The 135,177-nt window shown below is 42.9% G+C and overlaps 3 protein-coding genes across 4 annotated transcripts in view; 1 reads left to right on the top strand and 2 right to left on the bottom strand.

Moving 5' to 3' along the window:
- The window catches only part of LOC139380400 (collagen alpha-2(VI) chain-like), a 35,541-nt gene extending 5,455 nt beyond the window's left edge, over positions 1 to 30,086 (top strand). The window contains exons 3-33 of one of the 2 annotated variants that reach the window (XM_071123040.1): positions 2,353 to 2,640; positions 2,840 to 3,003; positions 3,103 to 3,220; positions 3,595 to 3,680; positions 4,130 to 4,150; positions 4,265 to 4,330; positions 4,458 to 4,511; positions 4,662 to 4,706; positions 4,796 to 4,822; positions 4,946 to 4,972; positions 5,104 to 5,148; positions 6,550 to 6,603; positions 6,787 to 6,849; positions 7,594 to 7,656; positions 7,836 to 7,889; positions 9,074 to 9,109; positions 9,205 to 9,267; positions 9,716 to 9,778; positions 10,087 to 10,149; positions 16,730 to 16,792; positions 17,867 to 17,917; positions 18,004 to 18,102; positions 21,225 to 21,287; positions 21,613 to 21,648; positions 22,770 to 22,815; positions 24,007 to 24,159; positions 24,358 to 24,452; positions 24,543 to 24,650; positions 24,818 to 25,070; positions 28,905 to 28,943; positions 29,120 to 30,086. In XM_071123040.1, coding sequence (XP_070979141.1) covers positions 2,353 to 2,640; positions 2,840 to 3,003; positions 3,103 to 3,220; positions 3,595 to 3,680; positions 4,130 to 4,150; positions 4,265 to 4,330; positions 4,458 to 4,511; positions 4,662 to 4,706; positions 4,796 to 4,822; positions 4,946 to 4,972; positions 5,104 to 5,148; positions 6,550 to 6,603; positions 6,787 to 6,849; positions 7,594 to 7,656; positions 7,836 to 7,889; positions 9,074 to 9,109; positions 9,205 to 9,267; positions 9,716 to 9,778; positions 10,087 to 10,149; positions 16,730 to 16,792; positions 17,867 to 17,917; positions 18,004 to 18,102; positions 21,225 to 21,287; positions 21,613 to 21,648; positions 22,770 to 22,815; positions 24,007 to 24,159; positions 24,358 to 24,452; positions 24,543 to 24,650; positions 24,818 to 25,070; positions 28,905 to 28,943; positions 29,120 to 29,724 — 3,011 coding nt within the window. In that variant the 3' untranslated portion in view covers positions 29,725 to 30,086. The remainder of the gene's footprint in view (positions 1 to 2,352; positions 2,641 to 2,839; positions 3,004 to 3,102; positions 3,221 to 3,594; positions 3,681 to 4,129; positions 4,151 to 4,264; positions 4,331 to 4,457; positions 4,512 to 4,661; positions 4,707 to 4,795; positions 4,823 to 4,945; positions 4,973 to 5,103; positions 5,149 to 6,549; positions 6,604 to 6,786; positions 6,850 to 7,593; positions 7,657 to 7,835; positions 7,890 to 9,073; positions 9,110 to 9,204; positions 9,268 to 9,715; positions 9,779 to 10,086; positions 10,150 to 16,729; positions 16,793 to 17,866; positions 17,918 to 18,003; positions 18,103 to 21,224; positions 21,288 to 21,612; positions 21,649 to 22,769; positions 22,816 to 24,006; positions 24,160 to 24,357; positions 24,453 to 24,542; positions 24,651 to 24,817; positions 25,071 to 28,904; positions 28,944 to 29,119) is intronic. The other variant, XM_071123039.1, reaches the window with a different exon arrangement.
- Positions 30,087 to 43,044: 12,958 nt separating this feature from the next.
- On the bottom strand, positions 43,045 to 47,605 carry LOC139380401 (transmembrane protein 169b). Its single transcript, XM_071123041.1, has 3 exons — positions 47,488 to 47,605; positions 46,228 to 46,917; positions 43,045 to 44,545 (listed from the first exon to the last, which is right to left on the bottom strand). Exons 2-3 carry the CDS (start codon positions 46,496 to 46,498, stop codon positions 43,899 to 43,901), a joined length of 918 nt encoding a protein of 305 aa, XP_070979142.1. The 5' UTR covers positions 46,499 to 46,917; positions 47,488 to 47,605; the 3' UTR covers positions 43,045 to 43,898.
- An 11,720-nt stretch (positions 47,606 to 59,325) lies between these two features.
- On the bottom strand, positions 59,326 to 120,456 carry LOC139381013 (phosphofructokinase, liver a). Its single transcript, XM_071124243.1, has 22 exons — positions 120,221 to 120,456; positions 111,036 to 111,109; positions 110,431 to 110,508; positions 92,956 to 93,145; positions 92,609 to 92,774; positions 89,835 to 89,879; positions 89,608 to 89,716; positions 75,390 to 75,485; positions 74,583 to 74,675; positions 72,006 to 72,131; positions 71,706 to 71,770; positions 67,448 to 67,511; positions 67,032 to 67,178; positions 65,356 to 65,426; positions 65,130 to 65,217; positions 64,677 to 64,829; positions 63,911 to 64,075; positions 63,009 to 63,070; positions 62,346 to 62,457; positions 62,033 to 62,132; positions 59,997 to 60,102; positions 59,326 to 59,857 (listed from the first exon to the last, which is right to left on the bottom strand). The coding sequence occupies exons 1-22, from the start codon at positions 120,297 to 120,299 to the stop codon at positions 59,710 to 59,712; spliced, it is 2,337 nt and encodes a 778-aa protein (XP_070980344.1). The 5' UTR covers positions 120,300 to 120,456; the 3' UTR covers positions 59,326 to 59,709.
- Positions 120,457 to 135,177: the final 14,721 nt, after the last annotated feature.

Below are 135,177 nucleotides of genomic sequence, written 5' to 3' on the forward strand. Positions count from 1 at the left end.
AAGTCTTTTAGAGTCCTGTCTGTGACCATCCCCCTGTGATGGTAAGTCTTTTAAAGCCCTGTCTGTGACCATCCCCCTGTGATAGTAAGTATTTTAGAGCCCTGTCTGTGACCATCCCCCTATGATGGTAAGTCTTTAAGAGTCCTGTCTGTGACCATCCCCCTGTGATGGTAAGTCTTTTAAAGCCCTGTCTGTGACCATCCCCCTGTGATAGTAAGTATTTTAGAACCCTGTCTGTGACCATCCCCCTGTGATGGTAAGTCTTTTAAAGCCCTGTCTGTGACCATCCCCCTGTGATAGTAAGTCTTTTAGAACCCTGTCTGTGACCATCCCCCTATGATGGTAAGTCTTTTAGAGTCCTGTCTGTGACCATCCCCCTGTGATGGTAAGTATTTTAGAGCCCTGTCTGTGACCATCCCCCTGTGATAGTAAGTATTTTAGAACCCTGTCTGTGACCATCCCCCTGTGATGGTAAGTCTTTTAAAGCCCTGTCTGTGACCATCCCCCTGTGATAGTAAGTATTTTAGAACCCTGTCTGTGACCATCCCCCTGTGATAGTAAGTCTTTTAGAGTCCTGTCTGTGACCATCCCCCTGTGATGGTAAGTCTTTTAGAACCCTGTCTGTGACCATCCCCCTATGATGGTAAGTCTTTTAGAGTCCTGTCTGTGACCATCCCCCTGTGATGGTAAGTCTTTTAAAGCCCTGTCTGTGACCATCCCCCTGTGATAGTAAGTATTTTAGAACCCTGTCTGTGACCATCCCCCTGTGATAGTAAGTCTTTTAGAACCCTGTCTGTGACCATCCCCCTGTGATAGTAAGTCTTTTAGAACCCTGTCTGTGACCATCCCCCTGTGATAGTAAGTATTTTAGAACCCTGTCTGTGACCATCCCCCTGTGATAGTAAGTATTTTAGAGCCCTGTCTGTGACCATCCCCCTGTGATAGTAAGTATTTTAGAACCCTGTCTGTGACCATCCCCCTGTGATAGTAAGTATTTTAGAACCCTGTCTGTGACCATCCCCCTGTGATAGTAAGTATTTTAGAGCCCTGTCTGTGACCATCCCCCTGTGATAGTAAGTATTTTAGAACCCTGTCTGTGACCATCCCCCTGTGATAGTAAGTATTTTAGAGCCCTGTCTGTGACCACCCCCCTGTGATAGTAAGTCTTTTAGAACCCTGTCTGTGACCATCCCCCTGTGATAGTAAGTATTTTAGAGCCCTGTCTGTGACCATCCCCCTGTGATAGTAAGTATTTTAGAGCCCTGTCTGTGACCATCCCCCTGTGATAGTAAGTATTTTAGAGCCCTGTCTGTGACCATCCCCCTGTGATAGTAAGTATTTTAGAGCCCTGTCTGTGACCATCCCCCTGTGATAGTAAGTCTTTTAGAACCCTGTCTGTGACCATCCCCCTGTGATAGTAAGTATTTTAGAGCCCTGTCTGTGACCATCCCCCTGTGATAGTAAGTATTTTAGAGCCCTGTCTGTGACCATCCCCCTGTGATAGTAAGTCTTTTAGAACCCTGTCTGTGACCATCCCCCTATGATGGTAAGTCTTTTAAAACCCTGTCTGTGACCATCCCCCTGTGATGGTAAGTCTTTTAGAACCCTGTCTGTGACCATCCCCCTGTGATGGTAAGTCTTTTAAAGCCTTGTCTACGACCTATCCTATCCTAAATTTATAACATGGCATACATTGACACAAATAATAAATACACATTGAATTAAAAAAAACTATTAAAGAGTAAAAATTACAACATGGCTATGTACAGGAAGAACCAGGTAATAACATGGTTATATACAGGAAGTACCAGGTAATAGCATGGCTATTTACAGGAAGTACCTGGTAATAACATGGCTATATACAGGAAGTACCTGGTAACAGCATGGCTATGTACAGGAAGTACCAGGTAATAACATGGCTATATACAGGAAGTACCTAGTAATAGCATGGCTATGGACAGGAAGAACCAGGTAATAACATGGCTATATACAGGAAGTACCAGGTAATAACATGGCTATATACAGGAAGTACCAGGTAATAACATGGCTATATACAGGAAGTACCAGGTAATAACATGGCTATATACAGGAAGTACTAGGTAATAACATGGTTATATACAGGAAGTGCCAGGTAATAACATGGCTATATACAGGAAGTACCAGGTAATAACATGGCTATATACAGGAAGTACCATGTAATAACATGGCTATATACAGGAAGTAGATGTCCTCTGTCTTCCCGTAGAAGTGACTGAGTGTCCCATTGACCTGTACTTCAAAAGCAGTGCACTATGTATTGAATAGGGTGCCATTTGGGAAACAGATAATATGATGTCCTCTGTCTTCCTGCAGAAGTGACTGAGTGTCCTATTGACTTGTACTTCGTGATGGACTCCTCTGAGAGCATCGCCCTGCAGCAGCCCCCTCCAGGAAGCCTGGTGAAGAAGGTGGCAGATTGGACGAGGGAGTTTGCCCTGAGGCTCCGGGAGGAGGTGTACAACAGACAGGTGAAAATCAGCTGGTTTCTGGGGGGACTCCACTTCTCCCAGACACAGGAGCTCATCAGTGAGATCACCAGCAGAGAAAACTTTGTCAGGAAAATGGATGGTATTGACTGGTTAAAGTCTTACCTGGGTAAAGGTAAGATCGCCAAGACTCATTTGCATGCTTCTTCTTCATGGATCTAGCCTTCCGTTGTTTTCTTCCATTGAATATGTGACTCCGGGATGTCATTGATCTGTACTCTAATGTGTTGAGAGCCTGTTAGTCAGCATGTCATTGATCTGTATAGTACTGTGTATCCTGGGCATATGACAGATAAACGTTGATTTGATTTGAGGTACCTACACTGACTGTGCCCTGGACAAGATGACCGAGGAGATGCAGCGCCACGACCTCCGGGGACACAACTCTGTCCGCTTCGCTGTGGTGGTCACTGACGGCCATGTGACTGGCGCCCCCTGTGGGGGGATCAAGGTGTCTGCAGAACGGGCTAGAGACCAGGTAAGAGGGACAGACACAGTAGAGGGTTTTATTTTTAGCCTTTTAATCAGTGATGTTACTGTCATTCATCTCCTAAGATTGTTTATTTGATTTGACCAGCGCATCAGCCTGTTCTCAGTAGCTGCCTCCAAGGTGGTGGAGGAAGCAGGGATGGATCTGATCGCTAGCTCGCCTGCGGGGGTCTACCGTTCCAACTACATGGCTGTCAATGTCACAGGTGTTTAACCTAACAAGTCATTTCATTGGTTACTTGACAGTACATGTGATTCTAACTCTGTGTATTTATAGTCCAGAGGCATGGTGGAGCCCAGGGTTTTTAGCATGTGACTGCTTTGTGGATAATGGAATTGTTTGAGCTATGGAGAAGTTGAGAAAATGGACGTCTACCTCTTGGGCTGCATCACTTCCTGTACCCCTTTACGTTTTCTTGGATTGTTTTGTTTGTTGGTCTGATTTAAACTAGCATATTATATTTATAGAAACAAAAACATTGAACAAAAAATGGGAACTGGAATGTGTTTGAAACTAAATAAATGTTGAAAAATGTCCTTTTGTTTTCTGCCTCTACTTCACTGTGCCTGCTCAACCCAGACCTTAACACCTGTCACAGTCCACCATGTGACGCCCCCACTGGGAAAATAGTCACATCATCCATCAACCAAATTATCAACGCTATGGTGATTATATGTAGTGTTTTATCCAGCTTTGAATATTCATGTCTGAAGCATTTTCTATTACCATTTATCTAGGGCTGTCAAACTATTTGCAATTAATTCGCAAATTCAGAATTTGCTCAAAATGAGTTATAATTGTAAGATTTTTCATTTAAAAAAACAAAAAAAATATTGACATCTTGATTTTTGTCTATACGTAGGAAAATTGGGATATCCCACTTTATTTAACCCAAGTCAACTTGTTACGTAGCATTGCAGATTTGAGTTGTATAGATGTATTTTCAACGCTTTCAGACAGTGTGATTCATCTGTGCTGAAATGACAATTAACGAGTTAACTGAATAACCCTGACAGCCCTAGATATTCCATTTAATATTCTATTTTTGGTACCATTGTCCCCCACCCCCAAAATATTTTTTTATTGAGGTCTTTTTGTTGGTTCTTCTCTACAGAAATATCAAGCCTATTTGCAGGTAACTAAGAGTTATTCTCAGGGATGGAGTCAGAATCTGTAACGTGACGCTTCTAAGCCTTTCTATCAAAATGATCTTCATTTTCCTGGTGTTTTTAATCCATCATTACTCCAGTGCTCCAAGCTCCAGTGTCTGGAGCTTCCAGGCCCCCCTGGTCTGAAGGGAAACCGAGGACTAAAAGTGAGCTCCTTTGTTAATAATAAGTAAAACATCTGAGATATTTGCAAGAATGAAATGTTGTTTATTCATGTTTGTTTTATGAACAGTTTGTTGTTTATGTTTATTTTAAAGTATCTGTTTATTTTAGGGAACGAAAGGAGGAGTTGGACTTGCTGGCGCTAAAGGGACCAAGGGCAAACAGGTGGACTGGGCGTTCTGACCACGGAAACACTGACAAGAGAACCTAGACATTTATATATATACATATATTTCCATTTTGTTGTTGTTGTTGAAATAACAAATTTTCTTCCACAGAATGTAGATGATAATGTTGTTATTATTTGTGCCACAGGGGGACTCTGGTATTGAAGGCGCAATCGGTCCCGCAGGTCACAAGGTTGGTGTCCTCTCTAACCAATACTGATATTCACCTCACAGTGTATCCTGACTATTTTAACAACCCGTCTTCTATTTGCTTCTGTTTAGGGTGCGATTGGTCTGAAAGGTGAAAAGGTAAGAAGAACTAAACATTATTCTAGTAAATATCATGTGTAAATCTTACATGAGACATGCTTTTTTTTAATCAATGTTTTTAAACGAGACATTATTTGATGAATGGATTTCATCTTTCCCCAGGGTGAATTTGGATCAGATGGAGCCAAGGTAAACTACATGATTGACTCTGACAGTATACAGTACGTTCTGTGTGTGTACAGCTACACCATTTAGTTATGTCTCGCTGGATATGCTTACTTTCATCTTTAACACACTCTGAATGACCTCTCAATCACCAGGGAGCGTCGGGAGGACACGGCAGGAATGGAACGGATGGGCAGAAGGTAAGAGACCATCACTAGGTGCTGCAACGCTTTCCCTTGAACTGTAACACGAGCCAAGGGGAGCCCTGAGACTGAAACACGAGCCAAGGGGAGCCCTGAGACTGTAACAGGAGCCAAGGGGAGCCCTGAGACTGTAACAGGAGCCAAGGGGAGCCCTGAGATTGTAACAGGAGCCAAGGGGAGCCCTGAGACTGTAACAGGAGCCAAGGGGAGCCCTGAGACTGTAACACGAGCCAAGGGGAGCCCTGAGACTGTAACAGGAGCCAAGGGGAGCCCTGAGACTGTAACAGGAGCCAAGGGGAACTCTGAGACTGTAACAGGAGCCAAGGGGAGCCCTGAGACTGTAACAGGAGCCAAGGTGAGCCCTGAGACTGTAACAGGAGCCAAAAAGAGCCCTGAGACTGTAACAGGAGCCAAGGGGAGCCCTGAGACTGTAACAGGAGCCAAGGGGAGCCCTGAGACTGTAACAGGAGCCAAGGGTAGCCCTGAGACTGTAACAGGAGCCAAGGGTAGCCCTGAGACTGTAACAGGAGCCAAGGGTAGCCCTGAGACTGTAACAGGAGCCAAGGGTAGCCCTGAGACTGTAACAGGAGCCAAGGGTAGCCCTGAGACTGTAACAGGAACCAAGGGTAGCCCTGAGACTGTAACAGGAGCCAAGGGGAGCCATGAGACTGTAACAGGAGCCAAGGGGAACTCTGAGACTGTAACAGGAGCCAAGGGGAACTCTGAGACTGAAACACGAGCCAAGGGGAGCCCTGAGACTGAAACAGGAGCCAAGGGTAGCCCTGAGACTGAAACACGAGCCAAGGGGAGCCCTGAGACTGTAACACGAGCCAAGGGGAGCCCTGAGACTGTAACAGGAGCCAAGGGGAGCCCTGAGACTGTAACAGGAGCCAAGGGTAGCCCTGAGACTGTAACACGAGCCAAGGGGAGCCCTGAGACTGTAACAGGAGCCAATGGGAGCCCTGAGACTGTAACACGAGCCAAGGGGAGCCCTGAGACTGTAACAGGAGCCAAGGGGAGCCCTGAGACTGTAACAGGAGCCAAGGGGAGCCCTGAGACTGTAACAGGAGCCAAGGGGAGCCCTGAGACTGTAACACGAGCCAAGGGGAGCCCTGAGACTGTAACAGGAGCCAAGGGGAGCCCTGAGACTCTAACAGGAGCCAAGGGGAGCCCTGAGACTGAAACAGGAGCCAAGGGGAGCCCTGAGACTGAAACACAAGCCAAGGGGATCCCTGAGACTGAAACACAAGCCAAGGGGAGCCCTGAGACTGAAACACGATCTTTCAACTCAATGAAGATGACCACTGACCTGGCACACTGGTACAGGTCCATTGGGTCTATACAGGAGTGTTGAATCATGTTGAACCTAATAGGAATCTTTTCTGTGTTAATTCTCAGGGTAAAATTGGTCGAATCGGAATGTATGGTTGTAAAGGAGATCCAGGAGAAAGGGTCAGTAAAACGTTGTCCTACACACACACACACACACACACACACACACACACACACACACACACACACACACACACACACACACACACGCACGCACACACATGCACACACACACACACACACAATAATGAATGCAGTAAAATGTTGTGATAAAAAGTAATTGTCTCTGATGTTTTTTGAAAGGGCCCAGATGGTTATCCAGGAAGTGCTGGTGATATGGGACTGGCCGGTGACAATGGAGAGAAGGTACCTGAGAGAACCTTCAGTCTGTCAAGGCTACTACAATACCTTCTGTACTACAGAAACTCCAGACTCAGTTTATGTACAGTGTTTTATAGACCAGTGGGTTTACTAAACCTAGTTTATGTACAGTGTTTTATAGACTAGTGGGTTTACTAAACCTAGTTTATGTACAGTGTTTTATAGACTAGTGGGTTTACTAAACCTAGTTTATGTACAGTGTTTTATAGACTAGTGGGTTTAATAAACCTAGTTTATGTACAGTGTTTTATAGACTAGTGGGTTTACTAAACCTAGTTTATGTACAGTGTTTTATAGACTAGTGGGTTTAATAAACCTAGTTTATGTACAGTGTTTTATAGACTAGTGGGTTTACTAAACCTAGTTTATGTACAGTGTTTTATAGACTAGTGGGTTTACTAAACCTAGTTTATGTACAGTGTTTTATAGACTAGTAGGTTTACTAAACCTAGTTTATGTACAGTGTTTTATAGACTAGTAGGTTCACTAAACCTAGTTTATGTACAGTGTTTTATAGACTAGTGGGTTTACTAAACCTAGTTTATGTACAGTGTTTTATAGACTAGTGGATTTACTAAACCTAGTTTATGTACAGTGTTTTATAGACTAGTGGGTTTACTAAACCTAGTTTATGTACAGTGCTTTATAGACTAGTGGGTTTACTAAACCTAGTTTATGTACAGTGTTTTACAGACCAGTGTGTTTAATGTGTGATGCTGATATTCCTAGGGAGACCCTGGTCATAACGGAAAACCAGGTCCCACTGGCCCTCTTGGAGAAGCTGGACCACCGGTACAGTAACGACATCATAACACACTCTTACCTGGACCTAACAAAAACAACACAATCATGCAGATTTAATGTGCACTAGCTAACGACATCACAGCTCAAGAAGGATTCTCTCTCTGAAGACAGTGTGAAGAGCCACTTGTTATCACATTGATAAATCATTTAATCTTTCTTCCTTTCAGAGTTATCCAGGAAGTCCTGGGATTCCAGGCTCACCAGGAAGGAAGGGAATACCAGTGAGTGACTTACATAGACCTGGCTATCCTTGTCATTAACCGTTCAGTAGTTGAGTAGTTCAGTAGTTGAGTAGTTGAATAGTTCAGTAGTACTGTAGTTCAGTAGTGCAGTAGTTCAGTAGTTCAGTAGTGCTGTAGTTCAGTAGTGCTGTAGTTCAGTAGTTCAGTAGTGCTGTAGTGCTGTAGTTCAGTAGTTCAGTAGTTCAGTAGTGCTGTAGTTCAGTAGTGCTGTAGTTCAGTAGTGCAGTAGTTCAGTAGTTCAGTAGTGCTGTAGTTCAGTAGTGCTGTAGTTCAGTAGTTCAGTAGTGCTGTAGTGCTGTAGTTCAGTAGTTCAGTAGTGCTGTAGTGCTGTAGTTCAGTAGTGCAGTAGTTCAGTAGTGCTGTAGTTCAGTAGTGCTGTAGTTCAGTAGTTCAGTAGTTGAGTAGTTCAGTAGTTCATTAGTTCAGTAGTACTGTAGTTCAGTAGTTCAGTAGTGCTGTAGTTCAGTAGTTCAGTAGTTCAGTAGTGCTATAGTTCAGTAGTTCAGTAGTGCTGTAGTTCAGTAGTGTTGTAGTTCACTAGTTCAGTAGTGCTGTAGTGCTGTAGTTCAGTAGTTCAGTAGTTCAGTAGTGCTGTAGTGCTGTAGTTCAGTAGTGCAGTAGTTCAGTAGTGCTGTAGTTCAGTAGTGCTGTAGTTCAGTAGTTCAGTAGTTGAGTAGTTCAGTAGTTCATTAGTTCAGTAGTACTGTAGTTCAGTAGTGCTGTAGTTCAGTAGTTCAGTAGTTCAGTAGTGCTATAGTTCAGTAGTTCAGTAGTGCTGTAGTTCAGTAGTGTTGTAGTTCACTAGTTCAGTAGTGTTGTAGTGCAGTAGTTCAGTAGTGCTGTAGTTCAGTAGTCCTGTAGTTCACTAGTTCAGTAGTTCAGTAGTGTTGTAGTTCAGTAGTGCTGTAGTTCAGTAGTGCTGTAGTTCAATAGTTCAGTAGTGCTGTAGTTCAGTAGTGCTGTAGTTCAGTAGTGCTGTAGTTCAGTAGTGCTGTAGTTCAATAGTTCAGTAGTGCTGTAGTTCAGTAGTGCTGTAGTTCAGTAGTGCCGTAGTTCAGTAGTTCAGTAGTGCTGTAGTTCAGTAGTTCAGTAGTTCAGTAGTGCTGTAGTTCAGTAGTGCTGTATTTCTTCATTCTAAACTAACTGATTCCTAATTCTTTCAGGGACTCAACGGTGAGCCGGGACCAAAAAGCCAACCTGTACGCAAATCCATTCTGAAATGATAAGTTAAATATTAAATGCAAAGGGATGACCTTTGTTAAACAATAAATATTGTTTATATGTCTGTCGTTAGGGGCGACCAGGAGACCCTGGATTTAAGGGACTTAACGGACCAGGTGGACCTAAAGGAGGCAAGGTCCGTCACCGTTCACACCTCTAAGCTTCTGCTATGCCTACAGAGTTGTGTGATACAGTAGATATTACATAGGAATGTTATGCTACTGTCTTAGAAATGTTTCTTCCACCTACAACCTAATAGCTTTCATTGGCTGTTCCTGTGGGAGAACCCTTTGAAGAAGTAGAACCCTTTCCGCAGAGGCTTCTAAATGTCCTACATGGAACCCAAAGGGGTTCTTAAAAAGGCTTCTCCCATGGGAACCTTCATTTCCAAGAGTGTCCATGCTGTAATACCAATAGATGAAATGCCGTCTGTTTCAGTTCCTGCGGCATTCAGACACATTCCAGGCAAACTGCCCATAAGAACAACAATGGCTGACTGAAAATATGATGTCTGTTTGTGTAAATATTTGACCATGAATATTGTGAGGTCAAACAAAGGCTAACATGTATTCTGCCATTCCCAGGGTGAACCTGGTCTACAGGGGAAGCCAGGTCTTCATGGGGATCTCGGCCCCAAAGGATCTAAGGTCAGAGAAGCTTCCCCTCTAATGGTGGGGGAGCAGAGGAGAATTTTGCATTGCATTCTGGGTACATGATTCAGCAGTAACTCTCAGGGAAACAGACAACATGGGGAGTTTCTCCACTAAGATACAGTACACTCCTTCTTTCATAGAACATTTGTGTGTGTGTGTGTGTGTGTGTGTGTGTGTGTGTGTGTGTGTGTGTGTGTGTGTGTGTGTGTGTGTGTGTGTGTGTGTGTGTGTGTGTGTGTGTGTGTGTGTGTGTGTGTGCGTGTGTGTGTGTGTGTGTCCCCGTCCTCCCTCTGTTTGTTTAGGGAGGTCCAGGGCTGCCCGGTCCAAGAGGACATCAAGGAGATAATGGGCCAGATGGACAGATCGTATGTTGCTACTATTACTAATGCTTCTACTAGAAATACTACTCTGCGACTCCTACTCTACTATTGTCACTGCTAATCTACTAATCTAATAATCTATTTATCTGCTAATCTAATAAACTACTGATCTACTAATCTGCAAATCTACTAATCTGCTAATCTGCAAATCTACTAATCTGCTAATCTACTAATCTGCTAATCTAATAAACTACTAATCTGCTAATCTAATAAACTACCAATCTGCTAATCTACTAATCTGCTAATATGCTAACCTACAAATCTACTAATCTACTAATCTGCTAATCTAATAATCTACTAACCTACTAATCTGCTAATCTGCTAATCTAATAAACTACTAATCTGCTAATCTAATAAACTACTAATCTGCTAATCTACTAATCTGCTAATCTTTTTATCTGCTAATCTGCTAATTTACTAATCTGCTAATCTAATAAACTACTAATCTACTAATTTGCTAATCTAATAAACTACTAATCTGCTAATCTGCTAATCTAATAAACTTCTAATCTGCTAATCTAATAAACTACTAATCTACTAATCTGCTACTGCTACTGCTTATACTACTCTACTGCTACTACAATTGTTATTGTATTGTCACTAATAATCTACTAATCTGCTAAAGTTTATACCATACTGCTACTACTATTGTTGTATTGTCCATACTAAACTACTAATCTGCTGCTGCTACTACTATTGCTACTCTACTATTGTATTGTATTGTCACTACTAAACTACTAATCTGCTACTGCTACTTCTATTGCCACTGCTACGAAACTACTACTACTACTCTACTACTACTACTGTAGCTACTGCTACAATACTACTTCTACGACGACTACTACAACTACTGTTACTACTACTACTCCACTACTACTACTACTACTACTACTACCACTAATACAACTGCTACTACGCTGCTACTACTACTGCTACTCTACTACTGTTACTACTAATACTGATACTGCTCTACCACCACTCCACTGCTACAACTACTTTACTAATACTATACAACTACCACTACTATGATGCCTACTAAAATACTACTAATAACTACTACTACTCTACCACTATTACTACTACTATACGACTAAACTACTACTATTCCTACTACTACAACCTACTAATGTACTCTAGTATTACACTACTAATACAACTCTACTACTACTACTGCTGTTACTAATCTACTGGTGACTAATGCTACTCCTACCACTTTACTACTACTACTACTACTACTAATATATTACTAAATCTACTCGACTACAACAACAACTACTATTACTTCTGAGACTACAACTCTACTACTGTTACTACCACTACCACTACAACTACTACTACTTCTCCACTAGTACTACTGCTATTTCTACTAATAATACTACTAATACTCTACTACTGCACACTACTCTACCGCTACTGCTACTACTACTATACTACTATTACAACTACTACTACTATGACTACTACAATACTACTAGTATACTACCACTAATACTACTACTATGATACTACTACACTACTAATGTACTACTACTACTCTAGTACTACACTACTAATATTGGTACTATTGCTACTACTCTACTGCTCCTATGACTACTAATACTACTAGTCTACTGCTAATACTGCTGCTACTGCTCTACTACAACTACAACTCTACAGCTGCTATTACTAACACTAGCCAACTACTGTTACTACTGCTACTACTACACTACTACTACTGTTACTACTACTACAACTACAACGCTACAGTTGCTATTACTACTAGTGCTAGCACTACTAGTGCTACTACTCTACTAGTATCACTACTACTACTAAAGTTACTAATGTTACTACTATACTACTATTACTGTTACTAATGATACTACTACTAGTAGTAGTACTACTACTAATGTTGCTACTACTACTGTTACTACTACTAATGTTACTACTCCTACTACTAGTCAACTACTAGTTTACTACTACTACTATACTACTAATGTACTCTAAGATGTCCTCCTGTTCTGATCGTATTGTTTACTACAAGTTTATTTATACTACTTCTACTATTACTACTCTACTTCTACTACTACCATTCTTCTACTACTACTAGTCTACTACTACTACTACTACTACTACTACTACTACAGGTCTACTTCTACTACTACCATTCTTCTACTACTACTAGTCTACTACCACTACTACTACTACTACTACTACTACAGGTCTACTTCTACTACTACCATTCTTCTACTACTACTAGTCTACTACTACTACTACTACTACTACTACTGGTCTACTTCTACTACTACTAGTCTACTACTACTACTACTGGTCTACTACTAATACTACTACTGCTACTACTCGTCTCCTTTTACTACTACTACTACAACTATTACTGGTCTACTTCTACTTCTACTACTACTGGTCTACTTCTACTACTACTACTACTACTACTACTACTGGTCTACTTATCCTACTACTACTACTGGTCTACTCCTACTTCTACTACTAGTACTACTACTACTACTACTGGTCTACTGGTCTACTTCTACTACTACGACTACTGGTCTACAAGTCTACTACTACTACTACTACTACTACTGATCTACTACTACTACTACTTCTACTACTACTAGTAGTATACTTCTACTACAACTACTACTACTGGTCTACTTCTACTAGTCTACTGCTACTACTATTACTATTGATCTACTACTACTACTTCTACAACTACAACTACTAGTCTACTTCTACTACTACTACTACTACTACTAGTACTACTACTATTACTAGTACTACATCTACTGATCTACTACTACTACTACTACTACTAGTCTACTTCTGCTACTTCTACTACTACTACTACTACTACTACTACTACTACTACTACTGGTCTACTTCTCCTACTACTACTACTGGTCTACTCCTACTTCTACTACTACTACTGGTCTACTGGTCTACTTCTACTACTACGACTACTGGTCTACTTCTACAAGTCTACTACTACTACTACTACTACTACTGATCTACTACTACTACTACTTCTACTACTACTACTAGTCTACTTCTACTACAACTACTACTACTGGTCTACTTCTACTAGTCTACTGCTACTACTATTACTATTGATCTACTACTACTACTTCTACAACTACTACTACTAGTCTACTTCTACTACTACTACTACTACTACTAGTACTACTACTATTACTAGTACTACATCTACTGATCTACTACTACTACTACTACTACTAGTCTACTTCTACTACTTCTACTACTACTACTACTACTACATCTAATACCTCTACTACTACTACTTCTTCGACTACTACTGCTACTACTACTAGTCTAGTACTTCTACTACTACTACTACTTCTACTACTACTACTAGTCTACTTCTACTACAACTACTATTACTACTACTACTACTACTACTATTACCACCACTTCTACTACTACTGCTACTACTTCTACTGCTAGTACTAGCACTACTACTACTGGTCTACTACTACTACTAGTCTACTTCTACCTCTATTTCTACTACTACTACTTCTACTTCTACTACTACTACTAGTACTACTATCCTACTTCTGCCACTACTGGTCTACTTCTATCACTCTACTCTATTCTACTACTACTACTACTATTAGTAGTACTACTACTACTACTACTAGTACTACTACTACTGGTCTAGTTCTCCTACTTCTACAACTACTAGTCTACTTCTACTACTACTACTACTAGTAGTAGTAGTACTACTACTACTACTAGTCTACTACTACTACTCTATGTCTACTCTTACTACTACCACTACTGATCTACTACTACTACTACTACTAGTCTACTTCTACTACTTCTACTACTACTACTACTACTACTAATACCTCTACTACTACTACTTCTTCGACTACTACTGCTACTACTACTAGTCTACTACTTCTACTACTACTACTACTACTAGTCTACTTCTACTACAACTACTATTACTACTACTAGTCTACGTCTACTACTACTACTATTACCACCACTTCTACTACTACTGCTACTACTTCTACTACTAGTACTAGCACTACTACTACTGGTCTACTACTACTACTAGTCTACTTCTACCTCTATTTCTACTACTACTACTTCTACTTCTACTACTACTACTAGTACTACTATCCTACTTCTGCTACTACTGGTCTACTTCTATCACTCTACTCTATTCTACTACTACTACTACTATTAGTAGTACTACTACTACTACTACTACTAGTACTACTACTACTGGTCTAGTTCTCCTACTTCTACTACTACTAGTCTACTTCTACTACTACTACTACTAATACTACTACTACTACTACTACTAGTAGTAGTAGTAGTACTACTACTACTACTACTAGTCTACTACTACTACTCTATGTCTACTCTTACTACTACCACTTCTACTACTACTACTAGTCTACTTCTACTACTACTACTACTAATACTACTAGTCTACTTCTACTACTAGAACTACTACTACTTCTACTACTACTACTACTACTAGTCTACTACTACTTCTACTACTACTACTGGTCTACTACTACTACTACTACTACTACTAGTCTACTTCTACCACTACTTCTACTTCTAATACTCCTACTACTACTACTACTTCTACTACTACTACTACTACTGGCCTACTTCTACTACTACTAGTACTACTACTACTAGTCTACTTCTAATACTACTACTTGTTTACTTCTACTACTACTAGTACTACTACTACTGCTAGTCTACTACTACTAGTCTACTAGTCTACTTCTACTACTACTACTACTAGTAGACTAGTCTACTACTACTAGTCTACTACTACTACTACCACTACTACTACTACTATCCTACTTCTACTACTACTACTACTATCCTACTTCTACTACTACTACTACTACTACTACTATCCTACAACTACTACTACTGGTCTACTTCTACTACTACTGGTCTACTTCTACTACTACTACTACTACTACTACTACTACTACTACTACTACTGCTACTATTCGTCTACTTTTACTACTACTACTACTACTACAACTATTACTGGTCTACTTCTACTTCTACTACTACTGGTCTACTTCTACTACTACTACTACTACTACTGGTCTACTACTGATCTACTACTACTACTACTACTACTACTACTACTAGTCTACTTCTACTTCTACTACTACTACTTCTACTTCTACTACTACTACTAGTACTACTATCCTACTTCTACTACTACTATCCTACTTCTACTACTATCCTACTTCTACTACTAGTACTACTATCCTACTACTGCTACTACTGGTCTACTTCTACCACTCTACTCTATTCTATGATATCCTCCTGTTTTGTACCTTTTGTTTAGTCAGAATACATGTTGCCATGTCTACATTTTGAGCATACTGCGACAGTCTTCTACTAGTAGTAGTAGTAGTAGTACTACTGGTCTAGTTCTCCTACTTCTACTACTACTAGTCAGAATACATGTTGCCATGTCTACATTTTGAGCATACTGCGACAGTCTTCTACTAGTAGTAGTAGTAGTAGTACTACTGGTCTAGTTCTCCTACTTCTACTACTACTAGTCAGAATACATGTTGCCATGTCTACATTTTGAGCATACTGCGACAGTCTTCTACTAGTAGTAGTAGTAGTAGTACTACTGGTCTAGTTCTCCTACTTCTACTACTACTAGTCAGAATACATGTTGCCATGTCTACATTTTGAGCATACTGCGACAGTCTTCTACTAGTAGTAGTAGTAGTAGTACTACTGGTCTAGTTCTCCTACTTCTACTACTACTAGTCAGAATACATGTTGCCATGTCTACATTTTGAGCATACTGCGACAGTCTTCTACTAGTAGTAGTAGTAGTAGTACTACTGGTCTAGTTCTCCTACTTCTACTACTACTAGTCAGAATACATGTTGCCATGTCTACATTTTGAGCATACTGCGACAGTCTTCTACTAGTAGTAGTAGTAGTAGTACTACTGGTCTAGTTCTCCTACTTCTACTACTACTAGTCAGAATACATGTTGCCATGTCTACATTTTGAGCATACTGCGACAGTCTTCTACTAGTAGTAGTAGTAGTAGTACTACTGGCCTAGTTCTCCTACTTCTACTACTACTAGTCAGAATACATGTTGCCATGTCTACATTTTGAGCATACTGCGACAGTCTTCTACTAGTAGTAGTAGTAGTAGTACTACTGGTCTAGTTCTCCTACTTCTACTACTACTAGTCAGAATACATGTTGCCATGTCTACATTTTGAGCATACTGCGACAGTCTTCTACTAGTAGTAGTAGTAGTAGTACTACTGGTCTAGTTCTCCTACTTCTACTACTACTAGTCAGAATACATGTTGCCATGTCTACATTTTGAGCATACTGCGACAGTCTTCTCGTCTAAGTAAAGGTTAAATAAATACATCTACATTTCTGGAATTGTTTATTTATTGACGGTAGTCTATACCTATGTATTTCAGTGACTATGACTGCCATGTGGGTATATAATATTTTTATTTATTTGAATTCTTTATGCATATAGTATTCCGTATGGCATCTCTGTGTTACAGGGAACTGCTGGAGAGCCTGGTGATCCTGGACAGACTGGACCCCATGGAGATCGTGGACCAAAGGTGGGGTTGAGTTATATAGATCCTGGACCAAAGGTAGGGTTGGGTTATATTATAGATCCTGGACCAAAGGTAGGGTTGGGTTATATTATAGATCCTGGGTTGAGTTATTTCTTATATAAATTTTGAAAGAGTGAAAGACTATTGGCCAGTAAAGTGGACACACTTCCCACAGTGTAATGTAGTTAGTGGACACTTCCCACAGAGTAATATAGTTAGTGGACACTTCCCACAGTGTACTGTAGTTAGTGGACACTTCCCACAGTGTACTGTAGTTAGTGGACACTTCCCACAGTGTACTGTAGTTAGTGGACACTTCCCACAGTGTACTGTAGTTAGTGGACACTTCCCACAGTGTACTGTAGTTAGTGGACACTTCCCACAGAGTACTGTAGGTAGTGGACACTTCCCACAGAGTACTGTAGGTAGTGGACACTTCCCACAGTGTACTGTAGTTAGTGGACACTTCACACAGTGTACTGTAGTTAGTGGACACTTCACACAGTGTACTGTAGTTAGTAGACACTTCCCACAGTGTACTGTAGTTAGTGGACACTTCCCACAGTGTACTGTAGTTAGTGGACACTTCCCACAGAGTACTGTAGTTAGTGGACACTTCCCACAGTGTACTGTAGTTAGTAGACACTTCCCACAGTGTACTGTAGTTAGTGGACACTTCCCACAGTGTACTGTAGTTAGTGGACACTTCCCACAGAGTACTGTAGTTAGTGGACACTTCCCACAGTGTACTGTAGTTAGTGGACACTTCACACAGTGTACTGTAGTTAGTGGACACTTCCCACAGTGTACTGTAGTTAGTGGACACTTCCCACAGAGTACTGTAGTTAGTAGACACTTCACACAGTGTACTGTAGTTAGTAGACACTTCCCACAGTGTACTGTAGTTAGTGGACACTTCCCACAGTGTACTGTAGTTAGTGGACACTTCCCACAGAGTACTGTAGTTAGTAGACACTTCACACAGAGTAATGTAGTTAGTGGACACTTCCCACAGTGTAATGTAGTTAGTAGACACTTCACACAGAGTAATGTAGTTAATCTTCTTCTGTGTTTTAGGGTGACAAAGGAAGAGATGGGTTCAACTATCCGGGACTAAGAGGAGAAACGGTACCGTTTGACAAGATGAATGTCGTCAGCTCAAGAGTTCACAATACTGTTGTACTGTGAAGCTGTTCTGTCTGTTTGTCTGTCAGGGAGCTAGAGGGGACAATGGACGTCCAGGCCCTTGGGGAAGCAGAGGGAATTGTGGTAACAAAGGAGAAGCTGGGATGAAAGGTCCAAACGGTGAACCGGTAAGCTCCAGCTGCTGTCATGAACAGCTGAATATACACTTGGATTAGTTTATATCCATTAATGTGGATGGTTAGCCTAGGATTTGCTTTGATAGTTGCCAAGCCTAAGATAAATATTCTTGAGAACTGAGTCAGTGTTCTGAAGATTCAGTTGTCAAGAATATGTATGCTGTGGACTCAACACTACACGTCAGCTACCACAGCAAGTGAAATGACTGCAACACTTAACAAAGATCTGCAGTCAGTTTCAGAATGGGTGCCAAGAAATAAGTTAGTCCTAATTTTGTGAAATCATTCACTAAACACCAAACCTCAACTAAATCTTGTAAAGAATAATTTAGAAATTGAGCAAGTTGAGGAGACTAAACTGCTTGGAGTAACCCTGGATTGTAAACTGTCATGGTCAAAACATGTTGATACAACAGTAACTAAGATGTGGAGAAGTCGGTCTATAATAAAGAGCTGCTCTGCCTTCTTAACAACACTATCAACAAGGCAGGTCCTAAAGGCCCTAGTTTCTACCTTCTTAACAACATTATCAACAAGGCAGGTCCTACAGGCCCTAGTTTCTACCTTAATAGCACTATCAACAAGGCAGGTCCTACAGGCCCTAGTTTCTACTTTCTTAACAACATTATCAACAAGGCAGGTCCTACAGGCCCTAGTTTCTACCTTAACCTCTTTGATCTCTAGGGGCGCTATTTCATTTTTGGATAAAAAACGTTCCCGTTTTAAGCGCGATATTTTGTCACGAAAAGATGCTCGACTATGCATATTCTTGACAGTTTTTGAAAGAAAACACTCTGAAGTTTCAGAATCTGCAAAGATATTGTCTGTAAGTGCCCCAGAACTCATTCTACAGGCGAAACCAAGATGATGCATCAACCAGGAAATGATCAGAATTTCTGAAGCTCTGTTTTCCATTGTCTCCTTATATGGCTGTGATTGCGCAAGGAATGAGCCTACACTTTCTCTCGTTCCCCCAAAGTGTTAGCAGCATTGTGACGTATTTGTAGGCATATCATTGGAAGATTGACCATAAGAGACTACATTTTCCAAGTGTCCGCCTGGTGTCCCTGCTTCGAAATTGGAGCGTAAAGCCAGGTGCAATTATTTTTCCATTTGAGAGCAAGGAGAAACCAGGCTTCCACGAAGGATATATCATTGAAGAGATATGTGGAAAAACACCTTGAGGATTGATTCTAAACCACGTTTGCCATGTTTCAGTCGATATTATGGAGTTAATTTGGAAAAAAGTTCGCGTTTTGAGGGCTGAATTTTCGTTTTTTTTTTTTTTTTTTTTTTTTTTGGTAGCCAAATGTGATGTACAAAACGGAGCTATTTCTAATACACAAAGAATCTTTTTGGAAAAACGGAGCATCTGCTATCTAACTGAGAGTCTCCTCATTGAAAACATCAGAAGTTCTTCAAAGGTAAGTTATTTTATTTGAAGGCTTTACTTGTTTTTGTGATAGTTGCCTGCTAAATGCTAACGCTAATGCTAACGCTAAATGCTACGCTAGCTAGCTACTGTTACACAAATGATTGTTTTCCTATGGTTGAAAAGCATATTTTGAAAATCTGAGATGACAGTGTTGTTAACAAAAGGCTAAGCTTGAGAGCTAGCATATTTATTTCATTTCATTTGCGATTTTCATGAATAGTTAACGTTGCGTTATGGTAATGAGCTTAGGTCTATAAATAGAATCCCGGATCCGGGTTTGGTCGTCGCAACAGGTTAATAGCACTATCAACAAGGCAGGTCCTACAGGCACTAGTTTCTACCTTCTTAACAACACTATCAACAAGGCAGGTCCTACAGGCCCTAGTTTCTACCTTCTTAACAACACTATCAACAAGGCAGGTCCTACAGGCCCTAGTTTCTACCTTCTGAACAACACTATCAACAAGGCAGGTCCTACAGGCCCTAGTTTCTACCTTCTTAACAACACTATCAACAAGGCAGGTCCTACAGGCCCTAGTTTCTACCTTCTTAACAACACTATCAACAAGGCAGGTCCTACAGGCCCTAGTTTCTACCTTCTTAACATCACTATCAACAAGGCAGGTCCTAGTTTCTACCTTCTTAACAGCACTATCAACAAGGCAGGTCCTACAGGCCCTAGTTTCTACCTTCTTAACAGCACTATCAACAAGGCAGGTCCTACAGGCCCTAATTTCTACCTTCTTAACAACATTATCAACAAGGCAGGTCCTACAGGTCCTAGTTTTGTGGCACCTGGACTACTGTTCAGTCGTGTGGTCAGGTAAGACAAAAAGGAACTTAGGAAAATTCCAGTTGGTTCAGAACAGGGCAGCACAGCTGGCCCTCTAACGTACACAGAGAGCTAATATTAATACTATGCATGTCAATCTCTCCTCGCTCAAAGTGGAGGAGAGATGGACTTCATCACTACTTGTATTTATGAGAGGTATTGGCATGTTGAATACACAGAGCTGTCTGTCTAAATTACTAGCACACAGTTCAGACACCCATACATACCCCACAAGACATGCCACCAGAGGTCTCTTCACAGTCCCCAAGTCCAGAATAGACTCTGGGAGGCACACAGTACTACATAGAACCATGACTACATGGAACTCTATTCCACATCAGGTAACTGATGCAGCAGTAGAATCAGATTTAAAAAACAGGTAAAAATACACCTGATGGAACCTGATGGAACAGCGGGGACTGTGAAGAGACACAAACAGGCACAGACACACACGCTAGCACACACACTCTACACATACAGAATGGTGGTATTATAAACGTTGTATTTAAAGATATGTACTAATGTAATAATGTTACATGTACTGTTTGACTTGATTCAATTCATTTGTTTGGAGGAAGAGCTAATGAGGATCCTTAATAAATACTACGTCATCCAATTTGTGCAATATGTTAGGAATGTTGTGCTTAAGATCCCAGAGTGCGTCTTTAAGAGGTGAAGTCCAGGGTTACCTTGGCAGCTGCTAACCTTAGAGCATTCTGGAAGGAAGGAATCAGTGCTCTAAAGAACATGTTTGTGTTCTATTCTTGAGAAGTGGTGAGCTAACCCAGCTGAGTAACATGTGTTTGGGCTCACTGAAGAACCTGTCTTTGTGTTATTGTTGTCCAGGGACATCCAGGTCAACAGGGAGTGAATGGGAGGAGAGGATCCAGAGGAGGCCCTGGAGCTCCTGTAAGTATACTACCACAGGACACATCACCGGCTGCCTGCGTTACTCTGACTCTGATCAGACGCAGAAGAACATTTTACTTACTGTTCAAGCTCCACTTCATTTTTATTTATCCTTTATTTAACTAGGCAAGTCAGTTAAGAACTAATTCTTATTTACGATGACGGCCTAGGAACAGTGGGTTAACTGCCTTGTTCAGGGGCAGAATGACAGATTTTTACCTTGTCAGTTCAGGGATTCGATCGAGCAACCTTTCGGTTACTGGCCCAACACTAAGCTACCTGCCGCCCCAATGTCTGTTTACCGATCGGTACATTTTTCTTACAGGGTAATCCTGGACCAGAGGGAGACCCTGGCCTTTCTGTAAGTCAACTGTATAAACTTTATATTAAAAACATCATGATATGAAGAGATTCAATCTGTTCCTATCGTGTCATATCCAATGAATAATACTACTGATCAATAATACTACTGATCTGATCCTATAGTGTCATACCTGTTTAACACTACTGATCAATAATACTACTGATCAATAATTCTACTGATCTGATCCTATGGTGTCATATCTGATGAATAACACTACTGATCAATAATACTACTGATCTGATCCTATAGTGTCATATCTGATGAATAATACCACTGATCAATAATACTACTGATCAATAATACTACTGATCTGATCATATAGTGGAATATCTGATCAATAATACCACGGATCAATAATACTACTGATCTGATCCTATGGTGTCATATCTGATCAATAATACTACTGATCAATAATACTACTGATCTGATCATATAGTGTCATATATGATCAATAATACTACTGATCAATAATACTACTGATCTGATCCTATGGTGTCATATCTGATCAATAATACTACTGATCAATAATACTACTGATCTGATCCTATAGTGTCATATCTGATCAATAATACTACTGATAAATAATACTACTGATCAATAATACTACTGATCTGATCCTATAGTGGCATATCTGATCAATAATACTACTGATAAATAATACTACTGATCAATAATACTACTGATCTGATCCTATAGTGTCATATCTGATTAATCAAATCAAAGTTTATTTGTCACATGCGCCGATTACAACAGGTGTAGACCTTACAGTGAAATGCTTATTTACAAGCCCTCACCAACAATGCAGTTTTAAGAACCCCCAACCCCCAAAAGTAAGAGATAAGAATAACAAATCATTAAAGAGCAGCAGTAAATAACTTTTTAGTGAAGACACTTGCCAGTTGGTCAGTGAATGCTCGGAGTACACATCCTGGTTATCCGTCTGGCCCTGCGGCCTTGTGAATGTTGACCTGTTTAAAGGTCTTACTCACATCGGCTGCGGAGAGCGTGATCACACAGTCGTCCGGAACAGCTGGTGCTCTCATGGATAATAATACTACTGACCTGTTCCTGTTGTGTCTGTTTGTGTTGGTTTATAATACTGATCTGCTTTGATTTAGGACTGTGATGTTATGAGCTACATCAGAGAGACATGTGGTTGTTGTGGTAAGTGATGATGATTTAGGACTGTGATGTTATGAGCTACATCAGAGAGACATGTGGTTGTTGTGTTAAGTGATGATGATTTAGGACTGTGATGTCATGTGGTTGTTGTGGTAAGTGATGATGACTTAGGACTGTGATGTCATGTGGTTGTTGTGGTAAGTGATGATGACTTAGGACTGTTATGTCATGTGGTTGTTGTGGTAAGTGATGATGATTTAGGACTGTGATGTCATGTGGTAAGTGATGATGACTTAGGACTGTGATGTCATGTGGTTGTTGTGGTAAGTGATGATGATTTAGGACTGTGATGTCATGTGGTAAGTGATGATGACTTAGGACTGTGATGTCATGTGGTAGGTGATGATGACTTTGGACTGTGATGTCATGTGGTAAGTGATGACGATTTAGGACTGTGATGTCATGTGGTAAGTGATGATGATTTAGGACTGTGATGTCATGTGGTAAGTGATGATGACTTAGGACTGTGATGTCAGGTGGTAAGTGGTGATGATTTAGGACTGTGATGTCATATGGTAAGTGATGATGACTTAGGACTGTGATGTCATGTGGTAAGTGATGATAATTTAGGACTGTGATGTCATGTGGTTGTTGTGGTAAGTGATGATGACTTAGGACTGTTATGTCATGTGGTTGTTGTGGTAAGTGATGACGATTTAGGACTGTGATGTCATGTGGTAAGTGATGATGACTTAGGACTGTGATGTCATGTGGTAAGTGATGATGACTTAGGACTGTGATGTCATGTGGTAAGTTATGATGATTAAGGACTGTGGTGTCGTGTGGTAGTGATGATGACTTAGGACTGTGATGTCATGTGGTAAGTGATGATGACTTAGGACTGTGATGTCATGTGGTTGTTGTGGTAAGTGATGATGACTTAGGACTGTGATGTCATGTGGTAAGTTATGATGATTAAGGACTGTGATGTCGTGTGGTAGTGATGATGACTTAGGACTGTGATGTCAGGTGGTTGTTGTGGTAAGTGATGATGATCTCCAGGTATGTAGTCTTCTATGTGTAGATATGCCAAATGAAATTTCCCCTTGAGGGACAATGACATTGTATTGAATTTACTGACATTTTGGTGGATATGATATGTATGAAGATTTAAAACCGTGCAAGTTTCCAATGCTGCTCCTAATCCATCCTGTTTCTGTGTTGCCCCTGCAGACTGTGAGAAGAGATGCGGGGCGCTGGACATTGTGTTTGTGATTGACAGCTCAGAGTCAGTGGGTCTGACCAACTTCACCCTGGAGAAGAACTTTGTCATCAACACCATCAACAGGCTGGGATCCATGGCAACACACCCACATTCAGAGACAGGTAAAAGATGGCCTCTTTAGGTACAGCCCTTTCTAACTACCTGTGTGACAGACTGGTTTAAAACTTGCATGGGTCTGCTGAGCTAAAGCCTGAGCAATAAAGTCTCATGGATGATGACTCATCACATCAGCATGGTTCACCAAACCACTTCTGGTTCCCATGTACAGACATTCTCATAGATCCCTCTTCTCTCCTCAGGAACCAGGGTTGGTGTTGTGCAGTACAGTCACAACGGGACATTCGAGGCCATCCGACTTAATGACTCCAACATAGACTCCATCTCTGCCTTCAAGGTCCGTGTAGCTGGTTCAGTGACTGGCATTACTCCGCAAGCTAATGCCTTTAGCTCAGCAGGCTTAACAGTCTCCATCTCTGACTTGCAGGTGGCTGTGAAGAACCTCCAGTGGATAGCCGGGGGCACCTGGACTCCCTCCGCTCTGAAGTTTGCCTATGACCACCTGATCAGGGACAGCCGGCGGACCAGAGCCAAGGTGTGCTGTGAACCACTTAGCCAGCCTATGATTATGTCTGTTCTTGCTATATAGTATCTATGGGTCTGAGACCTGGCTAAATAATCTGTAACATGGTCGCTGCTGCCCCCATGTGGATGGGAAAGTGAACTCTGTCTTGCTGTGGTCTAACACTCCATTCTTAACAGGTGTCGGTCGTGGTCATCACGGACGGACGCTTCGACCCGCGGGATGATGACTCTCTGCTGACCTACCTCTGCGACGACCCCAGCGTGGACGTGAACGCCATCGGGGTCGGGGATATGTTCGGCCGGGAGGGACAGCACGAGAGCCTCGAGTCCATCGCATGCCAGAGGCATGATCGCGTGACGGGGATGACACGTTTCGCTGACCTGGTGGCGGATAACTTTATAGACAGGATGGAGTCGGTGCTCTGCCCCGGTGAGACTATTATTAATATAAATGTATCTCCTAAAGCAAGAGATGGTGTCTTAATTAAGACATGTCAAATATTGGCCTCCCGAGTGGCGCAGCGGTCTAAGACACTGCGTCGCAATGCTTGAGGCGTCACTACAGACCCAGGTTCGATCGCGGGCTGTGTCGCAGCCGGCCGCGACCGGGAGACCCATAAAGCAGTGCACAATTGGCCCAGCGTCATCCAGGTTGGGGTAGGGTTTGGCCGCATGTTCTTGTCCCATCGCGCTCTAGTGACTCCTGTGGCGGTCCGGGCGCATGCACGAAACGGTCGCCAGTTCTACGCTGTATTAGACTGGCTTCTGGACTAAGTGAGCAATGTGTCAAGAAGCAGTGTGACTTGGCAGGGTCGTGTTTCGGAGGATGCATGGCTCTCGACCTTCGCCTCTCCCGATTCCATACGGGAGTAGAAGCGATTTGACAGACTAACTACATGTTGGATATCATGAAATTGGGGAGAAAAAGGAGTAAAACTATAATAAAACACGTCAACATCCTCGTGTTGTACTGACCTCAGACTGGTGTTGTACTGACCTCAGACTGGTGTTGTACTGACTTCAGACTGGTGTTGTACTGACCTCAGACTGGTGTTGTACTGACCTCAGACTGGTGTTGTACTGACCTCAGACTGGTGTTGTACTGACCTCAGACTGGTGTTGTACTGATCTCAGACTGGTGTTGTACTGACCTCATCCTCGTGTTGTACTAACCTCATCCTTGTGCTGTACTGACCTCAGACTGGTGATGTACTGACCTCATCCTCGTGTTGTACTGACCTCATCCTCGTGTTGTACTGACCTCAGACTGGTGTTGTACTGACCTCAGACTGGTGATGTACTGACCTCATCCTCGTGTTGTACTGACCTCATCCTCGTGTTGTACTAACCTCATCCTCGTGTTGTACTGACCTCAGACTGGTGATGTACTGACCTCATCCTCGTGTTGTACTGACCTCATCCTCGTGTTGTACTGACCTCAGACTGGTGTTGTACTGACCTCAGACAGGTGTTGTACTGACCTCATCCTCGTGTTGTACTGACCTCATCCTCGTGTTGTACTGACCTCATCCTCGTGTTGTACTGACCTCATCCTCGTGTTGTACTGACCTCAGACTGGTGTTGTACTGACCATTGGTGGTGAGCCTCAGACTGGTGTTGTACTGACCATTGGTGGTAAGCCTCAGACTGGTGTTGTACTGACCTCAGACTGGTGTTGTACTGACCATTGATGGTGAGCCTCAGACTGGTGTTGTACTGACCATTGGTGGTGAGCCTCAGACTGGTGTTGTACTGACCATTGGTGGTGAGCCTCAGACTCGTGTTGTACTGACCATTGGTGGTGAGCCTCAGACTGGTGCTACTAGACTAGAGCAGGACATGATGGGTGTCTCAGACAGGACATGATGGGTGTCTCAGACAGGACATGATGGGTGTCTCAGACAGGACATGATGGGTGTCTCAGACAGGACAAGATGGGTGTCTGACTGGTGCTACTAGACTAGAGCAGAGCAGGACATGATGGATGTCTCAGACAGGACACGATGGTTGTCTCAGACAGGACACGATGGGTGTCTCAGACAGGACATGATGGGTGTCTCAGACAGGACATGATGGGTGTCTCAGACAGGACATGATGAGTGTCTCAGACAGGACATGATGGGTGTCTCAGACAGGACATGTTGGGTGTCTCAGACAGGACAAGATGGGTGTCTCAGACAGGACATGATGGGTGTCTCAGACAGGACATGTTGGGTGTCTCAGACAGGACATGATGGGTGTCTGACTGGTGCTACTAGACTAGAGCAGGACATGATGGTTGTCTCAGACAGGACATGATGGGTGTCTCAGACAGGACATGATGGGTGTCTGACTGGTGCTACTAGACTAGAGCAGGACATGATGGGTGTCTCTGACAGGGCATGTTGGATGTCTCAGACAGGACATGATGGGTGTCTCAGAAAGGACATGTTGGGTGTCTCAGACAGGACATGTTGGGTGTCTCAGACAGGACATGATGGGTGTCTCAGACAGGACAAGATGGGTGTCTCTGACTGGTGTTACTAGACTAGAGCAGGACATGATGGGTGTCTCAGACAGGACATGATGGGTGTCTCAGACAGGACATGATGGGTGTCTCTGACAGGATGTCTCAGACTCAGTCAAGAGCTTGTAATGCCACCACCAATTGTAGGTAGAACAGACTGGTGTTGTACTGACCATTGGTGGTGAGCCTCGGACTCGTGTTGTACTGACCATTGGTGGTGAGCCTCAGACTGGGGCTACTAGACTAGAGCAGGACATGATGGGTGTCTCATCCTCGTGTTGTACTGACCATTGGTGGTGAGCCTCAGACTGATGATACTAGACTAGAGCAGGACATGATGGATGTCTCAGACAGGACATGATGGGTGTCTGAGACAGGACAAGATAGGTGTCTGACTGGTGCTACTAGACTAGAGCATGACATGATGGATGTCTCAGACAGGACATGATGGGTGTCTCAGACAGGACATGATGGTTGTCTCAGACAGGACATGATGGGTGTCTCAGACAGGACATGATGGGTGTCTGACTGGTGCTACTAGACTAGAGCAGGACATGATGGTTGTCTCAGACAGGACATGATGGGTGTCTCAGACAGGACATGATGGGTGTCTGACTGGTGCTACTAGACTAGAGCAGGACATGATGGGTGTCTCTGACAGGGCATGTTGGATGTCTCAGACAGGACATGATGGGTGTCTCAGAAAGGACATGTTGGGTGTCTCAGACAGGACATGTTGGGTGTCTCAGACAGGACATGATGGGTGTCTCAGACAGGACAAGATGGGTGTCTCTGACTGGTGTTACTAGACTAGAGCAGGACATGATGGGTGTCTCAGACAGGACATGATGGGTGTCTCAGACAGGACATGATGGGTGTCTCTGACAGGATGTCTCAGACTCAGTCAAGAGCTTGTAATGCCACCACCAATTGTAGGTAGAACAGACTGGTGTTGTACTGACCATTGGTGGTGAGCCTCGGACTCGTGTTGTACTGACCATTGGTGGTGAGCCTCAGACTGGGGCTACTAGACTAGAGCAGGACATGATGGGTGTCTCATCCTCGTGTTGTACTGACCATTGGTGGTGAGCCTCAGACTGATGATACTAGACTAGAGCAGGACATGATGGATGTCTCAGACAGGACATGATGGGTGTCTGAGACAGGACAAGATAGGTGTCTGACTGGTGCTACTAGACTAGAGCATGACATGATGGATGTCTCAGACAGGACATGATGGTTGTCTCAGACAGGACATGATGGTTGTCTCAGACAGGACATGATGGGTGTCTCAGACAGGACATGATGGGTGTCTGACTGGTGCTACTAGACTAGAGCAGGACATGATGGTTGTCTCAGACAGGACATGATGGGTGTCTCAGACAGGACATGATGGGTGTCTGACTGGTGCTACTAGACTAGAGCAGGACATGATGGGTGTCTCTGACAGGGCATGTTGGATGTCTCAGACAGGACATGATGGGTGTCTCAGAAAGGACATGTTGGGTGTCTCAGACAGGACATGTTGGGTGTCTCAGACAGGACATGATGGGTGTCTCAGACAGGACAAGATGGGTGTCTCTGACTGGTGTAACTAGACTAGAGCAGGACATGATGGGTGTCTCAGACAGGACATGATGGGTGTCTCAGACAGGACATGATGGGTGTCTCTGACAGGATGTCTCAGACTCAGTCAAGAGCTTGTAATGCCACCACCAATTGTAGGTAGAACCTAACCTTTTTCCATTTCTCTTCTAGAGCCCGTTATTGTTTGCCCTGACTTGCCCTGCGTAACAGGTACGTTTTTACTTGCTACTGTATACTCTATTGTCATTGTACAAGATTAGTCTTTCATCTGAGTTATACTGTCTGGCAAAATACAAAATTGGTCAATTTGTACTACATTATACAGTAATGATAAGGTTTCAAACTAAAATCTATGACTGAGCGTTCACTGACTTTGCCTTCATCAGAACCAGAGGTGGCACAGTGTATTGACAGACCTGTTGATCTGGTGTTTCTTCTGGACGGTTCTGAGCGTCTCGGTCATGAGAACTTCAACCAAGTCCGTGACTTTGTCCAGCACTTGGCGAACCACTTGACGCTGGCGCAGGACAAGAACGACCGCCAGGGAGCCCGCATGGCGCTGCTACAGTACGGAGGAGAAGCTGAGCATCACCTGGCCTTTCACATGACCCACGACCTTCCGTCCATCCTAGAGGGTCTGGCCAGCATGGACTATCATGACATGTCTTCTTCTATGGTGGGGGCGGCCATCTCACACACCGTAGACCACGTTCTGACGCGACTCAACGTCCGCCAGACCAGACACCACGCCGAGCTCAACTTCGTCTTCATCACTGACGGCGTCACCGGGAGGAAGGGGCTGGAGGAGGGGGTTGACACCATGCGAAACAACCAGGCAGTCTCCACGGTGATCGCCATGGGGACCGACGTGGAACAGGAAGTGTTGGAGAAGCTGGCCTTAAAGGACCAGTATGCCATCTTTAAAGGAACAGACTTCTATGAGCTCAACAAGCACAGCTTCCTAGATCGGTTCCATCAGTGGGTCTGTTAAAGGGGACATTTTGATTTGGACTGTCACGTTTATGGATTTCACGTTATTAAAATGATTGAGGCCAAATTGATGTTGATAATTAATGGATTAGGATTAGTTTGAGGGTTTGGGTGTAAAGGTCAGGGTGTAAAGGTTGTTTAAGGGTTAGTGTAAGGGTGTACATTTCCCTCATTGAGATCATACATGTCTGCATTGATTTACCATCAAGTGAAACCTCAAGCATAAGCAATAGTCAATACAAGATCAGTCACAGGGCTGTTTGTTTGTGTTTCAATGGATTTTGCAGAATATTGTATTAATTACGTACAAACTGGGTATGTTTTATAAGATTTCATGAAATAAATGATGGACGGCTGAATCTGTACTGTTTGGGCACGTTCACATTCTTCTCCTTCCTCCTCCTCCTCCCCCTCCTTGTCTTCTACCTCACATCCAAGAAGAACCATGTTTGAACTCCAACATCGCACCACACACAAGTCAGGTAGAGCGCCCATACAATACTGCAGCAAAGATAACACTTACCAAATCGTCCACATCTCCAGTATCATACAACACAGGAGCTGCTGCTACTTCTCTTTTCCTCAGCAGTGAGGAACTGAGGACATAATCAAGCTCCAGCCAGGGTTGATCAGTCACATGAGGACATAATCAAGCTCCAGCCAGGGTTGATCAGTCACATGAGGACATAATCAAGCTCCAGCCAGGGTTGATCAGTCACATGAGGACAGAATCAAACTTCAGTCTGAATGATCAGTCAAATGAGACTAACTGCTAGGATGAAGTTAGGGAACAGCCAGGCTGAAGATAAAGGAACAACTAGGGTGAAGATAAAGGAACAACTAGGGTGAAGATAAAGGAACAGCCAGGCTGAAAATAAAGGAACAGCCAGGCTGAAGATAAAGGAACAACTAGGGTGAAGATAAAGGAACAGCCAGGCTGAAAATAAAGGAACAGCCAGGCTGAAGATAAAGGAACAACTAGGGTGAAGATAAAGGAACAACTAGGGTGAAGATAAAGGAACAGCCAGGCTGAAGATAAAGTAACAACTAGGGTGAAGATAAAGATACAGATAAAGGAACAGCTAGACGGAACAGTCTCTGGTACTGGGGATGTGGTAACTACCTGGAACAGTCTCTGGTACTGAGGATGTGGTAACTACCTGGAACAGTCTCTGGTACTGAGGATGTAGTAACTACCTGGAACAGTCTCTGGTACTGGGGATGTAGTAACTACCTGGAACAGTCTCTGGTACTGAGGATGTGGTAACTACCTGGAACAGTCTCTGGTACTGGGGATGTAGTAACTACCTGGAACAGGCTCTGGTACTGGGGATGTAGTAACTACCTGGAACAGTCTCTGGTACTGAGGGTTGGGGATGTGGTAACTACCTGGAACAGTCTCTGGTACTGGGGATGTAGTAACTACCTGGAACAGTCTCTGGTACTGGGGATGTGGTAACTACCTGGAACAGTCTCTGGTACTGGGGATGTAGTAACTACCTGGAACAGTCTCTGGTACTGGGGATGTAGTAACTACCTGGAACAGTCTCTGGTACTGAGGATGTGGTAACTACCTGGAACAGTCTCTGGTACTGGGGATGTAGTAACTACCTGGAACAGGCTCTGGTACTGGGGATGTAGTAACTACCTGGAACAGTCTCTGGTACTGAGGGTTGGGGATGTGGTAACTACCTGGAACAGTCTCTGGTACTGGGGATGTAGTAACTACCTGGAACAGTCTCTGGTACTGGGGATGTGGTAACTACCTGGAACAGTCTCTGGTACTGGGGATGTAGTAACTACCTGGAACAGTCTCTGGTACTGGGGATGTAGTAACTACCTGGAACAGTCTCTGGTACTGGGGATGTAGTAACTACCTGGAACAGGCTCTGGTACTGAGGGTTGGGGATGGGGTAACTACCTGGAACAGTCTCTGGTACTGGGGATGTAGTAACTACCTGGAACAGTCTCTGGTACTGGGGATGTGGTAACTACCTGGAACAGTCTCTGGTACTGGGGATGTAGTAACTACCTGGAACAGTCTCTGGTACTGGGGATGTAGTAACTACCTGGAACAGTCTCTGGTACTGGGGATGTAGTAACTACCTGGAACAGGCTCTGGTACTGAGGGTTGGGGATGGGGTAACTACCTGGAACAGTCTCTGGTACTGAGGGTTGGGGATGTGGTAACCACCTGGAACAGTCTCTGGTACTGAGGGTTGGGGATGTGGTAACCACCTGGAACGGTCTCTGGTACTGAGGGTTGGGGATGTGGTAACTACCTGGAACAGTCTCTGGTACTGAGGGTTGGGGATGTGGTAACTACCTGGAACAGTCTCTGGTACTGAGGGTTGGGGATGTGGTAACTACCTGGAACAGTCTCTGGTACTGGGGATGTAGTAACTACCTGGAACAGTCTTTGATACTGAGGATGTGGTAACTACCTGGAACAGTCTCTGGTACTGGGGATGTAGTAACTACCTGGAACAGTCTTTGATACTGAGGATGTGGTAACTACCTGGAACAGTCTCTGGTTCTGGGGGTCGGGGATGTGGTTGACCTTGAAGAGATCATTATTCTCTCCATCCTCATCTACCAACATCATGGAGTCACAGAGTTCACCGCTACCCTTCTTTAACCAGGAAATACAACCATCAAAAACAACTTCTGTAGGCCTTTGCAGGGTGATAACAGTCAGACAGAATACCCGGGATTGTCAACACAAGTTGAGCCTCTAATGCAGGGTTCCCCTACTGGCGGCCATGATTTACTTTACCACCCCCCCCCCCCCAGTTGTTGGACAATGTTTTAAAAAAAATGGGAAATCTATTCCAAAGTATTCCCACACATAATAGAAAGATGTGCACTGAGTATACAAAACATTAGGAACACCTTCCTAATATTGAGTTGTTCCCCCTTTTTCCCACAAAACAGCCTCAATTCAGTCGGGGCATGGACTCTACAACGTGTCGAAAGTGTTCCACACAGATGCTAGCCCGTGAGAAACCCAGTAATGTTGCAGTTCTTGACACAAACTGATGCGCCTGGCACCTATTACCATACCTTGTTCAAAGGCACTTAAATCTCATCTTGCCCATTCAGCCTTTGAGTGGCACACATACACAATCCATGTCTCATTTTTCTCAAGGCTTAACAATGCTTATGTAATCTGTCTCCTCCCCTTCATCTACACTGATTGAAGTGAACTTCTTAGAGATCCCTTCCCGCTCCAATCCCGTTAACCAGATTGATTTGACAACATCCAGTGAAATTTCAAGGCGCCAAATTCAAAACCAGAAATACTCATAATAAAAATTCATAAAACATACAATACATCACAATAAACTTAACGTCTTGTTAATCCAGCCGCCGTGTCACATTTCAAAAAGGCTTTACGGCGAAAGCAAACCATGCGATTATCTGAGGACAGCGCCCCATATACAAATGCATGACAAACATATTTCAACCAGGGAGGTTTGACACAAACGTCAGAAATAGGGATTTTAAAAATGCCTTACCTTTGATGATCTTCTTCTGTTGGCACTCCAAAAGGTCCCAGTTACATCACAAATGGTCCTTTTGTTCGATAATGTCCTTCTTTATATCCATAAAAACTCAGTTTAGCTGGCGCGCTTCAGTCAATAATCCATCCAGTTTCCCTCCATCAAAATGCATACAAAATGAATCTCAAACGTTACTAATAAATTTTTCCAAACAAGTCAAACAACGTTTATAATCAAACCTTAGGTATCGTAATACGCAAATAAACAATCAAATTTAAGACAGAGAATAGTATGTTCATTACTGGAAATAAATAAGAAAGAACGAGCTTTCCTCCACACGCTTGGAAACACCACAGCCAAAATGGGAGCCACCCAGAAAAACTAAAATTTCTGGGTCATTAAAAAAATAAAAACAGCCTTAAATTCATTCTAAAAACTGTTGGCATCTAGTGGAAGCCCTAGGAACTGCAATCTGAGAGGACTTGGCCTTATGATTAAAGTTCTAGCCATTGAACATAGTAGTAAGCTGAATTCTTTGGGGGGGGGGGGTGGTGTGTCCTCGGGGTTTCGCCTGCCATTTCAGTTCTGTTATACTCACATACATAATGTTAACAGTTTTAGAAACTTTCAAGTGTTTTCTATCTAAATCTACCAATTATTTGCATATCCTAGCTTCTGGGCCTGAGTAGTAGGCAGTTTACTTTGGGCACGCTTTTCATCCGGACGTGAAAATACTGCCCCCTTTCTCTAAGAAGTTTTAACAATTGACATCAATACTGGATCCTAGCTTTCACCTGGATTCACCTGGTCAGTGTGTCATGGAAAGAGCAGGTGTTCTTAATGTTTTGTACACTCAGTGTATGTCAGACCCTCATAAATCTAGAATGTTTAGATAATGGCAGCCATCTTGGACAGGGATATACTTTATTTCACTGTATGGACAGATCCCTCTCCCCTTCTATAGTGTCATCCTTCTGTCCATCCTTCTGTCCCTCTCACCTTGTGTCATCGTTGAGACATCACACAACATCTCTCTCCACGTCATCTTTCTGGCGTGTCTGTGCATGTACCACAACTTCCTGGGCCTCTCCTCACATACCTGCAGGGTGCAGGGGTCAGACACAGTCAGTAGGTTCCCAACCAGAGAGTCAGCACCACATTACTGGCTAAATACTCATTCACACTCTCAGTCTTCTGTGGCCTCTTCGGCCAATCACATGGTTCAGTAGCCTGGATCAAATCATCAAATCAAATGTTATTTGTCACCGGCTTCGTGTAGACTAACAGTGAAGGTGTAGACTAACAGTGAAATGCTTACTCATGGGCCCTTCCCAACAATGCAGAGAGAAAAATAATAACAAGGGGAATAAATCCATAATGAGTAACGATATCTTGGCTATATGCACAGGGTACCAGTACTGAGTCAATGTGCATGGGTTTGAGGTAATAACTTGGCTATATACACAGGGTACCAGTACTGAGTCGATGTGCATGGGTATGAGGTAATAACTTGGCTATATACACAGGGTACCAGTACTGAGTAGACGTGCAGGGGTACGAGGTAATAACTTGGCTATATACACAGGGTACCAGTACTGAGTAGACATGCAGGGGTACGAGGTAATAACTTGGTTATATACACAGGGTACCAGTACTGAGTAGACGTGCAGGGGTACGAGGTCATTAGCCCCCTAGAGTCAATGTCCGCCGCCCCAGAGGAAATTACATTTGCATAATAACAAAAATCCCCATAAAAATCCATCAGTTGAAGAGATATTTTTTTTTCTGCATTGGATGAGTCTCGAAGCACCTCATCCGCAAATGTCGCACTGAGGCATCTGCGGTGACACTCACGTACATGTCGGTTGTTTTGCTCTAGGACGACCTCCTCACTCGTCTGAAGGTCTCCCTGTACCAATTGAAAGAATTGATGGAAGAATACAGTATATCAAATGTTTTTTTTTTTTTTTACCTTTATTTAGCCAGGCAAGTCAGTTAAGAACAAATTCTTATTTTCAATGACGGCCTGGGAACAATGGGTTAACTGCCTGTTCAGGGGCAGAACGGCAGATTTGTACCTTGTCAGCTCGGGGGTTTGAACTCGCAACCTTCTGGTTACTAGTCCAACGCTCTAACCACTAGGCTACCCTGCCGCCCCAAATTGAATTTTGTTTGTCACATGAGCCAAATACAACAGTGAAATGCTTACAAGCCGTTAACCAACAATGGAGTTTAATTTTTTTTTAAATAAAATACAGATAAGAATAAGACATAAAAGTAACAAGTAATTAAAGAGCAGCAGTAAAATAACAATAGTGAGACTATATACAGGGAGGTACCGGTACAGAGTCAATTTTTTATTTATATATTAAAAAAATCACCTTTATTTAACCAGGTAGTTCTCATTTGCAACTGCGACCTGGCCAAGATAAAGCAAAGCAGTTCAACACATACAACACAGAGTTACACATGGAATAAAACAAACATACAATCAATAATACAGTGTAAAAATCTAAATACAGCATGTGCAAATGAGGTAGGATAAGAGAGGTAAAAGCAATATATAGCTCATGGTGGCAAAGTAAAGGGTTAGGATAAAGGGTTAGGGTTATATATATAAATACCTGGTTAAATAAAGGGTTAGGGTTATATATATAAATACCTGGTTAAATAAAGGGTTATGTATATAAATACCTGGTTAAATAAAGGGTTATATATATAAATACCTGGTTAAATAAAGGGTTATATATATAAATACCTGGTTAAATAAAGGGTTATATATATAAATACCTGGTTAAATAAAGGGTTATATATATAAATACCTGGTTAAATAAAGGGTTATATATATAAATACCTGGTTAAATAAAGGGTTAGGGTTATATATATAAATACCTGGTTAAATAAAGGGTTATATATATAAATACCTGGTTAAATAAAGGGTTATATATATAAATACCTGGTTAAATAAAGGGTTATATATATAAATACCTGGTTAAATAAAGGGTTATATATATAAATACCTGGTTAAATAAAGGGTTATATATATAAATACCTGGTTAAATAAAGGGGAGATAAATAATAAGGGACCAGGATGCCAGGTAGGACGTGACCCCCCAGTGTAGATAAATCAAATCAAATGTATTTATATAGCCCTTCGTACATCAGCTGATATCTGAAAGTGCTGTACAGAAACCCAGCCTGAAACCCCAAACAGCAAGCAATGCAGGTATAGAAGCACGGTGGCTAGGAAAAACTCCCTAGAAAGGCCAAAACCTAGGAAGAAACCTAGAGAGGAACCAGGCTATGTGGGGTGGCCAGTCCTCTTCTGGCTGTGCCGGGTGGAGATTATAACAGAACATGGCCAAGATGTTCAAATGTTCATAAATGACCAGCATGGTCCAATAATAATAATCACAGGCAGAACAGTTGAAACTGGAGCAGCAGCACGGCCAGGTGTACTGGGGACAGCAAGGAGTCATCATGTCAGGTAGTCCTGAGGCATGATCCGAGGGCTCAGGTCCTCCGAGAGAGAGAAAGAAAGAAAGAGAGAAAGAGAAAATTAGAGAGAGCATACTTAAATTCACACAGGACACCGGATAGGACAGGAGAAGTACTCCAGATATAACAAACTGACCCTAGCCCCCCGACACATAAACTACTGCAGCATAAATACTGGAGGCTGAGACAGGAGGGGTAATTGGTGGAGTAGAGGACCTTGTGCATTTCAGGTAAAATAACAACTCAAAGTTTATATCCCAGGACAAATTATCTAGCAACAGCAAGCTAGCTAAAGAGGACGAATTAGCTAGCAAGTGCAAGCTAGCTAGCTAAATTGCCATAAATGTTTAATGCTTTTCGACCTGTCCCTAAATTAATATAATTGGTTCAGAGTTTGCTTTGATATTTTAACCAGCGTGTCGTGATCGCGTTTGGTGTGGGGGGACAAAATACATTTATGCACGATGGCGCACACGCGCAGCCGGTTTGGGTTCAGTGTTAGGAACGAGAGACACCTTTTCATTACAACGTTGGAGGAAATACTTCCTAGCATGTGAAGAACGTGTTTGCTGGCCTCATAAAGTCTAGCCATAGCTAATATTTAGAAAAACAATTTGTTGTTTGGCAAGAGTTCTGCTAATCTGTTTGCAATCCCTTTAGTGTTGCTTTCTAGCTTGCTGGCTAGCTACCGAGGTTAGCTGGCTAATTAGCTACAGTAGTTAGCTACTGCCATCAGTTGTTGTTATGTTATTATCATATTTATCTTACTCCACCATTTGTAAAATGCATACTGGCATTTGAATATAGTGAAGGAAAAGGGAATCTGGACACACTGTGGACAAGGTAGACACATTTAAATGTAGGTGTAGATCAGTGGCAGTCATTCATATTCTATTCAATGTAACATCCATTGGGTTAGGCTACTACATGATACTAGAATTGTCCCTATACCCATCATGAGGTTGCTACAACCTAGCCTCTGAATGAAAGTTTACAACGTAGGTGACAGACAGTGACACATTCAATACCATCTTACACACTCTTGAATACATCTAGCTGATATAGGGTGCAATCATTAGTCTAACAGTTGCAAACACATTTCTGTTGGACAAACTCAGGTATGTTTATCCCTTTTCGTTCCATTTGCTTCCATTTAAGAAACGTTTTTCAACAGAATCGACATCAGTCTTCAGTGAGTTCAAGACAACTGGGAAAATACGTTTTGAACAGTCATCCAACTCAGGAACACGGGCCGCTTTCTAGACCTCTGACCAGAAGACACACCACTGACATCATGATTCAACCGTGTTTTTTTCAGAGATCCCAGTTGTCTTGACAGTACCATAAATCCAGAGAATGACAGACTTTGATGACAAAGTTTGATGACAAAATTTTCCCACAAGAAGGACCACCTTACTTTTCAAGTGAGCACAGCACATCAGTGAGTCCAAAAATGTATTGTATGCTGCTGCATAAATTATGTAATATGCCAGGGAGATATGTGTACTGTAGCTAAGAAAGTAATACTCAGTGTATGTTGTGTAGTAAGCTGTTAGTAGCCCACGTGTCTCACCCTAATAATTTGGTCCCTTTCCCCCTCATAACTTAGCCTACTGTTCTGACTTGATGGTGCACATGTAACCTATAGCCTGTTTTAGAGAAATGTAATCATTGAATATTTTAAGAGCTTTCATTGTCTGTTTATATGCCCCCTTTATTTATTCTACGGTTCTGACTTGGTGTACAGGGAGAATAATGTAAGAACGGCCCATGTTCTGAATTCTGTCGCTGTACATTTCAGAAGTGCTGAACAAATAGTTATATTGACCACATCCGTTTTTAGCTCTGTCAGTGTCTTAATTGAAATGACAGATTACCCCTTATCCGCTCATCGTTCCCTCATGCCGTTAGTTTGTACATCTCAATTGTCAGTAGAAACCACATTAGATTAAGCAAGTCAGCCATATCAGCTATGTTTTTTTAAAGGCAGTAAATGAGGCTGAATGTTTGGCTGCCAGACAAGGCTCCGCTGATAGCCAGGTGTAGCAGAGGATTCACTCCATGGTACTGAATAGAAAGTTCTGCCGTTGAGACAGCTTTATGTCGGCCCTAACAGTCTGTGGGCACCATTTGTCACGGTTGCAGTGAAATGAATGTATTGTTTAGTGATGTTTTACATTGTGTAGTGGCTTTGCTGGCATGTATCAACAACAAAAATGAGTTTGTCCCACCAAGATTTACATGTTAAAAATCGCCACTGACCCTGGCAATAAATTAGTAAAACCAAACGCTTACCTTGACTTGGAAGAGTTCCAGTGTTGGATAGACATAGCCAGCATCCTTCTGTTATAGCCAGCTAGCCATCTCTCCATTTGAGACGGGTGTTTGAGTAGGCTAAACTAGCTAGCTGCATTTGCTAGCTAATGAACTATAGCTCTCTCTCTCTCTCTTGCTCCTCCTTCATTTGTGAAGAAATTAATTTGTTCAAAAATGTTCTCTCTCTCTCTTTGAGTCAACTACTCACCACATTTTATGCAGTGCAGTGCTAGCTAGCTGTAGCTTATGCTTTCAGTACTAGATTCATTCTCTGAACCTTTGATTGGGTGGACAACATGTCAGTTGATGCTACAAGAGCTCTGATAGGATGTACTCTGGAAGTTGTCATAATTACTGTGTAAGTCTATGGAAGGGGGTGAGAATCATGAGCCTCTTAGGCTTTGTATTGAAGTCAATATGCCCAGAGGAGGATGGAAGCTAACTGTCCTCCGGTTAAACCTTGGTGCTACCCTACAGAGTGCTGTTGAGGCTACTGTAGACCTTCAGTGAAAAACAGTGTTTTAATCAATTATTTGGTGACGTGAATATATGTTGTGTACTTTTATCTCAAATTGATAACTTTTTAAATATTTCACTACTTTTATGAAATTCACAGGAGCATGGTCCTCCCCTTCCTCCTCTAAGGAGCATGGTCCTCCCCTTCCTCCTCTAAGGAGCCTTCACTGACACGGGCTGGCTCTGAAATGAGGATGGTCCTCCCCTTCCTCCTCCGAGGAGCATGGTCCTCCCCTTCCTCCTCTAAGGAGCCTTCACTGACACGGGCTGGCTCTGAAATGAGGATGGTCCTCCCCTTCCTCCTCCGAGGAGCATGGTCCTCCCCTTCCTCCTCTAAGGAGCCTTCACTGACACGGGCTGGCTCTGAAATGAGGATGGTCCTCCCCTTCCTCCTCTAAGGAGCATGGTCCTCCCCTTCCTCCTCTAATGAGCCTCCACTGACACGGGCTGGCTCTGAAATGAGCATGGTCCTCCCCTTCCTCCTCTAAGGAGCATGGTCCTCCCCTTCCTCCTCTAAGGAGCCTCCACTGACACGGGCTGGCTCTGAAATGAGCATGGTCCTCCCCTTCCTCCTCTAAGGAGCCTCCACTGACACGGGCTGGCTCTGAAATGAGCATGGTCCTCCCCTTCCTCCTCTAAGGAGCCTTCACTGACACGGGCTGGCTCTGAAATGAGGATGGTCCTCCCCTTCCTCCTCCGAGGAGCATGGTCCTCCCCTTCCTCAGAGGAGGAGCCTCCACACGGGCTGCCTCTGAAATGAGGCAGGTCCTCCCCTTCGTCCTCTGAAATGAGGATGGTCCTCCCCTTCCTCCTCTGAAATGAGGCGGGTCCTCCCCTTCCTTCTTTGAAATGAGGCGGGTCCTCCCCTTCCTCCTCTGAAATGTGGCGGGTCCTCCCTCCTCTGAAATGAGGCGGGTCCTCCCCTTCCTCCTCTGAAATGAGGCAGGTCCTCCCCTTCCTCCTCTGAAATGAGGCAGGTCCTCCCCTTCCTCCTCTGGGGATGTAGATGCATAACACATTGTGAATTCCATGATCAGAACTTTACTCTACTAATAGATCAGGAAGTGTCCTTAATGTGTGTGGCCATCTTTCTACATGGAGTTTTTGGAAACTTATGCACAGTTTGAGCTATTGTAGGAAGTGACGTTGCAAGCTAGCTCAGTGCTGCCCCCTCTCATCTCAAGTGGAAGGCCAACCAGGGTACTGCAGGCTGCCATTAGCTGCTAAATTATTCTCAGAACTTCGTCTGTGTGTGATTTTAAAGTCATCGGTTCAAAGAGATACATCTGGTGAAATAGAAGCGAGTATTGGTGCCATGATTATGTTGGGAAAAAAATATATATCTACAAATATTGACCACGAAGATGGTCAATATTTTGTCTATAATGGGGTATCAAAATATCGTAAAATATAATGTAAATAAAAATGAGCTTTTTGGTTGTAATTTAAGGTTAGGGTAAGACATAACGTTAGCAGAGTAGGTTTAAAATCCGATTTTCAAAAGAGATTTTAGAAATTGGCAGGGTTTAGCCATAATTATGACTGAGCTACCACTGACAACACACCTGATCACCGACAACAATGAGACTACATGGAGGGGGTCAGAGACCTGGCAGTGTGGTGAGCAAGACAAACGTGAGCAAGACAAAGGAGCTGATCGTGGACTACAGGAAATGGAGGGTGGCAAAAGGTACCGGAGCACCAAGTCTAGGTCGAAGAGGCTCTTAAACCCCCAAGCCATGACACTGCTGAACAATTAATCAAACGCTATTTGCATTAATGCCCCGCCCCCCGCTTTTACACTGCTGCTACTGGCTGTTTGTTATTTATGCATAGTCACTTTACCCCTACAAATGACCTCGACTAACCTGTACCCCCACACATTGACTCAGCATCGGTACCACCTGTATGTAGCCTCGTTAGTGGGTTAACTGCCTTGTTCAGGGGCAGGTCAGTCATAATTATGGCTAAACCCTGCCAGACAGATTTTTACCTTGTCACCTCGGGGATTCGATCCAGCAACCTTTCGGTTACTAGTCCAACGCTCTAACCACTAGGCTACCTGCCACGACCAGGGTCTTTCACATATACCGTGCATATACTGTACATAAGACATAACCTAAATCCAATATAAAACCAGTCAAATAACAACACAACTATTCAAGAAAAACTATTACATTCCTCAATAAGAAAGTCCTCAATCCATATTTAAATTGCTCAAGCGGCACCAGAACATCCAGTTGTAATGTATTTTGTAGTTGGTTCCAGCAATGAGTTGCTTTAAAACTAAAATTTAGGATTTACCTAGTTCGGTGGAGACCCAAGGAACCTCAAGAGTTAACCAAATGGGTTTCCATGGTCAAGCAGCCGCACACAAGCCTAAGATCACCATTCGCAATGCCAAGCGTCGGCTGGAGTGGCGTAAAGCTCATCGCCATTGGACTCTGGAGCAGTAGAAACGCTTTATCCTAAGTGATGAATCACGCTTCACCATCTGGCAGTCCGACGGACGAATCGGGGTTTGCAGATGCCAGAGAACGCTACCTGCCCCAATGCATAATGCCAACTGTAAAGTTTGGTGGAGGAGGGAAAATGGTCTGTGGCTGTTTTTCATGGTTTGGCCCCTTAGTTCCAGTGAAGGGAAATCTTAACGTGACAGCATACAATGACATTCTAGATGATTCTGTGCTTCCAACTTTGTGGCAACAGTTTGGGGGAGGTTTCAGCATGACAATGCCCCAGTGCACAAAGCAAGGTCCATACAGAAATGGTTTGTCGAGATCGGTGTGGAAGAACTTGACTCGCCTGCACAGAGCCCTGACCTCAACCCCATAGAACACCTCTGGGATGAATTGGAGCGCAGACTGCGAGCCGGGCCTAATCTCCCAACATCAGTGCCCGACCTCACTAATGCTCATGGCAGAACGGAAGCAAGTCCCTGCAGCAATGTTCCTTCATCTAGTGGAAAGCCTTCCCAGAAGAGTGGAGGCTGTTATAGCAGCAATGTTCCAACATCTAGTGGAAAGCCTTCCCAGAAGAGTGGAGGTTGTTATAGCAGCAATGTTCCAACATCTAGTAGAAAGCCTTCCCTGAAGAGTGGAGGCTGTTATAGCAGCATAGTTCCAACATCTAGTAGAAAGCCTTCCCAGAAGAGTGGAGGCTGTTATAGCAGCATAGTTCCAACATCTAGTAGAAAGCCTTCCCAGAAGAGTGGAGGCTGTTATAGCAGCAAAGGGGGGACCAACTCCATATTAATACCCATCATTTTGGAATGAGATGTTAAACGAACAGGTGTCCACATACTTTTAGCCTTGTAATATATTTTAGTATATATACTTTTAGTATTGTAATTTATATGGAATGATAGGTTAAACAAGCAGGGGTCCATGAGATGTTATACGAGCCGGAGTCCACAAACTTTTGGTCATGTAGTGGTTCCTAATCATCATAAAGATAGAACGATAAAACGTGACAAAATGACCCCACTGTTGAACTGTGAAAATGATTCAGGTTTTATTTCCATACAGTTTATCTCATGGTGAGCAACAAACATGATGTGAAGAGTGAGTGAACAACACACACAGGTGAACCTTTATATAGAGAACAGAGGTACTGACCAAAATCCTTTTAGATCCTTCAAATCTTAATTCTACATTCTTGTCTGCTGAATGAACGCCCCAGAGTTCCTTCCACCCTGCCACAGTTTAAAATGTAATCTCTTCAACCCCAAAGAGAGAAAGGTCAAGTTTTACTTCATGCGGGTACAGTACATTAGATTTAAAAGGTAACTTCCTGCCTGTCCTATATCGAGGATTTCAGTGCAACAGTTTTTCAACAGAAATCTATCAATATGTTTGATAGATAGGTCTTGTGTTTGATCCTCCGTGACGTATACAGTAAACTTTAGGCAGTATTGTAGCAACCCTCATGTTGCAGTATATTTAATTTAAACAGATTGTAATAGCCCGTCCTATGATACAAAACATCCATTGACAACACTTACAACTAAACTAGCTAGTGGTTGGAATATTCAAATAAATAAGACCATTTTAAACATAACAACATAGTGATTGGCCCAGTAAACACAGAGTTCACTTCAATAACAACCAGTAAGAATGCGAGGTTAGTAAGAAGTGTAAGTTAAAACAATAACCGGCTTTTTTGATGGTATCGAAAAATGTGAAAGTATGACAACTATGCCAGTTTGTGTCCATGATGCCAGTCCAGGGTTATATTCATTAGTGGGTACACCATTGCAAAAAAGTGTTTCTTATTAACGGATAAGTTCAGGTAGTTCTAACCTGTTTCGACCCGTTTGCTTCCTAGTGAATACAACCCAGTCTCACACAGAGGACGTCTGAGCATCCTCGTCGGGGGCCTTGTTATTCCCTTGCATGCTCCCTGAGAAGTTGTCAGAGTCCAGCAGCTCCACGATACTATATGGAGAACAGTCCTCCAGCCCCAGCTTCCCACAGGCCCAGCCACAAAACCCCTTCTCCAGGTCGCGGACAGACAGCCACCACTCACTAAAGACCCAGGAGACCTGCGCCAGGGTGGAGTACAGAGCCAGGGACAGGGCCATGGGCATGATCAGCATGGGGTAGAAGATGATGAGGAAGGGGCAGATGGTAATCTTGTGCCAGAATGTTCTCTCCTCGTTGTAGACCAGGAACACGTTGTACCAGGTGAGCGTTCCATAGTAAAACGACGTGATGAAGGCGATAAGGAATACCAGGGGAGCACACAATAGGCTCCAGAGGATCACATGGGGGCCCTGAAAGAACCCCAAGCCACAGGAACACTTGGAGCCCTGCCCCCTCTCACACTCAGCGTCCAGACGTTCTTTAGAGAGGGCCATGTCCCGGAGTTCTCTCTCTGTTAGAGTAACGTGGATGTCTACCACCTGACCCTTCTTCTTCCCCCTGGTGATGGTGCCGGTCAAGGTCACATAACGGCTGTCTGGGGGCATGCTCCTGTCGCTCCAGCCTCCTGGAGATAAACAGCAACAACATTATGACACTAGTAAGCTCCAGCCTCCTGGAGACAAATAACAACAACATTATGACACTAGTAAGCTCCAGCCTCCTGGAGATAAACAACAACATTATGACACTAGTAAGCTCCAGCCTCCTGGAGATAAACAACAACAACAACATGATGACACAAGTAAGCTCCAACCTTCTGGAGACAAACAACAACATTATGACACTAGCAAGCTCCAGCCTCCTGGAGACAAACAACAACAACAACAACATTATGACACTAGTAAGCTCCAGCCTCCTGGAGATAAACAACAATAACATGATGACACTAGTAAGCTCCAGCCTCATGGAGACAAACAACAACAACAACATGACGACACTAGTAAGCTCCAGCCTCCTGGAGACAAACAACAACAACAACATTATGACACTAGTAAGCTCCAGCCTCCTGGAGATAAACAACAATAACATGATGACACTAGTAAGCTCCAGCCTCATGGAGACAAACAACAACAACAACATGACGACACTAGTAAGCTCCAGCCTCCTGGAGATAAACAACAACAACAACATGATGACACTAGTAAGCTCCAGCCTCCTGGAGATAAACAACAACACAACAACAACATGATGACACTAGTAAGCTCCAGCCTCCTGGAGACAAACAACAACAACATGATGACACCTAGTAAGCTCCAGCCTCCTGAAGTCAAACAACAACAACATGATGAAACTAGTAAGCTCCAACCTCCTGGAGACAAACAACAACAACAACATTATGACACTAGTAAGCTCCAGCCTCCTGGAGATAAACAACAACAACATGATGACACTAGTAAGCTCCAGCCTCCTGGAGATAAACAACAACAACAACATGATGACACTAGTAAGCTCCAGTCTCCTGTAGATAAACAACAACAACAACATGAAGACACTAGTAAGCTCCAGCCTCCTGGAGATAAACAACAACACAACAACCACATGATGACACTAGTAAGCTCCAGCCTCCTGGAGACAAACAACAACAATAACATGATGACACCTAGTAAGCTCAAGCCTCCTGAAGTCAAACAACAACAACATCATGAAACTAGTAAGCTCCAAACTCCTGGAGACAAACAACAACAACATGATGACACTAGTAAGCTCCAGCCTCCTGGAAATAAACAACAACAACATTATGACACTGGTATGCTCCAGCCTCCTGGAGATAAACAACAATAACATGATGACACTAGTAAGCTCCAGCCTCCCGGAGGTAAACAACAACAACAACATGATGACACTAGTAAGCTCCAACCTCCTGGAGACAAACAACAACAACATTATGACACTAGTAAAGTCCAGCCTCCTGGAGATAAACAACAACAACAACATGATGACACTAGTAAGCTCCAGCCTCCTGGAGATAAACAACAACAACAACATGATGACACTAGTAAGCTCCAGCCTCCTGGAGATAAACAACAGCAACAACATGACGACACTAGTAAGACAGAATACAAAAACATACACAGCACAGTTCACCAAATACATTTCAGAATGATTATTCTTTGCATAGAAGTGGGCTTGCTATCAGAGGGAAGAGGCAGCTAAACATATTGTAGTGGGAACGACATGTCAGATATCTGCTATGTTATGGAAACAACCCAACGATACACCTGTCGTACCATACCACTGATGTCTCACCTTCGCCGGTGGGTGTGTTGAGGAACTTGGCCCCCTCCTCGGTGCTCCTCTCAGCACTTCCCTCCTCTCCCACCTGCTCCTCCCCGGGCCCCCTCTCATTGTCTGAGCGATACACAATGATGGACTCAGGTCTGGGCTCCTTCCTCCTCCTCTTCCTCCGGTTGGCGGAGCCCACCTCTGCGTGGTTCCCTGATGCCTCTGACCTCTCCGACTGGAGGGAGATGAGCTGGGGGCTGTTATCCCCACTGGGCTGGGCCTCCGCCTGGGCCATACTGACTGACTAAGGGGAAAGACACCTCTCTGGGCCTTACCTCCTGACTGGGGCTGGGACACCTCTCTAGGCCTTACCTCCTGACTGGGACAACTCTCTGGGCCCTACCTCCTGACGGGGACACCTCTCTAGGCCTTACCTCCTGACTGGGACACCTCTCTAGGCCTTACCTCCTGACTGGGAGACCTCTCTAGGCCTTACCTCCTGATGGGAGACCTCTCTAGGCCTTACCTCCTGACTGGGACACCTCTCTAGGCATTACCTCCTGACTGGGACACCTCTCTAGGCCTTACCTCCTGACTGGGACACCTCTCTGGACCTTACCTCCTGACTGGCCTGGGACTAATGATCACTTGGGAAACAATGCTGCCTACACGTGTCCATTCTGTGTGAGAGCAGGTATTCCCAGAAGGAAAGCACTGACAGAATTGTACAAAGGAAAGAAACAGTCAGAATTTTAGGAGTGCTTCGAATATATTTCTGCCACTGTAATGCATTCAGTAATAACACTGGGGTTAGGTTACACTTCATGTTACTGCATTATTTAATTGAATACACTTGTTTTTCGTATCGATTTAAATGCACATTGACAATACCATTGCAAATGTATATAGGCATAGAACTACATTTCATATAATTTAATGAATGAAAGGGTTGTCCGCGTCGACACCATTTTCTGCAGTGGGTCACGTTTACCCTACCAATGTACTAATGTAACCTCACCACGGCTTTGACAACGATGGATCCGTGAAAACCCACCATTACAAAATAAGTACATTTTCAACATGGAGGCCACATTATGCATCAATGCACCAGACAAAAGGTTTACAGTAGATTGTATCAGCATTAAATGGTAGCGGAGAAACTAACGTAAGGGGCAATGTTTTCCCTTTAAATCACATCACACCCAGATATCTGTTATTTTGTCTAAACAAATACCGGCGGCGTGGAAAACGTTTGCATTTACACTCAAAGACAATATGCCTTACCTTAAAATGATTTACCACAGAAACTGAGGTATAGTGGTTGTGTTATTTTCGTGTGTAGTTATTTTATCCGACACCCCTTCGATAGACGTTGGTTCCACACCACTACGCTGTTCACCGACATAGGCAGGGTTGCCAGGACCAGAAAATGTGTATCCCATTGACCGTACAAAACCAGCACAAAAGGACTAAAAATAAACATTTTTTTTTCCACGGGAAGAGAGGAGTTGCCACATTTATACAATAAACAATTATCCCATAATTTTACCGAGCCAATTAAGAAGGAATATCGTAACTTGTAACGCAAAATGTGGTTTACATCAAAATAATAATTATTGCGAACTAAGACATGACTTAATAAACTAATTTGATTATGTCGCAAGAGAAAAGATCATTTGCCCTTATTAAACTGCCCAGATAATTTTCTATCAGTGGATGATTTATCTAATTTGACTGCTCTGATTAAGCAATAAGGCATGACGGGGTATGGTGCTAAGGGCTGTTCTTGACATGACCCAACGTGGAGTGATTAAACAATAAGGCACGAGGACAGCACCATCGCGGAAAGAGATGGGGTGCCTTGTGAGGATCCATTGACAAGTGGCTAATCTGCCTTTGCCATCCGTTCTATTGGCCAGCATACAATCACTGGATAATAAATTGGATGACCTAAAAGCACATATATCCTACCAACGGACATTAAAAACTGTAAAATCATATGTTTCACAGAGTTGTGGCTGGATGACGACATGAATAACATACAGCTGGCGGGTTATACACTCTATCGGCATGACAGAACAGCAGCCTCTGGTTAGACAAGGGGTGGCGGTCTATGTATATTTGTAAACAACAGCTGGTGCACGATATCTAAGGAAGTCTCGAGGTTCTGCTCGCCTGAGGTAAAGTATCTCATGATAAGCTGTAGACCAAGTTATCTACCTAGAGAGTTTTCATCTGTAGTTTTCGTAGCTGTCTACATACCACCACAGACCGATGCTGGCACTAAGACCGCACTCAATGAGCTGTATAGGGCCATAAGCAAACAGGAAGACACTCACCCAGAGGTGACACACCTAGTGGCCAAGGACTTTAATGCAGGGAAACTTAAATCAGTTTTACCAAATGTGCAACCAGAGAGAAAAAAATCTAGACCACCTTTACTACACACACACAGAGACGCGTACAAAGCTCTCCCTCAACCTCCATTTGGCAAATCTGAACATAATACCATCCTCCTGATTCCTGCTTACAAGCAAAAACTAAATCAGGAAGCACCAGTGACTCGGTCAATAAGAAAGCAGTCAAATTAAGCAAATGCTAAGCTACAGGACTGTTTTGCACAGACTGGGGATATGTTCCGCAATTCTTCCGATGGCATTGAGGAGTACACCACATCAGTCACTAGCTTCATCAATAAGTGCATCGATGATGTCGTCCCCACAGTGACTGTAAGTACATACCCCAACCAGAAGCCATGGATTACAGGCAACATCCTCACTGAGCTAAAGGCTAGAGCTGCAGCTTTTAAGGAGCGGGACTCTAACCCGGAAGCTTCTTAGAAATCCCGCTATGTCCTCCGACGAACCATCAAACAGGCATAGCGTGGACTAAGATTGAATCATACTACACCGGCTCTGACAAGCGTCGGCTTGCAAACTATTACAGATGACAAAGGGAAGCACAGATGAGAGCTGCCCAGTGACACAAGCCTGCCAGACGAGCTACATTTCTTCTATGCTCACTTCGAGGCAAGTAACACTGAAACATGCATGAGAGCATCAGCTGTTCCGGATGACTGTGTGATCAAGCTCTCCGCAACCAATGACCTTTAAACAGGTCAACAATCACAAGGCCGCAGGGCCATACAGATTATCAGGATGTGAACTCCTAGCATTCGCTGACCAAATGGCAAGTGTCTTAACTGACATTTTTAATCTCTTCCTGTCTGAGTCTGTAATACCAACTAGTTTCAAGCCGACCACCACTATGGTGGTGCCTGTGCCTAAGAACACAAAGGTAACCTACCTAAATGACAACCGACATGTAGCACTCACATCTGTAGCCATGAAGTGCTTTGAAAGGCTGGCCATGACTCACATCAACACCATTATCCCAGAAACCCTAGAACCACTCCAATTTGCATACCGCCCCAACAGATCCAGAGATGATGCAATCTCTATTGCACTCCACACTGCACTTTATCCACCTGGACAAAAGGAACACTTATGTGAGAATGCTATTCATTGACTAGAGCTCAACGTTCAACACCATAGTGCCCTCAGAGCTCATCACTAAGCTAATGACCCTGGGACTTAACACCTCCCTCTGCAACTGGATCCCGGACTTCTTGACGGGCCGCCCCCTGGTGGCAAGGGTAGGTAACAACACATCAGCCACGGGGGCCCCTCAGGGTGTGTGCTCAGTCCCCTCCTGTACTCCATGTTCACTCATGACTGCACGGCCAGGCACGACTCCAACACCCTCATTAAGTTTGCCGATGACACAACAGTGGTAGGCCTGATCACCGACAACGACGAGACAGCATTAAGGGAGAAGGTCAGAGACCTGGCTGTGTGGTGCCAGGATAACAACCTCTCCCTCAATGTGATCAAGACTTGTGATTGTGGACTACAGGAAAAGGAGGACAGTGCATGCTCCCAATCTCATCGACGGGGCTGTAGTGGAGCAGGTTGAGAGCTTCAAGTTCCTTAGTGTCCACATCACCAACAAACTAACATGGTCAAAGCACACCAAGACAGTCGTGAAGAGGGCAGGACAAAACCTATTCCCCCTCAAGAGACTGAAAAGATTTGGCATGGATACTCAAATCCTATAAAGATTCTACAGCTGCACCATTGAGAGCATCCTGACTGGTTACATTACTGCCTGGTATGGCAACTGCTTGGCCTCCGACCGCAAGGCGCTACAGAGGGTAGTGTGAACAGCCCAGTACATCACTGGGGCCAAGCTTCCTGCCATCCAGGACCTCTATACCAGGCGGTGTCAGAGGAAGGCAATAAAAATTGTCAAAGACTCCAGCCACCCTAGTCATAGACTCTTCTCTCTGCTACCGCATGGCAAGCGGTACCGGAGCACCAAGTCTAGGTCCAAGAGGCTTCTAAACAGATTCTACCCCAAAGCCATAAGATGACTGAACATCTAGTCAAATAGCTACCCAGACTATTTGCATTGCCCCCACACACTGCTGCTACTCTCTGTTATTATCTGTGCATATTCATTTTAATAACTCTACCCACATGTATATATTTTACCTTAATTACCTCCACTAACCGGTGCCCCCGCACATTGTACCCTAACACCCTGTATATAGTCTCCACATTGACTCTGTACTGTAACACCCTGTATATAGCCTCAACATTGTACCAGTACCCCCTGTATATAGCCTCCACATTGACTATGTACCGGTACCCCCTGTATATAGCCTCCACATGGACTCTGTACCGGTACCCCTGTATATAGCCTCCACATTGTACCAGTACCCCCTGTATATAGCCTCCACATTGACTCTGTACCAGTACCCCCTGTATATAGCCTCCACATTGACTCTGTACCGGTACCCCCTGTATATAGTCTCCACATTGACTCTGTACCGGTACCCCCTGTATATAGCCTCCACATTGACTCTGTACCGGTACCCCCTGTATATAGTCTCACTATTGGTATTTTACTGCTGCTCTTTAATTATTTGTTACTATTATTTTTTGAGGTATTTTTCTTAAAACTGCATTGTTGGTTAAGGGCTTGTAAGTCGGCATTTCACCGTAAGGTCTGTTGTATTCGGCCCATGTGACAAATACAATTTGTTCTTAACATGACACAACGTGGAGTGCCTGGATACAGCCATATATTGGCTATGTACCACAACCCCCCAGGGTGCCTTATTGCTATTATAAACTGGTTACCAATGTAAAAGTCATTTTTTGTCATACCCATTGTATACGGTCTGATATACCACGGTTTTTGTCCAATCAGCATTCATGGCTCAAACCAAGTTTATAATTGTAAATAAATCCATTTTACGCATGTGCATAACTATAGATAAATCTGACAAGAGAGTTTGAATGAGGAAAGTTGGACAGAGGAAATCTCTGAGTAAGAAACATTTTGACGAATTAAAAAAAACGCATGTTAGGCTATTTTCTGCCAATTCTGCCGTTAATATGTGCCAGATGTTAAGACTACAAACAGTTAGAAATGGCCCATTTAATTTCAATAGGCATAGGCTACATACTAAAATCTGTGTTTATGATTGTAATTCAACTTTGCCATGGTTTGCTTAGTTAGATGTATTTAGCCTATAGCCCCTGATAGGTCTACATCTCATATATATCAGATAGTCTACAGTAGCCTAGACAAGATGATTTCAGCAGCTTGCTTAGCTCAAATTAACAGAGTCATTTATTCAACATGAATAGTGTGGCGATTTCGAGGTAAGAAGTACTTGTGTTTCCCAATAGCCAGCTGGAACAGACTACTGAGGCTGTGGTCATCATTTCAATCACTGAATTAAATAATAATATGTAAATTAACCAAATGTGCTTGTCAACAACAGCCAGAGTTTATTTTTTTAAAACCTTTAGCCTAATCTGACTGTTACTGTCAATCTGTGATAGAGCTTTAATAACTGCCAATTTAATGAACTAAACAAGGTTACAACAACAACAATAACATAAGTTTACAACAACAACAAACTGAAGTTACAGGCTATATGTTCAATGTGTTTTGACAGCACCAGGTAAACTACACAAGTTGCACAAATTGATTTGCAAGGACTCCAGTTATATAGTCATTCCAACATCAACCCATGAATCAAGTGGTAGCCCACTATGGAATATAAATAGGCTACTTGATGGCCAACAGATGCAAATGTATCATTCTCCACATTTAAATGTCAATTTCATTGAGTACTTTTCCTCATCACAGAAGCACGAGAGGGAGTTCCAAAACCTCAATTTCAAAATGTCCACTTGCGCATTATGACAAGTTAAATAGCAAGCAATTTAGCCAGTAGTGGACTAAACTACATGCTGCTGTGCACTAACAAGACACCCACACCCCTCCGGCCCTCCCCACCACCCACTCACTCAGCAACAGACTGCTCCTGCCTGAGAAACGCCATGGCGGCCGCGGTGCAATTTAGTAGCCCCAAAACCGGCAACCCGTTAACAATACATTTTCAACCGCAACATCGTTTTCAAAGTAGCCCGATTTGACTGAAAACTGCGGATATGGCAACCCTGGGTGTGGGATTCCAGATGGGCGTCGTAAACTGTATTCCAGAATACCATTAACCCCGCCCCTCCACCGCTGTCCTGGCCAATCCCGTGTAGATATGGAACTGCGATGAAAACGCTAATCCACAGCAAGGTTTGCCTGGGAGAGGGGAGGATTGCGTTGAAGGACTGCGGATGCGGTGAAGATGGCGGACAAGGGAAAAAGGAAGAAACTGGAAGATAGTATGAATAAATATGAAGCGGGCAGTGGCGATTTTAGCATATCAATCTTGGTGGGACAAAAAATAAAATAAATGGGATGCATGCCAGCAAAACCACTGCACAACACAAAAAAATATATGAATTTCACTATAACGGTGACCACAAACTGTTAGGGCCTGTATAAAGCTGTCCCAACATCTTACCACTGCTACACCTGTCTATCAGCGGACTAATTTACTGCCTTTAAAAAAAACATAGCTGATATGGCTGACTTGCTTAAACAAATGTGGTTTCTACTGATAATTGAGATGTACAAACTATGGCATAAGGGGACGACAAGCGGATAAGAGGCAGTCCGTAATTTTGATAAAGACATGACGTACGGACGTAGACAATATAACTATTTGTTTAGCACTTTTGAAATGTACAGCGACAGAATTCAGAAATGGGTCGTTCTTACAGTACTCTGTACACCAAGTCAGAACCGTAGGATAAATAAAGGTGTCATTTAAGCAGACAATGAAAGCTCTTACAATATTCAATGATTTCACTTCTCTAAAACAGAAGGCTACATGTGCACCACCAAGTAGGTGAAATTAAGAGGTGAAAATAGACGAAATTATTAGGGTGAGGCATATTTTTTACCTTTATTTTACTAGGCAAGTCAGTTAAGAACAAATTCTTATTTTCAATGACATTGAAAACAACAGATTTGTACCTTGTCAGGATTTGAACTTGCAACCTTTCAGTTACTAGTCCAACGCTCTAACCACTAGGCTACCCTGCCACCCCAGGGTATGGGCTACTAACAGCTTACTACACAATATACACTTAGTAGTGCTTTCTTAGCTACAGTATACATATCTCCCTGGCATATTACACCATTTATACAGCAGCATACAATACATTTTTGGACTCACCTTGTTGTGCTGTGCTCACTTGAACAGGAAGGTGGCATGGTGGTCCTTTGTGGGCAAATTTTGTCATTAAAGTCTGGTATTCTCTGGATTTATTTCAAAACAACTGGGAACTCGGGGGGAAAAAACTAGGTCGAATCATGATGGCGTCATTGATCTTCAGGTCGTAGCTCTAGAAAGAAGCCAGATTTACAATTCTGAGTTGGATGACCGTTCAAAACTTATTTTCCACAGTAGGAGCTCATTTATTACCGACTTCCCAGTTGTCTTGAACTCACTGAAGTCAAGTTTTCGCAGTTCTGAGTTAACAGTTGTTTTGAGCACGGCACAAAGCATGCTTCATTGACAGCATGGCCAATGTTGAATGTTAATCATTTTAAACTTGGAAAAGAGCCCCTTAATACCAGATTTGGGACCATAAAGCCACTGTCACTGATTCCTTCCAATCCACTCATTGTTAAATTTGCAATTTCCACCTTGTTGTGTAATGGTTATGTCCAATGGCTGATGAGAACCGATACATTCTATTTATCTATCTATCATTATTTCTCTTCTAAAAGGGATTTGCCAGTAGATTGTCGACTAGATTCATGATGAGATTTTGAAAGAAAGATGTTGACATGATAAGTCCAATCAAAGCTACTGTAGATATAACATGATTTGACATCCTTTTTTTCTGTGGCCAATGACCTTGAGCCTTTTTGGATGGGCACCTCTCATGTAACTCCATGGCAGCACCCAAATGGCTTGAATTGTTTTGCTCTAACCATAGACTTAGTAATGACGTAGTGTCCCCATGAGTGACAGAACACTGAACCAATCACTGTGAAATACTTATTATTTCCCCACCACCACAGAAACCACTGAGTCAGGCTGATTCACCTGCATTTTGGAGCTGCTTTACTCAAGAAAACAAAGAAGAGACCATGTTTGTATGCGGCTTTATTAGCTCATTCTACTTAATTTTAAAATATTTTTTACATTGATACTGATATGTGACACGTATTAATGCCAAAATGACATGCAAAACAGGCAGGTTTTGTCACTTCAGTTAGTGCTAAATATGGCTGCTAGAATCCTGACTAGAACCAAAAACGTTGATCATATTACTCCAGTGCTAGCCTCTCTACACTGGCTTCCTGTTAAGACTAGGGCTGATTTCAAGGTTTTACTGCTAACCTACAAAGCATTACTGTCTCTCTGACCCAGATGTTTTTTGGGGGTCAAGTTTAAGGAGCTCCTTTAGCACCTCGGACGCAGTGACCGCCTGCAGGGAGAAACTTTGTAGCGGGGAAAAAGAGGGAGAAGCATCGAGCATAGTCACATTAGAAGGGGTGGGAGATTAGGAAATTTTGGACGGGCAAGGAGCCATGGCTGAGTCAAATAGGAATCCTGACTTAATGAAGTGGTGATTAAAGAGCTCAGCCATGTGCTTCTTGTCAGTTACAACCACATCATCAACTTTAAGGGACATGGGCAGCTGTGAGGAGGAGGGTTTATTCTCCAGATCTTTAACCGTTTTCCAGAAGTTCTTGGGGTTAGACCCACAGAGAGAGAACGGCTTCTTAAAGTAACTAACTGGCCTTGTAACGGCTGTCGTGGGAAGAAGGTGAGGACCAAAGCGCAGCGTGGTAAGTGTTCATCTTATTTAATGAAAAAACTGAACACTGAATAACAAACAACAAATAAACAACCAAAACAGTTCTGTCTGGTGCAGACACACTAAGACTGAAAATAACCACCCACAAAACACAATGGAAAACAGTCTACCTAAATATGGTTCTCAATTGACAGCTGCCTCTGATTGAGAACCATACCAGGCCAAACACAGAAATAGAAAATCATAGACAAACTAACATAGACAACCCACCCAACTCACGCCCTGACCATACTAAAACAAAAGACAAAACAGAGGAACTAAGGTCAGAACGTGACAGGCCTTCCGGATAACCACATATTTCTAATATATATAGAAATATTTATATTTCTTGCCTGAACATGCATCTGCCGAGCCTTTCGCCAAATGCAATTCTTGAGGTGGAGTAACTCTGCAAGATCACGGTCGAACCAGGGGCTAAACCTGTTTTTAATTCTCATTTTATTTATGGGGGCGTGTTAACAATACCACTGAAAATATAAAAAAAGAAGGTCCAAGCGTCTTCAACAGAGGGGATCAAGATGATTCTATACCATTCTATAGAGGCCAGATCATGAAGGAAGGCTTGCTCAGTAAAGTTTTTTTAGCAAGCGTCTATGACACATCAGGACAGGTCGTTTCACTGAGCAGCCATTACGAACACAGGCTGTAAAAACAGTGATCAAGGTCATTCCAGAAAACAACAGACTGATACCTGCTACTCATCAAGAAGAGTAGCCTTTTCTGGGCGTTTGGAGTCGGCAGGGTAGTCTAGTGGTTAGAGCGTTGGACTAGTAACCGGATGGTTCAAATCCCCGAGCTGACAAGGTACAAATCTGTCATTCTGCCCCTGAACAGGCAGTAAACCCACTGTTCCTAGGCTGTCATTGAAAATAAGAATTTGTTCTTAACTGACTTGCCTAGGTAATAATACCTTGTGGGATTGGTGATAATCTGAGAAAGATTTAGGACTTGGTCCAGTTTAGGTCACCAAGCAGGACAAATTCAGACTTAGTGTAAGGGGCCAGGAGAGAGCTTTAGGGCAGGTAGGGTACAGGCCAGTGCTTATTGAGGACGATTGCAACAAATAACTTTTTGAAAGTTTAACCAGCAAATCAAATTGTTTGGAGACAGACTAGGTGGGGACAACTGAGCACTGAAGGTAAAGATTGCCACTCCCCCACCTTTGGAAGATCTGTCTTGCTGAACAAGGTTATAACCAGAAAGGCTAACATCAGTATTCAAAACACTCTTCCTTAACCCCCCTTGGGTAGGGGGCAGTATTTTGAAATCTGGATGAAAAGCGTGCCCAAAGTAAACTGCCTGTTACTCAGGCCCAGAAGATAGGATATGCACATAGATAGAAAACACTCTGTAGTTTCTAAAACTGTTAAAATCACGCCTGTGAGTGTAACTGATTTGGTAGGCGAAAACCAGAGGACAAACCATCCAGGGAAAAATAAATTGAGATCATAGGATTTTCCAATAGTTTTCTATGGGACTCCCTTATGGTTAGGAACTTGGTTGCAGTTCCTATGGCTTCCACTAGATGTCAACAGTCTTTAGAAATTGTTCAATGTTTTTCTTTTGAGAAATGAAGAAGTAGTCCTATTCATTGTAAGTATCACTCCAGGTGGACTCTACTGTTTGGTGCGTGAACAGGAAAGTGCTCCACGTTGTTTTTATCCGGTATTAGAAACAGTTTATTCCGTTTTAAATTTGATTGATTATTTACATTTTAGGGTAATGTTTGGACCAAGTTTACAGGTAACTTATTAGATACTTTGTAGGCATGTTGGGCGAGTTGAAACTGGTGTATTTATGAATCAAACGCACCAAATAAATGGACATTTTTGGGACATAAAGAAGGACATTATCGAACAAAAAGGACCTTTTGTGATGTTTCTGGGACATTTTGGAGTACCAACAGAAGAAGATCTTCAAAAGTGAGTGTGGTGGGGGTACCTGTACCAGACAGGGGGAGACAGGCCAGGGAAAGAGGAGTGAGTGAAGTGGAGGTACCTGTAACAGACAGGGGGAGACAGGCCAGGGCAGACTGTGAACAGATCGCCAGGTGGAATCCAAGCAGCAGTGTAGCAGGTAATGGGAGTAGGTGTCACACCCACTTGGAGGAAGCTTATATTTCTGGAGGCAGATTTCTTGTAGAAAATGCCAGTGAATGGTCTTAAACAGGAGGGCGCGTCAAAGACTCCTGCCACTTGTTGGGCCCAAAGGCCTCGACACCTTTTACGTCACACCTCGGTGCTAATGGAAGTTGTATCTGGTCTGTCCTTTCAAGCCTGGCAGCTCAGTTCCAGGTTGGATGGTGTCCTTTGGTCTCTGCTGTTTGTTAGCTAAAGCACCGTCGGTGTAGCTTGGAAAAAGGAAACCTTTGAAGCTATAATCTCTCCGGTTAATTTGGGTCAAATATGGGTTGTATCGTTGTAGTTTTGATCTGGAGCAAAAGGCCATGCTGTGGAGGGTAGCATCCTGCATATGTCCCTGCCGAAAAATCCAAGTTTATCTAACTCCAAATCTATCCTTTTGTAAAAAAACAAACATTGTGAGAGCTCACATGCAGCTGTGTTCCTCTCTCTGAGGGGGGCGTGATCTTTTAGTGGTCAACAATGATACAGTACCAGCTAAATACAGACTTCAGTGGTCCATCTTTCATTAGAACATATGCATAATTATTTATAAACGATTGTTAACATACATTATTCAAAACGCAGTTGTATTTATATTTAAAATAAAATCTGATAATCTGAGAAGAACTTTCAAATGTTTTTATTTATGACGTTACTTTATATTGCATCTTTAATCACAATGACATTAATTCACATTTCTATTTTGGCGACTATTGCTATTCTTAACATCTTGTACAGACAGACACATCCAGAATAGTAATAGCTGATTTCCAGTGTTCTACTTTGACTGTATAGGCATCAGTGATTTGTTCAGGATTACATGTAGGCACACACATGACAAGGTCCCACAAGATGACAAAACAGATGGATTGTCGCACAACATTTTCATTACAATGGCAAAGAATAAACCAGTATAGACCAACTAGTGACCAGATTAGCCTTTAAACCAGTATAGACCAACTAGTGACCAGATTAGCCTTTAAACCAGTATAGACCAACTAGTGACCAGATTAGCCTTTAAACCAGTATAGACCAACTAGTGACCAGAATAGTCTTTAAACCAGTATAGACCAAATAGTGACCAGAATAGCCTTTAAACCAGTATAGACTAGTGACCAGAATAGCCTTTAAACCATTATAGACCAAATAGTTACCAGAATAGTCTTTAAACCAGTATAGACTAGTGACCAGTATAGTCTTTAAACCAGTATAGACCAACTAGTGACCAGAATAGTCTCTAAACCAGTATAGACTAGTGACCAGTAGTCTTTAAACCAGTATAGACTAGTGACCAGTATAGTCTTTAAACCAGTATAGACTAGTGACCAGTATAGTCTTTAAACCAGTATAGACCAACTAGTGACCAGAATAGTCTTTAAACCAGTATAGACTAGTGACCAGTATAGTCTTTAAACCAGTATAGACTAGTGACCAGTATAGTCTTTAAACCAGTATAGACCAACTAGTGACCAGAATAGTCTTTAAACCAGTATAGACTAGTGACCAGTATAGTCTTTAAACCAGTATAGACTAGTGACCAGTATAGACCAAATAGCAGTTTCATCTGTACTAGACGACAGACACAGTCCAGATATAAGGACCTGATGTCTAGGTAGTCTCAGACACAGTACAGATATAAGGGCCTGATGTCTAGGTAGTCTCAGACACAGTACATATATAAGGACCTGATGTCTAGGTAGTCTCAGACACAGTACAGATATAAGGGCCTGATGTCTAGGTAGTCTCAGACACAGTACAGATATAAGGACCCCTTTTTAGATAAACAGGGAAGACAGACAAGTTGGGAGTGACATTCCAGGGTTGGAGCCCAGTGCTTAGAAGCCGGTGTCTACAGTCCAGGGTTAGTATGTGTTCTAGAAGCCGGTGTCTACAGTCCAGGGTTAGTGTGTGTTCTAGAAGCCGGTGTTTACATTCCAGGGTTAATATGTGTTCTAGAAGCCGGTGTCTACAGTCCAGGGTTAGTGTGTGTTCTAGAAGCCGGTGTCTACAGTCCAGGGTTAGTGTGTGTTCTAGAAGCCGGTGTCTACAGTCCAGGGTTAGTATGTGTTCTAGAAGCCAGTGTCGATGCTGAGAGAGCGTCGGGTCACATGTTCTATCTCTCCAGGGACGTACTCGCTGAAGCTGGTCTGGTGCTTGGCCAACATCTTCAGAATCTGATGCAGGTTCTGCCACCACTGGACTTTGGGCATCCGGTGCCTATGGGGGGAGGGGGTGGAAGAGAAATTTGACTGCCTGCTTAGAGACTAAAATGACACACACTCTAAAAACCACATTGTAAAGCACTTCATGACAACAGGTTTGGATAGATGGACAACAGCTGTGGTACTCTACTCACTCAAAGTCAGTCTGTGCCTTAAGTTCAGTCACAGGGATGAAGGACAGGACCTTCTTACTGAAGCCGATGACAGACACTGTGTCTGGGGCGTTGACGAACACACGACCTGGAATGGTAGAAGTTGTCGATTACACCTTTTGCTGCGATTACAGCTGTAAGTCGCTTGGGGTATGTCTCTATCAGTTTTGCACATCGAGAGACTGACATTTTTTCCCATTCCTCCTTGCAAAACAGCTCGAGCTCAGTGAGGTTGGATGGAGAGCATTTGTGAACAGCAGTTTTCAGTTCTTTCCACAGATTCTCGATTGGATTCAGGTCTGGACTTTGACTTGGCCATTCTAACACCTAGATATGTTTATTTCTGAACCATTCCATTGTAGATTTTGCTTTATGTTTTGGATCATTGTCTTGTTGGAAGACAAATCTCCGTCCCAGTCTCAGGTCTTTTGCAGACTCCATCAGGTTTTCTTCCAGAATGGTCCTGTATTTGGCTCCATCCATCTTCCCATCAATTTTAACCATCTTCCCTGTCCCTGCTGAAGAAAAGCAGGCCCAAACCATGATGCTGCCACCACCATGTTTGACAGTGGGGATGGTGTGTTCAGCTGTGTTGCTTTTACGCCAAACATAACGTTTTGCATTGTTGCCAGAAAGTTCAATTTTGGTTTCATCTGACCAGAGCACCTTCTTCCACATGTTTGGTGTGTCTCCCAGGTGGCTTGTGGCAAACTTTAAACAACACTTTTTATGGATATCTTTAAGAAATGGCTTTCTTCTTGCCACTCTTCCATAAAGACCAGATTTGTGCAATATACGACTGATTACTGTCCTATGGACAGAGTCTCCCACCTCAGCTGTAGATCTCTGCAGTTCATCCAGAGTGATCATGGGCCTCTTGGCTGCATCTCTGATCAGTCTTCTCCTTGTATGAGCTGAAAGTTTAGAGGGACTGCCAGGTCTTGGTAGATTTGCAGTGGTCTGATACTCCTTCCATTTCAATATTATCGCTTACACAGTGCTCCTTGGGATGTTTAACGCTTGGGAAATCTTTTTGTATCCAAATCCGGCTTTAAACTTCTTCACAACAGTATCTCGGGCCTGCCTGGTGTGTTCCTTGTTCTTCATGATGCTCTCTGCGCTTTTAACGGACCTCTGAGACTATCACAGTGCAGGTGCATTTATACGGAGACTTGATTACACACAGGTGGATTGTATTTATCATCATTAGTCATTTAGGTCAACATTGGATCATTCAGAGATCCTCACTGAACTTCTGGAGAGAGTTTGCTGCACTGAAAGTAAAGGGGCTGAATAATTTTGCACGCCCAATTTTTCAGTTTTTGATTTGTTAAAAAAGTTTGAAATATCCAATAAATGTCGTTCCACTTCATGATTGTGTCCCACTTGTTGTTGATTCTTCACAAAAAAATACAGTTTTATATCTTTATGTTTGAAGCCTGAAATGTGGCAAAAGGTCGCAAAGTTCAAGGGGGCCGAATACTTTCGCAAGGCACTGTATATCTACCACCCTGTTTCCACGGCTACATGTTGTTGAATCAGAGATAAAGCTCCTCCTCTTATAGTGTCTTCATAGTTCACTACTTTAACCAGAGCCTTGGCACCCTATTCCCTTCATAGTTCACTACTTTAACCAGAGCCTTGGCACCCTATTCCCTTCATAGTTCACTACTTTAACCAGAGCCTTGGCACCCTATTCCCTTCATAGTTCACTACTTTAACCAGAGCCTTGGCACCCTATTCCCTTCATAGTTCACTACTTTAACCAGAGCCTTGGCACCCTATTCCCTTCATAGTTCACTACTTTAACCAGAGTCTTGGCACCCTATTCCCTTCATAGTTCACTACTTTAACCAGAGCCTTGGCACCCTATTCCCTTCATAGTTCACTACTTTAACCAGAGCCTTGGCACCCTATTCCCTTCATAGTTCACTACTTTTAACCAGAGTCCTATGGGCCGTAGTCAAAAGTAGTGCACTATGTAGGGAATAGGGTGCCATTCGAGACACATCCAGTACCTTGTCTGAAGTTGTTGATCATCTTCTCTGTGAGCCACTGCACAGCCTTCACACCCAGCTTGGTGCCACAGTTTCTGTCGAAGGGTGTTGGTGCACCTCCCTAGAAAGACAGGTGAGAGAAAGAAAACAGAAAACAGAAAACAGAACAGAAAGAAAAACTTCTCGGAACCATATTTGATCATTCATACACTTCACATTCTACATCATCTAAGTCTATCCCCTCATTTCCTGATCAACAAGCTCATCATCCTTTTAATATAAGGTTGCATTTTAACATGTAAGCATTAACAGTGTGGTTGTGTTCGTTCCGTACCTGCTGGAGGTGCCCCAGCACGTTGACCCTACAGTCGAAGATGCCCTTCCCCTCGGCAGAATACAGCTTGTGGATGAAATCAGTGGTGTAGTGAAGGTGACACTTCTCATTCCTACAGAGACAGAACCATCGAGATCCTATCATTCACTATAACTGTCCTACAGAGACAGAACCATCGAGATCCTATCATTCACTATAACTGTCCTACAGAGACAGAACCATCGAGATCCTATCATTCACTATAACTGTCCTATAGAGACAAAACCATTGAGATCCTATCATTCACTATAACTGTCCTATAGAGACAGAACCATCGAGATCCTATCATTCACTATAACTGTCCTACAGAGACAGAACCATCGAGATCCTATCATTCACTATAACTGTCCTACAGAGACAGAACCATCGAGATCCTATCATTCACTATAACTGTCCTACAGAGACAGAACCATCGAGATCCTATCATTCACTATAACTGTCCTACAGAGACAGAACCATCGAGATCCTATCATTCACTATAACTGTCCTATAGAGACAAAACCATCGAGATCCTATCATTCACTATAACTGTCCTATAGAGACAGAACCATCGAGATCCTATCATTCACTATATTAACTACCCCTCTGGGTGTCTTGTGGTTAACCTCTATAATGGGGTCTTACCTCAGCACCAGACCCCTCTGGATGTCTTCCTTCATCTTCTCTGCGAGATGCTCCACGTTAGTCTGAAAGGCCAGGGTCGTATTTATTAAGACTACATGGATCATGTATCGCTCTGTTCAGGAAGTCTAGCCTACAGTACATGGATCATGTATCACTCTGTTCAGGAAGTCTAACCTACAGTACATGGATCATTTATCCCTCTGTTCAGGAAGTCTAACCTACAGTACATGGATCATTTATCCCTCTGTTCAGGAAGTCTAACCTACAGTACATGGATCCTTTATCCCTCTGTTCAGGAAGTCTAACCTACAGTACATGGATCATGTATCACTCTGTTCAGGAAGCCTAACCTACAGTACATCCATATGAAATGACTGTGGTCTGTCTGGGATAAATTAAGACTGTGTGAGTGTCTGAGATGGCACCCTAGTGAAGAATGTTAGTCTGAGATGGCACCCTGGTGAAGACTGTTAGTCTGAGATCGCACCCTAGTGAAGACTGTTATTCTGAGATGGCACCCTGGTGAAGACTGTTAGTCTGAGATGGCACCCTGGTGAAGACTGTTAGTCTGAGATGGCACCCCAGTGAAGACTGTTAGTCTGAGATGGCACCCTAGTGAAGACTGTGAGAGTGTCCGAGATGGCACCCTAGTGAAGACTGTTAGTCTGAGATGGCACCCTAGTGAAGACTGTTAGTCTGAGATGGCACCCTAGTGAAGACTGTTAGTCTGAGATGGCACCCTAGTGAAGACTGTTAGTCTGAGATGGCACCCTAGTGGAGACTGTTAGTCTAAGATGGCACCCTAGTGAAGACTGTGAGAGTGTCCGAGATGGCACCCTAGTGAACTACTTTGGACCAGAGTAGGGAATAAGGTGCTATGCCAGCAGCAGCCTGGTTTTCACCTTTAGGTCCTGGAGGTTGAAGGGGTCCTCGAAGATGTAAGCAGCGTCTGCTCCCACAGCGATACCGGCGTAGGTTGCCAGGTAACCACAGTAGCCTCCCATAGTTTCCACTACGAACACCCTTCTCTTGGTCCCTGAAGCCGACTGCTTAATCTTATCACAACTCTAAGAGAGGAGGAGACGGACAGATGACAGACAGAGAGGGGAAGGTTAGAGACACAACTGAAAGGGTCAATCTGCAGTTCCTACATACATTAAACATGAGTTTAGAGCAACTGTCGTACACCTTTAGAACCCCAAATAGAAGCTTGTTTTACTCCTTTGTTTGTAAACAAAGTAAATGTAAACAAACACTGTATAGCCTCAAAACATGGTTAAACCTATAAACATGGTTACAACTATAAACACGGTTACAACTATAAACATGGTTACAACTATAAACAAGGTAAAACTATAACATTTCTCCAAAACAGTGGCAGGGAGTCCAGTTTGTTATTGTTTCAACAGTGGATTGCATATTTAACTTCCTAACATATGAACTATTATGAGTCCTCTGTGTGGTGTTACTATGCTAAAACAGGCCCTGCTAAGGGAACAGAGTTGAAGATGAAGGGCCCTGGTCTAGACTTCTGGTTGGCCCCATGTTTTTAAATTGAGTTTATAGTGTCAATCTAGATTCACGTGACATCTTATTGCCAGAGACGACCACACTGGAAATAACCCATTGGGTTTTATTGTGTTTTATCTTTCATCAGATCAGACTGACCTCCATGGCAGCGTTGACAGCCGTGTCTGCCCCCAGACTGAAGTCTGTCCCGGGTACGTTGTTACTGATGGTGGCAGGGATCACCACCATGGGGATACACAACTCGTCAAAGCTACCGCGAGCATCATATAACTCCAGCACGCCTTCGTACGCCTGTAGAGAACACACACACGCCATCAGATGGAGGCCATTAACAGTCTCTATCTAGTGTGTGTATTATTTCAGAAATGATTCAATACCCGTCAACAGTCACATTGTTTAGTCTTTCTAACAGCTGACATGAACTTTAAAATGAAATAGTACATTACATCGTAGGAAGATCAAATAACAGAACATATGTGACTAAAACAACGTTTTGAGGAGGGAGGCCATATAAAATTATCTGATGTACGCCATTAGGGAATACTAACACCAATCTCAATATAATGTTCTGTTTTTGTCTGTAACTGGTACCTCAAATCCCCCAACGATCAGCAGAGCCTGGATATTATGCTTGTTGATGGTGTCCACGATCTTCTGCATGCAAGTACTGGGAAGGGTTCTGTGGAACACAAAGAACCCCCACAGCAAACACAATTCAGGAGGACATCTTTCTAATTTTAAAAAAGGGCACACCAATAACCACATTGACTACAAACTATCAACTGCTTTCCCTCCTAATCATCATTGTAAAACATACCGTTTAGTCCCCAGAAGAGATCCACCCTGGCCAGTCCATCCAGCCACACCGTGCCACTCGATCTCTGTCACCTGGTAGAGGACGAACACACGCCAGGCAATCAATATGTCCCGATTTGAAAATGTGCAGGCAGTTCTCTCTGTCACAATTGTCTCCACATGGATTCTCAATTTTGAATTCCGTAAAGTGAGTGTGGAAGAAGTGAAAAAAAGTATTGTTTTCTATCAACAATGACAAGCCACCTGGGTCTGAACATTGTATGGAAAATTGGAGGATAATAGCGGACGATATGGCCACTCCTATTTGTCATGTCTTCAAGCTAAGCCTACTAGAGAGTGTGTGGCCCTCAGGCCTGGAGGGAAGCAAAAGTAATTCTGCTACCTAAGAATAGTAAAGCCCCCTTTACTGGCTCAAATAGCCGACCAATCAGCCTCTTACCACCAACCCTTAGTAAACTTCTGGAAAAGATTGTATTTGACCAGATACAATGATATTTTACAGTAAACAAATTGACAACAAACTTTCAGCATGATTATAGAGAAGGACATTCAACAAGCACAACACTTACACAAATGACTGATGATTGGCTGAGAGAAATTGATGATAAAAAGATTGGGGCAACTGTTGCGGCTTTTGACATTATCGATCAGTCGGCTGCTGGTAAAACGTGTGTGTTATGGCTTTACACCCCCTGCTATAATGAGGATAAAGAGTTACCTGTCTAACAGAACACAGAGGGTGTTCTTTAATGGAAGCCTCTCCAACATAATCCAGGTAGAATCAGGAATTCCCCAGGGCAGCTGTCTAGGCCCCTTACTTTTTCAATCTTTACTTGATTGAAGCCAGTGTGTCGTCTATGTATGCAGATGACTCAACATTATACATGTCAGCTACTACAGCAAGTGAAATGACTGCAACACTTAACAAAGAGCTGTAGTTAGTTTGTGATGGAGCCTATTTCTTCCTATTTAAGAAATGAGAGGTAGTCATACCTGTTTGACAGATGACATTAGGCTGGTATATATAGGCAGCTATATCCACAGATTTGTCGGTCAATTCCTCCACCCACCATGCACTCTTAAAGAACTCCTGGCAGACTTGATACAAAATATTTTGTAGTAATGTAATGCTTCACTGGATCAGTCTGAAACGTTGCGCACACTGCTGCCATCTGCTGGTCAAATCTAAATTACACCTAAACTCCTTTGATTGTATGACCTTTCTTTTGCATTTCAAACATGATTAAAGAAAAGAAAAAGCATGTTTTTTTTCTTCATTTTAGGCAGAAATTGAAAAAAAGTATCAGATTTGTAGAACATACTGGGACACCTTGAAAGACAATAGAGCATCTGAATACTGGATAATACTGCTGAATCAATCTGTCTCCTTCATCCATCCATCCATCCTACTACTAGATAATACTGCTGAATCAATCTACTGTCTCCCTCTTCATCCATCCATTCCACTACTAGACAATACTGCTGAATCAATCCGTCTCTCTCTTCATCCATCCATCTTAATACTGGATAATACTGCTGAATCAATCTGTCTCCTTCATCCATCCATCCATCCTACTACTAGATAATACTGCTGAATCAATCTGCTGTCTCTCTATCCATCCATCCATCCATCCATAGCATGTTTAGTGTTGTATCCTAAAGAGACTATATCCTCACCGCTCCATTGGCAAGCCCCTCGAAGCCGTCATTGACAGAGTAGACCTTGTGACCGTAGGCCAGTGCCACTCTGACAGCCGACCGGACCGCTGCATTCATCCCTGCTGCTGGAGCACCCACATTCAACACCGCCAGCGTGTGGTTGCTCTGAAGAAAGATGAGACAGAGGAGTCTACAGCCATGTCATGGGAGTAATGTCTCACAGTGAATATGAAGGCTTCCGAGTGGCTCAGCGCTCTAAGGCACTGCATCTCAGTGCAAGAGACGTCACTACAGACCCTGGTTCGAATTCAGGCTGTATCACATTGGCCCCAGGTCGTCCAGGTTTGGCCGGGGATAGGCCGTCATTGTAAATAAGAACTTGTGCTTAACTGACTTGCCTGGTTAAATAAAGGACAAATATAATAATACATTACCTTGGTAACAGCAGGCTTCTGAAAGGCAAGCAGTTTGTACATGTTCCAGTTGTTCTCAAAGCTCCTAAACAAAGAAGAAATCATATTCAGAAAACATTTATCAAATGTTCTTAATATCACATTCATTATATCATATTTACATACATACTCCATAATACCCCACCGTTCAAAAAGCTGGGGTCACAGAAATGTCTTTGTTTTTTAAAATAAAATTATTTTTTGTCCATTAAAATGTCATCAAATTGATCAGAAATACAGTGTAGACATCGTTAATGTTGTAAATGACTATTGCAGCTGGAAACGGCTGATTTTTTAATGAAATATCTACATAGGAGTACAGAGGCCCATTATCAGCAACCATCACTCCTGTGTTCCAATGGCACGTTGTGTGAGCTAATCCAAGTTTATCATTTTAAAAGGCTAATTGATCATTAGAAAACCCTTTTGAAATTATGTTATGTGGCGTACAGCAGGTCAGCCACCAGGGGGAGACTCGTTGAGGCCTGGTGACAGACGGAGTATACATCACTAAGCGATGGCTCCATCTGCTGGACGTGCCAGGTCACGACGGGCTCTCCACCCAGGACTAATTGGGGCTGATTGGGAGCTGGTGAGTAATCCAGGGCTGATGGGGGAGTTGGTGAGTAATCCAGGGCTGATGGGGGAGTTGGTGAGTAATCCAGGGCTGATGGGGGAGTTGGTGAGTAATCAAGGGCTAATGGGGGAGTTGGTGAGCAATCAGCCCTTGATTACTCACCAGTTGTACAAGCCCCATAAAGCTGCCAGAAGGGCAACACAGGGAGGAAGTGAGGTGACTTCCATGTAGTTGGAGACGGTTACCCGACAGAGAGAGAGTTGAGTTTGCGTGCCCGACAGGATACAGCAAGACCTGGAGCCCAGAAGACGGTATCCCGGAGAGTCTCATATCATATCTTTTTCTTTTTGATTTATTATTTAATAAACCCCCTTGGAAACCGAGCTAATCCTACTCTGTTTGTGTCTGATCAGTGTAAACATCTTCACCAAACCCCCTGGTCTGCCACAGTTAACACAGCTGAAAACTGTTGTACTGATTAAAGAAGCAATAAAACTGGCCATAAAATAAGACCAGTTGAGTATATGGAGCATCAGCATTTGTGGGTTCGATTACAGGCTGAAAATGGCCAGAAACAAAGTACTTTCTTCTGAAACTCATTTGTCTATTCTTGTTCTGAGAAATAAAGGCTATTCCATGCGAGAAATTGCCAAGAAACTGAAGACCTCGTACAACGCTGTGTACTACTCCCTTCACAGAACTGCGCAAACTGTCTCTAACCAGAATAGAAAGAGTAGTGGGAGGCCCCGGTGCACAACTGAGCAAGAGGACAAGTACATTAGTTTGTCTAGTTTAAGAAACAGACGCCTCACAAGTCCTCAACTGGCAGCTTCATTAAATAGTACCTGCAAAACACCAGTCTCAACAGGGAAGAGGCGACTCCAGTGTAATGGCCTTCTAGGCAGGGTTGCAAAGACTGGCCAATAAAAAATAAAAGATTAAGATGGGCAAAATAACACAGACACTGGACAGAGGAACCCTGCCTAGAAGGCCATTATACTGGAGTCTCCTCTTCACTGTTGACGTTGAGACTGGACAGAGGAACCCTGCCTAGAAGGCCATTATACTGAAGTTGCCTCTTCACTGTTGACGTTGAGACTGGACAGAGGAACCCTGCCTAGAAGGCCATTATACTGGAGTCTCCTCTTCACTGTTGACGTTGAGACTGGACAGAGGAACCCTGCCTAGAAGGCCAGCATCCCGGAGTCGCCTCTTCACTATTGACGTTGAGACTGGACAGAGGAACCCTGCCTAGAAGGCCAGCATCCCGGAGTCGCCTCTTCACTGTTGACGTTGAGACTGGACAGAGGAACCCTGCCTAGAAGGCCAGCATCCCGGAGTCGCCTCTTCACTGTTGACGTTGAGACTGGACAGAGGAACTCTGCCTAGAAGGCCATTATACTGGAGTCTCCTCTTCACTGTTGACGTTGAGACTGGAAAGAGGAACTCTGCCTAGAAGGCCAGCATCCCGGAGTCGCCTCTTCACTGTTGACGTTGAGACTGGACAGAGGAACTCTGCCTAGAAGGCCAGCATCCCGGAGTCGCCTCTTCACTGTTGACATTGAGACTGGACAGAGGAACCCTGCCTAGAAGGCCATTATACTGGAGTCTCCTCTTCACTGTTGAGACTGGTGTGTGTATGGGCTGTATCTATGTTAGTCTAATATACTTTTGTACCAGTCAAAAGTTTAGACATACCTACTCATTCCAGTGTTTTCCTTTACTTTTACTGTTTTATACATTGTAGAATAATAGTGAAGACATCAAAACTATGAAATAACACAAATGTAATTATGTAGTAACCAAAAAAGTGTTCAACAAATCAAAATATATTTTATATTTGACAGCTTTCCAATGGAAGAGGTTTGGAACCACCAAGACTCTTCCTAGAGCTGGCCGCCCGGCCAAACTGAGCAATCGGGGGAGGAGGGCCTTGGTAGGGGAAGTGACCAAGAACCCAATTTTCACTCTGAAAGAGCTCCGGAGTTTCTCTGTGGAGATGGGAGAACCTTCCAGAAGGATCCCATCTCTGCAGCACTCCACCAACCAGGCCCTTATGGTAGTGGCCAGAAGGAAGCCACTCCTCAGTAAAAGGCACATGACAGGCCACTTGGAGTTTGCCAAAAGGCACCTAAAGGACTCAGACCATGAGAAACAAGATTAGTCTCTGGTCTGATGAAACCTTGATTGAAGTCTTTGGCCTGAATGCCAAGCTTCACGTCTGGAGGAAACCTGGTACCATCCCTACGGTGAAGCATGGTGGTGGCAGCATCATGCTGTGGGGATGTTTTTCAGGGACTGGGAGACTAGTCAGGATCAAGGCAAAGATGAACAGAGCAAAGTACAGTGAGATCCTTGATGAAGTCCTGAGTGCTTTGGAGCAGGTTCTCAGACTGGGGCAAAGGTTCACCTTCCAACAGGACAACAACCCTAAGCACACAGCCAACGCAGGAGTGGCTTCGGGAAAGACAACGCAGGAGTGGCTTCGGGACAAGTCTCTGAATGTCCTCGAGTGGCTCAGCCAGAGCCCAGACTTGAACCCGATCGAACATCTCTGGAGAGACCTGAACAGAGAGGATCTGCAGAGAAGAATGGGAGAAACTCCCCAAATACATGTGAGCCAAGCTTGTAGCGTCATACTCAAGACTGTAACCGCTGCCAAAGGTGCCTCAAAAAAGGGTCTGAATACTTATGCCTTTGTGATATTTAATGTTTTGTATTTTTATGAATTAGCAGACATTGTTTTTGCTTTGTCATTATTGGGTATTGTGTAGATTGATGAGGATTTTTTTATGTAATACATTTTAGAATAAGGCTGTAATGTAAGAAAATGTGGAAAAAGTCAAGGGTCTAACTACTTTCCGAAGGCCCTGTACAAAAGTATGTGGACAGCCGTTCAAGTTAGTGGATTTCAGCCACACCCATTGATAACAGGTGGATAAAACCGAGCACACAGCCATGCAATCTCCATAGACAAACATTGGCAGTAGAATGACCTTACTGAAGAGCTCAGTGACTTTCAACGTGGCACCATGATATGATGCCACCTATACAACAAGTCAGTTGTTCGAATTTCTGACCTGCTAGAGCTGCCCCGGTCAACCGTAAGTGTCCGATGGACAAAACTGGATTTGGTAGATGCCAGGAGAAAGCTACCTGCCCGAATTCATTGTGCCAATGGTAAAGTTTGGTGGAGGAGGAATAATGGTCTGAATAAGGGTCTGGGGCTGTTTCATGGTTCGGGCTAGGCCCCTTAGTTCCAGTGAAGGGAAATCTTAACTCTACAGCATACAATGACATGCGAGACGATTCAGTGCTTCCAATTTTGTGGCAACAGTTTGGGGAAGTCCCTTTCCTGTTTCAGCATGACAATGCCCCCGTGCACAAAGCAAGGGCCATACAGAAATGGTGTCGAGATCGGTGTGGAAGAACTTGACTGGCCTGCACAGAGCCCTGACCTCAACCCCATCGAACATCTTTGGGATGAATTGGATCGCCGACTATGAGCCAGGCCAAAACGCCCAACAACACCAATGCTCTTATGGCAGCAAAGGGGGGACCAACTCCATATTAATGCCCTTGATTTTGGAATGAGATGTTCAACAAGCAGATACTTTTGGTCACATGGTGTATCATATTCATAACATATTTGACATCTCTCACCTTCCTCTCAGTTGGATGGCTTCATCAAACCTCTTTTCATTCATGGCCTTCTGAACCTCTTTAGTCTACAGGCAAGACACACATCATATAATCATACGATCGTCAGAATTCGATTTGTGCAAATCCCTCTCATTACCCTCCCTCAAACAGTAAGACTGTAATGCCCTGTTGCAGAGTATGAGAGAGGAACTGTGAGGGAGGGATTAGATTTACAGACATGGACCAAAAACATTCAGGACTGTTTATTGTTAGGAGAATTTGTCAGTGGTTCGTCACTTCTGAAACAGGAAGATACCTCACCATCTGTACACACTCCACAAGAGGCAGGCGGACAGCCTGGTTTCCTGACAGGCCGATGACACAGGCTGGGGTCTCTGGAGTGGCCTCTAACAGAGCGACGACAGCCTCCACTCCCACCTTACTGCTCTGTGGAATTACAACAGGACAGGACTTAACAAGATGGTGCTGCCGAGTACGGGGCACAGGGGAGGTCCGTAGGCCTTTTTTTGGAACACCTATACATGCCATTTCCTACAATCTAGAGCCTGAAATGATAATATACAAAATAAAATAGTATTTCATTTCCTATTTTAAATAACAGTGGCGCAGCCAGTCCACAAGCTGGTACAGCGCCACTCTTACATTCTGAACCTTGCATTCACTACGACACCCTCTGACAAACTGCAGCTTCAATATACCCAATCTAAACCGAACAGCCCACTACTCCAACATGAACGGAACACCCTACTACTCCAATCTGAACCGAACACCCCACTACTCCAACATGAACGGAACACCCTACTACTCCAATCTGAACCGAACACCCCACTACTCCAATCTAAACCGAACAGCCCACTACTCCAATCTAAACGGAACAGCCCACTACTCCAATCTAAACCGAACACCCCACTACTCCAAACTAAAAACCCAACACCCTACTACTCCAATCTAAACCGAACACCCCACTACTCCAATCTGAACCGAACACCCCACTACTCCAAACTAAAAACCGAACACCCCACTACTCCAATCTAAACGGAACAGCCCACTACTCCAATCTGAACCGAACACCCCACTACTCCAATCTAAACGGAACAGCCCACTACTCCAATCTAAACCGAACACCCCACTACTCCAATCTAAACGGAACAGCCCACTACTCCAATCTAAACGGAACAGCCCACTACTCCAATCTGAACCGAACACCCCACTACTCCAATCTAAACGGAACAGCCCACTACTCCAATCTAAACGGAACAGCCCACTACTCCAATCTAAACGGAACAGCCCACTACTCCAATCTAAACGGAACAGCCCACTACTCCAATCTAAACCGAACACCCCACTACTCCAATCTAAACGGAACAGCCCACTACTCCAATCTAAACGGAACAGCCCACTACTTCAATCTGAACCGAACACCCCACTACTCCAATCTAAACGGAACAGCCCACTACTCCAATCTAAACGGAACAGCCCACTACTCCAATCTAAACCGAACACCCCACTACTCCAATCTGAACCGAACACCCCACTACTCCAATCTAAACGGAACACCCCACTACTCCAATCTAAACGGAACAGCCCACTACTCCAAACTAAAAACCGAACACCCCACTACTCCAATCTGAACCGAACACCCCATTACTCCAATCTGAACCGAACACCCCACTACTCCAATCTAAACCGAACAGCCCACTACTCCAATCTGAACCGAACACCCCACTACTCCAAACTAAAAACCGAACACCCCACTACTCCAATCTAAACGGAACAGCCCACTACTCCAATCTGAACCGAACACCCCACTACTCCAAACTAAAAACCGAACACCCCACTACTCCAATCTAAACCGAACACCCCATTACTCCAATCTGAACCGAACACCCCACTACTCCAATCTGAACCGAACACCCCACTACTCCAATCTAAACGGAACAGCCCACTACTCCAATCTAAACCGAACACCCCACTACTCCAAACTAAAAACCGAACACCCCACTACTCCAAACTAAAAACCGAACACCCTACTACTCCAATCTAAACGGAACAGCCCACTACACCAATCTAAACGGAACAGCCCACTACTCCAATCTAAACGGAACAGCCCATTACTCCAATCTAAACGGAACAGCCCACTACTCCAATCTAAACGGAACAGCCCACTACTCCAATCTAAACGGAACAGCCCACTACTCCAATCTAAACGAAACAGCCCATTACTCCAATCTAAACGGAACAGCCCACTACTCCAATCTAAACGGAACAGCCCACTACTCCAATCTAAACGGAACAGCCCACTACTCCAATCTAAACGGAATAGCCCACTACTCCAATCTAAACGGAACAGCCCACTACTCCAATCTAAACGGAACAGCCCACTACTCCAATCTAAACGGAACAGCCCACTACTCCAATCTAAACGGAACAGCCCACTACTCCAATCTAAACGGAACAGCCCACTACTCCAATCTAAACGGAACAGCCCACTACTCCAATCTAAACGGAACAGCCCACTACTCCAATCTAAACGGAACAGCCCACTACTCCAACCTAAATGGAACAGCCCACTACTCCAATCTAAACCGAACAGCCCACTACTCCAATCTAAACCGAACAGCCCACTACTCCAGTCTAAACCGAACAGCACACTACTCCAATCTAAACGGAACAGCACACTACTCCACTACGTCCAGTACAGTAGGGGAGTCCAGTACAGTAGGGGACTCCAGTACAGTAGGGGACTCCAGTACAGTAGTGGACTCCAGTACAGTAGTGGACTCCAGTACAGTAGGGGCCCCCAGTACAGTAGGGGCCCCCAGTACAGTAGGGGCCTCCAGTACAGTAGTATAACAAGTGTTAAGGAGCTGAACTCACCAGCACCCGGTCGAAGGCGGAGGGTGTTCCCCCTCGCTGTACATGACCTAGGACTGTCACCCGTGTGTCATAGCCCAGCCTCTTCACTACCAGCTACAAAGAGACATGAGACAGGGAGAGACAGTCAGATAATAGACATGGAGACATGGAGAGAGGAGCAGTCAGCCAGTCAGTGAGAGAATAGACATGGAGAGAGGAACAGTCAGTCAGCCAGTCAGGGAATAGACATGGAGAGAGGACCAGCCAGTCAGGGAATAGACATGGAGAGAGGAGCAGTCAGCCAGGGAATAGACATGGAGAGAGGAGCAGTCAGCCAGTCAGTCAGGGAATAGACATGGAGAGAGGAGCAGTCAGCCAGTCAGAGAATAGACATGGAGAGAGGAGCAGTCAGCCAGTCAGAGAATAGACATGGAGAGAGGAGCAGTCAGCCAGTCAGTCAGCCAGTCAGAGAATAGACATGGAGAGAGAAGCAGTCAGCCAGTCAGAGAATAGACATGGAGAGAGGAGCAGTCAGCCAGTCAGTCAGTCAGTCAGTCAGGGAATAGACATGGAGAGAGGAGCAGTCAGCCAGGAAATAGACATGGAGAAATGAGGTCAAGTCAGCAAAGGGAACACATATGTTTATACAGTCATGGGATGCATCCTGTTCTCTTTATAGTGCACTACAAAGGGAACAGGGTGAAATTTGGGACGCATTGTCATGGTCCCACAAAGTATAAGAAGTCACTATGTGATTAATACTGATGCAGTTTATCAGGCTTTCATACAAAGACAGAGGCACACGGAATGAGCTGCTTAAAGACGTACATCCTTGACGTAGCTTGAAGAGATCGGTTCACCAGCTCTGTTGATGGCCCCTTCAGCGATGATTACTATGTTCAGTCTGGAGCCCTTACTGCGACTCTGCACACAAACACATCACACACACACAACTATATTACTGACACTCTGCACACACACTACACCAGTGTCTTTCAGTGTATTTGGCTCTTCAGAACAGAATGCAAAAGAACAGAACAGAATAGAGAACAGAATGAAACAGAATATAGAACATAATATAGAACATAATATAGAACATAATATAGAACAGAATATAGAACAGAATATAGAACATAATATAGAACATAATATAGAACAGAATATAGAACAGAATATAGAACATAATATAGAACATAATATAGAACATAATATAGAACAGAATATAGAACAGAATATAGAACATAATATAGAACATAATATAGAACATAATATAGAACATAATATAGAACATAATATAGAACATAATATAACAAAGAACAGAATGTAATAGAACTGAATATAGAACAGAATGTAATAGAACTGAATATAGAACAGAATATAGAATATAATAGAACAGAATATAATAGAACAGAATATAGAATATAATAGAACAGAATATAATAGAACAGAATATAGAATATAATAGAACAGTTTGTCAGTTTGTTATATCTTGAGTACTTCTCCTGTCCTATTCGGTGTCCTGTGTGAATCTAAGTGTGCGTTCTCTAATTCTCTCCTTCTCTCTTTCTTTCTCTCTCTCTCCTTGCTGTCCCCAGTCCACCTGGCCGTGCTGCTGCTCCAGTTTCAACTGTTCTGCCTTATTATTATTCGACCATGCTGGTCATTTATGAACATTTGAACATCTTGGCCATGTTCTGTTATAATCTCCACCCGGCACAGCCAGAAGAGGACTGGCCACCCCACATATGCTCTCTCTAATTCTCTCTTTCTTTCTCTCTCTCGGAGGACCTCAGCCCTAGGACCATGCCCCAGGAATACCTGACATGATGACTCCTTGCTGTCCCCAGTCCACCTGACCGTGCTGCTGCTCCAGTTTCAACTGTTCTGCCTTATTATTATTCGACCATGCTGGTCATTTATGAACATTTGAACATCTTGGCCATGTTCTGTTATAATCTCCACCCGGCACAGCCAGAAGAGGACTGGCCACCCCACATAGCCTGGTTCCTCTCTAGGTTTCTTCCTAGGTTTTGGCCTTTCTAGGGAGTTTTTCCTAGCCACCGTGCTTCTACACCTGCATTGCTTGCTATTTTGGGTTTTAGGCTGGGTTTCTGTACAGCACTTTGAGATATCAGCTGATGTACGAAGGGCTATATAAATAAATTTGATTTGATTTGAATATAATAGAACAGAATATAGAATATAATATAATAGAACAGAATATAGAATATAATAGAACAGAATATAACAGAACAGAATATAGAATGTAACAGAACAGAATATAGAATATAACAGAACAGAATATAATAGAACAGAATATAGAATATAATAGAACAGAATATAACAGAACAGAATATAGAATATAATAGAACAGAATATAACAGAACAGAATATAGAATATAATAGAACAGAATATAACAGAACATAATATAGACTATAATATAACAGAATATAATATAACAGAATATAGACTATAATATAACAGAATATAATATAACAGAATATAGACTATAATATAACAGAATATAACAGAACAGAATATAGACTATAATATAACAGAATATAATATAACAGAATATAGACTATAATATAACAGAACAGAATATAGACTATAATATAACAGAATATAATAGAACGGAATATAACAGAACAGAATATAATAGAGCAGAACAAAACAGAACATAGAATATAACACAATATAGAACAGAGCAAAGCAGAACTAAATATAGAATAGAACAGAGCATAGAACAGAGCAGAATAGAACAGAATATAATCTAGAACAGAACACATAACAGACTTTAGAACAGAACAGAGAATATAACAGGATATAGAATAAAACAAAACAAGACATAGAATAGAACAACTTTGTTGTGATTCCAGCCTCGTGTCTTCTTGAGTATGACGCTACAAGCTTGGCACACCTGTATTTGGGGATTTTCTCCGATTCTTCTCTGCAGATCCTCTCAAGCTCTGTCAGGTTGGATGGGGAGTGTTTCTGCACAGCTATTTTCAGGTCTCTCCAGAGATGTTAGATCGGATTCAAGTCCGGGCTGTGGCTGGGCCACTGAAGGACATTCAGAGACTTGCCCCGAAGCCATTCCTGCGTTGTCTTGGCTGTGTGCTTAGGGTCGTTGTCCTGCCGCTGAAAAACATTCCCACAACATGCTGCTGCCACCACCATGCTTCACTGTAGAGATGGTGCCAGGTTTCCTCCAGACGTGACGCTTGGCATTCAGGCCAAAGAGTTCAATCTTGGTTTCATCAGACCAGAGAATCTTGTTCCTCACTAGAGTCCTTTAAGTGCCTTTTGGAAACTCCAAGCAGGCTGTCATGTGCATTTTACTTCACCTGATTGGTAAAGTGCTGCAGATATAGTCCTTCTGGAAGGTTCTCCCATCTCCACAGAGGAACTCTGAAGCTCTGTCAGCGTGACCATAGGCTTCTTGGTCACCTCCCTGACAAAGGTCCTTCTCCCCCGATTGCCCAGTTTGGCCGAGCAGACAGCTTGAGGAAGAGTCTTGGTGGTTCCAAACTTATTCCATTTAAGAATGATGGAGGCCACTGTGTTCTTGGGGACCTTCAATGCTGCAGAAATATTTTGATACCCTTCCCCAGATCTGTGCCTTGACACAATCCTGTCTCGGAGCTCTACGGACAATTCCTTCGACCTCATGGCTTGGTTTTTACTCTGACATGTCAACTGTGGGACCTTATATAGACAAGTGTGTGCCTTTCCAAATCATGTCCAATCAACTTATTCTAAAATTGAATTTACAATTTTAGAATAAGGCTTTAACATTACAAAATGTGAAAAAAGTCAAGGGGTCTGAATATTTTCCAAATGCACTGTATAACAGAAGATCAAATCAAATGTATTTATATAGCCCTTCTTACATCAGCTGATATCTCAAAGTGCTGTACAGAAACTCAGCCTAAAACCCCAAACAGCAAGCAATGCAGGTGTAGAAGAGGCTAGAACATAACCCCCAAACAGCAAAGCAATGCAGGTGTAGAAGAGGCTAGAACATAACCCCCAAACAGCAAAGCAATGCAGGTGTAGAAGAGGCTAGAACATAACCCCCAAACAGCAAAGCAATGCAGGTGTAGAAGAGGCGAGAACATAACCCCCAAACAGCAAAGCAATGCAGGTGTAGAAGAGGCTAGAACATAACCCCCAAACAGCAAAGCAATGCAGGTGTAGAAGAGGCTAGAACATAACCCCCAAACAGCAAAGCAATGCAGGTGTAGAAGAGGCTAGAACATAACCCCCAAACAGCAAAGCAATGCAGGTGTAGAAGAGGCTAGAACATAACCCCCAAACAGCAAAGCAATGCAGGTGTAGAAGAGGCTAGAACATAACCCCCAAACAGCAAAGCAATGCAGGTGTAGAAGAGGCTAGAACATAACCCCCAAACAGCAAAGCAATGCAGGTGTAGAAGAGGCTAGAACATAACCCCCAAACAGCAAAGCAATGCAGGTGTAGAAGAGGCTAGAACATAACCCCCAAACAGCAAAGCAATGCAGGTGTAGAAGAGGCTAGAACATAACCCCCAAACAGCAAAGCAATGCAGGTGTAGAAGAGGCTAGAACATAACCCCCAAACAGCAAAGCAATGCAGGTGTAGAAGAGGCTAGAACATAACCCCCAAACAGCAAAGCAATGCAGGTGTAGAAGAGGCTAGAACATAACCCCCAAACAGCAAAGCAATGCAGGTGTAGAAGAGGCTAGAACATAACCCCCAAACAGCAAAGCAATGCAGGTGTAGAAGAGGCTAGAACATAACCCCCAAACAGCAAAGCAATGCAGGTGTAGAAGAGGCTAGAACATAACCCCCAAACAGCAAAGCAATGCAGGTGTAGAAGAGGCGAGAACATAACCCCCAAACAGCAAAGCAATGCAGGTGTAGAAGAGGCTAGAACATAACCCCCAAACAGGTGCAGGTGTAGAAGAGGCGAGAACATAACCCCCAAACAGGTGCAGGTGTAGAAGAGGCGAGAACATAACCCCCAAACAGGTGCAGGTGTAGAAGAGGCGAGAACATAACCCCCAAACAGGTGCAGGTGTAGAAGAGGCTAGAACATAACCCCCAAACAGCAAAGCAATGCAGGTGTAGAAGAGGCTAGAACATAACCCCCAAACAGGTGCAGGTGTAGAAGAGGCTAGAACATAACCCCCAAACAGGTGCAGGTGTAGAAGAGGCTAGAACATAACCCCCAAACAGCAAAGCAATGCAGGTGTAGAAGAGGCTAGAACATAACCCCCAAACAGCAAAGCAATGCAGGTGTAGAAGAGGCTAGAACATAACCCCCAAACAGGTGCAGGTGTAGAAGAGGCTAGAACATAACCCCCAAACAGGTGCAGGTGTAGAAGAGGCTAGAACATAACCCCCAAACAGGTGCAGGTGTAGAAGAGGCTAGAACATAACCCCCAAACAGGTGCAGGTGTAGAAGAGGCTAGAACATAACCCCCAAACAGGTGCAGGTGTAGAAGAGGCTAGAACATAACCCCCAAACAGGTGCAGGTGTAGAAGAGGCTAGAACATAACCCCCAAACAGGTGCAGGTGTAGAAGAGGCTAGAACATAACCCCCAAACAGGTGCAGGTGTAGAAGAGGCTTGAACATAACCCCCAAACAGGTGCAGGTGTAGAAGAGGCGAGAACATAACCCCCAAACAGGTGCAGGTGTAGAAGAGGCTAGAACATAACCCCCAAACAGCAAAGCAATGCAGGTGTAGAAGAGGCTAGAACATAACCCCCAAACAGGTGCAGGTGTAGAAGAGGCTAGAACATAACCCCCAAACAGGTGCAGGTGTAGAAGAGGCGAGAACATAACCCCCAAACAGCAAAGCAATGCAGGTGTAGAAGAGGCTAGAACATAACCCCCAAACAGCAAAGCAATGCAGGTGTAGAAGAGGCTAGAACATAACCCCCAAACAGGTGCAGGTGTAGAAGAGGCTAGAACATAACCCCCAAACAGGTGCAGGTGTAGAAGAGGCTAGAACATAACCCCCAAACAGGTGCAGGTGTAGAAGAGGCTAGAACATAACCCCCAAACAGGTGCAGGTGTAGAAGAGGCTAGAACATAACCCCCAAACAGGTGCAGGTGTAGAAGAGGCTAGAACATAACCCCCAAACAGGTGCAGGTGTAGAAGAGGCTAGAACATAACCCCCAAACAGGTGCAGGTGTAGAAGAGGCGAGAACATAACCCCCAAACAGGTGCAGGTGTAGAAGAGGCGAGAACATAACCCCCAAACAGGTGCAGGTGTAGAAGAGGCGAGAACATAACCCCCAAACAGGTGCATGTGTAGAAGAGGCTAGAACATAACCCCCAAACAGGTGCAGGTGTAGAAGAGGCTAGAACATAACCCCCAAACAGGTGCAGGTGTAGAAGAGGCTAGAACATAACCCCCAAACAGGTGCAGGTGTAGAAGAGGCTAGAACATAACCCCCAAACAGGTGCAGGTGTAGAAGAGGCGAGAACATAACCCCCAAACAGGTGCAGGTGTAGAAGAGGCTAGAACATAACCCCCAAACAGGTGCAGGTGTAGAAGAGGCTAGAACATAACCCCCAAACAGGTGCAGGTGTAGAAGAGGCTAGAACATAACCCCCAAACAGGTGCAGGTGTAGAAGAGGCGAGAACATAACCCCCAAACAGGTGCAGGTGTAGAAGAGGCTAGAACATAACCCCCAAACAGGTGCAGGTGTAGAAGAGGCTAGAACATAACCCCCAAACAGGTGCAGGTGTAGAAGAGGCTAGAACATAACCCCCAAACAGGTGCAGGTGTAGAAGAGGCTAGAACATAACCCCCAAACAGGTGCAGGTGTAGAAGAGGCGAGAACATAACCCCCAAACAGGTGCAGGTGTAGAAGAGGCTAGAACATAACCCCCAAACAGCAATGCAATGCAGGTGTAGAAGAGGCTAGAACATAATCCCCAAACAGGTGCAGGTGTAGAAGAGGCTAGAACATAACCCCCAAACAGGTGCAGGTGTAGAAGAGGCTAGAACATAACCCCCAAACAGCAAAGCAATGCAGGTGTAGAAGAGGCTAGAACATAACCCCCAAACAGCAAAGCAATGCAGGTGTAGAAGAGGCTAGAACATAACCCCCAAACAGGTGCAGGTGTAGAAGAGGCTAGAACATAACCCCCAAACAGGTGCAGGTGTAGAAGAGGCTAGAACATAACCCCCAAACAGGTGCAGGTGTAGAAGAGGCTAGAACATAACCCCCAAACAGGTGCAGGTGTAGAAGAGGCTAGAACATAACCCCCAAACAGGTGCAGGTGTAGAAGAGGCTAGAACATAACCCCCAAACAGGTGCAGGTGTAGAAGAGGCTAGAACATAACCCCCAAACAGGTGCAGGTGTAGAAGAGGCTAGAACATAACCCCCAAACAGGTGCAGGTGTAGAAGAGGCTAGAACATAACCCCCAAACAGGTGCAGGTGTAGAAGAGGCTAGAACATAACCCCCAAACAGGTGCAGGTGTAGAAGAGGCTAGAACATAACCCCCAAACAGGTGCAGGTGTAGAAGAGGCGAGAACATAACCCCCAAACAGGTGCAGGTGTAGAAGAGGCTAGAACATAACCCCCAAACAGGTGCAGGTGTAGAAGAGGCTAGAACATAACCCCCAAACAGGTGCAGGTGTAGAAGAGGCTAGAACATAACCCCCAAACAGGTGCAGGTGTAGAAGAGGCTAGAACATAACCCCCAAACAGGTGCAGGTGTAGAAGAGGCTAGAACATAACCCCCAAACAGGTGCAGGTGTAGAAGAGGCGAGAACATAACCCCCAAACAGGTGCAGGTGTAGAAGAGGCTAGAACATAACCCCCAAACAGGTGCAGGTGTAGAAGAGGCTAGAACATAACCCCCAAACAGGTGCAGGTGTAGAAGAGGCTAGAACATAACCCCCAAACAGGTGCAGGTGTAGAAGAGGCGAGAACATAACCCCCAAACAGGTGCAGGTGTAGAAGAGGCTAGAACATAACCCCCAAACAGGTGCAGGTGTAGAAGAGGCTAGAACATAACCCCCAAACAGGTGCAGGTGTAGAAGAGGCTAGAACATAACCCCCAAACAGGTGCAGGTGTAGAAGAGGCTAGAACATAACCCCCAAACAGGTGCAGGTGTAGAAGAGGCGAGAACATAACCCCCAAACAGGTGCAGGTGTAGAAGAGGCGAGAACATAACCCCCAAACAGGTGCAGGTGTAGAAGAGGCTAGAACATAACCCCCAAACAGGTGCAGGTGTAGAAGAGGAGAGAACATAACCCCCAAACAGGTGCAGGTGTAGAAGAGGCTAGAACATAACCCCCAAACAGGTGCAGGTGTAGAAGAGGCGAGAACATAACCCCCAAACAGGTGCAGGTGTAGAAGAGGCTAGAACATAACCCCCAAACAGGTGCAGGTGTAGAAGAGGCTAGAACATAACCCCCAAACAGGTGCAGGTGTAGAAGAGGCTAGAACATAACCCCCAAACAGCAAAGCAATGCAGGTGTAGAAGAGGCGAGAACATAACCCCCAAACAGGTGCAGGTGTAGAAGAGGCTAGAACATAACCCCCAAACAGGTGCAGGTGTAGAAGAGGCTAGAACATAACCCTCAAACAGGTGCAGGTGTAGAAGAGGCGAGAACATAACCCCCAAACAGGTGCAGGTGTAGAAGAGGCTAGAACATAACCCCCAAACAGGTGCAGGTGTAGAAGAGGCGAGAACATAACCCCCAAACAGGTGCAGGTGTAGAAGAGGCTAGAACATAACCCCCAAACAGGTGCAGGTGTAGAAGAGGCGAGAACATAACCCCCAAACAGGTGCAGGTGTAGAAGAGGCGAGAACATAACCCCCAAACAGGTGCAGGTGTAGAAGAGGCTAGAACATAACCCCCAAACAGGTGCAGGTGTAGAAGAGGCTAGAACATAACCCCCAAACAGGTGCAGGTGTAGAAGAGGCTAGAACATAACCCCCAAACAGGTGCAGGTGTAGAAGAGGCTAGAACATAACCCCCAAACAGGTGCAGGTGTAGAAGAGGCGAGAACATAACCCCCAAACAGGTGCAGGTGTAGAAGAGGCTAGAACATAACCCCCAAACAGGTGCAGGTGTAGAAGAGGCGAGAACATAACCCCCAAACAGGTGCAGGTGTAGAAGAGGCGAGAACATAACCCCCAAACAGGTGCAGGTGTAGAAGAGGCGAGAACATAACCCCCAAACAGGTGCAGGTGTAGAAGAGGCGAGAACATAACCCCCAAACAGGTGCAGGTGTAGAAGAGGCGAGAACATAACCCCCAAACAGGTGCAGGTGTAGAAGAGGCTAGAACATAACCCCCAAACAGGTGCAGGTGTAGAAGAGGCTAGAACATATGCTGAACAGACATATAAATGGAACATGCAGCACACGTGGGAAATGAGCTTTTAGTGGCGTCAGACCTCTGTGTCTGTCCTCCCTGACCTGCTGCTTTGTTTTGTGTTACCTTTTTCCCCCTTTTTAGTGAAATGGGTTACTGAGATGCAGTACCTTAGAACAGGCCCCTTAGTGCTGCTTTGGACAACATCAACCACCTCATTCTTCTGGAGAGAGTGGAACACCTAATTGGTCTACACGGACAAGTTCTGGCCTGGTTTAGATGGCAACAGTCAGAAAGATATTAGTTAGTCTCTGTGGATGGTTTGTCTTCTGACAAATCAATGGTAAGTTTCGGTGTTCCTCAAGTTTCCATTTTAGGACCACTATTGTTTTCACTATATATTCTACCTCTTTGCGATGTCATTCGTAAACACAATGTCACTGCTATGCAGACGACACACAGCTATGCATTTCGATGAAGAAGTGGTGAATCCCCAAAACTCTGGACCCTCTTTTGACAAACACATCAAGAATATTTAAAGGGCAGCTTTTTCCAACTTCGTAATTGCAAAAACCAGAACTTTTCTGTAAAAAAATTATGCAGAAAAGCTTATCCATGCTTTTGTCACTGCTAGGTTAGACTACCCGGATAAAGCACTAAATAAACTTCAGTTAGTGCAGTTAATCCTGACTAGAACCAAAAAATTGGATCATATTACTCCAGTGCTAGCCTCTACACTGGCTTTCTGTTAAGGCTAGGGCTGATTTCAAGGTTTTACTGCTAACCTACAAAGCATTACATGGGCTTGCTCCGACCTGTTTCTCCAATTTGGTCCTGCAGTACATACCTACACGTTCGCTACGGTCACAAGACGCAGGCCTCCTAATTGTCCCTAGAATTTCTAAGCAAACAGCTGGAGGCAGGGCTTTCTCCTATAGAGCTCCATTTTTATGGAATGGTCTGCCTACCCATGTGAGAGACGCACTCGGTCTCAACCTTTAAGTCTCTATTGAAGACTCATCTCTTCAGTAGGTCCTATGATTGAGTGTAGTCTGGCCCAGGGGTGTGAAGGTGAACGGCAAGGCACTGGAGTAACTAACCACTCTTGATGTCTCTGCCTGGCCGGTTCCCCTCTTTCCACTGGGATTCTCTGCCTCTGACCCTATTACAGGGGCTTACTGGTGCTCTTCCATGCCGTCCCTAGGAGGGGTGCATCACTTGAGTGGGTTGAGTCACAGACGTGATCTTCCTGTCTAGTTTTGCGCCCACTCGGGCTCCTGCGGTGGAGATCTTCCTGGGCTAAACTCAGCCTTGTCTCAAGGTAGTAAGATGGTGGTCTGTTGATATCCATCTAGTGGTGTGGGGGCTGTGCTTTGGCAAAGTGGGTGGGGTTATATCCTGCCTGGTAGGCCGGGGCCACAGTGTCCCCCGACCCCCCCGTCTCAGCCTCCAGTATCTATGCTGCAATAGTCTATGTGCCGGGGGGCTGGGGTCAGTCTGTTATATCTGGTGTAATTATGTCGTCTTATCTGGTGTCCTGTGTAAACTTAAATGTGTTCCCTCTCTCTCCCTCCCTCTCTCTCTCTCTCTCGACCTCTGAATGCTCAGCTATGAAAAGCCAACTGACATTTACTCCTGAGGTGCTGATCTGTTGCACCCTCTACAACCACTGTGATTATTATTTGACCCTGTTGGTCATCTATGAACGTTTGAACATCTTGAAGAACGATATGGCCTTGATGGCCATGTACTCTTATAATCTCTACCGGCACAGCCAGAAGAGGACTGGCCACCCCTCAGAGCCTGGTTCCTCTCTAGGTTTCTTCCTAGGTTCCTGCCTTTCTAGGGAGTTTTTCCTAGCCACCGTGCTTCTACATCTGCATTGGTTGCTGTTTTAGGCTGGGATTCTGTATATCACTTTGTGACATGATGTTAAAAAGGCAGTATAAATACATTTGATTGATGTAATAAGTGTTGGTCCCATTTTTCATGATTTGAAAAAGAAAATCCAAGACATTTTGAGGACAAGTATTTCTGTCTGTAATATAGCCCCTTTGTAGAAAAAAACTCATTCTGATTGGCTGGGCCTGGCTCACCAATGGCTACGCCCCTGCCCAGTCATGTGAAATACATAGATTAGGGTCTAATGAATTTATTTCAAATGACCGATTTTCTGATATGAACTGTAACTGAGTAAAATCTTAGAAATTGTTGCATTTCAATTTTTGTTCCATGTAGAATAGAATAAAATAGAACAGAACAGGATAGAACAGAACAGAATATAACAGGATAAAATAGAACAGGATAGAATAGAACAGGATAGAAGAGGATAGAATAGAACAGGATAAAATAGAACAGGATAGAATAAAATAAAATAGAACAGGATAGAATAAAATAGAACAGGATAGAATAAAATAAAATAGAACAGGATAGAATAAAATAAAATAGAACAGGACAGAATAAAATAGAACAGGATAGAACAGTATAGAATGAAATAAAATAGAACAGGATAGAATAGAACAGGATAGAATAAAATAAAATAGAACAGGATAGAATAGAACAGGATAGAATAAAATAAAATAGAACAGGATAGAATAGAACAGGATAGAATAAAATAAAATAGAACAGGATAGAATAAAATAGAACAGTATAGAATAAAATAAAATAGAACAGGATAGAATAGAACAGGATAAAATAGAACAGGATAGAATAAAATAAAATAGAACAGGATAGAATAAAATAAAATAGAACAGGATAGAATAAAATAGAACAGGATAGAATAAAATAGAACAGGATAGAACAGGATAGAACAGAATAGAATACAATAAAATAGAACAGGATAGAATAGAACAGGATAGAATAAAATAGAACAGGATAGAATAAAATAGAACAGGATAGAACAGGATAGAACAGGATAGAACAGTATAGAATAAAATAAAATAGAACAGGATAGAATAGAACAGGATAGAATAAAATAGAACAGGATAGAAGAGAACAGGATTAAATAAAATAGAACAGGATAGAATAAAATAAAATAGAACAGGATAGAATAAAATAGAACAGGATAGAATAAAATAGAACAGGATAGAACAGTATAGAATAAAATAGAACAGGATAGAATAAAATAAAATTGAACAGGCTAGAACAGTATAGAATAAAATAAAACAGAACAGGATAGAATAGAACAGGATAGAATAAAATAAAATAGAACAGGATATAATAAAATAGAACAGGATAGAACAGGATAGAACAGTATAGAATATAATAAAATAGAACAGGATAGAATAAAATAAAATAGAACAGGATAGAATAAAATAGAACAGGATAGAACAAAATAGAACAGGATAGAACAAAATAAAATAGAACACGATAGAATAAAATAGAACAGGATAGAATAAAATAAAATAGAACAGGATAGAATAAAATAGAACAGGATAGAACAGGATAGAACAGTATAGAATAAAATAGAACAGGATAGAACAGTATAGAATAAAATAAAATAGAACAGGATAGAATAAAATAGAACAGGATAGAACAGAACAGAATAACATAAAATAGAACAGGATATAATAAAATAAAATAGAACAGGATATAATAAAATAGAACAGGATAGAACAGGATAGAACAGTATAGAACTAAATAGAACAGGATAGAACAGGATATAATAAAATAAAATAGAACAGGATAGAACAAAATAGAACAGGATAGAACAGTATAGAACAGTATAGAATAAAATAGAACAGGATAGAATAGAACATGATATAATAAAATAGAACAGGATAGAACAGGATAGAATAACATAAAATAGAACAGGATAGAACCAAATAGAACAGGATAGAACAGGATAGAACAGTATAGAATAAAATAGAACAGGATAGAATAGAACAGGATAGAATAAAATAGAACAGGATAGAACAGGATAGAATAACATAAAATAGAACAGGATATAATAAAATAGAACAGGATAGAACAAAATAGAACAGGATAGAACAGTATAGAATAAAATAAAATAGAACAGGATAGAATAAAATAGAACAGGATAGGACAGTATAGAATAACATAAAATAGAACATGATAGAATAAAATAGAACAGGATAGAACAGGATAGAACAGTATAGAATACAATAAAATAGAACAGGATAGAATAAAATAGAACAGGATAGAACAAAATAGAACAGGATAGAACAGTATAGAATAAAATAAAATAGAACAGGATAGAATAAAATAGAACAGGATAGAACAAAAAAGAACAGGATAGAACAAAATAGAACAGGATAGAACAGGATAGAACAGTATAGAATAAAATAGAACAGGATAGAACAGTATAGAATAAAATAGAACAGGATAGAATAAATTAGAACAGTATAGAATAAAATAGAACAGTATAGAATAAAATAGAACAGTATAGAATAAAATAGAACAGCATAGAAAAAAATAGAACAGTATAGAATAAAATAGATAGAACAGTATAGAATAAAATAGAACAGTATAGAATAAAATAGAACAGGATAGAATAAAATAGAACAGGATAGAATAAAATAGAACAGGATAGAATAAAATAGAACAGGATAGAATAAAATAGAACAGGATAGAATAAAATAAAATAGAACAGGATAGAACAAAATAAAATAGAACAGGATAGAACAAAATAAAATAGAACAGGATAGAACAAAATAAAATAGAACAGGATAGAATAAAATAGAACAGGTGGAACAAAATAGAACAGGATAGAACAGTATAGAATAAAATAGAACAGGATAGAATAGAACAGGATAGAATAAAATAAAATAGAACAGGATAGAACAAAATAAAATAGAACAGGATAGAATAAAATAGAACAGGATAGAATAAAATAGAACAGGATAGAATAAAATAGAACAGGATAGAATAAAATAGAACAGGATAGAATAAAATAAAATAGAACAGGATAGAACAAAATAAAATAGAACAGGATAGAACAAAATAAAATAGAACAGGATAGAATAAAATAGAACAGGTGGAACAAAATAGAACAGGATAGAACAGTATAGAATAAACTAGAACAGGATAGAATAGAACAGGATAGAATAAAATAAAATAGAACAGGATAGAATAAAATAGAACAGGATAGAACAGGATAGAACAGTATAGAATATAATAAAATAGAACAGGATAGAATAGAATAGAACAGAACAGAATAGAACAGGATAAAATAGAACAGGATATAATAAAATAAAATAGAACAGGATAGAATAAAATAGAACAGGATAGGACAAAATAGAACAGGATAGAATAAAATAGAACAGGATAGAATAAAATAGAACAGGATAGAATAAAATAGAACAGTATAGAATAAAATAGAACAGTATAGAATAAAATAGAACAGGATAGAACAGTATAGAATAAAATAGAACAGTATAGAATAAAATAGAACAGTATAGAATAAAATAGAACAGTATAGAACAGAACAGAACAGAAAAGGATAGAACAGTATAGAATAAAATAGAACAGGATAGAACAGCATAGAATAAAATAGAACAGTATAGAATAAAATAGAACAGGATAGAACAGAACAGAATAGAAAAGGATAGAACAGTATAGAATAAAACAGAACAGTATAGAATAAAATAGAACAGGATAGAACAGAACAGAATAGAAAAGGATAGAACAGTATAGAATAAAATAGAACAGGATAGAACAGTATAGAATATAGAACTAGTCCCAGCCTCACATGCTCCAGGCGGGCACACATGTGGTCCTCCCAGCCCTCTAATGGTGGAGCCTCTGGGATGAAGAGCCAGTCTGCTCCGGAGGCCAGAGCAGACACCAACGCTAGATACCTGTGGAGAGAGAAAATTAATGGAATGGAATGGCCTGTTTTAGAGAGGTTACAGAGGATACAGTCACACATAACAACGACCCTAAAATAACAACATTAACATGTGGAACTTAACTTACCCACAGTGACGTCCCATGACCTCCAGGACAAATGCACGCTGGTGGCTGTAAAATAAACTCTTTACTCAGAACTGATTTTAAAAGCAATTTAGTACAAACCACATTAATGTTGTCATTGAATTTAAGAATTGAACTTACACACACTGCTGCTACTCTGTTTATTATACACTGCTCAAAAAAATAAAGGGAACACTAAAATAACACATCCTAGATCTGAATGAATTAAATATTCTTATTAAATACTTTTTCTTTACATAGTTGAATGTGCTGACAACAAAAGCACACAAAAAATTATCAATGGAAATCAAATTTATCAACCCATGGAGGTCTGGATTTGGAGTCACACTCAAAATTAAAGTGGAAAACCACACTACAGGCTGATCCAACTTTAATGTAATGTCCTTAAAACAAGTCAAAATGAGGCTCAGTAGTGTGTGTGGCCTCCACGTGCCTGTATGACCTCCCTACAACGCCTGGGCATGGTCCTGATGAGGTGGCGGATGGTCTCCTGATGGATCTCCTCCCAGACCTGGACTAAAGCATCCGCCAACTCCTGGACAGTCTGTGGTGCAACGTGGCGTTGGTGGATGGGGCAAGACATGATGTCCCAGATGTGCTCAATTGGATTCAGGTCTGGGGAAGGGGCGGGCCAGTCCATAGCATCAATGCCTTCCTCTTGCAGGAACTGCTGACACACTCCACCCACATGAGGTCTAGCATTGTCTTGCATTATGAGGAACCCAGGGCCAACCGTACCAGCATATGGTCTCACAAGGGGTCTAAGGATCTCATCTCGGTACCAAATGGCAGTCAGGCTACCTCTGGCGAGCACATGGAGGGCTGTGCGGCCCCCCAAAGAAATGCCACCCCACACCATTACTGGCCCACCGCCAAACCGGTCATGCTGGAGGATGTTGCAGGCAGCAGAACGTTCTCCACGGCGTCTCCAGACTCTGTCACGTCTGTCACATGTGCTCAGTGTGAACCTGCTTTCATCTGTGAAGAGCACAGGGCGCCAGTGGCGAATTTGCCAATCTTGGTGTTCTCTGGCAAATGCCAAACGTCCTGCACGGTGTTGGGCTGTAAGCACAACCCCCACCTGTGGAGGTCGGGCCCTCATACCACCCTCATTGAGTCTGTTTCTGACCGTTTGAGCAGACATGCACATTTGTGGCCTGCTGGAGGTCATTTTGCAGGGCTCTGGCAGTGCTCCTCCTGCTCGTCCTTGCACTAAGGCGGAGTTAGCGGTCCTGCTGCTGGGTTGTTGCCCTCCTACGGCCTCCTCCACACTCCTGATGTACTGGCCTGTCTCCTCGTAGCACCTCCATGCTCTGGACACTATGCTGACAGACACAGCAAACCTTCTTGCCACAGCTCGCATTGATGTGCCATCCTGAATGAGCTGCAATACCTGAGCTACTTGTGTGGGTTGTAGACTCCGTCTCATGCTACCACTAGAGTGAAAGCCTCGCCAGCATTCAAAAGTGACCAAAACATCAGCCAGGAAGCATAGGAACTGAGAAGTGGTCTGTGGTCACCACCTGCAGACCACACCTTTATTGGGGGTGTCTTGCTAAATGCCTATAATTTCCACCTGTTGTCTATTCCATTTGCACAACAGCATGTGACATTTATTGTCAATCAGTGAGAAATGAAGAAGTAGTCCTGTTCTTTCCATGTGTCACTCAGATGGACTCAAGTCTTTTGGTGCGCATGATCTGGATCACGCTCCATGTTGTTTTTTTCCGGTATTGAACACAGTATATCACGTTTGCAATTTGATCGATTATTTACGTTTTAGGGTACCTAAGGTTGGATTAGGAACGTTGTTTGAAATGTTTGGACCAAGTTTAGATACTTTGTAGGCATGTTGGGCGAGTTGAAACCGCCAAATAAATTGAAATTTTTGGGATATAAAGAAGGAATTTATCGAACAAAAGGACCATTTGTGATGTTTCTGGGACGTTTTGGAGTGCCAACAGAAGAAGATCTTCAAAAGGTAAGGCATTAATTATATCGCTATTTCTGACTTTTGTCGCGCACCTGCCTGGTTGAAATCTGATTTTCATGTGATTGTATGCGGGGTGCTGTCCTCAGATAATCGCATGGTCTGCTTACACAGTAAAGTTTTGACACAGCGGCTGGATTAACAAGAAGTTAAGCTTTATTTTGATGTATAACACTTGCATGTTTTATGAATTTGTATTATGAGTATTTCTGTTTTTGAATTTGGCGCGCTGCAATTTCACTGGCTGTTGTCAAATCAATCCCGTTAACGGGATTAGAGTGGGAAGGGATCACTAGGGATCCTAAGAGGTTTTAATGCTGTCACTATTCACGGCTTTATTAAGTGTGCCTGCATAGGCCACAGAAAAATGTTGTCACATATTTTAGAATGTAATAATAATTTGAATATCCATGCATTGGATAAAAACACAATTATTCATGAAGTGGTTGATTTCTATTGGACAATTTTTGCATGTTTTTATTTTGGGGGGCGGGGTTCTATATTAGGCCCTGTATTAGGCCCTGTATGAAGTGCTTGAAAAATGTACCTTGTCAAAGTCGGTATGAACCCTGTTTATAGGATGCGCAGTCCTAGACCTGTGTTGTCCCACAGTCCTAGACCTGTGTTGTCCCACAGTCCTAGACCTGTGTTGTCCCACAGTCCTAGACCTGTGTTGTCCCACAGTCCTAGACCTATGTTGTGGTAAGTCTCCCTGGATAAGAGCGTCTGTTAAGTGACTAACATGTAAACTGATTAAACTGTGTACCTCTGTGCGGTGGTAGTGATGGCGTCCACTATCTCCATGATGCGATGCAGGGCGGAGTCAGCGCCTATGGTCATGTCTGTCCCACAGAAGTCATTGTCTATAGATCCAACCAACCCTACGATGTTCAGGTGATCATGCTGCTTCGCTAGGGTGTCGGTGATCCGGCCTGCAGGGGGCGCACGCGCACGCACACACACACACACACACAGTGTAAAAATACTGGATGCCATATCCTAACCCAAAATATGGTGAAATGACTCGGAAAAGCCAAGGATCTATGAAGCATAATGTGTTCATTACAGAATAAGTATTTCATTAAGAGAGAGAGAGTGTGTGTGGGTGTGTACCTTTCTGAACCAGTTCAGCCAGCAGTCCAGTCCACTCGGTCCTGAAGATGTTAGCTCCGGTGAGGCTGCCGTCTCCTCCACACACACACAGATTGGTGATGCCTCTCTTCACCAGGTTAAAGGCTGCTGCCAGGCGACCGTCCCGCGTGGTGAAGACCTTACAGCGAGCACTGCCGATCACCGTGCCACCCTGAGGGAGAGACCGAAGGAGGTCACAGTCACCAGTATCTAGGGTCAGTCTGTCCTATCTGGTGTAATTCTCCTGCATTATCTGGTGTCCTGTGTGAACTGAAGTTCTCTCTCTCTCTCCCTCCCTCCCTCCCTCCCTCCCTGAGATGGTATGTTATACTATAGATATAGAGTACACTCCAGCAAAGAAGAATGCAGTCAACCTATGGCACACAGAAACAGCAGATTTTCAATCAAAGCAAATATATTTAGCAGGGCTGAGGTAGCAATAGTTAATATCACAGTTTCACACTAAAAGCCTACCTAATTTTGTAACAATGCGGAACTCTGCAGGTGCACGGCCAATGGAGATGTTGGATTGACTATGCAGCGCTTTTCAATGAAAAACAGCATTCCAGACTAATAGTTAACAACTGCATTGTAATGGAAAGCACCATTGTAATGGAAAGCACCATTGTAATGGAAAGCACCATAGCAATGGAAAGCACCATAGCAATGGAAAGCACCATAGCAATGGAAAGCACCATAGCAATGGAAAGCACCATTGTAATGGAAAGCACCATAGCAATGGAAAGCACCATAGCAATGGAAAGCACCATAGCAATGGAAAGCACCATAGCAATGGAAAGCACCATAGCAATGTATACAACCATGGCAATGTATACAACCATGGCAATGTATACAACCATGGCAATGTATACAACCATGGCAATGGATAACAGTAGACCCACACATAACATGTACAGGCTATACAACACAGTATTCATTGGACAGAGAGGGACATTCAGTCCGCCTTCACACAGCATTAGGACAACTCTGAGAACAAACATTTAACTGATAATGCCCAAGAAGACGGTGTTTGGAGGAGGTGTGGGGCATTATCACATTTATACAATGGGTTACCAACATATTAAAATAATTTACATATATTCATTACAAAAGTTATTTTGATTAATTTATTCATACTATTTCATCCTTCCACAATATATAGTTCCAACTCAAATCTGGGGTTGCTTCCCAAGCCGCCTGGTCGTTTATTCTATCGGTTCGGTTGCCAGGGACGCGACCCAGTCGTTCAGTCTTTTTGTTCTGTATCTATGGACGCGACCCAGTCGTTCAGTCTTTTTGTTCTGTATCTATGGACCCGACCCAGTCGTTCAGTCTTTTTGTTCTGTATCTATGGACGCGACCCAGTCGTTCAGTCTTTTTGTTCTGTATCTATGGACCCGACCCAGTCGTTCAGTCTTTTTGTTCTGTATCTATGGACCCGACCCAGTCGTTCAGTCTTTTTGTTCTGTATCTATGGACGCGACCCAGTCGTTCAGTCTTTTTGTTCTGTATCTATGGACCCGACCCAGTCGTTCAGTCTTTTTGTTCTGTATCTATGGACCCGACCCAGTCGTTCAGTCTTTTTGTTCTGTATCTATGGACGCGACCCAGTCGTTCAGTCTTTTTGTTCTGTATCTATGGACCCGACCCAGTCGTTCAGTCTTTTTGTTCTGTATCTATGGACGCGACCCAGTCGTTCAGTCTTTTTGTTCTGTATCTATGGACGCGACCCAGTCGTTCAGTCTTTTTGTTCTGTATCTATGGACCCGACCCAGTCGTTCAGTCTTTTTGTTCTGTATCTATGGACCCGACCCAGTCGTTCAGTCTTTTTGTTCTGTATCTATGGACCCGACCCAGTCGTTCAGTCTTTTTGTTCTGTATCTATGGACCCGACCCAGTCGTTCAGTCTTTTTGTTCTGTATCTATGGACGCGACCCAGTCGTTCAGTCTTTTTGTTCTGTATCTATGGACCCGACCCAGTCGTTCAGTCTTTTTGTTCTGTATCTATGGACGCGACCCAGTCGTTCAGTCTTTTTGTTCTGTATCTATGGACGCGACCCAGTCGTTCAGTCTTTTTGTTCTGTATCTATGGACCCGACCCAGTCGTTCAGTCTTTTTGTTCTGTATCTATGGACCCGACCCAGTCGTTCAGTCTTTTTGTTCTGTATCTATGGACGCGACCCAGTCGTTCAGTCTTTTTGTTCTGTATCTATGGACCCGACCCAGTCGTTCAGTCTTTTTGTTCTGTATCTATGGACTCGACCCAGTCGTTCAGTCTTTATGTTCTGTATCACCGTGGGTATGAGGTGCCTCTCCTTGTATGCATCTCTGTTTCACCGTGGGTATGAGGTGCCTCTCCTTGTATGCATCTCTGTTTCACCGTGGGTATGAGGTGCCTCTCCTTGTATGCATCTCTGTTTCACCGTGGGTATGAGGTGCCTCTCCTTGTATGCATCTCTGTTTCACCGTGGGTATGAGGTGCCTCTCCTTGTTGCATCTCTGTTTCTACGCCAAACATGCCAATGCTGTATCTGACCAAAACGTTACATTTTGGTCCCATCGGACTAGAGCACCTTCTTCCAGTCATAATTTAAATTACGTTTGGCTCCAAGCGCTTGCGTCTGTGTCTTGTGGTTAGAAAGGGCTTTCTTCTGGCAACCCTTCCAAAGAGCCTGTGGTTGTGGAGGTGGCGTCTGATGGTGCTTTTTCAAACCCGGTGATCTTTTGAATGTTCTAATAATTGCCCTGACAGTGCTCAGTGGTATATTCAATCGTTTGTGAATCTTCTTGTAGCCATTACCAGATATATGAAGGTCTACGACCATCTGTCTCTTTTGAACTGCCAGTTCTGTTATTTTCTTCATGGTGTTGGATGACAAAGGGATATTGCATGTATGTTACCTCATTTTGATACCCTAGTGAAACAGGAAGTAAATGTAATGGCTCAATATAGTTCCTTAAGACTTAGATAAACTTAAATAAGTGGAATTTAATTTGTGGTTTAATTTTGGTAGATGTTATTTACAAAAATTTTTAAGGGTGCCATTAATTGTGAAACCTTGATTTGGAGGACAATGATTTTTTATTAAATCAATAAATTATTTTGTTGGGTTCCATTGAAACATTAATAAAGTACAGTATTTATCACATGTTGGTGTTTTGAGTCTCTCTATAATTATATTGTTTATATTTGTTTAAGCATTGTTTGTGCATTGCCAGTCAGGGGTGCCAGTAATTTTGGAGCCTGCTGTATCTATGGACGCGACCCAGTCGTTCTGTATCTATGGCGACCCAGTCGTTCTGTATCTATGGCGACCCAGTCGTTCTGTATCTATGGACGCGACCCAGTCGTTCGTTCTAAATGTTCCATTGCCATACTGGCTGGCAACGTTCTTATCCCTTGCCTGCTAGCGAGCCAGCTAAATAAGGCTAACTCATGGTCGCGTCAGAAAGTGCAGCCAGAATAACAGCAAAGTATCTGCATTTGCAAACTGTTTCCTAGTGACATTTACTTGGATACATCCATAACAATGAGCTAATTAGGTGTGATTTCACCTGGCATAGGAAATGTGCTCTCTCGTCAGGACACTGTTGTTCACAGGAGCTAGCCAACAACACAGCTAACACAATCACTTCAAACTGAAGCTGGAAAAACTGAAAACTAGCTGCACTTCATTTTGTTTGACCTTTTTTTGAATGTACATTTCTTTGTATATACAGTGCATTCGGCAAATATTGAGACCTCTTGACTTCTTCCACAATTTGTTACGTTTTGTTACATTACAGCCTTATTCTTAATAACAATTTAAAAATGTATATATTTAGCAAGTCGGTTAACAAATTCTTATTTACAATGATGGCCTACACCGGCCAAATCGGGGCGATGCTGGGCAAATTAAGCGCAGCCCTATGGGACTCCCAATCACGGCTGGATGTGATTCAGCCTGGATTTGAACCAGGGTGACTATAGTGCCTTAGTGCCTGTGCCTTAGTGCCTGTGCTACTCGGGAACCCATCTAAATGGACTAAATTGTTTTCCCCCACTCAAATCGACACACAATATCCCATAATGACATCACAATACACCATAATGACATCACAATACACCATAATGACATCACAATACCCCATAACGACAAAGCAAAAACAGGTTTGTAGATATTCTTACAAATTTAGAAACAAAAAAAATCCTGAAATATCACATTTACATAAGTATTCAGACCCTTTACTCAGTACTTTGATGAAGCACCTTTGGCAGCGATTACAACCTCGAGTCTTCTTGGCTATGACGCTACAAGCTTGGCACACCTGTATTTGGGGAGTTTATCCCATTCTTCTCTGCAGATCCTCTCAAGCTCTGTCAGGTTGGATGGGGAGTGTTTCTGCACAGCTATTTTCAGGTCTCTCCAGAGATGTTTGATCAGGTTCAAGTCCGGACTCTGGCTGGGCCACTCAAGGACATACAGAGACTTGCCACTCCTGCGTTGTCTTGGCTGTATGCTTAGGGTCGTTGTCGTGTTGGAAGGTGAACCTTTGCCCAGTCTGAGATCCTGAGATCTCTGGAGCAGGTTTTCATCAGACATCTCTGTACTTTGCTCCCTTCATATTTGCCTCAATCCTGACTAGTCTCCTAGTCCCTGAAAAACATCCCCACTGCATGATGCTGCCACCACCATGCTTCACCGTAGGGATGGTGCCTTTTTTCCTCCAGACGTGACGCTTGGCATTCAGGCCAAAGACTTCAATCAAGGTTACATCAGAGCAGAGATTCTTGTTTCTCATGGTCTGAGAGTCCTTTAGGTGCCTTTTGGCAAACTCCAAGCAGGCTGTCATGTGTCTTTTACTGAGGAGTGGCTTCCGTCTGGCCACCCTACCATAAAGGCCTGATTGGTGGAATGCTGCAGTGAGGGTTGTCCTTCTGGAAGGTTCTCCCATCTCCACATAGGAACTCTGTCAGAGAGACCATCGGGTTCTTGGTCTCCTCCCTGACCAAGGCCCTTCTCCCCAATTGCTCAGTTTGGTCCAGTTGGCCAGCTCTTAAGAGTCTTGGTGGTTCCAAACTTCTTCCATTTAAAAATGGGATTGGAGAATTGAAGAATTAGGGCTCCTGAGTGGCGCGGCAGTCTAAGGCACTGCCATCTCAGTGCAAGAGACATCACTACAGTCCCTGGTTCGGATCCAGGCTGTATCATATCTGGTCGTGATTGGGAGTCCCATAGCACAATTGGCCTAGCGTCATCCGGGTTTGGCTTGCCTAGTTAAATAAAAGGATCAACGTTTTTTTATTTTTTTTATTTTTTTTTATTAAGGCCACTGTGTTCTTGGGGACCTTCAATGCTGCAGAAATGTTTTGGTACCTTTTCCCAGATCTGTGCCTCGACACAATCCTGTCTCTGAGCTCTACGGACAATTCCTTCGACCTCATGGCTTGGTGTTTGCGCTGACATGCACTGTCAACTGTGAGTCTCATAGGTCCTGAATACTTGTAAATAAGGTATCTTTTTTTACATTTTATAAATTACAAAAAAAAAAACTGTCCTCGCTTTGTCATTATGTGGTATTGTGTGTAGCTTGATGAGGGAAAGACATAATTTAATAAATTTTAGTATAAGGCTGTAACGTAACAAAATGTGGAAAAAGGGTCTGAATACTTTCCAAATTAACTGTATGCATAAAAATGATGACAGCCGATTCATGATTTCGACTGGCTGGGAAACGCTGCCTGCCTGTCTGTCTCATCACAACACAGACATCTGGAGATCAAATTTGAACATTGAAGCAATTTTGAAAATCTTACATTTTTTTATTTAACATTTATTTAATTGGGCAAGTCAGTTAAGAACAAATTCTTATTTACAATGACGGCCTACCCAGGCCAAAGCTGTACGACGCTGGGCCAAATGTGCGCTGACCTATGGGACTCCCAATCACGGCCGGTTGTGATACAGCCTGGAATCGAACCAGGGTCTGTAGTGACGTCTCTAGCACTGAGAGACAGTGCCTTAGACCGCTGTGTCACTCGGGAGCCCATTTGAACATATGTCAGAAGTGGGATACGTCGGAGAGACAGACAGCAAGGTTTAAATAAATCTCAGCTTTTGAAAACAAGACGCTTTTTATAGTGGAGATCTGTTTCAAGTTGTATAAATTGCCTGGCTGGGCTGATGAGACAGTGGAATGCGCAGTCAGATGGAACAGAGTAAATAGGCATTTCAACGTCATAGATTTAGCCGGTGGTAACTTGTGGAATAGAGACCGACTGGAATGCAGTTTTAACCAATCAGCATTCAGGATCAGAACCCCCCGTTTGTATAACATTCAACAATACAAACACACACACAAAAAAAACACTGAATTAGACTGCTTTAAAACATTGATAAGAGTATAAAAATGCACTAGAACATAAGATGCTATTTATCTACTGACGAGAGACTGATGATATAGGCTCTAGCACCACACACAGAAAGAACTTACCATCTGCAGAACTAGACCGGCAGGGAGGGAGAGAACAGAGAAGAGATAGTGAGCTCCAACAGTATTGGGACAGTGACAATTTTTGTTGTTGTTTTGGCTCTGTAGTCCAACACTTTGGATTTGAAATTAAAGGTTAAAGTGCAGACTGTCAGCTTTAATTTGAGAATATTTTAATCTATGTCAGGTGAACCGTTTAGAAATTAAAGCACTTTTTGTACATAGTCCTCCCCATTTTAGGGAACCAAAAGTATTTGGACACATTCACAATGTGTGTATTAAAGCAGTAAAAAGTGTAGTATTTGGTTCCATATTCACACAAACAAGAAAATGCACATCCTGTGGTGGCACCCATATTGGCTGGTGATTTTCATATCACCTGTGCAACTAGAGGTGAAAAAACAACCATAGATCACCTTTAGTCCACACATACAAAGCTCTCCCTCACCTTCTACTTGGCAAATCCGACCATAACTCTATCCTCATGCTTCCTGCTAAAAAGAAAAAAACTCAAACAGGAAGGATTAGTGACTTGCTCAATTCAGAGGTGTTCCGATAAAGTGGATGCTGAGCTACAGGACTGCTTCGCTAGCAAAGACTGGAATATGTTCCAAGATTCATTCAATATCATTGACCAGTGTACCACATCAGTCACCGGCTTCATTAAAAAGTGCATCGATGACGTCATGCCCACAGTGACCGTACGTACATATCCCAACCAGAAGCTATGGATTACAGGCAAAGTCCGCACTGAGCTAAAGGCTAGAGCTGACACGTTCAAAGAGCTGCTAACCATCAAGCTAACAAAGATGTTTTTTTTGTCGCACTGCTTTGCTTTATCTTGGCCAGGTCGCAGTTGTAAATGAGAACTTGTTCTCAACTGGCCTACCTGGTTAAATAAAAATAAGATAGCTGCTTGGATTTTCCCGATTTGGGACTGCCTCTTCTCATGGAGGCGAATGCTTCCTGAGTTCTAGGAGTTGTGTTTGCTATGCTATTTTACGGGACACTGTGGACCAACCGGATTTTCAATGCAACAACGACCTACTTGAGGAGGACTATCGATTGGACTGAGCTTTCTACCCTAAGAAAGCAAATCGCAGCTTTCCACAACTTGCTGGGGAAACCACGGCCACCTACCTTCTCCTTCTCTACGCCTCAGGCTGAACGTAGTTCTAAAATGCTGAGGGTTTCCCTGCCCTGTCACCACTATTTGACCGACTGACCAGTGCTTCACAGGGACCTCTCACCGGGAAAGTCTCCCCCGCCTGTGGAAAATGGACTGACGCTTCTAGAGGACCTACTGGATGCCTACTAGAGGACCTACAGATTTCTAACCAGCAATGGAACAACGTCATCTGCTGGAGGCAGCGGTCAATGTGGAACTGATTGTGATTCTTTGGCTTTGGGAATCCAGACATCAGTTTTGCCACCCTCTGAGGATGCCGCGCATTCATCCTATACCCTATTTCCAACCCAGGGGATTCTCCTTCGGGTTCAGATCTTCAGACCGTATGGTGTCTGAGACTCCGGCGCCTTCCTCAGCCACGATGAAATCTATGGCTGGCTCGGTTCCATCGGGCCACACCTCCCCTCAGTCCTCAAAGGTCTCCACTTGAGACAAAACAAAACATTCAGACCTCCCCAGGCATTTCACCAGCTGTCAGCATCGGTAGCTCTATGGTAAGAAACATCTCGGTTCCTTGGGAAAAACACCTGTGCTATCCTGGAGCACGAGCACAGGAAAACTGTGCTTAACAAGTCATATAATTATTTTTGTGGACTCACTCTGTATGCAATAATAATGTTAAACATGATTGAAACGTGAAATTCAAACACAAATACCAGGGAGGTTATCCAAGGCCTCGCAAAGAAGGGCACCTATTGGTAGATGGCTAAAACATGAGGCCAATGGTGACTTTAAAACAGTTCCAGGGTTTAATGGCCGTAATAGAAAACTGAGGAAGGATCAACAACATGGTAGTTACTCCATTTAGTACATTTACATGTCAGTCATTTAGCAGACGTTCTTATCCAGACAGACTGACAGTTAGTGAGTCATTTAGCAGACGTTCTTATCAAGACAGACTTACAGTTAGTGAGTCATTTAGCAGACACTCTTATCCAGAGAGACGTACAGTTAGTGAGTCATTTAGCAGACGTTCTTATCAAGACAGACTTACAGTTAGTGAGTCATTTAGCAGACGTTCTTATCCAGACAGACTTACAGTTAGTGAGTCATTTAGCAGACGTTCTTATCAAGACAGACTTACAGTTAGTGAGTCATGTAGCAGACGTTCTTATCCAGACAGACTTACAGTTAGTGAGTCATTTAGCAGACGTTCTTATCCAGACAGACTGACAGTTAGTGAGTCATTTAGCAGACACTCTTATCCAGAGAGACGTACAGTTAGTGAGTCATTTAGCAGACGTTCTTATCCAGACAGACTTACAGTTAGTGAGTCATTTAGCAGACGTTCTTATCCAGACAGACTGACAGTTAGTGAGTCATTTAGCAGACACTCTTATCCAGAGAGACGTACAGTTAGTGATTCATTTAGCAGACGTTCTTATCCAGACAGACTGACAGTTAGTGAGTCATTTAGCAGACGTTCTTATCAAGACAGACTTACAGTTAGTGAGTCATGTAGCAGACGTTCTTATCCAGACAGACTGACAGTTAGTGAGTCATTTAGCAGACGTTCTTATCCAGACAGACTTACAGTTAGTGAGTCATTTAGCAGACGTTCTCATCCAGACAGACTGACAGTTAGTGAGTCATTTAGCAGACACTCTTATCCAGAGAGACGTACAGTTAGTGAGTCATGTAGCAGACGTTCTTATCAAGACAGACTTACAGTTAGTGAGTCATGTAGCAGACGTTCTTATCCAGACAGACTTACAGTTAGTGAGTCATTTAGCAGACACTCTTATCCAGAGAGACGTACAGTTAGTGAGTCATTTAGCAGACACACTTATCCAGAGAGACTTATATTCTGCTGTCCTAGCTTCAGGGGAAAGATGGCAGGGACTCTGCTGTCCTAGCTTCAGGGGAAAGATGGGTAGGAACTCTGCTGTCCTAGCTTCAGGGGGAAGAAGGGCAGGAACTCTGCTGTCCTAGCTTCAGGGGGAAGAAGGGCAGGAACTCTGCTGTCCTAGCTTCAGGGGAAAGATGGAAAGGGACTCTGCTGTCCTAGCTTCAGGGGGGAAGATGGGCAGGAACTCTGCTGTCCTAGCTTCAGGGGGGAAGATGGGCAGGAACTCTGCTGTCCTAGCTTCAGGGGGAAGAAGGGCAATAACTCTGCTGTCCTAGCTTTAGGAAAAGCTAGCTTCAACATTGGGGTCCCAGGAAAAACAAGATCTTGGACTGGGCCGAGCAGGAGCTGCCCTCTCATAGGGGTGGGAGACCTGAGGTGGCAGAACAGAGTGATCGGGTTGGGGTTATAGGGTCCCACAATACTAATATGACTGATAGAGTGAAAACGAAGCGTGTACAGAACAAACATATTCCTAAACATGCATCCCGTTTGCAACAAGGCACTAAAGTAATACTGCAAAAACAATGGCTAAGCAATTAATTTTTTTGTCCCGAATACAAAGTGGTATGTTTGGGGCAAATCCAATACAACACATTATTGAGTACTCTCTATATTTTCAAGCATAGTGGTGCAGCATGTTATGGGCATGCTTGTAATTGTTAAGGACTGAGCAGTTTTTCAGGATAAAAAAGAAACTGAATAGAGCTAAGCACATGCAAAATCCTAGAGGAAAACCTGGTTCAGTCTGCTTTCCACCAGACACTGGGAGAGAAATTCACCTTTCAGCAGGACAATAATCTAAAACACAAGGCCAAATCTCCACTGGAGTTACATACGAAGAAGAGTGAATGTTCCTGAGTGGCAGAGTTACAGTTCAGATCTAAATCTGCTTGAAAATCAATGACGTCAACATGTCTAGCAATGACAAACAACCAATTTGACAGAGCTTGGAAGAATTTTGAAAATAATAATGGGCAAATGTTTCACAATCCTGGCGTGGAAAGCTCTACCCAGAAAGACTCACAGCTGTAAATCGTGGCCAAAGGTGACTCTAACCTGTATTGACTCAGAGGGTTGAATACTTATCTAATCAAGATACAGTACACACACAGATTTTATTTTTAATTAATTCTTAACAAATGTTCAAATTTTTCTTCCACTTTGACATTACAGAATATTCTGTGTGAATCATTGATAAAAAATGACAATTTAAAGTCAATTTAAATCCCACTTTGTAACAACAAAATGTGGAAAAAGTCAAGCAGAGTAAATACCGTCAGAAGGCACTGTAACAACTTATAGAAACAAGGCTCAAGAAATCAATAACTTGCTAGTAACAGATAACATTCATAAAGTGACTATCTCTGAAACACACTGAGATAACACCCTTCACGATAGCAATACATGGTTACAACATCTACAGAAAAGGAATGCCAATGGGGGTGGTGTTGCTGTTTATTTTCAGATTCATATTCCCGTAAAGTTTAGAGGATCTCATGTCAAATGCTGTTTTAGTAACATGTCTACAGGTTCTCCTGCTTCACCTAAAGCCTTGTGGGAAATTGCTTTAGACCACCAAGTAAATATGGATCATGTGTGAAATGCTTGATAATGTATGTGATATCATTAGAGAGGTATATTTTCTGGGTGACCTATATTGACTGGCATTCATTAAGGTGTCCACTCAAGAAAAATATAGAACATGTAACCAGTGGATGCAACCTGGTTCATGTTTTCAGTCAACCTACCAGGGTAGTTACAAACAGCACAGGAATGAGATTATCAACATGTATTGATCACATCTTTACTAATGCTACAGAAATTAGCTATAGTAGTCATATCTAGGAAAACCAAAGTTCCAAATATAGGTGTATAAGAGGTCATACAAGACGTTTTGTACTGATTCCTATGTTGTTGATGTAAATATTATTTGTTGGTTCGTGGTGTGTAATGAGGAGCAACCAGACGCTGCACTTGACACATTTAAGAAACAACTTATTCCAGTTACTAATTACCCACTAAGAAAATGACTGTAAAAACAGTTAAATCCCTGTGGGTTGATGAGGAATTGAAACATTGTATGGTTGAGAGGGATGAGGCAAAAGGAATGGCAAATAAGTCTGGCTGCAGAACCGATTAGCAAAACGACACAACCGATTGGCAAACGTACTGCAAAAACAGTAACTTACATAGTGATTCATATGTTGAAGATGTAAATAATATTTTCTGGACTGTGGTGTATAATGGGACACAACCATACACTGCAATTATAGCATTTAAGAAATTGCTTATTCCAGTTACTAATAAGCATTCACACATTAAAAAATGACTGTAAAAACTTGAATCCATAAAAATGTGTATGGTTGAAAAGGATGAGGCAAAAGCAATTGCAAATAAGTCTGGCAGTAGAGCCAATAGGCTGCAGCCTTTCCGTTAGCTGGCAATTGCCGGCTTTCGGGAAAAAAAGTAAATGAAAGGCGGATAAAAAAAGCTGTTGCACAAGACCTCAGAAAAGAATTGTAGACCTCCACAAGTCTGGTTCATCCTTGGTAGCAATTTCCAAACGTCTGAAGGTACCACGTTCATCTGTACAATCAATAGTACGGAAGTATAAACACCATGGGACCACGCAGCCATCATACCACTCAGGAAGGAGACGCGTTCTGTCTCCTAGAGATGAACGTACTTTGGTGCGAAAAGTGCAAATCAATCCCAGAACAGCAGCAAAGGATTGTGAAGATGCTGGAGGAAACAGGTAAAAAAGTATCTATATGCACAGTAAAACGAGTCGACATAACCTGAAAGGCTGCTCAGCAAGGAAGAAGCCCCTGCTCCAAATCCACCATAAAAAAGCCAGATTACGGTTTGCAACTGCACATGGGGACAAAGATCGTACGTTTTGGAGAAATGTCCTCTGGTCTGATGAAACAAAAATATAACTGTTTGGCCATAATGACCATCGTTATGTTTGGAGGAAAAAGGGGGAGGTTTGCAAGCAGAAGAACACCATCCCAACCGTGAAGCACGATGGTGGCAGCATCAAAATGTGGGAGTGCTTTGCTGCAGGATGGACTGGTGCACTTCACAAAATAGATGGCATCATGAGGTAGGAAAATTATGTGGATATATTGAAGCAACATCTCAAGACATCAGTCTGGAAGTTAAAGCTTGGTCGCAAATGGGTCTTCCAAATGGACAATGACCCCAAGCATACTTCCAAGGTTGTGGCGAAATGGCTTAAGGACAACAAAGTCAAGGTATTGGAGTGGTCATCACAAAGCCCAGACCTCAATCATATAGAACGTTTGTGGGCAGAACTGAAAAAAGCGCGTGCGAGCAAGGAGGCCTACAAACCTGACTCAGTTACACCAGCTCTGTCAGGATGAAGGGGCCAAAATTCACCCAACTTATTGTGGGAAGCTTGTGGAAGGCTACCCGAAACGTTTGACCCAAGTTAAACAATTTAAAGGCAATGCTACCAAATACTAATTGAGTGTATGTAAACTTCTGACCCACTGGGAATGTGATGAAAGAAATAAAAGCTGAAATAAATAATTCTCTACTATTATTCTGACATTTCACATTCTTAAAATAAAGTGGTGATCCTAACTGACCTAAAACAGGGAATTTTCTAGGATTAAATAGCACTCATGTCTGTAGCCATGAAGTTCTTTGAAAGGCTAGTCATGGCTCACATCAACATCATGCCAGAAACCCTAGACCCACTCCAAAACGCATACCACCCCAACAGATCCACAGATGACGTAATCTCAATCGCACTCCACACTGCCCTTTCCCACCTGGACAAAAGGAACAGCTATCTGAGAATTCTGTTCATTGTCAAAAGCTCAGCGTTCAACACCATATTACCCAAAAAGATCATCACTAAGCTAAGGACCCTGGGACTAAACACCTCCCTCTGCAACTGGATGCTTCCTGACGGGCCGCCCCCAGGTGGTAAGAGTAGGTAACAACACATCCGCCACGCTGATCCTCAACACAGGGGCCCCTCAGGGGTGCGTGCTCAGTCCCCTCCTGTACTCCCAGTTCACACATGACTACATTCCATCTCATATTGCTGAAATAAACATCAAACCTGGTTTCAAAAAACAGATAAAGCAACACCTCACGGCACAACGCCTCTCCCATGTTGGACCTAGATAGTTTGTGTGTATGTATTGATATGTAGGCTACATGTGCCTTATTTTATTCATTTTTAATTGATATCGTTCTGTCCTTGAACTGTTCCTGTCTATTAAAGTTATGTATTATGTTTCATGTTCTGTGTGGACCCCAGGAAGGATTAAGGGTTCCCCAGGAATTCCTATCATTGTGATGCCTTAAAACACACACGGACGCAGCGGTCTAACTATTTAACTGTACTAACAGGCAGCTAATTTTCAATATCGCTAATCGGTATCTTTTTGGTAAGGAAAATATTGGATATCGGTATCGGCCAAAAAAGGTCATATCAGTGCATCACTAGTCCTCAGGCCTGGAGGGAAGCCAAAGTAATTCTGCTATACGCAAGAGTGGTAAAGTGGCCTTTACTGGTTCTAACAGCAGACCTATCAGCTTGCTGCCAGCTCTTAGCAAAAATGGTGTTTGACCAAATACAATGCTATTTCTCTGTAAACAAATTTACTTTCATACTTTCAGCATGCTTATAGAGAAGGGCACTCAATATGTGCTGCACTGACACAAATAACTGATGATTGGTTGAAAGAAATTGATAATAAGAAGATTGTGGGAGCTGTACTGTTAGATTTCAGTGCAGCCTTTGATATTATTGACCACAGCCAGTTGTTGAGAAAACGTAAAGTATGTATTATGGCTTTTCAACCTCTGCCATATAGTGTATCCAGAGCCATCTATCAGATAGAACTCAAAAGGTTTTCTTTAATGGAAGCTTCTCTAATATGTATCATGTAAAGTATGGTGTACCGCAGGGCAGCTCTCTAGGCCCTCTACTCTTTTCTATTTTTACCAATGACCTGTCACTGGCATTAAACAAAGCATGTGATGATTCAACCATATACACATCAGCAACCACAGCTAATGAAGTCACTGAAACCCTTAAAGAGTTGCAGTCTGTTTTGGAATGGGTGGCCAGCAATAAACTGGTCCTGAACATCTCTAAAACTAAGAGCATTGTATTTGGTACAAATCATTCCCTAAGTTTTAGACTTCAGCTGAATCTAGTAATGAATGGTGTGGCTATTGAACAAGTTGAGGAGACTAAATTACTTGGCGTTACCTTAGATTGTTAACTGTCATGGTCAAAACATATAGATTTCATGGTTGTAAAGATGGGGAGAGGTCTGGCCGTAATGAAGAGATGCTCTGCTTTTTTGACACCACACTCCACAAATCAAGTCCTGCAGGCTCTAGTGTTGTCTAATCTTGATTATTGTCCAGTCATGTGGTCCAGTGCTGCAGGGAAAGACCTAGTTAAGCTGCAGCTGGTCCAGAACAGAGCGACACGTCTTGCTCTTCATTGTAATCAGAGGGCTGATATAAATACTATGCATGCCAGTCTCTCTTGGCTAAGAGTTGAGGCTGACTGCATCACTTAATTTTACCCTCCCCCTTCCCACAGTCCCCAAATCCTGAACAAATTCAAGAAAGCGTACAGTATTATATCGAGCCCGTACTACGTTCCATGTCATATTGCTAAAATAAACAGCAAACCTGGTTTCAAAAAACAGATAAAGCAACACCTCACGGCACAACGCCTCTCCCATGTTGGACCTAGATAGTTTGTGTGTATGTATTGATATGTAGGCTACATGTGCCTTATTTTATTCATTTTTTAAATTAATGTAGTTCTGTCCTTGAGCTGTTCTTGTCTGTTAATGTTCTGTATTATGTCATTCTGTATTATGTTTCATGTTCTGTGTGGAACCCAGGAAGAGTAGCTGCTGCTTTTGCAACAGCTAATAGGGATCCTAATAAAATACCAAACACCTGTCGTATTCAGCGCGTGACAAATATATTAGATCTAACCAATAGCAACCTGGACTATCTCTTTGACTCATCACATATGCAGCTGCTACTGTTTATTATCAATCCTGTTGCCTAGTCACTTTAGCCCTACCTAAACTGAGTGTACAAAACATTAGGAACACCTGCTCTTTCATGACAGACTGACCAGGTGAATCCAGGTGAAAGCAATGATCCCTTATTGATGTTACTTGTTAAATCCACTTCAATCATTGTAGATGAAGAGGAGGAGACAGGTTAAAGAAGGATGTTTAAGCCTTGAGACATGGATTGTGTATGTGTGCCATTCAGAGGGTGAGTGGGCAAGACTAAAGATTTGTGTTTTTGAACAGGGTATGGTAGTAGGGGCCAGGCGCACCGTTTTGAGTGTGTCTAGACCTGCAACGCTGCTGGACAGTTTCCCGTGTGAACCAAGAATAATCCATCACCCAAAGGTCATCCAGCCAACTTGACACAACTGTGGGTAAGAATTGGAGTCAACATCCCTGTGGAACGCTTTCAACACCTTGTAGAGTACATGCCCTGACAAATTGAGGCTGTTCTGAGTGCAAAAGGGGTTGCAACTCAATATTAGGAAGGTGTTCCTAATGTTTTGTACACTCAGTGTATGTGTACATATCTACCTCAACTACGTGGTACCCCTGCACAAAGACTCAGTACTGGTACCCAGTGTACATTTCATCATGTCACCACTATAAGACCCTCAATATTTATTGGAAAGGAGCATCAAGCCCATCACTGTGTTCTTTCACCACCCTGTGAAGTTCATCAAGCCCATCACTGTACTCTTTCACCACCCTGTGAAGTTCATCAAGCTCATCACTGTACTCTTTCACCACCCTGTGAAGTTCATCAAGCTCATCACTGTACTCTTTCACCACCCTGTGAAGTTCATCAAGCTCATCACTGTGCTCTTTCACCACCCTGTGAAGTTCATCAGTTATTTCATCTGTAGCCTAATAAACTACATGGTTTCCCGATTCGTAGTGGGAGGACCACACAACGTTACCTTCCATATGATGGTTATTATATCAATATTTGTACATAAAGGCTTTTCCACCGTCCCTTTTCACATAATTAAATGTTACTGAGTCTTAAAGATAGCATCATGTCGAATGAACAAATTATCACAGCTTTCGTGATTTTTGTATTTATACGATACGACTTTACTCTCGTGAAAACTAGACACGTGGTTACTGTCCCAATACTTCTGGACCTCACTGTATATGGAGAGAAAGAGTTAAAGCAAAACAGATGCTGAAGAGACATGTTATGACGATCAGAGAAAGAGACAGGGTTCATCATCTTGACCCGCTGACACAGTAGGTGATTCAAATATTCATCCCTTCCTCACCATGACAGCTCAGGCTAGGGGTGTACTGGACATGCTGCTATTTCCCCTTTATGCCAGGTCGCCCTCGAAAAATAGGTTTTTAACCTAAATTTTTATTTTTTTTTATTTAACTAGGCAAGTCAGTTAAGAACAAATTCAAATGTTCAATGACTGCCTAGGAACAGTGGGTTAACTGCCTGTTCAGGGGCAGAATGACAGATTTGTACCTTGTCAGCTCGGGGATTCGATCTTCCAACCTTTTGGTTACAAATCCAACGCTCTAACCATTAGGCTACCTGCCGCCCCAATGGGTTTTGCCTGGTTAAATAAAGGTTAAAATTTTGAAAATGCAGAAAATCTGGCATTTCAGACAAGTGCCAGTTGGGCGGGAATTATTATTTTTCCTATTGGGTATTGTTTATTTTAGCACAATTCTAATGATCTGGCAAATAATGGGGGCCTCAAGGAAGAAAATGGTCCAGTGTGGTAGAAATGCCAGAGCTGACTTCTGGTCCCGGTCTGTTGACCATCCCATGTAAAACGGCTCTGATCATGACTCCTGACACCAGTAGAGTTTAGGCTTCTCTTTCAGAGTAGCTAGGTCACGGTTACCTGCTGTATGATGTTGGTGACACTCTGCCAGTGGGCCAGCTTGATGTTGTCCCCTCCATCCACCAGACCCTGGTAGCCCTGAGAGGAAAATATCAATCACATCGTTCAATCAATCAGATCAATACTGGTCATGATGGAGGAGAACATCCTAAGACACAGACTAACTAACTGTAAGACACAGGCTAACTAACTGTAAGATACAGGCTAACTAACTGTAAGACACAGGCTAACTAACTGTAAGACACAGGCTAACTAACTGTAAGACACAGGCTAACTAACTGTAAGACACAGGCTAACTAACTGTAAGACACAGGCTAACTAACTGTAAGACACAGGCTAACTAACTGTAAGACGCAGGCTAACTAACTGTAAGATACAGGCCAACTAACTAAGATACAAGCTAACTAACTGTAAGACACAGGCTAACTAACTGTAAGATGCAGGCTAACTAACTGTAAGATGCAGGCTAACTAACTGTAAGATACAGGCTAACTATAAGATACAGGCTAACTGTAAGACACAAGCTAACTGTAAGACACAGGGTAATGAACGATGTGTTTTAAAACTGGTGTGTTGTAAAATAGATGGTGATTGGATAATAGTACCTCATATACGAGATACATCTTGGCTCCAACAAATATCCCCATCCGGGTCACAGCGCGGACAGCTGCATTCATTCCTGGATATCAGAGGGTCAGATTACAAACTGCAATAACAAATACATCTGTCATACTATAGATTTCTTTGATCATATATTGTTTAATATCGGGGTGCAGGTAGCCTAGTGGTCAGAGCGTTGGGCCAGTAATGAGGCCATGCTCATAAAAAATGTCTATACTCGTCATTTAAAAAAATATTGTATTAACCTTTTATTTAACTACGCAAGTCAGTTAAGAACAAATTCTTATTTACGATGACATTATCTGTCAGTGCAGCTTTTGAGTCAACATGTTGAAATGTAAGTTACTGGAATCTGGCTTACTGTGAGGTCAATAACTCAATTACATCTGGCTTACTGCGAGGTCAATAACTCAATTACATCTGGCTTACTGTGAGGTCAATAACTCAATTACATCTGGCTTACTGTGAGGTCAATAACTCAATTACATCTGGCTTACTGTGAGGTCAATAACTCAATTACATCTGGCTTACTGTGAGGTCAATAACTCAATTACATCTGGCTTACTGTGAGGTCAATAACTCTGAATTATATCATCATGTGCTAACAAAATGTTCTATAGTAATAGCAAGCTAACCAAATTTACCTCCGTCCTTCTCATCTTGGCACTCTCACCCTCAGGGAATGAGCAGTCACCCCAATGCGCGCCGGAATATAATTTCTTTGTATGAATCAAAAACGACTCTGGGAAACCATTTCGACGGCTTCCTAAAGTCCCACCGTTTACAGAACTGCTGGTTTTAGGCAGCATTAAAAAGGCAGGGCAGTCCGGGGCTCATGTTTGGAGTATTGCAGTGTAGTTTGTTTTACACCATCCCAGCAGGGCAGAGACAAAATCATTCGGGCCTAAAACCCCAGAAAGCCCAGGTCAGGTGACGTCAATGACAAGCTAGTGTGAAAGTGAAAAAAATTAAACAAAATATTATAGGTCGACCGATTAATCGGAATGGCCGATTAATTAGGGCCGATTTCAAGTTTTCATAACAAATCGTAATCGGCATTTTTGGACACCGATTATGACCGATTACATTGCACTCGACGAGGAGACTGCGTGGCAGGCTGACTACCGGTAATGCGAGTGCAGCAAGGAGCCAAGGTAAGGTGCTAGCTAGCATTAAACTTATCTTATAAAAAAAACATCAATCTTAACATAATCACTAGTTAACTACACATGGTTGATGATATTACTAGTTGATCTAGCTTGCGGTGCCTGTTAATTTATCATTGAATCACAGCCTACTTCGCCAAACGGGTGATTTAACAAGCGCATTCGCAAAAAAAGCACTGTCGTTGCACCAATGTGTACCTAACCATAAACATCAACACCTTTCTTAAAATCAATACTCAAGTATATATTTTTAAACATGCATATTTAGTTAATATTGCCTGCTAACATGAATTTGCCAGAATTTTACGTAATTATGACATAACATTGAAGGTTGTGCAATGTAACAGGAATATTTAGACTTAAGGATGCCACCCGTTAGATAAAATATGGAACGGTTCCGTATTTCACTGAAAGAATAAATGTCTTGTTTTCGAGATGATAGTTTCCGGATTCGACCATATTAATGACCCAAGGCTTGTATTTCTGTGTGTTATTATGTTATAATTAGGTCTATGATTTGATATTTGATAGAGCAGTCTGATTGAGCGGTGGTAGGCAGCAGCAGGCTCGTAAGCATTTATTCAAACAGCACTTTTGTGCGTTTGCCAGCAGCTCTTCACTGTGCTTCAAGCATTGAGCCGTTTATGACTTCAAGCCTATCAACTCCGTAGCTAGTTAGCGGTGGTGCGCGCTAATAGCGTTTCAATCGGTGACGTCACTCGCTCTGAGACCAAGGGCCGCGGCTTTTGTGGAGCGATGGGTAATGATGCTTCGAGGGTAGCTGTTGTCGATGTGTTCCTGGTTCGAGCCCAGGTAGGGGCGAGGAGAGGGACGGAAGCTATACTGTTACACTGGCAATACTAAAGTGCCTATAAGGACATCCAATAGTCAAAGGTATATGAAATACAAATGGTATAGAGAGAAACAGTCTTATAATAACAACAACCTAAAACTTCTTACCCGGGAATATTGAAGACTCATGTTAAAAGGAACCACCAGCTTTCATATGTTCTCATGTTCTGAGCAAGGAACTTAAACGTTAGCTTTTTTACATAGCACATATTGCACTTTTACTTTCTTCTCCAACACTGTGTTTTTGCATTATTTAAACCAAATGGAACATCTTTCATTATTTATGTGAGACTACAAAGATTTTATTTATGTATTATATGAAGTGAACTGAATGACCAATTTTGGTTTATGTTGCAATTGTCATTATTACAAATAAATAAATACATTTAAAAAAATATTGGCCGATTAATCAGCTTTTTTTGGTCCTCCAATAATCAGTTTCGGTATCGGCGTTGAAAAATCATAATCGGTCGACCTCTACAAAATATAGCTAGCTCTCTCTTGCTCTCTTTCTGCTGCTTCTCCTTGTTAAAAACTGTTCAACTATTGTCTCTCGCTCTCTCTCCGAGTCAACTACTACCTGTTATATACACTGCAGTGCTAGCTAGCTGTAGTTTATGCTTTCAGTACTAGATTCATTCTGTGATCTTTTGATTGGGTGGACAACATGTCAGTTCATGCTGCAAGAAATCTGATAGGTTGAAGGATGTCCTCCGGAAGTTGTTATAATTACTGTGTAAGTCTATGGAAGGGGTTGAGAAACATGAGGCTCCTAGGTTTTGTATTGAAGTCAATGTACCCACAGGAGGACGGAAAATAGCTGTCCTCCAGCTACAGAGAGTGCTGTCTTCGCTGCAAACCAGTTATTTGTTGACATTAACATATTTAGTAAAGTTTAATCTAAAAAGCCTAACTTTAAGGTTTCACTAATTCACTAAGGCAACCTGCCTAACTCACATCCGTAGCCATGAAGTGCTTTGAGAAGCTGATAATGGCTCATATCAAAACCCATTATCCCAGAAACCTTAGACCCACTCCAATTTGCATACCGCCCAAACAGATCCACAGATGATGCAATCTCTATTGCACTCCACACTGCCCTTTCCCACCTGGACAAAAGGAACACCTATGTGAGATTGCTATTCATTGACTACAGCTCAGCGTTCAACACCATAGTGCCCTCAAAGCTCATCACTAAGCTAAGGATCCTGGGACTAAATACCTCCCTCTGCACTGGATCCTGGACTTCCTGACGGGCCACCACCAGGTGGTGAGGGTAGGTAGCAACACATCTGCCACACTGGTCCTCATCACTGGTGCCCCTCAGGGTGCGTGCTCAGTCCCCTCCTGTACTCCCTGTTCATCCATGAATGCATGGCCACGCACACCATCATTAAGTTTGCAGACGACACAGCGCAAACCACTGCTTTTAATCAGGGCAGGTGACCAGAAACATGACCGAATACAAACAGTGTAGCTATTCCCTCCGCAAGGCAATCAAACAAGCTAAGCGGCAGTATAGAGACAAAGTAGAGTCGCAATTCAACGGCTCAGACACGAGGTATGTGGCAGGGTCTACAGTCAATCACGGATTACAAAAAGAAAACCAGCCCTGTCGCGGACAGGATGTCTTGCTCCCAGACAGACTAAACAACTTCTTTGCTCGCTTTGAGGACAATACAGTACCACTGACACGGCCCGCTACAAAACCTGCGGGCTCTCCTTCCCTGCAGCCGACGTGAGCAAAACATTTAAACGTGTTAACCCTCGCAAGGCTGCAGGCCAAGACGGCATCCCTAACCGCGTCCTCAGAGCATGCACAGACCAGCTGGCTGGTGTGTTTACGGACATATTCAATCAATCCTTATCCCAGTCTGCTGTTCCCACATACTTCAAGAGGGCCACAATTGTTCCTGTTCCCAAGAAAGCTAAAGTAAATGAGCTAAATGACTATCGCCCGCCCCGTAGCACTCACCTCCGTCATCATGAAGTGCTTTGAGAGACTAGTCAAGGACCATATCACCTCCACCCTACCTGACACCCTAGACCCACTCCAATTTGCTTACCGCCCCAATAGTTCCACAGATAACGCACACTGCCCTATCCCATCTGGACAAGAGGAATACCTGTGAGAATGCTGTTCATCATCTACAGCTAAGCATTTAACACCATAGTTCCCTCCAAACTCGTCATCAAGCTCGAGACCCTGGGTCTTGACCCCGCCCTGTGCAACTGGGTCCTGGACTTCCTGACGGGCCGCCCCCAGGTGGTGAGGGTGGGTAACAACATCTCCACCCCGCTGATCCTCAACACTGGGGCCCCACAAGGGTGCGTTCTGAGCCCTCTCCTGTACTCCCTGTTCACCCACGACTGCGTGGCCATGTAAGCCTCCAACTCAATCATCAAGTTTGCTGACGACACTACAGTGGTAGGCTTGATTACCACGAATGACGAGACGGCCTAAAGGGAGGAGGTGAGGGCCCTCGGAGTGTGGCGTCAGGAAAATAACCTCACACTCAACGTCAACAAAACAAAGGAGATGATCGTGGACTTCAGGAAACAACAGAGGGAGCATCCCCCTATCCACATCGACAGGACAGTAGTGGAGAGGGTAGAAAGTTATGTTCCTCAGCGTACACATCACGGACAAACTGAAATGATCCAACCACGCAAACAGCGTGGTGAAGAAGGCGCAGCAGCGGCTTGTCACCAAAAGCACTCACAAACTTTTACAGATGCACAATCGAGAGCATCCTGTCGGGCTGTATCACAGCCTGGTACTGCAACACAACTGTAAGGCTCTCCACTCTGCCCACAACTGTAAGGCTCTCCAGAGGGTAGTGAGGTCTGCAAAATGCATCACCGGGGGAAACTACCTGCCCTCCAGGACTACCTGCCCTCCTACACCACCCGATGTCACAGGAAGGCCAAAAAGATCATCGAGGACAACAACCACCCAAGACACTGCCTGTTCACCCCGCTATTTAAAAAAATATATGTATATATATTTTACCTTTATTTAACCAGGCAAGTCAGTTGATTAAGAAGAAATTCATAATTTCAATGACGGCCTAGGAATAGTGGGTTAACTGCCTTGTTCAGGGGCAGAATGACAGATTTGTACCTTGTCAGCTCGGGGAACTTGCAACCTTTCAGTTATTATTCCAATGCTCTAACCACTAGGCTACCCTGCCGCCCCCGCTATCATCCAGAAGGCGAGGTCAGTACAGGTGCATCAAAGCTGGGACCGAGAGACTGAAAAACAGCTTCTATCTCAAGGCCATCAGACTGTTAAACAGCCACCACTAACATTGAGTGGCTGCTGCCAACATACTGACTCAACTTCAGCCACTTTAATAATGGAAAAATTGATGTAATAAATGTATCACTAGCCACTTTAAACAACGCCACTTCATATAATGTTTACATACCCTACATTACTCATCTCATATGTATATATTGTACTCTATACCATCTACTGCATCTTGCCTATGCCGTTCTATACCATCACTCATTCATATATATATATATATATATATATATATATTTTTTTTTTTTATATACATATTCTTATTCATTCCTTTACACTTGTGTGTATAAGGTAGTTGTTGTGAAATTGTTAGGTTAGATTACCTGTTGGATATTACTGCATTGTCGGAACTAGAAGCACAAGCATTTCGCTACACTCGCATTAACATCTGCTAACCTTTGTATGTGACAAAAAAACATTTGATTTGATTTGATTTGATAGGCCTGATCACCGACATCAACGAGACATCCTATAGGGAGAAAGTCAGAGACCTGGCAGGGTGGTGCCAGAATAACAACCTATCCCTCAATGTAACCAAGACTAAGGAGATTATTGTGGACTACAGGAAAAGAGGACTGAGCACGCCCCCATTCTCATCGACGAGGCTGTAGTGCGGGCAGGTTGAGAGCTTCAAGTTCCTTGGTGTCCACATCACCAACAAACTAGAATGGTCCAAACACACCAAGACAATCGTGAAGAGGGCACGACAAAGCCTATTCCCCCTCAGGAGACTGAAAAGATTTGGCATGGGTCCTCAGATCCTCAAAAGGTTCTACAGCTGCAACACCGAGAGCATCCTGACTGCTGACAGTCAGGATGCAACTGCTCGGCCTCCGACCACAAGGCACTACAGAGGGTAGTGCATACGGCCCAGTACATCACTGGGGCCAAGCTTCCAGGACCTCTATACCAGGCGGTGTCAGAGAAAGTCCCTAAAAATTGTCAAAGACCCCAGCCACCCCAGTCATAGACTGTTCTCTCTACCACCGCATGGCAAGCGGTAGAGGAGTGCCAAGTCTAGGACAAAAAGGCTTCTCAACAGTTTTAACCCCAAACCAAAAGACTCAAGAACAGGTAGTCAAATGGCTACCCATTGTGTCCCGCCACGCCCCAACCCCTCTTTTACGCTACTGCTACTCTCTGATTATCATATATGCATAGTCACTTTAACCATATCTACATGTACATACTACCTCAATCAGCCTGACTAACCGGTGCCTGTATATAGCCTCCCTACTGTATATAGCCTCTCTACTGTATATACAGTGGAGCAAAAAAGTATTTAGTCAGCCACCAATTGTGCAAGTTCTCCCACTTAAAAAGACGAGAGAGGCCTGTAATTTTCATCAAGGGTACACTTCAACTATGACAGACAAAATGAGAAAAAAAATCCAGAAAATCACATTGTAGGATTTTTAATGAATTTATTTGCAAATTATGGTGGAAAATAAGTATTTGGTCACCTACAAACAAGCAAGATTTCTGGCTCTCACAGACCTGTAACTTCTTCTTTAAGAGGCTCCTTTGTCCTCCACTCGTTACCTGTATTAATGGCACCTGTTTGAACTTGTTATCAGTATAAAAGACACCTGTCCACAACCTCAAACAGTCACACCCCAAACTCCACTATGGCCAAGACCAAAGAGCTGTCAAATGACACCAGAAACACAATTGTAGACCTGCACCAGGCTGGGAAGACTGAATCTGCAATAGGTAAGCAGCTTGGTTTGAAGAAATCAACTGTGGGAGCAATTATTAGGAAATGGAAGACATACAAGACCACTGATAATCTCCCTCGATCTGGGGCTCCATGCAAGATCTCACCCCGTGGGGTCAAAATGATCATAAGAACAGTGAGCAAAAATCCCAGAACCACACGGGGGGACCTAGTGAATTATCTGCAGAGAGCTGGGACCAAAGTAACGAAGCCTACCATCAGTAACACACTACGCCGCCAGGGACTCAAATCCTGCAGTGCCAGACGTGTCCCCCTACTTAAGCCAGTACATGTCCAGGCCCGTCTGAAGTTTGCTAGAGAGCATTTGGATGATCCAGAAGAAGATTGGGAGAATGTCATATGGTCAGATGAAACCAAAATAGAACTTTTTGGTAAAAACTCAACTCGTCGTGTTTGGAGGACAAAGAATGAGTTGCATCCAAAGATGCATCCAAAGAACACCATACCTACTGTGAGGCATGGGGGTGGAAACATCATGCTTTGGGGCTGTTTTTCTGCAAAGGGACCAGGACGACTGATCCGTGTAAAGGAAAGAATGAATGGGGCCATGTATCGTGAGATTTTGAGTGAAAACCTCCTTCCATCAGCAAGGGCATTGAAGACGAAACGTGGCTGGGTCTTTCAGCATGACAATGATCCCAAACACACCGCTCGGGCAACGAAGGAGTGGCTTCGTAAGAAGCATTTCAAGGTCCTGGAGTGGCCTAGCCAGTCTCCAGATCTCAACCCCATAGAAAATCTTTGGAGGGAGTTGAAGGTCTGTGTTGCCCAGCAACAAAACATCACTGCTCTAGAGGAGATCTATTATTGACCACTGTTATTGACTACTTATTTTCCACCATAATTTGCAAATAAATTCATTAAAAATCCTACAATGTGATTTTCTGGATTTTTTTTCTCATTTTGTCTGTCATAGTTGAAGTGTACCTATGATGAAAATTACAGGCCTCTCTCATCTTTTAAGTGGAAGAACTTGCACAATTGGTGGCTGACTAAATACTTTTTTGCCCCACTGTAGCCTCTCTACTGTATATAGCCTCCCTACTGTATACAGCCTCCCTACTGTATACAGCCCCTCTACTGTATATAGCCTCTCTACTGTATACAGCCCCTCTACTGTATATAGCCCCTCTACTGTATATAGCCCCTCTACTGTATATAGCCTCACTACTGTATACAGCCTCACTACTGTATACAGCCTCACTACTGTATACAGCCTCCCTACTGTATACAGCCTCCCTACTGTATACAGCCCCTCTACTGTATATAGCCCCTCTACTGTATATAGCCCCTCTACTGTACACAGCCTCGCTACTGTATACAGCCTCGCTACTGTCATTTTTCACTCTCTTTTTGAATTGTTTAGTTATCGATTGTTCACTTAATACGTTTTTTTTACTTAAAATTGAATTGTTGGTTAGAGTCTGAAATTCACTGAGTAGGATGGTCCTCCACTGTTTAGTTCTGTAGTAGGCTGAGTCTGTAACCTTAACGGTCCCTGATCAAACATGCAAAGGTAATGCAATGAATGGCTCCTCCTCTCTTCTACCTGATATCCTGCACGTATGGCCCAATACACACACACGTAGACGTAGATGCGCTAATGGGGGTGCGCTTGTTTAGCTCGCCCGGTGCGAAATGTTGCCAGAGTTGACACTTTTCACAGCATTATATTAGTCCTAAACATGAAATTCGCCAACCCGGCGTACAGAGTGATCTCAATCAAGCGCACCTTCGGTTTTAGCAGCGCTTCCACAAACATTTTGCAAACTGATTATATTAAAACGATCGACGGATGAAGACACACAACCAGAAGATTACGACTTTTACAACATTATAAGTGGAACGAGTCATTTCTGTCAAAATGCACGAAAACACATGTATTGGATAACATTATCAAGCCCTCGTTCTTTCCTTTAGCTGTCAAAACCCCATGTCAACAACTCGCGTAAAATAAAAGTAGTTTAAAATAATGATCAAAGTCAAATAACTAGCAGTTAACATATGACCGACGACCTGTAGGGATTATGCAACTAACACAACGTAGCCCTAGTTGATAAATAGCTGGACAGATGTTTGTCCCTTCCCCTAATCATCCCGTACCTTGTGCATCTCCGCCACTTGTCAACAAGGCGATAGCTTTCCCAGCGCCGGTCATCTTCAGTCTCTCTAAATCCGACATGTTGGCAGCGGTGGAATACGGATCAACCTCGACTGGAGAAATTCTGTCAAATAATAACTCTTCTCGTTAAAATACAAGTTACAAGCTCATGCAGCAAGTACTGTGGGTGACTTTCCTTGTGTTGGCTGACCGTCTATTGAAATGACTCCGCCCCAACAAGATTTCACAATATGGGAAGGTGTGGTCGTCTTTCTGATAGCCTCCTCCTCCTCCTCCTCCTTCTTCTTCGATGAGGTTTAACGGTGGTTGGCATCCAACAAATGTTGCATTACCGCCACTCACTAGACTGGAGTATAACTCCCTTCCACGTTGCTTGAAAATTAACATGAATAAATCAACAAATACCCTACCTTCTAACCCTACACTAAAACCCCCCACCCTACTCCACTATTTCAATACCCTACCATCTAATTATACACTAAAAGCCCTCACCCTACTCCACTATTTAAATACCCTACCATCTAACCCTACACTCACTAAACCCCCACCCTACTCCACTATTTAAATACCCTACCATCTAACCCTACACTAAAACCCCTGACCCTACTCCACTATTTAAATACCCTACCTTCTAACCCTACACTAAAACCCCCCACCCTACTCCACTATTTAAATACCCTACCATCTAACCCTACACTAAAACCCCCCACCCTACTCCACTATTTAAATACCCTACCATCTAATTCTACACTAAAACCCCTCACCCTACTCCACTATTTAAATACCCTACCATCTAACCCTACACTCACTAAACCCCCACCCTACTCCACTATTTAAATACCCTACCATCTAACCCTACACTAAAACCCCTGACCCTACTCCACTATTTAAATACCCTACCATCTAACCCTACACTAAAACCCCCCACCCTACTCCACTATTTAAATACCCTACCATCTAACCCTACACTAAAACCCCCCACCCTACTCCACTATTTAAATACCCTACCTTCTAACCCTACACTAAAACCCCTCACCCTACTCCACTATTTAAATATCCTACCATCTAACCCTACAATAAAACCCCCCATCCTACTCCACTATTTAAATACCCTACCATCTAACCCTACACTAAAACCCCTGACCCTACTCCACTATTTAAATACCCTACCATCTAACCCTACACTAAAACCCCCCACCCTACTCCACTATTTAAATACCCTACCTTCTAACCCTACACTAAAACCCCTCACCCTACTCCACTATTTAAATTACCTACCATCTAACCCTACACTCACTAACAACCCCCCCACCCTACTCCACTATTTAAATACCCTACCATCTAACCCTACACTCACTAAACCCCTCACCCTACTCCACTATTTAAATACCCTACCATCTAACCCTACACTAAAACCCCCCACCCTACTCCACTATTTAAATACCCTACCATCTACCATCTAACCCTACACTAAAACCCCCCACCCTACTCCACTATTTAAATACCCTACCATCTACCATCTAACCCTACACTAAAACCCACCATCTTCCATGGTGTCCTCCCATGAACACCATTCTTGTTTAGTGTTTTACGTATCGTAGACTCGTCAACAGAGATGTTAGCATCTTCCAGATATTTCTGTAAGTCTTTAGCTGACCCTCTAGGATTCTTCTTAACCTCATTGAGCATTCTGCGCTGTGCTCTTGCAGTCATCTTTGCAGGATGGCCAGTCCTAGGGAGAGTAGCAACCGTGCTGAACTTTCTCCATTTATAGACAATTTGTCTTACCATGGACTGACTTTTAGAGATACTTTTGTAACCCTTTCCAGCTTTAAGCAAGGCAACGATTCTTAATCTTAGGTCTTCTGATATCTCTTTTGTTCGAGGCATGGTTCACATCAGGCAATGCTTCTTGTGAATAGCAAACTCACATTTTGTGAGTGTTTTTTATAGGGCAAGGCAACTCTAACCAATATCTCCAATCTCGTCTCATTGATTGGACTCCAGGTTAGCTGACTCCTGACTCCAATTAGCTTTTGGAGAAGTCATCAGCCTACACTGTGAATGTTTAAATTATGTATTCAATATAGACAAGAAAAATACAATAATTTGTGTGTTATTAGTTTAAGTACACTGTGTTTGTCTATTGTTGTGACTTAGATGAAGATCAGATCAAATTGCATGTCAAATTTATGCAGAAATCCAGGTAATTCCAAAGGGTTCACATACTTTTTCTTGCCACTGTATATAAAAATACAAATCACCACCCCATTAATTCTTCTGAATCACCACCCCATTAATTATTCTGAATCACCACCCCATTAATTCTTCTGAATCACCATCCCATTAATTCTTCTGAATCACCACCCCATCAATTCTTCTGAATCACCACCCCATTAATTCTTCTGAATCACCACCCCATTAATTCTTCTGAATCACCACCCCATTAATTCTTCTGAATCACCACCCCATCAATTCTTCTGAATCACCACCCCATTAATTATTCTGAATCACCACCCCATTAATTCTTCTGAATCACCACCCCATTAATTCTTCTGAATCACCACCCCATCAATTCTTCTGAATCACCACCCCATTAATTCTTCAGAATCACCACTCCATTAATTCTTCTGAATCACCACCCCATCAATTCTTCTGAATCACCACCCCATTAATTCTTCTGAATCACCACCCCATTAATTCTTCTGAATCACCACCCCATCAATTCTTCGGAATCACCACCCCATTAATTCTTCTGAATCACCACCCCATTAATTATTCTGAATCACCACCCCATTAATTCTTCTGAATCACCACCCAGTCAATTCTTCTACAGTAAAATCACCCATGTACCTCTCGCCACCACAACATCTATTTTCTGTGATTGACATTCCATTTCTGAGGTAACAGTTGATAACCACTGCTATGAACACTGTGGTGGCAGAATTTGATGCAAGTTAAATTGGAACGTCTCAAGGTTTATGCTCTGTTCTGTGTAGAACTGTGATGAACTGCATTACAAAGCCTCCGAAGCCTGTCATCTGTCTGCAGCCTAACACAAGGCCACCCTGAAACCACAAATGGATCCGCCAAAAGGCAAGAGTCCTGACATTTAATCCCAGTACAAATTCCCTGTCTTAGGTCAGTTAGGATCACCACTTTATTTTAAGAATGTGAAATGTCAGAAAAATAGTAGAGAGAATGATTTATTTCAGCTTTTATTTCTTTCATCACATTCCCAGTGGGTCAAGAGTTTACACACTCAATTAGTATTTGGTAGCATTGCCTTTCAATTGTTTAACTTGGGTCAAACATTTCAGGTAGCCTTCCACAAGCTTCCCACAATAAGTTGGGTGAATTTTGGCCCATTCCTCCTGACAGAGCTGGTGTAACTGAGACAGGTTTGTAGGCCTTCTTGCTCGCACATGTTTTTTCAGTTCTGCCCACACATTTTCTATAGGATTGAGGTTAGGGCTTTGTGATGGCCACTCCAATACCTTGACTTTGTTGTCCTTAAGCCATTTCACCACAACTTTGGAAGTATGCTTGGGGTCATTGTCCATTTGGAAGACCCATTTGCGACCAAGCTTTAACTTCCTGACTGATGTCTTGAGATGTTGCTTTAATATATCCACATAATTTTCCTACCTCATGATGCCATCTATTTTGTGAAGTGCACCAGACCCTCCTGCAGCAAAGTACCCCCACAACATGATGCTGCCACCCCCGTGCTTCATGGTTGGGATGGTGTTATTCAGCTTGCAAGCCTCCCCCTTTTTCCTCCAAACATAACGATGGTCGTTATGACCAAACAGTTCTATTTTTGTTTCATCAGACCAGAGGACATTTAAGTATCTTTGTCCCCATGTGAAGTTGCAAACCGTAGTCTGGCTTTTTTATGGTGGTTTTGGAGCAGTGGCTTCTTCCTTGCTGAGTGGCCTTTCAGGTTATGTCGATATAGGACTAGTTTTTCTGTGGAAATAGATACTTTTGTTTACTGCATGTTTCCTCCAGCATCTTCACAAGGTCCTTTGCTGTTGTTCTGGGATTGATTTGCACTTTTTGCACCAAAGTACGGTGTTTATACTTGCGTACTATTGTTTGTACAGATGAACGTGGTACCTTCAGGCGTTTGGAAATCGCTCCCAAGGTCTTGGCTGATTTATTTTGATTTTCCCATGATGTCAAGCAAAGAGGCATTGAGTTTGAAGGTAGGCCTTGAAATAAATCCACAGGTACACCTCCAATTGACCCAAATGATGTCAATTAGCCTATCAGAAGCCTCTAAAGCCATGACATAATTTTCTGGAATTTTCCAAGCTGTTTAAAAGCACAGTCAACTTAGTGTATGTAAACTTCTGACCCACTGGAATTGTGATACGGTGAATTTTAAGTGAAATAATCTGTCTGTAAACAATTGTTGGAAAAATGACTTGTGTCATGCACAAAGTAGATGTCCTAACTGACTTGCCAAAACTATAGTGTGTTAACAAGAAATGTGTGGAGTGTTTGAAAAACGAGTTTTAATGACTCCAACCTAAGTGTATGTAAACATCCGACTTCAACTGTATCTATGTTAATGGTTATTTTACTTTTTCAACAAAAAAATGTGACTAGATACATTTGTATTGGAAATGTGCAATAAATATGAAATTATATAATATAGCCTACCAGACTTATAAACAAGATGAGTTTATACTTCAGTATGGTTACATGTGATTATTGTGGATAGTCAGATTAATATAACAGTTTGATTAAAACATTTACATGCTTTGCAATAACTATTTCCATAATAATCCTGTTTACATGGACACATCTGAAATCAGGCTGCCTGATGGCAATATGATGAATAAAGAAAATCGACAATCAAAATAAACTTTCTACCCTATAAAGTTCTACCCTATAAAGTTCTACCCTATAAAGTCCTACCCTATAAAGTCCTACCCTATAAAGTCCTACCCTATAAAGTTCTACCCTATAAAGTTCTACCCTATAAAGTTCTACCCTATAAAGTTCTACCCTATAAAGGACATATAGTTTGTTTGTGAAAGCTACTTCTATGACATTCATGTGTTCTGAACTCACTTCACTCGTGCTAAAGAGCAAGGCTCAGCTGGTGCCAGCACATGTCAGATCAAATACACAGCTGGAACACCGATTAAGGTGTTTACATGTCCTAATAATTTGAAAGATTGTTCAGAAAACCAGTTGTTTTAATCGGTGCTTTGATTTTGACCTTACACACGATTAAGATAAGCAGAGTGAGGTGTTTACATGACTAATGCTATAATCTGCCTACTGTCATAATCAGTGTAAACGTCTCCAGGATATATGATGTCATCAAAACATCAACTACACAGTTCTATTGGTTCCTGAATATATTACATCTTTACAATAAAGACAATAAACTCACAGAAATACTGAAGAGGACAAGACATTAGTGGTCAGAAAAGAGATGTGTCACAGCGTGTTTGGTGCAGTACATCAGTGTTTATTCCATGCAGCTATTTGTTTTGATTTTATTATTCTTCCTGGTTCCCATTGCACTGTACACTGGATTATATAGGAAATTGACAGGATTGGTTGATCATAGTGCCATTCAAAAGGAGAAGAAGGAAGAAGGCGGGACAACAAAACAACACGTGTTGGGCGAGTTGAGAAGAATGATTACAGCTAAAGACACTGACACAGAAACTCAGGGGTAAGTCACCTGTAATTTGGGGACAGAGAGACAGAAGGACATTGAAAGAAAGAGAGAAAAAAACATGAGTCTGATTAACCTATATATAAATAGACCTAATAAAGTGTTTTTAAACCTGCTCTGCTCTGAAGCCCATTTGTTGTACCTACTACAGAACTGTCACTGTTCAATCCAAGCCGCATATCTGCATACCGTGGTAATTACACTATTGTAAACATTTACTGTCTTGAGCCGTGATTTAAAGGCTGTGAAATTCAACCATGATATACTACATGACCAAAAGTATGTGGACACCTTTTTGTCGAACATCTCATTCCAAAATCATGAAAAGCAAACCCTTTGCTGCTATAACAGCCTCCACTCTTCTGGGAAGGCTTTCCACTAGATGTTGGAACATTTCTGAGGGGACTTGCTTCCATTCAGCCACCAGAGCATGAGTGAGGTCGGACACTGATGTTCGGACGATTAGGCCAGGCTCGCAGTTGGCGTTCCAATTCATCCCAACGGTGCTCGATGGGGTTGAGGTCAGGGCTCTGTGAAGGCCGGTCAAGTTCTTCCACACAGATCTCGACAAACCCTTTCTGTAAGGACCTCGCTTTGTGCACTGGGGCATTAACTGAAACAGAAAAGTGCCTTCCCCAAACTTGCCTAGTTAAATATAGGTTAAATTCTACAAATAACATAAAAACTGTTGCCGCAAAGTTGGAAGCACAGAATCGTCTAGAATGTCATTGTATGTTTTGTATGTTGCAGCATTAAGATTTCCCTTCACTGGAACTAAGGGGCTTAGCTCGAAGCGTGAAAAACAGCCCCAGACCATTATTCCTCCTCCACCAAACTTTACAGTCGGCACTATGCATTCGGGCAAGTATCTCTTTCCTGGCATCCGCCAAACCCAGATTCGTCCATCGGACTGTGGTGAAGCGTTTCCACTGCTCCAGAGTCTAATGGCAGCGAGCGTCACACCACTCCAGCCGACACTTGGCATTGCGCATGGTGATCTTAGGCTTGTGTGCGGCTGCTCGGCCATGGAAACCCATTTCATGAAGCTCCTGACACACAGTTATTGTGCTGATGTTGCTTCCAGAGGCAGTTTGGAACTTGGTAGTGAGTGTTACAAATAAGGACAGACCATTTTTACGCACTTCATCATTGGAAAGGTGGCATCCTATGACGGTGCCACGTTGAAAGTCACTGAGCTCTTCAGTAAGCTGGGAATGTTTGTCTAAGGAGATTGCATGGCAGTGTGCTTGATTTTATACACCTGTCAGCAACGGGCGTGGCTGAAATAGCCGAATCCACTAATTTGAAGGCGTGTCCACATACTTTTTGGCTATGTAGCGTATGTGACTTCAACAGCAAGTGTTATATTGTAGGCTCTAGATAGAATGATGGACAGAAAATTCTGACAAACCATGGCAGCAGGCAGGCAGCAGGCGACATGGGTCAGCATAGTGCTGGTTCTAGTTAAGATATACAGTAGAGAACAGGAAGGCTGGATACTACTTCCTCCTGAAGGTTCCTAATCAGACAGACTCAGACTCATGACTAACCCTAACCCCAGACTACTGACTAACCCCAGACTACTGACTAACCCCAGACTACTGACTAACCCCAGACTACTGACTAACCCCAGACTCATGTCAGACAGATGATTATGTTGTAATAGATCCAACAGAGCCATACTATATGTATAACCATGTATATATGGCTCTGGTTCCCAGCAGCTGCCAATAGAGGTATAATACTAGAGAGATAGTTAGGTTCAGCAGCTGCCAATAGAGGTATAATACTAGAGAGATAGTTAGGTTCAGCAGATAATACTAGAGAGATAGTTAGGTTCAGCAGCTGCCAATAGACAGATAATACTAGAGAGATAGTTAGGTTCAGCAGCTGCCAATAGACAGATAATACTAGAGAGATAGTTAGGTTCAGCAGATAATACTAGAGAGATAGTTAGGTTCAGCAGCTGCCAATAGACAGATAATACTAGAGAGATAGTTAGGTTCAGCAGATAATACTAGAGAGATAGTTAGGTTCAGCAGCTGCCAATAGAGGTATAATACTAGAGAGATAGTTAGGTTCAGCAGCTGCCAATAGACAGATAATACCAGAGAGATAGTTAGGTTCAGCAGCTGCCAATAGACAGATAATACTAGAGAGATAGTTGGGTTTAGCAGCTGCCAATAGACAGATAATACTAGAGAGATAGTTAGGCTCTTCAACCGTACCCACCCAAGACCGATCAACAAAATGTTTGTTTTTTTAGATCCAAAGAATTATGACATTAATAACACCTTTCATCACTCAGCGTGTTTTCTGTCCAATTATAATAATAATAATAATAATAATAGGATAAAGACAACCAATCATTCTAAAGCTTCCTGAAATTAAAAGAAGTAAACTCTCCTGGAGAGGTCATCCAGAATGAGTGAATAATCATGGAGGCCAGCTACAAAAAAAGACAAATGATATGAAAACATTCCAAACGTTGTACTTCACAGGACTCAGCAAGACATTGTTAACAGAACATAACATCGTGGTCTGATTCAACTGAGAACAATACACATTGAAGGAGGAAGGTGTGGAACAAAACACAACAGCCACTTGGACCCAGTGGTCGATGACTAAATGGTACCCTAGTCCCTAAATTGTCCCAATGGGCCCTGGTCAAAAGTAGTGCACTATAAAGGGAATAGGGTGCCATTTGAGACGCAAGAGTCTATACTGGTATTCCACATCTTCATCCATAGGATTGATCGATCCATCAATTCTCACATCATTACCGTCACCCCAGTCAGCTCATCAGGGACAGTGGCCCATAGCTGAGGCTCTGACCCTGGTCATGTGACAGGGGTCACAACATACTACGGGTCAGAGTTCATACAGCATTAGTCGATGGTTTATCCACAGACAGACAGGACAGGACAGGAGGAGTAGCTACCAGAGTCATGTGTTTAGATAGTTAGGACATTGAGGTTTTTGCATTATGAAGCATTTACATGACACTAAAATCAATTATACCATGGCATTGTTGAATACTCGTTTCTGGTTGGCTTGAAGGGCATTCTAGAGTGTGTATTATTTCCCAATAACACATGGTATATCAGCACGGTAGAATTCAATGGCTATAGTTACATTTTTTAACATGTTTTGTTTGAGCTGCATTTGAAAGAAAATGTGGAATTGATTAAACAGTTTTGGTATTGTTGAATTAGATTTTCATAATAACAAGCTAGGACTGACGTTTTGGTTAGACTAACAAGTCTGTTTGTTACCCCGGCAACTACTGTAGCTACAGTATCTAGTAGATTGATGTTAAACCTTTCTTTAATTGAACTTTTCTTTAACTAGGCAAGTCAGTTAAGAACTAATTCTTATTTGTAGGGACTAGGATACCAGTTAGCCATTGACCACTGGGTCCTGACAAGCGTCTGTTCTGTCCCTACACTGGCCAATTGTGCACCACCCTATGGGACTTCCAATCATGGGCCAGATGGGATACAGCCTGGATTGGAACCCGGGACTGTAGTGACACCTCTTGCACTGAGATGCAGTGCCTTAGACCGCTGCGCCACTCGGGAGCCCTAAATGAACACATTTTTAGCGGCAAAAGTTAAATTATAGCCATGGTATAAAAGGGATAATCAACTCAGGACTCTATGCGGTATTTGGACATAATGCAACTCCTTGGAAGATCCGTTCCACTCTGCCACACCTTCCACGCCGCTCAATATTCACCAGAGACCCTCGTTGATTATCCCTTACATCATTCCATATGGCAGCCATGGTGGCACACCATGGGCAATATTGACCAATAGCAGATCATAGCATTTTTATTAATAATTGTAAAGCCAGACTCGGTATGTCCTAAATAAAATGTCACTTTTTTTATGTTTAATAAATCTAGAAATGTATAGATTAATTTGCCATTTGGATCCCTTCAAAGTAATACAAATGAAAGTTTTACGAATTATAACTACAGCAACTTATTGATCAGGTCAGATTTCTCCAGTAATTATGATGCATTAGGGTTATTGATCAGGTCAGATTTCTCCAGTAATTATGATGCATTAGGGTTATTGATCAGGTCAGATTTCTCCAGTAATTATGATGCATTAGGGTTATTGATCAGGTCAGATTTCTCCAGTAATTATGATGCATTAGGGTTATTGATCAGGTCAGATTTCTCCAGTAATTATGATGCATTAGGGTTATTGATCAGGTCAGATTTCTCCAGTAATTATGATGCATTAGGGTTATTGATCAGGTCAGATTTCTCCAGCTAATTATGATGCATTAGGGTTATTGATCAGGTCAGATTTCTCCAGTAATTATGATGCATTAGGGTTATTGATCAGGTCAGATTTCTCCAGTAATTATGATGCATTAGGGTTATTGATCAGGTCAGATTTCTCCAGCTAATTATGATGCATTAGGCTTATTGATCAGGTCAGATTTCTCCAGCTAATTATGATGCATTAGGCTTATTGATCAGGTCAGATTTCTCCAGACAATTATGATGCATTAGTGTTATTGATCAGGTCAGATTTCTCCAGTAATTATGATGCATTAGTGTTATTGATCAGGTCAGATTTATCCAGTAATTATGATGCATTAGGGTTATTGATCAGGTCAGATTTCTCCAATAATTATGATGCATTAGGGTTATTGATCAGGTCAGATTTCTCCAGTAATTATGATGCATTAGGGTTATTGATCAGGTCAGATTTATCCAGTAATTATGATGCATTAGGGTTATTGATCAGGTCAGATTTCTCCAATAATTATGATGCATTAGGGTTATTGATCAGGTCAGATTTCTACAGCTAATTATGATGCATTAGGGTTATTGATCTGGTCAGATTTCTCCAGTAATTATGATGCATTAGGCTTATTGATCATTTGTTCTATCAGGTTCAATCTGTCCGTCTACATCCACGATTACAGCAGCACATTAACATATCTAGCTATATCCCTCTCAGTACAAACAAGACTCATGAATGAGAGTTGAGTGATACAGAATAAACTGCAATCTGAGGTGCAGTTAACTCAAATGAACTTATCCTCTGCAGCAGAGGTAACTCTGGGTCTTCCTTTCCTGTGGCGGTCCTCATGAGAGCCAGTTTCATCATAGCGCTTGATGGTTTCTGCGACTGCACTTGAAACTTTCAAAGTTCTTGAAATTCTCCGGATTGACTGACCTTCATGTCTTAAAGTAATGATGGACTGTCAACGTGGTCTTTTTCCAAATAGTGCTATCTTCGATATACCCACCCTACCTTGTCACAACACAACTGATTGGCTCAAACGCATTAACTTTTAACAAGCCACACCTGTTAATTGAAATGCATTCCAGGTGACTGCCTCATGAAGCTGGTTGAGAGAATGCCAAGAGTGTGCAAAGCTGTCATCAAGGCAAAGGGTGGCTACTTTGAAAATCTAAAATGTAAAATATATTTTGATTTGTTTAAAATTTTTTGGTTACTACATGATTCCATATGTGTTATTTCATAGTTTTGATGTCTTCACTATTATTCTACAAGACAAACCCTGGAATGCAAGATCGAATCCCCGAGCTGACAAGGTACAAAATATGTCGTTCTGCCCCTGAACAAGGCAGTTAACCCACTGTTCCTAGGCTGTCATTGAAAATAAGAATTTGTTCTTAACTGATTTGCCTAGTTAAATAAAGGTTAAATAAAAAATGGAGGCTGGCCCAGCTGTCTGATACTGACTAGTATAGAGTGGCTGGCCCAGCTGTCTGATACTGACTAGTATAGAGTGGCTGGCCCAGCTGTCTGATACTGACTAGTATAGAGTGGCTGGCCCAGCTGTCTGATACTGACTAGTATAGAGTGGCTGGCCCAGCTGTCTGATACTGACTAGTATAGAGTGGCTGGCCCAGCTGTCTGATACTGACTAGTATAGAGTGGCTGGCCCAGCTGTCTGATACTGACTAGTATAGAGTGGCTGGCCCAGCTGTCTGATACTGACTAGTATAGAGTGGCTGGCCCAGCTGTCTGATACTGACTAGTATAGAGTGGCTGGCCCAGCTGTCTGATACTGACTAGTATAGAGTGGCTGGCCCAGCTGTCTGATACTGACTAGTATAGAGTGGCTGGCCCAGCTGTCTGATATTGACTAGTATAGAGTGGCTGGCCCAGCTGTCTGATACTGACTAGTATAGAGAGTTTTTAGCCTTTCTATGGAGTTTTTCCTAGCCACCGTGCTTCTACACCTGCATTGCTTGCTGTTTAGGGTTTTAGGCTGGGTTTCTGTACAGTACTTTGAAATATCAGCTGATGTACGAAGGGCTATATAAATACATTTGATTTGATTATAGAGTGGCTGGCCCAGCTGTCTGATACCTGTTTATTTTTTACATGATGTCTTGTCTGGGTTTGTTTACATGATGTATTGCCTGGGTTTGTTTACATGATGTATTGTCTGGGTTTGTTTACATGATGTCTTGTCTGGGTTTGTTTACATGATGTGTTGTCTGGGTTTGTTTACATGATGTATTGCCTGGGTTTGTTTACATGATGTATTGCCTGGGTTTGTTTACATTATGTATTGCCTGGGTTTGTTTACATGATGTCTTGTCTGGGTTTGTTTACATGATGTATTGCCTGGGTTTGTTTACATGATGTATTGCCTGGGTTTGTTTACATGATGTATTGCCTGGGTTTGTTTACATGATGTATTGCCTGGGTTTGTTTACATGATGTATTGCCTGGGTTTGTTTACATGATGTATTGCCTGGGTTTGTTTACATGATGTGTTGTCTGGGTTTGTTTACATGATGTATTGCCTGGGTTTGTTTACATTATGTATTGCTTGGGTTTGTTTACATGATGTATTGCCTGGGTTTGTTTTGTCGCCCCAAAAGTTTCATATTTCATAATCACAAATGACGTCAAGGAGACTTACTGAGTCTGAACGTCCTGAATTAAAATTAGAATCCAAATGATGGTTATGAATGGATAAATAGAATGCTCAATGGCAGCAACATGGCGCCCGTTCTAAAAGCTGGCCCAACTCTCTCTGTATATGGCTCTGCTAGCTACTGACATTTAGATGAGGTTGCATCAGACCAAGAGCAGCAGTCTGTTCTGTGGTCTCGGTGTCTCTGCCTTGTTTTCCTGATTTGAAATGTGAGCCATCTGATCTCCATTCATTTCATTTCAGACGATGTTTCATACAGATGTTTGACTTAACTTAACTTAACTGGCCATAATCTAAAAATATAAACAAGTTTTACACAGACACTGAAACACATACAGGGGTAACATGATTCTAGTGTTACCAGTTACACAAGATGCAGTATCCCTTTTAAAAGAGGACGACACAAACAGAGTGTCACTAGCACTAAGGAAGACTGCGAGGAGATGAGAAAAATGATCATCCTTTCTGACGGCTGGTCTTCTAAATTATAAAAGGAATGCGTCCCAAATGGCGCCCTATTCCCTATATACTGTTGACCAGTGGCACTATATAGGGCATAGGGCGCCATATTGGGATGCAGGTATGGGAATGGAGCCGGCTATGAAACAACGCTATGTAATACAAGGCAACATAACCCACTGTACCTGGAGCCATCCAGTAGACATTAGATTGTTACAGTACAGAAAACCAAAACAACACTCTATCTTCAACTGAAAACCTGAGCATCAAACCTGCAAAGGCAATAAGTACTTTACCAAGTTGGTGTCATTTATGAAAACGATTTACTGTTTAAAAATATAGCTATTTTAAAAGCCTGTCTGTCTGCCACTAACTATATGTCCAGCCGTCTAGACAGTGGTTCCATTCAGTTTGGTGTCTGACTGTGCCTCTACTCTCCCCTCTGTAACACCATTCAGTCTGGTGTCTGACTGGTCCTCTGTCAGACCATTCAGTTTCGTGTCTACTCTCCCCTCTGTCAGACCATTCAGTCTGGTGTCTGACTGGTCCTCTACTCTCCCCTCTGTCAGACCATTCAGTCTGGTGTCAACTCTCCCCTCTGTCAGACCATTCAGTCTGGTGTCTGACTGGTCCTCTACTCTCCCCTCTGTCAGACCATTCAGTCTGGTGTCTGACTGGTCCTCTACTCTCCCCCCTGTCAGACCATTCAGTCTGGTGTCTACTCTCCCCTCTGTCAGACCATTCAGTCTGGTGTCTACTCTCCCCTCTGTCAGACCATTCAGTCTGGTGTCTGACCGTGCCTCTACTCTCCCCTCTGTCAGACCATTCAGTTTGGTGTCTACTCTCCCCTCTGTCAGACCATTCAGTCTGGTGTCTGACTGTGCCTCTACTCTCCCCTCTGTCAGACCATTCAGTCTGGTGTCTACTCTCCCCCCTGTAACACCATTCAGTCTGGTGTCTACTCTCCCCTCTGTCAGACCATTCAGTCTGGTGTCTGACTGTGCCTCTACTCTCCCCTCTGTCATACCATTCAGTCTGGTGTCTGACTGTGCCTCTACTCTCCCCTCTGTCAGACCATTCAGTCTGGTGTCTATTCTCCCCCCTGTAACACCATTCAGTCTGGTGTCTGACTGGTCCTCTGTCAGACAATAACATAGCGTAACAAGCACCAATGCCCGATGAACAACCTTGCTGAAAGACATGGAACAAACGGAGACTCAGGGGGCCTGATAAAACTGGGGTACTGCACCTCAGTGGCAACTATGTTCCACCTATCTATCTACCTAGTTATTACACCAACTTCACTCCAACATTTCTACCTCGTCCACTGTACCATTCAACAACATATAACACGATATTGGCCCACGCGGAACAACACACATCAGAGATACTACATGATGACGTTATAGGTCCAGTCTTGGTCCAGAAAGAGCATCCTGAGCAGGAGACAGAGAGTACAGTACCATAACATCACAGTGCACGAGGGTGTTGAGACATACAGGTGCTACGACTTGACTTGATGCAGGAGAGCGAGATTGGATACTTGGTTATGGAGGATTCTCTGGAGCCAGGTCGAACTGGCTGGGTTGGGAGAGAACTAAAATGCTCTTGTGCTTTTCTGCTCTTTTTGAGTCATGCAGACTTCTGGGTAGTCTGTCCTTACAAGCCAAACAGACATGCTAAGGTGGTGCAGTTCTGCTGCAGGGATCCATTTCAACACAGATGGTTTGTTGGGAGATAGTTGATACAACGTTGGTTGTGAACAAGTACCTGGGCTTGAGGAGACGAGATCTCCTGATGCTCAGGATCCTTCAATTCAAAGTCCCGTTA

Source organism: Oncorhynchus clarkii, chromosome 22 (assembly GCF_045791955.1).
Source record: "Oncorhynchus clarkii lewisi isolate Uvic-CL-2024 chromosome 22, UVic_Ocla_1.0, whole genome shotgun sequence".
NCBI classification, from domain to species: Eukaryota; Metazoa; Chordata; class Actinopteri; order Salmoniformes; family Salmonidae; genus Oncorhynchus; species Oncorhynchus clarkii.

What these genes read in the sequence shown, in the direction of transcription:
- LOC139381013 (XM_071124243.1), bottom strand. Translation starts at nt 120,299, where the DNA reads ATGTCGGATTTAGAGAGACTGAAGATGACCGGCGCTGGGAAAGCTATC. An exon ending in AGATGTATCTCGTATATGAG is followed by an intron (nt 110,509 to 111,035) that starts GTACTATTATCC and finishes TTTTCCTCTCAG; the next exon opens with GGCTACCAGGGTCTGGTGGA. An exon ending in TTGTGGAGTGTGTACAGATG is followed by an intron (nt 71,771 to 72,005) that starts GTGAGGTATCTT and finishes TCTTGCCTGTAG; the next exon opens with ACTAAAGAGGTTCAGAAGGC.
- LOC139380401 (XM_071123041.1), bottom strand. Translation starts at nt 46,498, where the DNA reads ATGGCCCAGGCGGAGGCCCAGCCCAGTGGGGATAACAGCCCCCAGCTC. An exon ending in CAACACACCCACCGGCGAAG is followed by an intron (nt 44,546 to 46,227) that starts GTGAGACATCAG and finishes GTTTATCTCCAG; the next exon opens with GAGGCTGGAGCGACAGGAGC.